This window comes from Pezoporus flaviventris, unplaced genomic scaffold, assembly GCF_033815535.1.
Source record: "Pezoporus flaviventris isolate CSIRO_AGI_PZ_B2104156 unplaced genomic scaffold, CSIRO_AGI_Pfla_v1 ptg000016l, whole genome shotgun sequence".
Taxonomy (NCBI): domain Eukaryota; kingdom Metazoa; phylum Chordata; class Aves; order Psittaciformes; family Psittacidae; genus Pezoporus; species Pezoporus flaviventris.
In genome coordinates, this window is record NW_026892564.1 from 3,695,788 (window position 1) to 3,839,966 (window position 144,179).

The 144,179-nt window shown below is 41.1% G+C and overlaps 3 protein-coding genes across 6 annotated transcripts; all 3 read left to right on the forward strand.

The window, feature by feature from the left end:
• Positions 1 to 3,402: 3,402 nt before the first annotated feature.
• Positions 3,403 to 67,055, forward strand: POC1B (POC1 centriolar protein B). Of its 4 annotated transcripts, none has more exons than XR_009743600.1 (12): positions 3,403 to 3,512; positions 3,706 to 3,790; positions 12,269 to 12,440; positions 12,835 to 13,014; positions 14,307 to 14,414; positions 15,346 to 15,461; positions 15,812 to 15,945; positions 16,657 to 16,725; positions 20,205 to 20,357; positions 26,652 to 26,735; positions 41,737 to 41,810; positions 49,503 to 49,629. XR_009743600.1 is itself a non-coding variant. In XM_061454653.1 (12 exons), the coding sequence occupies exons 1-12, from the start codon at positions 3,498 to 3,500 to the stop codon at positions 65,007 to 65,009; spliced, it is 1,359 nt and encodes a 452-aa protein (XP_061310637.1). In that variant the 5' UTR covers positions 3,403 to 3,497; the 3' UTR covers positions 65,010 to 67,055. The 4 variants fall into 4 exon arrangements, 3 of the variants coding, with proteins under 3 accessions (XP_061310637.1, XP_061310635.1, XP_061310638.1); XM_061454653.1 differs by lacking the exon at positions 41,737 to 41,810 and adding an exon at positions 64,950 to 67,055 and having other exon boundaries at positions 49,503 to 49,685; XM_061454651.1 differs by lacking the exon at positions 41,737 to 41,810 and adding an exon at positions 50,894 to 51,907 and having other exon boundaries at positions 49,503 to 49,685.
• On the forward strand, positions 4,278 to 6,388 carry GALNT4 (polypeptide N-acetylgalactosaminyltransferase 4). The gene has a single exon (XM_061454641.1). It carries the CDS (start codon positions 4,298 to 4,300, stop codon positions 6,047 to 6,049), a length of 1,752 nt encoding a protein of 583 aa, XP_061310625.1. The 5' UTR covers positions 4,278 to 4,297; the 3' UTR covers positions 6,050 to 6,388.
• A 21,659-nt stretch (positions 67,056 to 88,714) lies between the features above and the next one.
• Positions 88,715 to 93,583, forward strand: DUSP6 (dual specificity phosphatase 6). Its single transcript, XM_061454634.1, has 3 exons — positions 88,715 to 89,668; positions 90,249 to 90,686; positions 92,077 to 93,583. Exons 1-3 carry the CDS (start codon positions 89,266 to 89,268, stop codon positions 92,382 to 92,384), a joined length of 1,149 nt encoding a protein of 382 aa, XP_061310618.1. The 5' UTR covers positions 88,715 to 89,265; the 3' UTR covers positions 92,385 to 93,583.
• The last annotated feature ends 50,596 nt before the right edge of the window (positions 93,584 to 144,179 follow it).

Below are 144,179 nucleotides of genomic sequence, written 5' to 3' on the forward strand. Positions count from 1 at the left end.
CCAGGCCGAGGGCAAAAGGCCTCTCCCGGGGTCTGAACAGCCCTGCTGCTAACACAGCTGCTCCCAGTATGATCCCAGCAATTAAAGCTGGGGCTGTCGGTTTTATTTTTAAGCAGGTTTAACACGGAGTAAAAAGTCCTCATTTTAGATATGACAGAATTTTAGCTGGGTTAGTATATTACCTTTGCCACTTGTGCATATACACTGTATGACCTCAGTTATCACCAAATCACATGTGATCAGTGTAATTTACTTACATGCACAAAGGGTACCAGGTTTTTCTAAGTGTCCTTGAATTCTACATGTACTTCTACTAGGTCCTTTCCCACAGTGACCATGCAGCCTGCATGAACCTTGAGTTAGAAACTTAAAGTGTTTCTCCGTATACATGGTTACTGTTTGGTCACCCATTACCTTAACTCAGTGTCCGAGAAAAAACTCCACAGCTGCTGAAACAACAGCTTACTGAGACATGATGCCTGGAAGATGTTTTCTGAGGCACCATTTATCATTGTCATCACAGTGCATAACAACTTAATGCAGTAGATTGCTCTTCCCTATTGTGGATCACTTATTCTCAACCTCAAAAACACAATGCCAACTCATAATTGCATTAAATTACTAGGACTTACAATAATCTTCATTCTAAAAATAAAATCTATTCATGTTAATGAGAAAAAATAATCAGCATAAAAACTATACCTGCCAGCTTTATAACTGCAGTCATTACAGCTAATTACACGTCTGCGCCAAGGGAATACTTTGCTTTCTACAAGCATTTGGGAGTCTTCAAAACACTGGCAGGTAAGGAGAAGCAGCATGGAACAGACTAACTTTGTAAGCCCTGCAATTTGAGAAACACTATTCCAGCAACTTATAGAAAGAAGGATGCCACCCTTCTTTTTCTCGGTAATCACAGTCCATTCTTTGCTTTATACCTATCACCTGGCACTTTATAATTCAGGAGTTCTGTGGGCTGGTACAGATTTCACTTTATAGCTAGCAGCCCAAAATGAATAAGGGATGCTGAGCTGCTGGTACTGTAGCAGCTGTGAAGAAGGAAAAAGGAAAAAGGTTCAGCATGACTGGGAACTGTCATATAGCTCAGCTTGCAAATAAAGTAACACGTGCTTCTGTCCTCTTGGTGTTAAGGAGCTTTATGAACACATCTGAACCTGAGAACATAAGGTGGCAGAAATACTGAGATACCATAATACACAATTAAAGCTGCACAGAGGGGAGTTTTGGGAAGGATAGAATAACTTAAGATCACTCAAAATCTGGTAGTAAACCTGCTTCCCAGAGGGACAGGCTGTCTCCCTGCTGAGAGGCATCATTTACAGCTGATAAACTCTAGGAGAAAGATAGCTCAAAAAACAGCTGAGAAACGTCTGGAAGACTTCAGTCGTGGTGAAGAGGACAAGTGAATTTAACTAGTTAACATACTGCTCCTGCAATAGGGTAGTATAGGGGTACACTTAAGTCTTCAGTGCCAACTTTTTCAAATGCTGCCTTTTAGGTAGTGATAACCAATATCAGGAGCTAACATAAAGGGAGTGAGTTGTGTAGGAAAAAGGGAAAAAAAAACCACCAAAACCAACAAACCAAACCAAGAACAAATAATCACAGAATGGTTTGGGTTGGAAGGGTTCATCTGGTTCCAACCTTCCCTGCCATGGGCAGGGACACTTTCCAGTAGACCAGGTTCCTCAAAGCCCCATCCAACCTGGCCTTGAACACTGCCAGGAATGGGGCAGGCACAACTTCTCTGGGCAACTTGCTCCAGTGCCTCATCACCCTCACAGTAAAGAACTTCTTCCTAATGCCTAATCTAACTCTACTCTCTTCCAGTTTAAAGCCATTCCCCATGTCCTGTCACTACATGCCCTTGTAAAAAGTCCCTCTCCAAGATTTCTTGTAGGCCCCCTATAGGTACCGGAAGGCTGTTACAAGGTCTCCCCGGGGCCTTCTCTTCTCCAGGCTGAACAAGCCCAGCTCTCTCAGCCTGTCTCCACAGGAGAGTTGCCCTCAGATAATCTTAGTGGCCCACCTCTGGACTCTCTTGAGAAGTCCACATCCTTCTTGCATTGGTGGCCCCAGAGCTGGAAGCAGTAATAATGACATAAAGCTTTCATTAGGTCCAAGTTAAAGTCAATGTGTCTTGTCCCACCACCTATTTAAAAAAAACCCTTCCTTTTATATTATGAAGTGGTAAAGGCAAATACTCAGCCTGCATAAAACCAATGTGGCTAGCAGATTTTCATTGAAACCTTCGTATGCTCTTGTTGAGATAATCCTGGTTTTTTCAGCACTTTTAAAATTATCATTGAAAAAGTGCATTTCATGGTTAAATAGTTGATTTGAAACTGTCCTGTAACTGACGAATCTTATATGTTGGCCTAATTACTGACCTGATTCTGTAGATGTAAGAGTTTAATGTCAGATGAAACTGTAAAATGCAGACTGGATTTAAAAAAAAATTAAAGGCTAATTGCAGTATAAATTACTTCTTCATGAGCAGTTGCATATTGAATGGCAGTTCTGCTATCACAGCCCTCCCTTTTGCTAACTGATGTCAACCCTGGTTCTACTAGCTCAGCTATTGGAGCAGCACTTTTCCAGCAAGATCGGTTCCCTTATCTAGCACGAGTATACACAGCACTGCTAATGCCAACCTTTCTGTGTTGGACTGGCTTTTTTTTTTTGTTGCTGTTGTTTGGGGTTTTTGAACAGCTCGTTGTACTTTACTACAGCATTAAAGGAGTGATTACAGACAACTCTGTAGGATACAAATGTGAATGCCGACTTGGAAATCTAGAAAGTATTAATGGGCAAAGAATCAACTGGGAAAAAAAAAGACAAAGAGACAAACTACCTAAGGTAATGTAATACAAAATCAGTCTGAGGTGCTAAACAGAGCTATCCTGCATCAATTTCCCAGAACCACAGCATAATTAGGGTCGGAAAAGACCTCTGGAGATCATCTGGTCTAACCGCTGCCAAGGCAGGGCCACCTAGAGCAGGTCACACAGGAACACGTCCAGGCAAGTTTTCAATGTCTCCAGAGAGGGAGATTCCACCAACCGCCGCGGGCAGCCTGTTCCAGCGCTCAAAGTATAGCAGCTCTTCCTCATGGTGAGGTGAAACCTCTTGTGAGTCACAAAACCGAGGTAAGATCTCCACTAGCTCTGAAGGCTTTGCCTCTTCATGTTTGCCTCCGGCTAAACTGCAGTAAGAGGCCTCAGGCACAGCGGCTGCCGCCATGCCCCGAGGGGGTCACTCCGCGGCCCTACGCCTTTAAGAGGGAGCCGAGCACCTACCCCGCGATGTGCGGCCCCGCCCCGCGCGGGGCGCCTGGCGAATGGGCGACTCGAAGGACGCGGCATTGGCGGTGCGGATGAACTCGGGGCTCTGCCGGCCGCGCCTGGAGCGCGGGGTGTTTGACGGGCTGCCGTGCCGCTCCGGCACTGCCGTTCTTGCGGCGCCCCACTCCGCCCATGGCCTCCGCGCTGGTAAGGGCTCTGTCCCGGGCACGGGCGGTCCTCGGGTGTCGCCCGGCGCCCTTCGCCCCGGCGGTGGGAGCTCTGAGGGTGCGGGGCCAGCTCGCCGCCCAGCTTTTGCTGCGTGCGGGACGCTAACGGCTCCCGAGAGGGGGGTGCGGGGGGCGCCCCTCCCGGAGGCTGACGGTACGCACCCTCTCCCCAGGAGGACCCTGTCTTGATTCGGCCCCTCCGAGGCCACGGAGCGGCGGTGACGGGCGTCGCCTTCAACGCAGACGCCGCGGGGCTGGGTGAGTGCTGAGGGCCGGGCGCTGTTTATCTTTCAGAGCGGAGCAGTTCGCTTTCTCCTTCCTCCTTCTCCCCCTCCTTCCAGCCGGGAGGCGCCGGGCAGTTCCGGGCGCAGGTCCGGGGTGGAGGCTGGGCGGGCTCCCCCGCCGGCCGGGCGAGCCGAGGAGTCTCTGCCCCTTCCTTAAGCGACAACTTTTAGAGCAAACCACAAGGCGGGAGGAGGGGTTTGTCCCGCGGCGAGAGAGGAGGAGGAGGAGGAAGTAAGTAAGTGAGGGGAGGGCCGAGGCCGGAGGGGCGGGGGGCTGCTTCGTGCCGCCCCCCCCGCCGCTGCTGCTGTCCCGCTCCCGCCGCGGTCCCCCGGGAAAGCTGTGGGCCCGGCACCGGAGGAACGGGCTGCGAAGGAGGGAGGAGCCCAGAGCTGCAGCCCGCTCCGTCCTGGGGGCGCGGCGGGGAGCCGGCGCTAGTTCACGGAGCTCCTCTCTGCTAGGAGCTGCTGTTAATCGCCTACCATGAGGATCCGTCTGGCGAGAAGATGGACGTGGGTCCGCAAAAGCTGCGTGTTTCTTGGCTTCTTGATGGTCGCTTACTTTGTGGTCGAGCTGTCGGTTTCTTCCTTCGGTGCTTCTCTCGCCGGGGAGAGCATCACCAAAGGGAAATGGGAGAGGCACTTTTCTGACAGAGCAGAAGAAGCTGTGGATTTGGCTCGCCCAGTTTATGACAAATCCGCGCCTGATCCTTATGCCCCAGGAGAATGGGGCAAGCCCTCTCGCCTGCAGCTGAGTCCTGAGGAAAAGAAACAGGAAGAAGATCTGATTGAGAAGTATGCCATTAATATTTATTTGAGTGATAAAATCTCTCTCCACCGGCACATTGAAGATAATCGGCTGAATGGGTGTAAAACTAAGTCTTACAACTACAGAAAACTTCCCACAACATCTGTTATAATCGCTTTTTACAATGAAGCCTGGTCAACGTTGCTGCGGACAATACATAGTGTTCTTGAAACATCACCTTCAGTGCTTCTAAAAGAGATTATTCTGGTAGATGACTTGAGTGATAAGGTGTATTTGAAGACTGAACTTGAAAAATACATAAGCACTCTGAAAAGAGTCCGTTTGATAAGAACCAACAAACGAGAAGGATTGGTTCGTGCACGCTTAATTGGCGCTACCTTTGCAACTGGTGATGTCCTCACGTTTCTAGACTGTCACTGTGAATGTGTGTCTGGCTGGCTGGAACCACTGCTCGAGAGGATCGCTGAGAACGAGACTGTTATTGTTTGTCCTGTCATTGACACCATTGACTGGAAAACATTTGAATACTACATGCAGACAGCAGAGCCCATGATCGGAGGGTTTGACTGGCGTCTGACATTCCAGTGGCACTCAGTGCCTAAACATGAGCGTCTCAGGCGCAAATCTGAAACTGACCCAATCAGATCCCCAACTATGGCTGGTGGCTTGTTTGCTGTCAGCAAGAAGTATTTTGAGTATCTGGGTACCTACGATACAGGAATGGATGTCTGGGGAGGGGAGAACTTAGAACTGTCATTTAGAGTTTGGCAGTGTGGAGGCATGTTGGAAATTCATCCATGCTCCCATGTAGGTCATGTGTTTCCAAAGCGTGCACCCTATGCTAGACCAAATTTCCTTCAGAACACAGCACGTGCTGCTGAGGTGTGGATGGATGAGTACAAAGAACACTTCTACAACAGAAACCCTTCAGCAAGAAAAGAAAACTATGGGGATATTTCTGAAAGAAAGATACTAAGAGAACGTTTGAAATGCAAGAGTTTTAACTGGTATTTAAAGAACGTATTTGCTGAGTTGCATGTACCAGAAGATCGTCCTGGCTGGCATGGTGCTATCCGCAGCACGGGGATAGCTTCAGAATGCCTTGACTATGTCTTACCAGAACATAATCCTACTGGGGCTCACCTTTCTCTCTTTGGATGTCATGGTCAGGGAGGCAATCAATTTTTTGAATACACATCAAATAAGGAGATCAGATTTAACTCTGTAACTGAGCTATGTGCTGAAGTCCCTGAGCATGAAGATTTCATAGGCATGAGAAGCTGCCCAAAAGATGGCTCTCCTGTCCCAGAAATTATTATATGGCATTTCAAAGAAGATGGGACTATTTATCATCCTCATTCAGGGAAGTGCCTTACTGCTTATCGTACGACTGAGGGGCGTGCTGATGTGCAAATGAGAACTTGTAATGCTGCAGATAAAAATCAGATTTGGAAATTTGAGAAATGATCACTGCTGGTAGTACAAATTGAATGGACTGTAATCTCCAGGGGGTTTATGTGTGTGAGCAGATAGCAATTTTGGTTGTATTCCAAGGTATACAGTTATGACTTCATAACTGAACTTCACATCTGAAGACATTACACACTACGTGTTTGTAGTGGTGTAAAAACTATATTTTCTGTGGTGAACTGTATGGAAAGCAGAAGTAAATACTGGGGTTTAGTTTCTAAATCACTGAATACAGATCTAATGCCTTTTGGTTTTGTGAAATTTTGATCTATTGTTTTCTTACTTTGTCTTGATTATGGTAAAACAAGGGCTTTTGAATGGACTGAGGAGGGATTTTAATTCTTAAAAAAAATTACGCACATTACCTTGTAGGTTTAATGTTACATGAAAGTAAAGAATCTTTACTTACCAGAAGTTCAGGTTTTTGAGGTGGAATTAACTGACGTATGTTGCAGGTACATGATAACATATGTGTCTAATACCCCAAGTAATGCTACAGTAGCATGCAATTGAACCAACATTGATGTAGAAAGTTGACCTTTGAGCCTTTTTTGTATCCTGCAGTTTTCTGGGGATTTACATGCTCTTAAGGGTTTCAGAGTGACTGCTAGCTATACCGCAATGAAGAAAAGGAAGGCTTTTTTAGTAGATGGGCTTTGGCACTGCTTTGCAGTCATGCACCTGTTCTGGAAAACATAGAAAAATGTGGTAGCAGTGGAACCAAGGGCATGCTGGTGGTACTACAAATGGGAAGAAATAGGGATGACTGCAAATAAGAATTCTGTCTAAAGTTGACAAAAGAAAACAAGCACAGAACTGCATTAGCTCCTGCTGTTTCTTGGCTATATATTTAACATTTATGTTGCCTTTGTGTAAGCTTTCCCATGTTAAGCCTGGCATCCTAGGGACACATAGCTTATGTGACTAAGATTGGACTGGGCTTTGAGCAACCTGGTCTAGTGGAAGGTGTCCCTGCTCGTGGCAGGGGGTTTGGAACTAGATGTTCTTTAAGGTCCTTTTGAATCCTTAACTGTTTTATGATTCTGTGACTATACCATGTATACTCTTTTTGTCTGTTAGTGGGGTAGAGGAAGGAGACAGAAGAAAACTTGGGTGTTTTTGTTTTGCGTTATATATTTTGGCATCAGCTTTAGGTGGAGTTTTGAAATAACACGGCATATGCCACCTCTTTCTAGTTGCAATAGTACCATGGAAGACCTTGAGGGAGGCTGGGAAGCTGAAGGTCCTGAAATGAGGGGAGTTGAAAAGACAAAGGGCAGCTTGGAGCAAACCAAGATTTGTCAGTTTGGTGGTTCAAAGAACAACTTATTTAGAATGTTTTCTGTACACTGTTACACTGACTTTTGAGGAATATTGGTTCTTGAATTGTATCACTAATCTGAGCGTGATTATAGCCCGTAGATGGAATCAGTGTGTTGTGTACCTGGAGAATTAAAACCTTGTGTTAGCTAGTATCTGTGTGTTTTAGCTTTATGTGATTCAAGTTGAACGCCTTCATATTTTGGGCATTCCAGCTTTTTTGATTACTTTTCACTGAAGTGATTAATGTTCTTCAGTAGCCACAGTGTAATAGCTCTTGACATAGGACTGGTAGGTAGCAACTTGAGCTATTATGCATAAGAATCTGAATACTCAAGGAAGGTAGTAGGTGTGCATTTGCTGCAGGTCTTAGTAGGTAGAAGGGTTAAAAGGGAGAAGTGAGACATGGAATAAATGAAGATTTTCCAAAAAGAGTAAAGCAGCAGTAAATTCAGATGGTTTTAAAGAGTTGAGAGGTTTGGGTGAAAGTAGGGTAAGGTAGAAGGAGAACAAGAAGAAAATTTAGAGGTAGCATTGAATCTTGGTAAAAAATGCTCTCCACTGTGTGGCATGAGCTTTTTAAGTTGATAACTTATTTTTAGGAGGTTACTTGCAGTTTGATTATTTTTTTTTTTAAAGGGAATCTCTTTACCATATAAGGGAGACATTCCTGAAAAATTCCATTCTGCTCTGTAGCAAGGAATTCTTTTGTGGACCTACAAGTTATGAACCATTTATCAAATTTTAAAAGGCAGCCAGTCATTGTGTACTGGGGGCAATGAATTACATAAACTATGTGCTTTTGTGGAAAGCTTGCTGTAGACTGTTGCACTCAATAGACCTGACAGGAAAAAGGCCTGGGTTCTCCTACACGGCAGAGCATAAGTTGTATGTGCAGTCCATGTTTCCTCAGATGAAAGTAATTAAATGGTGTGAATATAAACTATGCAATGTTTATACAATTAACTTTTTTAGCACTTGGCAAAGACTACATTTCATATGAAGAGCTACCTTCATGTAACAGCTGACATTCAAAGTGTTCCTTATCTATTTAAGCAATAATTCTAAGTAAATCTGCCTCTTGACCTTAACATTTCAAGTTCCATTAGTTCTGAACCTAGCTGCAGCAATTCTACAGAAATGCTCCAATCCAGTTGTTTTACATGTGTACATATTTCTGGAAAATCTGAAACTGTGAAAGATTTTCTATTCTGTTAGACTTTGAAAATTTTGGAAACACTTGTATATATTTTAAACTACTGATTTTAAGTGACTTAAAATAAATTGAATATAAACTTAACACTGAATAAATGTGGGAGGGTTTTGGAGTTTCTTTTGAAAAAATAAATAAAATTCAGAATGATAATTAAATGTTGGCTATCATGCTGACTCTTTTCAGTTCTCTTCCACCTGTGTAACTACATTCAGCGTAAAATAGAAATGGCCATGAACTTGAAGTTATAGGAGTTATTAAAAGTTCCTTGTAATTTATCCACTGTGCTTACTATTCCAGATTGGCTCCTTTGATAGAGGTTCAATTAGTAATTGTTTTCCTCCAAGTAGGAAATCTTGCAAATCACTATTAAATGTGTTTGTACTGGGACGTTACACCTTATCACACTGAGATTTGCAGAGTTCCTGTTAAATGTGTGTTTTGGATTGGTGGTGGTGGTTGAATATTTACACACATACATCACTTACACAGTCCTGTACTGCATCTGACCTGTAATTCTTGCGCAGGGTTAATTATATTGGAGTGTCTCAGTATTTTGCTATGGAAAAAGGGTGACCAAGAGGTACATTTAGCTGTTAAAGCCTGGCAGAGTATGTCTCTTCTGATCTGTGTGCAGCTTTCATATAGTCAGTACTGTGTGGCATTGTGAGAAATGGGGGTGTAATGGTAATTCTATATTGTGGCAACTTGTGTCTTCATATGTACATGTGTACATCTGAAAATGTATGCCATCAGTATTCACAACTTATAAATTGAACTTTGTTTCACTGCTAATACCATAATTTTTTTTTTTCATGGCATATAGGATAGCCCAGATATCTGTTTAAAGAACCGCAGCAAAGCCATGTACAAACTTGGCCTTTGCATAAGGCTAAGGCTATTCTTTGGTGTTCAATTCTGTTATGACTTATCACCAGAAAAGCAAATTAGCTACTGATGCGTCAACTATACTTGGGTGTGTACAGAAAACCCTGACTAAGAAAGAGGGGCAGGGGGGTGGGGAGAAAGGCACTGAATTTATAAAATAGATTACATTTTAAATTGGAGTCAGCTCAGACTTTTCAGCTTGCTTTCTAGTTATGTTTTGCAGTTGATCAAATATTTTCATTACTAGAGGTGAAAGACAATTTGTCTTTGCTGTAAACTTGATTCTGGTTATGTCGTGGTTTCTCCGAGGAGCAAGTGCAACAGACCCATTTGTGGTATGGCCCATCCTAAAGAAATTCTTCTGAACCTGTTTCTTTTGTTTCAATTCCAGTACTTTAAATTAGCCCTGAAGATCTGTTGTGGACCATTTACTGGTGGTCTGGTAATTGAAAGTTGGACTGTAGGTTGGTGGCGTACTTAGCAGGCACTGGCAGCTCATCAACTGGATCTGATCTGCATTGCTGTAAGATCTCATGTGAAATCTGCCCTGGATGGTCCTTGTTCTACTCCTTTTGAACATTTAAATGCATAGACAATGTGAACTCGAGAAAAATGCAGAAAGGATTGAGGAGCAATCCTTAAGGTACTGTGCTTGAGAAAACTGGGGAAGCAAGCATTGCTGGAAGTAGGGAAAAGCTCTTAAAATGGAATAAAAAGAGAAACAGAGAAGTTTATTTAATAATAGTAATAGTGTATTTTTCATGAATACAACTGTTTTTAAGATCAGTATTGATAATGGAAATGACCGCTGGCAGCATTATCGTCCCATATAATCTAGTGCCTACGGTTAGCTAAGATAAAATATTTGCTGTTACAGTACAATACTTGGGCATTAGCCATATGCATCAAAATGGATTTCAGCCTACTTGAAGGGGGTATGGCTTGTCTTGGCTGAGGCTTGTTAAGGGTAAAGGGTCCTTGTTTCCCTGGCAGGATAGGGCAAAAGTTGAATATAGATTCAGAGTTTTGTTTTAGACTTTCTTTGTCTGGATTAACAACATGAGAGAGGGGTACAGATACAGTCATATCAGCCCATGTGCCTCAGGAAAATAATTCCGCAACAGGTCTGTCAGTTATTCCCCCTTTCCTGTGCAGCACCCTTCTGTCTTCCGTCACCCCTGGACTGGGGTCAGTGGGACTGGAACTGCAGTATCGGAGATACTAGTCTTTGAGTGTCACTGAGCAGGTGGTTTCAAGAAAGAAACCTGCCTAAGGATGGAGAAGGAATGCTGCATGAGCCTAGGCAACAGGGAGCCCAGAGGGAGAACAAGGAAGATGTTTTCCTCTAGTTTTTGGAACTGAAAGCAAAGAGGGTTAGTATTACATTGCCTTCATGCAGTTCATAAGGTACCACAAGTACTTGGAAGTTCATGCATCATTTGTTTTGGAAACCATTAATCTTGTGCGTTCCACATTTCCAACCTGATGCCTTCAAATTCTCTTTAGCTTACATTTCACTTCTTCCTTTCTGTTTTATGCAACTCTAGGTCATGTTTTTGTGAATCAAAGGGGAGAAAGAAATCATTCAAGTACAATTAGAAGGAGCCTGCTGTAAAATAGAGTTCTGAAAAGTTGGAGGGGAGAAATATCCTGTATTTCTGTGTCAAATTTAGCCTTACTGGTGTGGGTCCAGACTCTCTCTATGCCCATATATTTTACCAGAAGCTAATCTTTGGGGAGTAAAAATAGTATCTCTGTGCCAAATCCCTAAAGAGTTTAATACCTAATATTTCGTTTGAGGCTTGCCTTGACACATATGCTAATAAACAAACTTAATTCCGGTGTGCTGTGTTGGTGCCTGAAAGAGGGTTGGAAGAGAAAAAGCCATCATTTTAATGTCCTCTTCAACTTCCAGGAGGTTACTGTTCTTCCTCTGCATCCGTTTCTGTACTAGAGGTAGGGATTTTATAACAGCGGTGGGAGTGAGAATCCCTTGTTTTTACTTGTCCTGCATGCTAGCACTTAGCACAGATGAAGATAATAGGGGTGTAGAAATATCATGCTCGTCAGTTTAATTGAACTGCTCATTGTTATTGCTGCTTATAGCTTCCTGAAAATGATCGAGCTCTGGTAAAAGCTGTGCCTGCCTTCTCAAATGCAGATAGTATGGTCCACTTGTACAGTGACTGAAAAATTTCTGTTATTAGACTGACAACTTTATATTGTGTTTTGAACTAGACAAATGTTAGTATAAAAAATTGGTACTAAAATAGGATTATAGAATTTGGATATTCACTTCTGTATAGAAATCTGAAGTGTCAGAAATGGTATCTTGAATTTCAGTTGGCTTGTCTTTCCAAAGTTAAACATTTGATGCTTGAAACAAATTCCGTTTTGGAGATCAAACTGAGATTATGAAGAACTTGTCTGTTCTTAATATTTGGTAATGCTAAATCTGAATTCATACTTAATTACATGTGCATGATGTTCTGCTTTGTATTTTTTTGTTCTATATCTTTAAAGTACTTGTAAGCCAGTTTGCCTAACATATGGGAGAGCTACTTGTTAAGGATTGTCCTTTACTCCTCCCTGTCTTCTGATATCCCTCCAAGAGCCTGGTGTTGGCATTGCTGGCTGCCTGGCTGCTACTTTGGCCAAGTATCTATTAAAACACAGTAACTGCTTCCTCCCCTTAATACCCAGTCAGTTCACTGGGTATTCCAAATCTGTAGGCATTAGCCCTGATTTTTCCATAAAGAGCGAGCAGACTTATAGTATCTTTAATTTCTTGCCAGCTACCTCCTCTTTGGATAGGTTTCTTATGGTGTGGAGGCTGAAGGCCCAATGCAGAGCTTACAGATTTGTAGGCCATGCAGAAGCAGTGACCAGCATACAGTACTCGCCGGATGGGCAGCTGCTTGCTTCAGCTTCTCGGGATCGTACTGTCAGACTATGGATTCCTTGCATGTGAGTATAACTAGGCAATGCTGGCTATGTGTTTCATTAATGTGCAATATGAATAATTGACTCTTTACCCCAGAAAAGTTTCTGTCTTCTTCCCGCATCCTTGGGCTTTGACAGAAACAGACATTAGGGAGCATAAACAAGTATGGAAGCTAATGTTGCTAGTGAATTGCACCATTCTCCAAAATTGGTCATACAATTACTTTGATGTCTGTTATTCTAATAATTAATATTCAAATAAGGCAAAAATATTGGCCGAACTAAGATTAAAGCTGTATACATTGGTTTTTCATTTGCATAAGATGCCAAATATATTAACTTTGAGTCTTACGGGGTTTCAGTCAGTTCAATATAATTGTAGTTTGTGTCTTGGGTTTTGTTTTTTTTCCCCCACTAGTCATGGAGAATCATCGGTACTGAAAGGTCATACAGCGTCTGTTCGTAGTGTGAGCTTCTCTCAGGATGGCCACTTTCTAGTTTCAGCATCCAATGATAAATCAATAAAAATATGGAGTGTTTGCCATCCATGCCTTTTGTTTTCCCTATTCCAACACACTCACTGGGTTTGCTGTGCCAAGTAAGTGTTGTTTTTATTGTCTTTGTAAAGAAGCAGAACTACTAGCAAAGGGGTTTTATTTCCCAGGACAGAACTAAGAGAAGAAAAATCTGTGAATGATAAACAATGATTTATCACTAATAATGACATTTAAATAAATCAATTGTATGCACGCGTGTTATATATATACCTATCTCCTGGTTGAAGTCCGAAAGCTTGCTCTATGTGTTAATATGTCTACAGGTTAAATCTGTTGCTGGGTGTTGATTCTTTAAAGGACAAATAAGGTCTTCTGTATTCATTTTTAGTCTGTATCCTGTCTTTCTGCAGTCTTGTATGCTTCTGTGCTGTATTAACTCATTTCACAGATTCACTTGTTTTTAGATGTATTATGTGCAGTAGGGGTTTTCCCAACTATTCTTGGAACATAGCAGTATAAAGGAATGGTCATGAGTCAAAATGAGTTAAGTACGTAACTGGAAAAGGTAAAGTAAATGGCCTTTGTACTGCAAGTTAAGATTTGCACTCTATTTAAAGGCAGGGCAGCTCTTCAAAGACAAGAAAAGATTGTTCTTTGAGTTTAATTATTTTTCCCCCTCCATATTAGTGGAAAATCTGCAGCTAGGAGAGGCCTGATTTAAACATCTTGAGAAAGAAATGTAACACTAGTGAAGTGCAAAACCCTACAAAGTTCTGAAGTATCTGATTGTTTAAAATTAAAAGCACTAGGAAATTGGATGTAAAAGTTCTTGAACTGTGTTCTAATGTCCTTGTGCAGTTGCTCTCTATAAGAAATAATAATGGTTGGTGAAGTTAACACAAATTGATTTTCTTGTTTAAAGACCTAGTCTGCTAGTCTAGGAATAATCATGAATGTTTTGCTGATAGTTTGTAGGTCCAGAGAGAACTCACAGGGGAATGTATATGTAGGTTAAAATTGGAACACAAGGTTTTACTGTGTCCTCATTGTCTTTTTGCTTATGGTTTTCTATAACAATCTCTTTGCAGTTGAAGTGAGAACCTTAGGCTGCTGTTACCCACCCCTCTCTACAGCCCACCCCACCCTCTCTGCTTAGGGCTCTGTTTTTATCTGTAGTTGATTGTGAAATGAAGGGGGGAGGAGTAGGGGAGAGAAGCTTTTGTTTTCAGTTTTGTTACTCCATGAGAAATATGAGAAATTCAAATGTCCTTTAAATGTTGCACATTTTTATTCCAAATGGGCTTTCTTGATTCTGGTGTTTTGGAACTTATGTCTCTAATTCTAATCTAGGTAGTATCAGTTGTGTAGTAACGTACACACTTGTATGCTCCAGATTTTCACCTGATGGAAGACTAATAGCATCTTGCAGTGAGGATAAATCTGTTAAGATCTGGGATACAAGAAATAAAACTTGTATTGAGAGCCTCTTGGATTATGAAGGGTAAGTGTTACTAGCAAAAAAGGAGAAATGAAACGGTGTAATTTTCATGAGATTTAGTTCATGCTTTGTGATGTCAACATCTATATATGTTATGTCTGAAAATAGATCAACCTTCTGCCACCCATGTAAACTAAAATAATTCATATCACATTTTCTAAAGAGTTTAACTAGCTGTTTTCCAATAGTCAAGAAATAAGCCAGAGAGAAGTCAGATTGTTCTTGGGTTTTTAAAGGTTTTCATGTTTTTACTTTGTTTTCATAATGCTTTTTGATACTGGGTGCTTCAAGAGGAAGAGAAGTTTAAGAATTCTTCACTTGAGGGAGACAGTGTTAGGTTAGCTTCAGTGACCTGCCTTATTTAGGTTTAGAAAACAATTGCTTTTACTTATCTGTAGTTTTCTTAAGCATCTTAGAGCCAGAGTTTTAATTAACAAAGGCAACAGAATATAAGTTTTTTATATTTACTTCTCTATTTTCATGGCTGCCTTCTCATGAACAAGGAGCTGCAGAAAACTATCTTTTTTCTAGTCTAAAAGATTGTTATAGCTAGATATTCTGTTCTTAGGCAAAATTATTTTACTTTTTGCTTACAAACTCTTTGCAGCACTTCCTTCTGGGAGATTTGTACTCCAACACGACCTGTGAAAATTTGAGTCAGAATGATTATACTAGCTTTTTAACAAAAGCCAGGTTATACAGTCTGATTTATCATGCACATCTTGTTTCCTTATGCTAATTTCAGTTGCTTAAAATACCTTATTTGATTTCACACAAATCTGTGGCAACTCAGTGTTAATACTGTGGGGGGGGTGTGTGTGTGTATATAAAAAAAATTATATATATATGTGTGTGTGCATATGTATACACACTGCCCCCCCCCAATATTTCAATGGAAACATGCAATTAATCTGTTTTTGTTAATTGTATTTAGATTTGCAAATTTTGTGGATTTCAATCCAAGTGGTACGTGTATAGCTTCTGCTGGTTCCAATCATGCAGTGAGACTGTGGGATATTCGAATGAACAAGCTACTGCAGCATTACAAAGGTAAAAACAGTGGAGCTCTGTGCAATTAAATGTGATTTATTTAGATTATACGATCTTATTCCTTAATGGGGAAAATAGAGAAACAAGTCATATTGTAAATAATCTTTCTGTAGTCTGGCAACCCTAAAAATCCAGTTTAAATTGTGAGTATTCCTTTGTAGCGATTTTCTTAATTCTTAGAACAGAACTAATCAATTACTTTGGAGAGTGCTATGCCCCAGCACTTTGGTTGTTTTTCTCTTAAGTTATCTAGTTTCTTCTTTGGGAAGTAGAAAAGAGCAAAGAAATAAAGTCTACATTTCCTGTTAGTAGGTATCTACAGTCTTTGAATATTGTCTTCTGTAAATTAGTTCACAGAGCAGGAGTTAACTGTGTATCATTCCATCCTTCTGGTAACTATCTCATCACTGCTTCTGATGATGGTACCCTTAAGATTTTGGACGTGTTAGAAGGAAGGCTTATTTACACTCTTCATGGACACAAGGTATACTCAATAATCCTATTTAAATGGAGACCTTAATAGATTATTTGGTATCTTTTCAAAGGGAAGGTAACACCTATGCCATTGTGTCTTGTATCCTGCACTTTGCAGACAGCTTCAGTGGACAGCATAGAGTTGTATTAATACACTTTAATCACAAGTGCATAAAGAAATGCATCGGTTTTACCTATGACTGTGCAGTTAATCTGTCAATATTTTATGCATGCTTAATGTTAAGTAATATATTGCATTCTGAATTAATTCTTGATTGTCAAAATCAATTATTTTTCACAGTAGTCGTCTATTGAAAAATAGCACTAAGAACAAGGAGGCTTATGGAAAAGAAGTTTTATGAAGAATAGCAGATGTTTTCTCCCTTACTTTTTAATGCAAAGCCCTACTTTTGATAATGAATCCCTGAAACACGTTGATAACTCATTGCAGAGTTAAAGCATAAAATCTAAGGAAAATGCCACTGTTTTCTTAGTATTGGTTGTAGTAATTGTAATACAGCATCTTTCAAAGGTAGGCAGTAGCAACTCTTCGGTCAAGTTGTTTTGTGAAAAGTTCACTCCAGTTAGATTGTTCCTTTATTAAAATTGAAAAATTTATTTATATTAGATAATGGCATAAGTCTTTTTTCTCATTACATCAAAATACCATGATTACAGGAATAGCATACCTTTACTGTATACATGTTTTTTTTTCTTTCAGGGACCTGTACTTTCTGTGGCTTTTTCAAAAAAAGGTGAAAAATTTGCCTCAGGTGGAGCAGATGCTCAGGTCTGTGGTATTGTCTCTTTAATTGTTGTAATGTTTGTTACAGTGGGTGGGAGTTAAATGTAGTATGTCACAGTACCGTGCTAATTACAGCATGCTGACCTGTATTTTGTCTGGCAGTGTTTTATATAGACTTCCAACTGGACGTTATGATGAGATGACCTTAATACTGAATACTTCTGTTCTATATATTAAAATAAAGGAGTGGTTTTAAAACAGAAATATTTTAAGTGTCACAATTCAGTGTCAACAAAGTATTGCAACTAGCATTAAAGCCTACTCTCTCTGTTAGGTTTTTACTTCTTTTAAAGTCACTACTCTGTGAGTATTAAGTTGTACTACTGGGAAAACTTTGCTAAAATTCAGGAAATTGTTGGCTTTGTGATTTCACTAATACAAATTAGCAAAGTATTAGATTTCATACAGGGAAGAGTTGTTTGAGCATTTAAAACAAAACAAGTTAAACAGCAAATCATACAATTAATCTTCATCTGCTGTGATAAATCTCATAATTACAAAAATACTATCAAGCTCGAAGTCATCTCAGGTCTTTACATTCCCCAAAGAGAAAAAACTTTTGTAGCCAAAGGCTTAGAGTTTCAGTCTGAATGTTTTTTAATATTAGTTGTCTTTTTCATTGTTTCCTGTTACGAAAAGCTAAAAGCCACACCGTAGAAATGAAAATCTTCTGAATTTACTATAGGTCATATTTATATTGTTTTGTGGAGTTTGAAATATGTTTCAGCTACTGACAGAGTCAGTCTTGAGATATAATAAATACTTTTCAATTAAAAACCTTATTATCATTACAATACAGTCTGTTTCTGGTTTTTTACTTGTCATTTCAGGCAGCACACTTTCTAGAATGAATTGAAAGCACTCAAAATAAAGAAAATAAAATTGCTTTCTATCACAAAGTGTTAGTAAGAAGCAGTGCAAGACTTGCAGTTATTGAAAAAGTGAAAACATTAGCAAACTTTCAATATTAATTTTACAAGCAGAAAAAAATACCAAGAATGGAGGAAAGGTATTTACTCCTTGAGCCGCTAGTCTGATCTTTTATTTTCTGTACCAAAGGGTTTGGCTTTTGGTTGGTTTTTTAGTGGGTTTTTTGTTTTTAATGAGAATTTTTCAGTTTCAGAAAGAAGCTTTGATTCCTAAGTAATTCTGAATTGCTTGCCTTACTTCTCATGAATACTCACTTTTGAGTTTTATGACAATTAGTATTATGACAATTATACTTGGGAGGAAGTGAAGTGCATGTATTACACTAGGCCACATGACAGAAGATCCATTTGAGAAGCCATGATGATGGAAGGGACCTACAGTATTAAACCTGACTCAATCTCTGAAATAAATGCCAACATACCCTAGGAGTGCCTGTCTTACTGCAAGGTTCCTTTGTATTTGGGATCCCCTGAATGACATGCATATTCAGTGGAGTCATGTCATTGCCTTTCTCCTGCTCTGAATCCATGCTGTAAAGCTGGTATGTGGGATCTTGGGGTGAGTGAGCATTATATTCCAAAATCTGTAAGATGACTCACATTTCTCAGCAGTTCAGTGTAGTGGTTTCATGCTGAATGCATGATAGGGAAGATCCAGTTTCATCAGGAAGTGCTTTATTAAAGCAAATGATGAATTAAAAAAGTAGCCAGGTCTTAGAAGGTCTAATAGTGGATCCTGGGTTTATTTACCTTACAGAAAGGCATGTTTTTATCTGTTGAAGTTTTGCCTCATTTTCCTGTGAACACTCCGGTGGGAGAGGGCTGCTTATTTTGGTGTCACTTTTGTCGTAATTTTGTATTGTAAGTTTTAAAATGTGCAGTGCTAACAATTATGTGGTAACTATCTATGTATATATTTTTATATATAGTAAACATAAGAACTTTATTCCTCAGCGTCAATTTTCTATTGGTGTATGCACACGTGTACTCCACAAACATACTTTTTTTGCTGACCCATCCACAGTCCTCTCCCAGGCCTGACAGGAAAATAGTTGTGGGACTTTCTCTCAAATCGCTGTGATAGAATTGAGCTATTATTTGAAGACTATTACATTTTCAAACAACAGATAAAATCTGTTATTACTCATGAAAGAAGGAAAACCAGTATCTCTGCTTCTAGTTTCAAGTTTCTTTCTGGTTGGTGCAGAGCCAGCTGAAGGCTTTGCTCAGAAGCATGTTAAGTATTTGAAACAAGCACTGTTTCTTCCTGTTTCTTTCCTCAATCAGAAAAACTCAAGCATGTAGAGCTCTGAAGTTCATGTTCATCACACTTCTTGGCTTGAGCAGCTCAAATGTTCCCCACTGATGAAAGGTCCTACCTGCCTATAGCTGCCTATACCCTTGTTTACAGTCAGCGCTGAGGAAAGTTCTAATTGCTAAATCAGCCAAAAGTTAGCCTGAAAAAATGGGGTAAATCCACATCAAAATGTGAATAACTTTATGGTGGACTGGGTGATGGAGGTAGTGGAACTACACAGTTAAGGAATGAGCTGTGAGTGAGCACAGTGAGCTGCTGTGAATGAACTAACCTAACACCTACCTGTTCCAGGCTCTGAGGCAGGTTTGAATAGTTTGTACTGAGATCCATGCATCCTACTTTCACTGGTGCTAATGTCTGAGATAGTTTGGGCCCATTTTTATAGGTGCACTGTGTCTCCCAGTGTGTATTTAGGGTCCTCCACTCAAGAGTCATGAAAATGTTGAACCTGAAATGAACTTGTAACAATGAAACTACTTAGGAATATATTAAGAATATGATTTAGTCACTTGGAATTTCTGTGACAAATCTGTGATTTCTGTTGCTTATGTCTAGTTTATTAATTTCTGGAAAATATTTGTAATGATTGTCAAAAATATTTTTGGCTGGACGGTTTTAAGTCTCATTGTGATCTCACATTTGTCCCCTCTAATTTAGAGAGTAGCTGTAAAAATCAATATTTTTGGAAACTGCCATCTTTTGGGCGTTTTGAACTGCACTGGGTGTATCTGACTGTTGTATGTTGTTTCTACCTTGAATGTAATTGAACAAAATTGAGAAAACGGATTCCTTTTGCTAAAACGCTGGAACAAAGTGCTTTAGAGTTGTATGGAACTCTATAATTTCTCTTATGCCCTCAAACTTTCTTGTTTGACCTGCAAGTTTTTAAAGTGGAAAGAAAATTGATAGTCTATGATCCCTTGATTTGGCAGAAAAAATAACTGTACAGTTCAGTGGGACAGAAATTTGCTTTGTTTCATGAGCATTGAGACATCTTTTAGATATATATATGTTTAAATAGATTAAACTAAATTTGTTAGGCTTGAAGCACAGGATACTTTGGGGAGCTGCCTGTGTTGTAGTAAAGATAGACTAAATGGTGATAGCAGGCTCATTCTGATGTTGTGATCTATCAGTAATAACAGACTTTGCTGAATAGTTATGGTTTGGTCACTGAATAAGTTTCAAGTAGTTACTAATATGACAGCTCCTTACAGGTATTACTATGGAAAACCAACTTTGATTCTTGGGATCATAAAGAAGTTCTTAAACACCATATTAGAAGAACAAATCTTGATGATCCTCCTCATCTTCTTGATATTTACCCAAGGTCACCTCATCTCCATGGTGAAAAAATTCAGTCAGTTGAGGTAAGTGCAATAAGGACTCAAATACAGGAAACCAGAAGCTTTGTAAACACTATCTAAATAAACATATTTATAGTTAAATATGTTCTGTGTATACCAGAGAGCTTTTTGTTGTTATGGTTGCCTCCAAAGTATTGCACATAACCTTAATGTGGATACATAAGTTACTAGGCTGTCTGATGCTGTCAGATTTATCCTGATGAATTCCTTTCATACTTCTTGTGTAAGTCTGTACTCTAATTTAAATGAAATGTAGCTGATAGTCTGGTTCCTGAAGTAACATGCCAACTGTTGCAGAAGGTACCTGAATTTTTGAGCTTTAAGATACTACTTGAAATATTTCATAAGCAGGACAAGGTGGCATTATTACTGAAAGTCAAATACTTGATTATCAGAAGTTTGCCCTCTTTCCAAGACCTTTATAGTCTTGAGAAGATCTTGATATCTATCTAAAAGTTTAGGAGGCCTTTCTTGGCTAGTAGTGTATGTTATGTCACTGTGTAGTCTGATTTCCTTATAATTTAATTCTTTGGCTACTTTACTGTCAAACCTTCTACCAGTAACCCTTGAAAGTATTGGGAATTGGGAAACTAAAGTGAAATGTCAAATATTCTGTGTCAATATTTGGAAAATCCTGTGTTTGTTGTGAAAGCTGTACTAAGTAGGTAAACAGTACTGTGCCTTAGATAATACCATTGTTTGTGCTAAAACCCCAGGGATGAACTTGTGACTGTTCTTAGTAGATCTGGCTAGCTTCTGCATGGTGATTACCTATACTTTTACCTCTTCTTTGATATTCTCCAGGTGCCTCTGATGTTCAAGAGCTCTGTCTGATATAAATCTAGGAACTTTTTGGGTTTTGTCATACACCAAGAAAGTACTACAGACATTCACCATTACCTGGATTTGTTCATATAAAATGCAGATATTTGTGCAATGGCATTTTGTTTCCTGCTCAGACTTAAAAAATTGAGATTTGAGGATACTGAGCTTTTTTCTGTATTTCTTGTCTGTGTGCAGTATGAATATATGCAGTATGAGTATTATAAAGTTTGAAAATATTTTTGTGGAGGAGGGGAACCCTGATAGAATCCATCACTTAACTATTCTCATGTGTCTGATTCTGTTGTCAAGTTGGATGTGAAGCTTTCTGATGATTAACGTTTTGGTCAGAAGAAGAGCAGGACAACTGCATGTGTGACAAACTTCATAAGCTTCTGTGTCAGACCATTGTAAGGACAATGAATGAAGTTTACTGATTAGTAGCCTTCAGTATAGGTGGTCAGTGCTGGAACAGACTCAATCTGCCAGCAGATTTAAACTACTCTTGCTGCATCAATAGCTTGTTTCAAGGCATGTTCAAACTGCAGCCACTTATAAAACATGCTAAAAAATGACAGTAGTTTTTGGCTGCAGGGGTTGTTGCTTTCTTTTCAGATCAGCTTTTCCAGACTTCTTCTGTTCAGATGCTTGGCAAAGATACGAATGTTTTCTAAGCAATTTTCCAGATATTTTCTGTTCTTGTCCCTGGTCCCAGGTTAATTGAGAAGCTCTGGAAAAGCGTTAATGAATTCCGGCTAAAATTAAACTAAGGCTAGGAAGCACCTCATTACCAATACTGAAAGGGCACATAAAGAAAACTTGATAGTTGAAGGTCAAGAAATTATTTATCAATTAGCTTTAACAGATTTCACTTTAATGTCTCTGTTTCTTCATGGCTGTAACCTTTGTAGCAGTTCACAGGCTTCAGAGTTAGCTGCTGTAGTAGTGAAAGGGCTTCATGGTTTTGTCACTTGTCATAGCAATGTTTTGGACACTTGTGGTATATTTTCAAGTCTGATTTCAGGATTTTTTTAAAAAAGGCTGCTGTGTTTAGTTTTCTGTTAACATCACATTTCCTGTAGGGTATCTTGGTCTCAAATAAGCATGTCTAGTTAGGGTGCCTTGAAGAGGGATGCAGATCCCCCAGTCACTCTGGGTGATCTATTCCATTACAGTGCAGCAACTGAAATGACACAGTTTTTCCTGTTATCTTCTCTACACTTCAGAGAAAATGCAGGACTGCTTGCTTTCTGTTTATTTTCATTTTCATGATGAGCAAGGGAAGATGATTGATCTTAACTAAACTGAAGTAACTGTTTTAAGAGACTTGGTAACATATGCAAGAGTTACAGGCAGGCAGAGGAGGCAGTTCAGATATGGCATACTTAAAAGTATACGTGACCTTTTAAAGTTTGCTACGAGCCATTACAATGTCATCAAGACACTTGAGGTTTGTTATAATACATTGCCCTGAGTTATGCTAAGCTGATTAAGTTCAGTCACCTTTATAGCAGGAATGAAGATGGATTGCCTTAGGAAAAAATTCAAAGTGATGGAATGCAAGAGGTTCAGCAGATGTACAGGCAAAACTCGAGGGAAGTGATTCTGTCTATGCTTTTTTAATTCCTAATGTTTCATGCCTCTCCAGGTTTCTTACGGCTTTTGGATAGTTACTGATTCTCTACCCCTGCTTGCCTAAATGTGGTAAGGTCCCTACTAGTCCAGGTCTTGATTCTGGGAAAATAGTATACACAAAATGGAGCTGGCTTTGCTCAGAATTTATTCAGCTAGGTTCAGAGAGATGGTTGTAGTGCTTTCACATACTGCCAATTGGAAATGTTGCTTTGAACAAAACAGCTTGCAAAAGGGCAGTAAGAATTACAGATGTCACCTGGTATTTTGTCTTCAGGGTAGTGACTGAAGCATGGAGCTTCAGTGTACTCTCACCTTTTCTCAAAACTTCTCCTGTTCACTCTTTGAAGCTATACACAGATTCATCTCTATTTTTTTTGTCTCTCCCTGCCTGCATTTTGAAGCATACTTTTATATGAAGCAAACTTTTATAAGAAATTCCTTATTTGTATCTCCTCTTCTTCAGACCAGCAGTAGCCTGAATTTTAATGCAGTCATGTTCTTGACGTATAAATCTTTACAAATGTTCTCCAACTGCACTGGGCAATGTGATTCTTGATTATTCAACTAAGTAGAGGTTTAAAGCTTAAAATCATTACAATTATTCAAACAGTTTAGAAATACAAGCAAATGACCCTGAAGGTGCCTACTTTTTTTCATTGACCATAGAAGTAATCTTAGGTGACCAGCTCAAAAAAGGTGTTTGGCAGTATGTCTAAATTTAGCTGAAATAAATCCCAGTCATTGTCTCCCTTTTAAACAGGGAGCTTTAGGAGATATTTGAAAATAATGTATGTATTTACTCAATAATGCAGTTTTAGTGCAGTATACCAAAAAAAATGTGTTCCACTTGATGCCAGCTGTATTTCTTTATTTCCTGTGTTTGTACATAATTAATCTTCCATGCACTAGAGACATCTTTAAAGTGGATTGAAGGTAGAAATAAATTTCCTTTAAAAACATAGCATTGAGGTTTGAACATATAAAGATATGTAGAGTTTCCATCTTGAGCACGAAAAGCTACTCTTGATTTAGTTTCATCTTAAAATTGTGATTTCAGCTGTAAATATCTTCTAGAGGAAGGAAACCCAAATATACACTAGGTGGCAGTAGAAATAAGAGTATACGGCTTGCTTGTCTTGAAGGCCCTTGTCTAGCACAGGGAATGGTGTTTAATCAAATTGAAAGCTAAATTTATCTTGGTATGTTTGGACAGACTATTTCACAGCAAGCTACATCACTTTCCTAGGAGATACTTTATAGGAGTCATTTAAAACTTCATTTTTTAATTTCATTAGTTCTTAGGTTTTTGATCTAACTGAAACATTTTATGAAATGCATTATAAAAGTAAAGTGAAAGGGGTGTGTGAGGTTGGATATACTTTATTAAAATCAATACAGGGATAGCTGTAGGGGCATAAAAGTTTACTTAAAGCCTGTTGCTGAGAATCACATACTTGCTTGGGCCTGCTTCTTTTGTTCCTCCCCTAGTTCTCTGTCCTAAGCAGGGATCCTAATTCCTGCATCTCACTTTTTCTTTAAATGATATATTTTGATTTTGCTCTACTTCAGTCTTTAGAAAGCTGTAATTCCTTACATGAAAGGATCTGTAGAAACCTTTCTTCAAATGTATTTTCTTGTGTGTATCAAAATGTGCTAATTATAGCATCATGTTGGAGGAAGATAACAGAAATATATCAGTTTACCAGGTAATTAAAGGAATGCTTTGAAAGAGTGTTTCTGAAAGCCTTTAATACATGACAGTTCCCTCTACCTTGCCTTTTAGTATTCTATGTTTTCTTTCTTGGTTTTTAAAGTTAAGTTTCCAACTATGTTTGGTGTATGAACCTTAGCATCACGGATTTTTGTTTGTGGAAGTAGCACTGAAGCTGTTACTGAGTGAGCAGCTTTGGCTGAGCCAGAGTTTTGACGGTCTCCAGGTGAAGTGGCAGGTACCTTCTCTGTGAAAATACAAAATAAAATGGCCCTTGTATCCAGTGAACTTTCAGCAACTAAAATATAGCCCTGTCACTAGGTAAGTGAGTTTGCTTTATTTTTTCACTTTCAAAGTTGGAATTAATGCTGTCTTGTAAGGCTGCTGTTGGATTACTGATAGAAGGTTGAAAAGAGAAAAGTTCATTTCTTTTTACTACACCAGACTTCTTGGTGATTTGAAAGTCATCTAGTACCTCTGTCAATTTTTTCAGTTTGGAAATATTATTCTTGTTATTTTATATACTCAGAAATACTCCTCAAATTCCTCATCATGCTGAGAGGGCAAATGTATTAGGCTGCGATACACCTAGGTAATACTATGGTAGTGATGTACATAAAAAAAATTTATAGGGGTGATATTCTGATACTTAAGTAAAACCATCAGATAAATAAAAGCAGCAGCTTTCTCGAACTTTATTGTCTCCTATGTTAATGTTTCACTTTCAGGAAAGGACATTAACAAAATATGGCTAAAATTAATAGATTAGCTCCTATAACCAGCAATAAATGAGTAGTCCAACTGTGATAGAAGGATTGCCAAATGGCAAATGTTGTGATGACATATTTGTTTGATCAGCCTCTGACTTTAACCCAGTAGAAAGCAGTTTTCCCTGTGTTTTTAGGAACAGCATGATTTTTGTTTGGCCCGTTAACTTATCACAGATTTCAGTATTACCTCCTACCTGTTTTCTGCAACAGAGTTTTTTTTCGAGCTATTTTGGCAATCTGAGCTGGCACATAAGAAATAAGCATGTCAATAATCTGGTTGTGAGAGATGATTTGTGGAACTTCAGTGTGAGTTGGGAATTGATTGATCTGGGCTGCTCAGTGTGTGCTCAGCTCACTTTCAGCTTTGGTGCTGATGATATACCCACACCAGTAAGGCAACTCAGGCTTCTGGGCTGGCTTGGTGCACACCTTCCTATGTATTACTGAGCCAGAGTGACTGCAACCACACTGACCCTAGCTCAGGCTGAATGGTAGTGGGATTTATAAGCTGCAGTATGAGACCATGAGTGAGGATGTGCCCTAAGTAAACTACAACAGGCAGGGGACCACTATAACATAAAGAAAGCAGTGCTGCATAGCTGTATATAGCAGCCTCCACAAGCAGAGGGCTCCTGCTGTCCTTTAACTGTAACAAGCTAATTGAGCATCGTTGCTAGAAGGCAGCTCTCAAGTCGTTACCCAGGGCAGTACATCACCTCTGCTGGGAACAGTCCTGGTGGCTGGAAGGGATAGGAAAGACAGCCTGTAACTATACCCACAAGTTATGGATGCTGGAAAGTAAAACTCAAAGGTGACTTCCAGGAGCCCTTATAGTTGTTGTGCATCTGCAAAAGCTTTCAGAAACATCTGGAAGTGACAGAGTTGGGAATTTGTTTGAATACTTCCTGTTGTTCAGCATTTCAGCAGCATCATTGACCACTCTGTTAATTGCATGGCTTCAGCCTTGGGCAGGTTTTTACTTAGTTGTCTTAGTAAATCCACTTCAAACTGGTATTTGTCACTTCATTTTTATTGATTTGTCATACAACTGAACTTGTTAATGCTCGCACCTCTTGCGGTAGGAATCCCCTGAGTTAGTTTTGGGTGATGGATCCCTATGAAGTATAAATTATATTTCTGTAATAAATGTGCATCTGGATTATCTTTATTATATGAGGGTATTTTACATAGCTTGAGGGTAGCACCCTACCTTTAGTTTTACAAATTTTAAAACCTGTTTCCAGTCCTTAGTGAACAGTGGTGCTTTAATGTAGGAAGTAGTCCTTTTTATTTCAGTCTTATTTCCCTTTATCTACAAGTGCTGAAATAATAACAATATTTATAACCTGTTTTCAACAGGTCAACCCTACCTTTGTGAGTAATACACAAGCACTTGACCCGCCTGTCATCGAAATTAGTTCCTCTTCATCTTTCAGTACTCCGGTAAGTTGCTTTCTGGAGGAGGGGAAAGATGGTATAGCTTAAACTAAAATGTTATTGGATGTGTGCTCTTTCTGTCTGTATAAACAAAATACATTTTTAAACCATTGACAACTTTTCAGAGCTCAGTATCCTAACTTCTCAGTTTAAGCGTTCCTTCACAGTTCCCAAGGCTGACCAGAAGATGGTGTAATAGCAAAGGTTTCATGTTATACTGGTCATTTTACCCATACACTAAGCAGAAATTCTAATTGTAAACCCATGCTAATTATATCTAGGCATTACTGTTAAAATTTGTGGCTTATTCTCAAACACTTTTTGTAATTCTCTCTCTCTTCCCATTATCTGCGAATAATGAGAAACCTAAAGAGTAGTTGTCTCATTGATAAAATTCCAAAGGTGATGTTTTAATTTTTCTCCTTTTAAGGACAGAAAAAAGAAACATTTTCATCACAGAATCATAGGATTAGATCCTTCTAGTGTTAGCTCTTCATATGACATTGGTATGGCATGTGGGAGGAAAGGAAGGCAATGTTTTAGCGGTAGTTTCGTAGGAGGAGAAATATGTTCTCCTGGTATGAAATCTAAAAGATGCACTGTTCTAGAATTAGGTTAAAATGAGAATTTTTCTTCTAGCTTTGAGTCTGTTCCTGTGAAGATATAAATTGTATCTTGAGCAATTTTAGTTACTATAAACGAGTTTGTGTGGCTGAAGGGTTAATACATATGAATAGGCAGAAGGCATAGTTTCTGCTATTCTATTTTGTCGTGAATGCTTTATGAAAAGGTATGTTGTTAAGGTACTTTATAAAATTCACAAAGATTATGATGTCTATGAGAAACCTTTTCAACACAAATAATTATATAATCACTTTTATTTGAGAGAGAACTTCATGTATTTTAAGGTTTAGCTGTTGTCATGTTGTGTTTTCACAATGAAAATATGGTTCCTTGTGACAGAATTTATCTTAGACTTACAGAAATCTCTTTAGTAGGCTTGACAGATAGTGGATTGTAGTGGATATAATTTATTGGCTACTTATCATGTTAAAATACTTCCTGATCTTAATACTGATGACAGAATTAAATGTACAGTTATACTGTAATTCTCTATTACATATCTATAAATTTGCCAGTCATTTTTATCTCCTTCATTAATTCTCTTGTTAAGAGAGTAATTTATAAATCTTTGTGTCCAGAACTCATAGTACAAATAACTTGACCCACTAGAGAAAACGTCCTTTTGATGGCTGGCTGGCTTTGAGTTTTCATTACAAGAATGTTGCTTCAAAATTCATGCCTTTTGACTGTGTCAGTAATCACTACCTCTTTTTTCTTTTCTTTCATTATCTTAGTCTCCTGTTCTCCATTGATTCTTACCTTTCTGCACCTCAACATTCACCATCTGCATCGTTTTCCATCTAGCAACATTTCTGTGTACTTGTTACTCAGACTGCAGCCTTAAGGACTATGGCTCTGTCTGACACGCCACCATTGACACAAATCCAGAAACCATTTGCATGTTTTCTCTGCTACTAGCATCCTTCCTCTCCCATAGTAAAGAACAGGTACATCAACTTTGCCAACCTATCTGCCAGATTTCCTCTTGATACTGTTGTCCGCACTTTGATGGATACTATGTGCATTATTTGTCTGTGTGTGTGTGTGTTCTGTTCAATCCTCCTCTAACTCGAGTTTACCAACTTCTAATTCATTTTCCTTCCCCATCCCTCTCCCTGATTCCAGACCCCTTGGGTTGCTCTTTTTATACTGGTTATCAAAGACAGTATCACTCTATGCTTCCCCCTACACCCCTCCCAAATTGTCAAGACCCATCTTAAAGCTGCCTACAACTTTTTGGTCTTATTTCTACTGGAAGAGCACTGTTCACATGATTAAAAATCTTTCTTTAATCAGGTTGCCAGGTTAATTATCTATACCTGCTTACTCTTTTTGAAGTGTTTTGTTCAAGCTGAAGCCGTTCTTCTCCCCTTCTGACATGTACAGAGAAAAAAATGCACTCTACACTTAGGTATCTTTAAGGGTTCTTGTTCTATATCTATTTCTCACGGTTGTGACACAGCAGGGCCCTAAGGGTTATTTACAAAATACTTTGGCAAGTCCCTGGACCACTGGAAGCAGCTAATAAACAGGTTTAATTTTTCTTCTGAAGAAGAGAGATACAGCCTTTCTCAGATCACTGTCTCAAGTACTCAAAAGACCAGCTTCTCTGGGACAACTAACTACAGTGAAGCTTTTGAACATCTGTGATGAGTTCCCTAAAGCTCCCTGCAATCTCTTCAGGGAGATTGGAAGTCTGTACAAAACCTTTATAAAGTTTTGTTGAATGACTATCAAAATTCCTAGTGGTAAGTGTGCAAACTCCCATAGATCTCAAGCTACTCTTGGGAATGGGAGAAAGTGTTCTCCCTATTGAGAATATCTTCCTCAGCTATTGAAACTGTGTCCTGTACTACTGGTCATAGGAAATATGCTATTACTGCCCTTAAGATGACTTGTGACAGAGCAGAAAGGTATTCCTTTTCTTCCCTTCTCTAAAGATTTGTTAATAAAAATGATAGAGCAGTATAGATTGAGAGGGATGTCTGGAGTGATTTCATCTAATCCCCCCATTAAAGCAAAGACAACTTGGATCAGGTTCCTAAAGGCCTTGTCAGGTTCATTTGCTAATATGTGTATGAATGGAGATTCTACCACGTCTCTTGGCAGTTTGCTCTAGTGTTTGACTGGTGAAAATGGTTTTTGGGTTTTTTTCATAATATGTAGCTAGAATTTCCCATGTTCCAGCATGCCTGTTGCCTCTAATTCTATCACAGTGGTCCTCTAACAAGTGTCTGGCTCTGTCTTCTCTCTATCCACCCATTAGATGTTTGAGATGCAGTAAAATCTCTCTGTATTCTTCCTTCTTAAGGCTGAATAAACCCGATTCTCTGCTTTTTCTTGTATATCATGTGTTCCAGCCCCCTCACCGTCTTGTTTGCCCTCTGCTGGACTCCCTCCAGGATGTCAGTGTCTCCTGCACTGAGAAGCCCAAAACAGGACGAACAACTGCAGATAATTAGGGTGCAGCTCAGTATCACTGTCATCTCTTCGTGATAACAGTCTGCCTGAAGATTTGAAAAACAAATATTTAAACATTCAACAGTCTTGATTCTTTATTGTGAATTCAAAATATATGTTTAGATATTTTCTTAGCAAATCATTTTTATTTTGAGCTTTATCTGTTTGAGGAAATACTGGTATTATCTCTTCCTTCCACTCCTCCTTTTCAAGGAATTTTAATTTATTGCTTCATCAAACCCAACAGTCCGTGACAACTTCCACATTTAAAAAGCCTGCTTATGTGAGGTTTTTAAATTTACTTGCATTTTCTTGCTTCAGAGATTAAGCCAAGACATGCAGGTATGGATGTTCTCATAAGGCTTTTGCTAGCAAACCCTTAAATTATTAAACTCCCTGAACTCTAAACACCTTATCTTTCCAGCTTGTGTTCTAACTTAAAGCTGTAAGGCCAGTTCTTTTTGAACATGGTGAAAAAACAATTTTCATGTAATATTCACACTGAGGCACCTTCTTTTGTAAACTTAGTGAAGCAAATGTGGTAAATGGGCTGGTGGAAAAACTTCAGTGTAATTGTCAGTATGGAGCTGCTTTCTTCTGGACTGTAATACATAAACATTAAGAATTACTGTCTGTATTGTTACTGTCAGGAAAATAGCTTTGAACTTGATTCATTTATTTAGTTCTTGTATATGTTACTGAAACCAGTATAAAGACAAGCTATAAATGCTTAACTAACAGGTATTTGTGTAATGTCCTGACTTTTCTAACGGTCAGAGCCTTCATATGTGTTGCAGTTATTAAAAATGAGGTGTATTGTAGCCTTTTACACTCTGAAAATGTTCACTGAATTGGGGTCAAGGTTTGGGGGCTGGGTGTTGTATTTCTTTCTCCTTTCTATTTCGCAGCTGACTCTGAAAGCTTTAGTGCCTCTCTGTGTCAAGCAGCTTAATATTGCCTTTGTTTTCTGAACTATTGAAAAGGAAAAATTGGAACTCTTTGTTTCCCTTTGGGACTATTTCCTCCTGTTTCATTCTCTGATTTTACTTTTAGTTTTGAGGGAGGTTGGGTTTTTTCAAGTCTGTAAGGCAATACATCTGTAACGTCTGGTCCCTGATAAGCTGTTGGTAACAAGGGAAAGTTGATGATGTCTCAGTAGTTTTTACTGACAGCAGCAGGAAATCACTGTAGAGGCTCTCTAATGTTCCATCCCCTGACCTTGCTCATGTAAACAGGATTTGGAAGAAGCAAAGCAATGTACTGTAATCTGGAAGTCAGAATGTCTGCACTTTTTGGGAGATGTTTGCTGTTCTTTCTCTTCCAACGCTAGTTAACACTGAAAAAAAGACATGTTTATTGTTCATTTACAGTGCGATTTCTACAAAGTTAAGACTGGATTAATTATTGGAAGGGGAAAGATAAGGATTGTTCCTGTTTGGAGCCAAAGGACCATGCTATGTTTTAAAACAGAAAAATCTCCTCTCCCCCGCTCAACTTGTAAAATATGTTAAAGCAAATAAGAGCATGTGCAACTTTTATTTCTCAGTGTAATACACTGTTAGTTTACTGCATTTGTAGTGGTGTCTTGATACAAGTAGACATATCTGTACTCTCAATTTATCCTATACACACTTCTTCACCAGTATGTATTTCAGGGTTTAGGTATTTCTGACACCAGTTTTTCTGCCTTTGAGTACAACCAAAAAACCCCAAAACCCCTAATCTAAAAAGCACCTTATATATTTTGCAAAGACAGCAATTATGAATGCAAAATCTGCATCTGTTCTTCCATTTCTGTATACATGAAGTCTTACACAACTACTGATTTACATCCTTTCTTGGCTCCAGCCTTACATGGAAATAAATACCAACTGTCTTCAGTGAAGTTAAGGGGAGGGGAAAAGGAAGAAAGGAAAGAATAGGAATATTATACACAGATCATCTCCTCTGGGGCCCAAGTCTTAATTCAGAGGGGGAACAGCCAGTAGAATAAAACTCATATGGTACTTCACTGTGCATAATGGCTGCCCTTACTGCTTGTCACAGTTCATCCAAAAGCACAACAGCTTTCTGTAGTTCATGGATATCAGGTTTTCTTGGGACCTCAGACATTTAGCCTTTCACTTCAGCTCTGCTCACTGCATGATATTCATGCATTTTTCTCTACCAAAGGAAAGTTCTGGCGCTATCTCTTTGAGAGGAAGACTGGAATCATTGTCCTCCAAGAAAAAGAGAAAAATGTCCTGCTTGTGTTCCTTGTCCAAAACTCAATTGCCAATTAGAGTGAGCTCTGTATTGAGAAGTGATTGCACCAGTAGAAGGGCTTTGATAAAAATTGACAGGTCCCAGCATCTCCCATCACCTCACCTTCCTTGTTCTCAGATAGAGAAGTAAGAAAGGCCACTCCCTGAATAGCTATAGACTTTTTTCCATATACTGCCGTTGTTCTTATTACAAGTAAACGCATATTTGAATGAACTGCCAATTCCATGAGCTGAACTCCAGATCACAAACATGGAATGAAATTAGGGAATAATGTGTAGGTATCCTGTTTCTCCAAAGTATCCAAGATAAAACTGTCTGTACCTTTTCCATCGATTAGCAAAACTCTCAAACAGGCTCTGAATCTCTGATGCTAGGTCTTGAAAAACACAGAATAAATGCTATAATAGAGGAACTCGGAAGTGTTCAGTGCAGCTGAAGAAAAAGAATTTGTAAACTCTGCTTTTTTGTGTTTACGAATGAATCCTTCTTTCTGTCCGGTCTTGCTCTTGGACAAGCAATTTCTGATGTTATCGTGGCTGACAGCCCCCTCCAGGCAGACCTTCCCCACTTCTTGCAAGCTATGCATGTACAGTGTATGGGGCTGGGGGAAGAAGATAGGCTGCCTTCTCCCCACAGCTCTGCAGGTAAATGTTCAGCTGATCTCAGGGCAGGAAAGCCTCCTATGTTTCCTAAAGGCTACCACTGTCTCTACCACGAAGCAGTAGAGACAGCATTTCTGTTGCCTACTTATGGACCTTCCAAAAAATACATGGTGTATCTGAACAAAATAGCTCATTTTCTGTCACAAGTGCCAAAAGGGCTTTTGGTATATTGAACAGTGGATTTCGAAACTTGTATTTTGACCCTCTATGGAGGTGCAGGCATGTTTAAAAAGATTTGTGTACCTAATCTTAAAAGCAATATGCTTTGACACCACCAGCATCAAATAACACTTAAAGATCAGATACATGAAGGTGAACACAACATTTATAATAAAAGAAGTATATGATCCAAACGGCCCTTGTGTTTTGCAGTGACGCTATTCTAACACAGCGTGTAACTGCTGGTTTACAAGGAGAGAACAGGAAATGTGTTGTGCCGCTACATAATTGGGTAATAATACATGTCTTGATGTTCCTTAATAGGCTTCATTATCTTCTTTGAGTGAACTGGAGCTTGAGAGAGAGTCAAGCTTTTCATTGGAGACAGAATTCTGAATTTGGGCACTAGAGAGTGCAAGAATATAATATTTCCTATGCTATTTTTAGCCTGCTTTCCTGAGGAAATGTACCTTATGAGATTGTACTGTTTATTTGTCTGTCTCTATCCTATCTCCCTAATACTATTTTAATCAAATTGCTTGTGGGATTTTTTATTTTCTCTTTTGTAACCAAGTTTGGAAATGAGTTAGTAGAATAAGGAAACGTAGTGCTGCACTAAACAAAAAGCCAGTGGGATTTGACACAGGCTAGTTACTGGTAACTTGTCCTGTAAGAGTGTCAGAGCACATACAGAGGAAGCTTGAGTTGGTATGGGACATGAAACTCAGGAGACGGACCTAACAGGAAACTAAATCTGTGCACACAGAGTGCCAGTTTAGTTATATTGCTTTGGCCTATAGTGACACTGTGGGCAACTATCCTATGAAAACAGGCTGAGAGAGTTGTTCAGCATGGAGAAGAGAAGGCTCTGGGGAGACATCATAGCAGCTTCCAGTACCTAAGGGGGGCCTACAGGAAAAGTGGAGAGGGACTTTTTACAAGGGCATGTAGTGACGGGACAAGGGCAGATGGCTTTAAACTGTAAGAGAGTAGATTAGTAGATTTTAAATACTATGAAGGTGGTGAGACGCTGGCACAGGTTGGCCAGAGAAGTTGTGGCTGCCCCATCCCTGGCAGTGTTCAAGGCCAGGTTGGATGGGGCTTGGAACAACCTGGTCTAGTGGAAGGTGTCCCTGCCCATGGCAGAGGGTTTAGAACTGGGTGATCTTTAAGGTCCTTTCCAACCAAACCATTCTGTGATTAAATCAACACTATTAACAGATGCCACCTCTAGACTGCTGGTACTGTTTTGTAAGATAACTAGCTCTTGTAGATGACTTTCAGAACTGGAAGTATTTTACTTTGCTAGGGTCTTAGTCATGGCAACAGTGCAGTACTTCAGGAATGCTTTTCAAGTTGATCCATCTGTATATTTTCCTTTATCAAATCAGCATATTTCTGGGAACTAGAGGGATGGAAGTTCCAGGTATTATTTTTCTTTAAACTTCCTGAGATACTTGTATGAGTACGCTCTGACCTTGTCTGCCCAAGCAGTGTTTTCCCCTGCTCCAGCTGGGAATCTAAGCTGTATTCACAGTTCTCACAGCTGATTCTGTGGCATGCAGAAAATGCCCGACAGCTATCAGCCCACACATCCAATAACAACTGGTTCCTTCCTCTTCCTGGGGAAGAGTAACATCCTCTGAGAAGAAACGTCCCCCGAGGAATGCAGGAACAGCAGCAAGCCTTTCACACAGGAAATTACTAATATAGCACTTGTAGAAAAGTGTTTCTGTCACTTGGATTGTCAGCCTGTAATGAGCTTCCTGCTGACCTAGATGATGATTTACTACTGATCTAAATGCCATTTGTGAGTCATTTAGCTTAATGGAAGTTAATGAAGTTAGCATTCAGTAGCTCTGTTACCCTGTAAGCACCTGCCTTAACTTTTTTCTTGCAGGAGAACAAGTTAAGTTTTGCACTTCTTAGTGTTCACAGAACTTTAATAATAATTATGAGACTGCACATTTTGTGGGACTGAGAAAAAAGGGAATATTTAGTTCATAGTGTGTGACTCTATCAGGGAAGGTTGTAAGCCTTTATTTTTGTTTATCTTAAGTTGGATAATGAAGCTGAGCTACAAATCGAGCATGTCAGAAAACAAGATGCTAAAGCAAAAATACTGCCCTTCAGTTACCCTTTGTTCTTAAATACTACTGGAGCCTAAGTTTAGCACAGCATGCTTGCAACTGTGTGGTAGAGCCCTGAATATAGAGTGAAATATAGATATATATATCTAAGCCATATGTTATTCAAAATGGTTAATGAGAGCTTGTTAGGAAAGCAAACACTTTAATACTGTTTAAATCTTTTCTTATTTTTCCTAAATGACAGTTCTTGAACGAGGACTAGCAAATTCTATTTATCACTTAGATTAAAGTGGTCTCTAAACCCAGAGGGTGCTTTCTGTCTAAAAGCTTGTTTGAGCATTTTCCAAATACATCAACTGTTCTAATACAGCACATCTCTCCTTGCAGATCTTGCTGCATTGCTTTCTAGTTTGCTGTTAGAGATGCAGTTACTTGCTTCATGTGAGATAATGGAAACACTGAGTCAGATCCAAAAATGACATAGGTTGCTTAAAGCAACACTGAGAGACTGAGACTTTTCAAATAAAATTCGGCACCAAGGGCAAAAATGTTCCTTCATCAGATAGATGTTTGATAGAGAAAAACTTGGAAAGCATCTTGCATCATATCTTCCACCAGTGTAGTTTTGAGGAAGAAGTAGAAATTAGGGAGGACAGGATGATTTCACAGTCATTTTAACTTAATGACTGTTCTTGTCTGGTTAATTCCATCCAATTCCCTGATCTGCTCAGCTATCCAAACACTAATTCTAGCACAAAAGAAATAATGAGAAAAAATTATTTGGAGATTAAGTAGGAGATTAGTGGTGGCTGTAACCTAACTGAGGTTGAGCCATGTCCATGGAGCCATCTATCCAATGTGATTGTGCTGTAACATATACAGGTGTGTTACATGCATGACACATCTGAGCATCATTTTTCCTAAGATGCAGTGAAAAAATGTGAGCAAAGGAGGTGGTACTAATGGTTTGTTTTTGTTCAGGCAGTTGGTGTGTTGGATTCAGTTATTTTTTCAACCTAAGAAGGATTCAACTTGCTTTCTTCTGTTTGAATGGCTAAACAGCAGGTAACTGAGACAGGGGCTGAATGCAGGCAGCTCCGTCCTTCATGCTTGAATTTGAAGCACTGTAAAGTAACAGCTTAAAGTGTATGGCATCAGAGGAAAGCAAGTGAGAAGCAGTCTGTGGCTAGTGATTAAAGGTGTTCTTCTGGAAGAGAAACACTGGAGTCCATTGCTGTTATGCATTTTGTAATAAGTAGTATTTGAGGGGAAAAAGAAATAAAAAAAAAAGAAGCTTGGGTTAATGGGAGGAAGAGAGGTGGAGAGAGAAACATGAAGAAACGCTAGCTAGATAATTGACTTTCTACTGCATTGCAACCTAAAATATGTTAATAAAAATTGTAGCATACGTATTATGGATTAAAAAAAAGAAAATACTTCTGTTAGGAACAGTTTGACTAAATACTAGGGAGGTCTTTGCTTTGACAATTTCTTTTCTCAGCTGTATTGATTTGCTTGACATTAGGCCTTAAATCTTTGCTATATATGTCCTAAATCAACTTTTCAGTGTTTTTCTCTGACACAATTCTCAAGCTGACTGTGACCTATGACCACACAGTTACCCTGTTTATCCTTCCTAACTACTGATGGAATGTCAGCTTCCCCACTCCCCCTGGTATTTCTCCATTATTCCAGGATATATTAAAAATCAACATCATTAGCTTACTTGTTATTTCAGAACTATTGAGTTCAAACTATGTAAGCTGGGATTTAAAAAATATTTATATGCAGTGTAAATTGTTTAATAGTCTTTTTTACTATGGTTGGAATAGAAGGTATTTTGCCAGAAATACATTTGCATTTTTATCTTCCAAAATGGAAGATAAAATGGAAGATAAAAATACTTCATTAACAACTTAAAAAAAATCTGTATCACTTTTTAACACCTCTAGCTAATAAGCATGCCATTGCTAGGACTTTTGTTCATGATACTTGTATAGTACAAATAATGCTCGAGTGACAGGAATTACGTATCCTTGCTTCCTACAGATCCATGTTTCATAGCTGGTTGTAAAGTTTTATTTGAAGCTTTTCCCTTGCTTTGAGGTAATTCTAAGTTGTTTCTCTCATATGCATCCTCTTGTCTCCAGTAATGTGTAAACTGATGTCAGAGCCCTTTTCCCAGTAGGAGTACTTACTAATTTCTCTCCTTGAGCTAGCAATCTGTTCTCAGGAAACTTGTATGAAATCAGCTCCATCTAGAATGTCTTTTTCTCCATCAGGCCCCCTTAAATCTGCAACAAGTTCAAAACGTAAAAGTGAAGTGTGGGGACGAGCAGACAGAAATTGCCTCAGCATTGTTTCCTTAGGAATATGGGGTAAAATGTCCACTTTACTGCTTCTTATTCTAATGGCTATAGGGTTTTTGCTGAGGTCTTCAATTATCCTGATCAGCAGTGTTTCACCACTTCTAATTTATGGCCATTTGTATTATTTTGCCTTTTACAGCTGTAAAAAGCAGCAGTGTATTTTATCTGTGAAGGCTTTAAATCCCCAACAAGAATTTGGTATTTAGGACTGGAATGCCAGCTGTTGATCTGGGATTATAGTGCCAACTGCTTTCATTTCTATTGTCATTTTAACATCAAGTGTGGAGTGTAGCACACAGTAGGGGTATGCCTTCCTCCATATCCCAGTGTGTGGCGTTCACTTCTTGAGTAGACCACTACCTGTCATAACTGATATTGTATAATTGATTGCTTGTTATTTAGCTCTTCTCTGCAGTTGCAAGCACAGAATCAGCCTTAATAAAATGAAACTTATAAAGGAGACATACAGTATGATATTCTGGTTTACATCTTTTAGCATAGTTGCATTCATATTTCTTACCTGTACCACAGTGGATAGTAGTTAATGCAGTTTTCATTAAGGTAATTTAGTGAAATGTGCTTTACTTTCAAAGAAAGTACCATGTGGACATGAGCACAAGGGAACTCGAGCACATTTCAGAATCTGAGCTCCAGTTCTTAGCAGGAGTATCTTATATGCAAGTGTTAATGTGCTTAACTTTATTGGTGTCTAGAAAAGATTTTTGTTAATGTTATTGCCTGTTATTATTAGAAATTGTTTTCCTGAAGATGCAGGGACATAGGTGACATGGGACTACTACTGATGCTGTGTTTTTAGCAGAGTATGGAAAATGGTACATCCTCTTGTACCCTGCATGGGCACACAGCTCCACACATTCTCGCTGTCACTAGGCTGCTGCTGGTGATAATAAATTCTCAAAATAATGTTCCTTTCAGAAGTTTTAAAAGGTCATAATATCAGTACAAATAAGGGACTTTTTTTCTACAAGCAGAAATGTTATAGAAAGGGTGTAACTGTCCTGGCTTAATACAGAGAGATATTTTATTCTTTTCTTTAATTGAATTCTGATTTTAATGAACTGACAGAACTGCAGAACATGTTCTTAAATCAGTAAGGTGTTTATTTTGGTTTTCTCAAAGTTCCAACTGTCACAGCTCAACAGTGGGAAAAAATTATGAAGCATTTCAAAGTAAAGCTATTATTGGCAACCTCAATGCTTTAACTGTAATTTTTAACATTGTGAATTCCTTTTTTTTTTTTTAATACAGCCAAGCAGAACCTTTCTACCTACCAATCTTATGTGCCAACACATTTAGCATTTTAATTGGTGCTGAATAATGTGTGTATTTTGACAGAAGTTTGTAATAGAACACTAATTAAAATAAATGATTTTTCGAGACTATGCCAGGCCACTCCAAAGTTAACAGTTCTTGGATATTTGTATGTGATTCTCAAATTTCTCAAGTTTCTGCAGTTCCCTACTGTGATTTCTATCACAGTAAATCATAAAACTCAACTGAAGTACAAAGTTATGCTAGTGCTGCTAAAGCAATTTTTGAAAATCCCACCTCTGAACTAAGCTCAGCAGCACTCAGTATTGTGTTCACCTGGACAAATTGGACAGCTTGTACTAATGGTGAGCATTGAAATAGCTCAGTGTAGGCTTTTGCTGCTTTTTCCAGGTATTACATGAAACCTAACAAAAGCACATATATTTGATTTTTCAAGTAAAATTTTGAAGCTTCATTTTCTCCTTATGGGATTTTCTGTGACACTGTTGTTCAAACCTTTGTTCATCATCCGCTATAGATGTAACATTTTATTAACAAAAACACTGGTCAAATGCTGAGGAACAGTATTCCTGTATTACATAATAAAATACTTTTTTCCTGGCTATGTTGTGTTTGGTTTTTTTTTTTCTCCTCCCTAATAGTAGCATCTGGCTCTCAAGCAAAGTCTTCAAGTAGTTGTGCTGGCCCTGTTGCATACAACTTTAGACTCAGTAGAGCTGGATTGCTAACTTTGTTTCTGATGCTTTTTACTGCATAATATTTTCTTGTAAATAATTTGCATGAGATTGTTTGCTCCATAGAAGCATGAGTAAAACCTCAATCGCATTGTCAATAGCCACCCAGTCAAGCGATTTACCCTCGTGTTGTTACCTCTGCTCTGAAGGGAAGTCAAAGCTGCTAGATCTCAGCTAAAAAGCGAAGATTTCATAGAATCAGAATGGTTTGGGTTGGAAAAGACTTTAAAGATCATCTAGTTCCAGCCTCTTGACACAGGCAGTGGTACTCTCTACTTGATCAGGTTGCTCCAAGCCCCGTCCAACCTGGCCTTGAGCACTGCCAAGGATGGGGCAGCCACAGCTTCTCTGGGCAACCTGTGCCAGTGCCTCACCATCCTCATAATGAAGAACTTTTTCCTAATGTCTAATCTAAACCTACCTTCAGTTTGAAATTATTCCGCCTTGTCCTGTCACTACAGGCCCTTATAAAAAGTCACTCTCCAAATTTCTTGTACATCCCTTAAGGTATTGGAAGACAGTCTCCCCTGAGCTTTCTTTTCTCCAGGATGAGCAAGTCCAACTCCCTCAGCCTGTCCTTGTAGGAGAGGTGCTACAACCCTCTGATACTCCTACAGGCTTGCTCCAACAGATCCACATCCTTCATATGTTGGGAGCCCCCGAGCTGAAGTATTCCAGGTGAGGTCTCACAAGAGTAGAGGGGCAGGATCACCTCCTTCGACCTGCTGGTCACGCTCCTTTTGGTGCAGCACAGGATATGGTTGGTTTCTGGGCTGCAAGCACAAGCTGAAGCCGGCTCATGTTCAGTTTCTTATTGACCAACACCCCCAAGACCTTCTCCATAGGGCTGTTCTCAATCCATTCGCCCCCCCAGTCTGTATTTGTGCTTGGAACTGCCCTGACCCAGGTGCAGGACCTTGCACTTGGCCTTGTTGAAATTCATGGGATTTGCACTTGCTCACCTCTCAGGCCTGTCCAGGTCCCTGTGAATGGCGATGTCACTGTGAAATCCTTGTGTAATGGGAGGCAAGCTAGGTTTGTCTATGCAATAAAGTTTTATTGGCATGAGTTATGTTGGTGTGAAGTACCCAAAAAAATAATTCAAACCATAGCACTGACACTGTTACCCTGACAAAACCCATCGGTACAGGTGCGGCTGTGCCAACAGAAACAAGCTTCTCTTGGGTTTGATTATAACTTTTAAAGAAGGTTGTTTGTAGATAATGTATGAGTATATACTTACGTATGGGCTGGCAAACAGATCTTCTGTGCTGCTTTACACCAGGGGGCTCTGCTAACGTAGTATGTGTATGTGCACGAAGGGAGGCTTTGCGGTGTAGAGACTACACCAGTTCTGTGTAGCAGTCTCCCACTCTTGGGAAGCATCAGGCCCCTGGGCTGTGGAGACTGGAGCACAGAGACCACAGCTCTTGCTGGCTTTCTGCAGGGTTTAGGAGGTGGTTACTCACATTCTTCAATCCTTTTCTTTGTCCTGGCAGAGTCTGTCTTTTCAGGATTTTGTGTTCAGTAGTTTTTTGTTCATTCTTATTGAGATGTGGGGTTTAAGACAAAGTGTGTTCCTTTACCTCTTGTCATTGCATACAGTGTAACTTGGTCAAGATCAGCTTTGCCCCAACAGGTTAAGTAGAAGAGATGCTTGTCTAAAAGAACTCAACCACATATTGTAAAGTATATGATTTTTTTCCCTAGGCGCAAGCATGCCTTCAAGAATGAGAAATTCCTTTGGGTTTGTTGAATGATCTCTTTTCATTGTAAATTCATTTTCAACAATACCAATGAATATACTAGGTGACTTTGTCAGCTCTTTGAAGAAGATAGATGAGGTGCTAACCTTTATATATAATTTAAGACTCTGCATGATAAATCATACTGTTACCAGCTATTGTTTCTTTGTGAAGTTCAGTTAGACTTGCTCAGCTAGCTGTTGGTCTAAAGAAGAGACTTTCACTCAGTTTCTTAAGGAGGGGAAAGAGAACAGAAAGAAGTCAAGAGCAACCAATCCAGAACAGCTGGCATTTGTGTGAGTAGATGTGTTCCTGGTGAGGATGCTCTGCTCTCACTCACACTATGAGGTAACTCTGCCTCCTGCTCTCCATGTTTTTGATGCCCTCTCTAAACCTCCACAATCTACTACTTGGAGGATAGGGAGTTTGCCCACATGCTAGGAAAGTCCTTGGAATTTTTACTTCTCTTTCTATTCATTATCACTTGTGGTATCGAAAATAGCAGAACATTTTATTTATAGTATTAGAAAAGAGGCCTTGTCCATATAGGGTTATTCATTTGCTGTCATTATTTCACTTCTAGTATCTAATTCATTATGTTTCCAGTTAATGCTACAAGTATTCTTCTAGCCCTCCTTCAGCTTTTCCCTGCCCTAGTATGGATAAGAAAATCAAGCACAGTATGTAATAAAATTTGTATTCGGACTCTATATAGGTAAAAAGAAGTTCTCACTTGAAACTTTAGTCTTGATTTTATATAAAATGTTCCCCTGGATGTGCACACATGCAATTTAAAGTAATTTATCTAAATTAAAATTGGCTACTTTATTTATTTTGCAATTGTGAATAGTGGGAATGTTCCTGTTCTCATGTTACCTGTCTTCAGCTTTTCAAAGTTTCTTGCTGAAGCTGCACTGAAAATCATTTATCACCTTCCTTTACCTTTACTCCATAGTGTACATATAGTTATTTTTAATGCCTGTGGAGCAAGTATTTCTATAATTTATGAAAGTTTTGAATATGGCTTATCTGAACTGTTATATTTAGAATTGACTTCCTGGCAGGGAAATTCTCACCTGTTGAAATTGAACCTCTAATGATTTCTATCCAGTTTGTGTTGCATGTTCATGACATTTATTTTTTTTTATTTGTTAACATTTCAGCAATATTGCTTGTTTTGTGGGGGAAGTCCTTCGTTTTCTCTGAGGGTAGTGGTTTAATTAGAACATTTGAGGGCTCTGTGTTTTTTCTCTTAACTTACAAGCTGTAGAGCTACTGTATTTAGCTGAAAATGCCTGTTTTGCTGAGGAATGCAGTCTGATAGTTTAGCTTGGTTTGTTGGCTATGAGTTTGTATCCTGATACCACTACTCATGGTCAGGATCTAAACTGAAGTATGTGCTGCCTTCAGCGATGATGCCAGTGCCACAGAGGAGGAGAGCAAGTATTTCCTTGTCAGATTAGATGAGGTGCAGTTACATTAAGTACTTTCAATTTTTGGTTTTAGCTTGGACATTCTTTTAAAAGCTAGAGAAGACTGAGGTGCTTAAGGAGCCATGAAAGACTGAATTAAGTATGAAAATCTGTGTTAGGAGTTGCTCTGAAAGAGGTTTGCTCAAGCTAGAAATGCTTGGTAGAGCTTTGTTTTAGATGCACTGCATAGTTTAACTATTTTACTGCTTGAATGCAAAGCTTTAATTAAACTTTGCAAATAAATTGTACCACAACTACCATGTCAGAGAGCAAGGAGCAGAAGGTTTCAGAGCCTGGCACATGGCAGGTTTTTGCTGTGCTGATTCATGTGTGTGCGAGAGGAGAGGAAATGAAGAATGCTGTCATCAGCTGAAACTACAGGGAAGTTTTCTTCAGTAGAAACCGATAAAACAGATTGTGATTTAACATACTCAGTGTTAGCCTAACAGATCAGAGAGTTCTGTTTCATGTGGATCACTTACTGACTAGAAAAAAAAAAACAAAACACGTTTCAAAGCAGTAGAAATGATCTGTGAATAATTATGGCCTAGGAAAAAAAAAAAACAAAGGGGAAAAAAATCTCCCAAACGATTCAATTTAGCTGATCCACAGTGAACCATTTTTGTTTCAGGGTAGGTTCACAAGATGGAGGAAAAAGCAGTGATAATGATAGTACTGTTACTTCTCCCGAGAAACTTCCCATGATTTCATATAGCCAAAACCCACAGGAACTCAAGGTCTGGAAGGGTGGGAGAGTACTCTGTTATGCCTCTGCTCTTTGGTCTGTTTGAGCCTAATGCCCTACTTATGACTAATTGTTTGTAGTTGTTTTAATCACAGTATCAGAAATGTTTAGTATTAGTAGGCAAATGTACCATGTGTTCAAAATTTAAAGGATTATTTTTAAAAAGCAGACCATGCCAATTTTTGTGATTCATTAGGAAGCTTACCAATATCACTTTTTCATATAAGCCCATCTTAATTATAAGATCATTAAGATACTCATTTGGAAGTCGTTGTCTAAATTTTCTGAATTCAAAGCCCTTAGAAGACTAAAGACAAATGATTTTCAGTTGAGTGACAGAGACTTGTATTTTTTTTCATATCTTTTGAATATGAACAGGAGATTCTTTTTCTCTATAAATAAAACTGCTCAGGCATCTTTATAAATGGATGCATTTTACTCAGATTCTACTCTTAAACATCACAAAGTGAAGGGATACTAGGGTACAGTGTTTGTTTCTATCTGATCTGTGAATGCTTCATGGAAAAACATTTGGGAATAGGCAGGGGTGATAAGATTATGTGTAAGGATTTTTCACAAATTGATAAAGTACCACCCCCAGAGTTTTGGCTATTTTGCTTGACAGAAAACAAAGATGAACAATTATGGCTTGCTGTTTGTGACATCATTTATAAGCTAAATTTAATTTTCTACTGAACATCCGCTGGTAATGTCATGGTAATAACTTCCTATTGATTAATTAAATCTGTTCCTTCTCCTCCTTATTTGTAACTTGCGTGAAGTTGCCCGAATGTGAGTCCATTTTATTACCAACGGGCTGTGAATGGAAATACTGTACATATTTTAATTTTCTTCTTAGCTTTGCTCAGAAGTAACAATTTAAAATTGATTGCCTTTTTCAAATTTATTTTCTCAAGCTATAGCTCTGAAGTCTCTCAGAAGAGCAGTTTTGGGGTTTTTTTTATTATAAGGCATATTTACTACACTGCTGGCAACATAGAATTGTTGCTTATGAATTGGTAGTATTTAAAATACTTTAGAAAAGGGGCCAATTTGAAGGAAAGGGAACATCTAGTTCTTGAAATGCTGTGTAAAATAGGCTGTGGGGTAGAGTGAGTTTCCTTAAGAAGAACTTTCTTGTAAAAGGTTATGCTGAATGAAAGTGGTGGACATGAACTGATGGGTATCCAAAAGTAAAGGAAATCTAGTGACACTGGTGTCACTCCTTTATAACAAGGATTTGGCATTTGAGCGTTGCAATAGGCTTCAGCAGGTCTGGACTCTTCACTGATCTGGGGAAGACTGTAAATTTAGGTACTAGGGAAAGCAGGCACCTCAATGATATAGCAACATACTTGATGTCTGACAACATTTAAAAATCTCTAGAAACTTCCAGAAGATAAAGTAACAACCATTTTGGCACAACTTAGATTTCAAAATTTGAAACAGTCTCATTTCATTTCTCTCTGATTTTGAAAGTTATTTGCTTATCTGTATTTGATCCTTTCAGATTTGACAAACATCAAGGCGTTTGCCTTATTTATATTATCACTTTCGTGTCACGTTGTCCCTGTAAGTCTTTGAGTATACAACAGAAGAATTTCAGTTTCCTGCTTAACCCACTAAATTACAAGATGACTTTTCCAGTACTCTGACTTGGCAATGTTGGTGGCAGTTTACTGAGCTACAAAGCATTTTTCACAGCCTATTTGTCTGATATATTGAGTTTTGGATCAATTTTACTGTAAGAAAAAAATGTTAGGTGAGATTTTTAGTAACTTAGTGTTTGCTCTGTTTACCTGAGTTGACAGCTTTCCTCCTTGAGCTGGAAGAATCTGTTTAGGTTGGCTTTAATAGCACAATTTGTAATCACTTTGTTGGAGCTTAAACTGAAATCTCAACTTTATTTTCACTGTGAAGTACAGCAGGCTTGTTTAAAAAGGAACCGAGAAATACCAGCCTCGGAGTAGAATTGTTTTTAGAAGAACCTGTCAATGTCTAATAACCAGAGATTGTTTTCCTCTCTTGCTCGATTAATTTTTTTTAAATCCCAATACTTTAGATCACAGACAGCAACTTTTTAATTTGAGTGCCATTGAATGTTAAATCTATTGTTCATTATTTAAGTACTTGAGAATTAATAGATTATCCTTGGGACACTGAAAACGCCAAGCAGAATGCCTTTAAGCAAAATCAGTATCAGTTGAAGTTTACAGTTACATTCGTTTTGGCTGTGTTATTTAGTTACTTGTGTCATTCAAAGGGCAAGAAAATTAATGTATTTCTCAAAACATTAGTACAAGTATCTTTTCTGATATTAGACAAACTACATTATGTCTGTTTCCACTGAACTTATTGATAATGGTGTCTAGGAAAACGTGGGCTCCAGCCTGGATCTTTCTTGGACTTCTGGAACTCGCGTCCTTATTCCCCTTCAGAGCAAAGGGGTGTGAACTTCCAGAGCAGCGTTAACCTCAGGTGGGAAACTGGCAAATGGTTTCCTGAAGCTGTGAGGACCTTACTTACTTCTGAGACCCCTATCTCTTCATTAGGATTGATTAAAATCAGCAGAGTGCCAACATTTTCAGAGATCACATACAAGTGTCTACAAAGAATAATTACATAAGCTTTACAAGTTGTTCCTGCACCAACTGGCTTTTCATTGACACTTCCCTCATCAGCTGCCTGTGTTTCATAAAGTAGGTGATAAATGGGCAGGTTTACTGCTGCCATGCAGAATATATAACTCCTACCTGTCTTCCCTGCAACGTGTCCCATCTACCCTGCCTCCAATTTTCCTGAAGTTTGTCACAGCTTAATCAGTGAGGCTGCTACCTCACTGTCAGGTTTAGCTAATGCTGGTTGAGGTTTGGAAGCTTCTGGGCAAGCAGTCAAGATCTGCAGACAGAAGCAAGGTTTTATAATCTCACCATCTTTCTATAGAAATCTCATTAAGAAGTCTATTCTAATGGACTCTTCTGTCGTAATTAAATACAAGGATGTTCTTCATAGTATGATTGGGTATAAGGCAGGAATTCTTTAATGTGTTGCAAGACTCTTTAACATTTGAATGCCAAATTGAGCTTAATCTTTTCTGTGTTAATCAGCATTTGAGACTATATCCATCTTGTGATTTACTAAGTGTGCCCAAAAGCTTCCATTAATCCTATTTCACAAGGACCTCAGTTATAACTTGGTAAATCAGAAATAACACAGTGAATCTGAGCTCTTCTAGGATTGAACTAATGGTATCTCATATAATGAAATCTGCAAAGGGGAGATACAGACGGTCTTAAGATGCAGTAATCCTATATACTTCATGCTCATCTAAAAGTACCTAGGATGCATTGTGAGACAGAATATTCTGAGATACTTGGAACACTTTCCTTTGCAGACTTCTAACACTTTAAAGCAAGGAGCTAAAGCAATGTAAAATTAAATGGGTATTTCCTTTTCTGCCTACCTTGTCCCAATATCAAACCATTTGTATTCTATTTCATCTTGTGCTAACATAACAAGTGAGCCCTTCACAATGTACAATTCTTAGGAATAATTTCAAGTTGACATCACAAGATTTTTCATATTGAGAAGAAATTGAAATTCATGGTACTGGAAAGAAAGATGTAATTAAACCATCTAGTTAGGAGTGGGGAAGTTCTGGTTCAAATCCTTTCTCCTATTGAGTTTTTACTGATTTTATCCCCTTATGTATAAAATAAAACACCTCTTTATGGGAACAGGGCTTACCTGCTCCTGACTGAGCATCATACCCACTGAACTAAAGCTGCTTTCTGTTGACCAGTAGCAAAACTCCCAACAGATTGCTGGAGACAGTACCTTTTCTACCACAGTTTCACACCTTTAAAAGGCAACAGCCTGACTGACAAAGCATCACACTGTGAGCCATGAATTTAGATAGCTTTAGACTGAGAAGGCCAGTTCCCTGTAGTCCAATGCAAATGTTGTAACCTTTGGGATATTATGTAGAGCAGCCTCAGTTGTTTAATGTTTGAAATCTGTAGTTTGATGTCTAGCACACTTTTATTTTTTGACACAACCCAGTATGAGTACAAATCACTGATGGATTTCAGCAGTGGTTGCGTCAGCCCTTTATTACTTGACATGCTTAGTTCGTTTGCATAAATCGGTCAGCAAGCACAGAAAAGAGTGCTGAAAGGGAACTGGAGGTTTCTTCTAGTTCATTTAGCTGTTTCTTTCATCATAGTGAAATTAATGAAAGTGACATATCTTGGGAAGGATTTCATGTGGTTTTGTAGTGTTATAAGTTTAGTATAGTATAGAAGTATATGCATGGGTACCTTCCCCTATCCCTATCAGTCCCATACTCTGCACACCATGGGTTCTTGCTTGGAGGCTGACTCCTGTCTTTGAAGAAATGCACAATGGTGCGTTTAACCTAGAGAGGTTGGTGAGTCTTTCTTCTTTGCCCTCCTCTTCCTAAGATACAAAATCCTCTTACCCCACCACAATCTCTTCTGTCAGCTATTCTCATCCCTAAACCCATGGTCTTCTACTGCCTCTGTGTTTGTGGCATTTGTGGTTTGCTCTTGTGCTTTGCTTTTGAAATGGGAAGCCCTTTCAAGACAGATGGTGGACACCACTTGTCTCTTACTTAGTTGTCTCTCATTGACATAGATACCACAACCCCAGCACTTAGGGAAGAAAATATTTTGGAGAATCAGCAACAGTGAGTTCAGAGAACAGAGCTTGTTAATTGGTCAGGACTGTGCAGAATGGCACTGAAGACACAGGGATAGTATTGTGAATAATCCAGGACTACGAGTTCCTGATAATATCGATATAATTTAGAATTACTTATATTTAAAATCATTACATTATTGTAGTAGTAGTATTTCACCCACTATTCTATGATCCCACCTGATTCAAAGGCAGGGTCAACTACACATAAATCTTTCCTGACAGAAGCTCGTCAACGTGCCTAGGTAATCTTGTAAAGGTTTGTCACTAATTCTGCCTAGCACTTTACATTCTGCAAGGTTATTTTATAGACTTAGGAGATTTATTTTTTTTAATGGCCAACAATGATTTTAAGACTTTTTAAAATCTGTTCAGCTTTACAACAAAAATATATTCCAGGTACATCATAAAAATTGTGTATTTTAAATATGTCAGATAAGACTGAAACTTCCCCTTTGCATAGCTTAATGGATATTCTCATCACTTGTCATTAAGTTTCAGAGAAGCAGTTAAATTGTAACCATTTATAAGTTTCATAAATGTGGATATTGGAATTATAATTAGAGATAATAAAACTTGACTACCTCAGTTCATTTTAGTATAAAATTATCTAAAGGTATAAGAAGTTTTCAGATATATCTGAAAAAGTCATTAAGTCAGGCAAAGTTGTTATAAAGGACCTTCTAATGAATTAGTGATTATTTAACCTTTCGTGACTCAAAAGGTCCAGTAAGAACTTCAAGGCACAAACAGAACCCGAAGTGATTGGGAAGATTGTGCTCTCTCACTTACCCATGAGCAAAGTTTATACATCAAAGTTATTTCCCTCTTAACTTTGCATTGTGTGGGTCTTTTCTGTTGTTTTCTCCTCACTTTTTATGAAGGAATCAGTTTCTCAAAAAGTAATGTCACTGAGTAAACAACTAAAAACTACTTAATTCTTTTATGCTGAATGAGGAAGTTAATTCATACTAAACAAAGGTTTCATATTATGAAGCTGGATGGAACCCTCGTGATCTAGTCATATATGGATTTTTCATCCATATGACTGCTGTGAATGGATTCCTTTGTGAACTAAAGTTACCTTTTTGAAGAAAACGCCAGTCACCAGTAGCTTTAATTCAAACTCTAGTAGTACAGCATGTAGTTCCTCAACCACTTTGCTGTGAAACATGTACCTAAAGACTGCTGAGATTTCTCTTGTTGCCTCGTCCACCACAGCTGAAATTCTCTCTTAGGTCCAAATGAAGTGCTAAGAATTAGATCTGGTACAAGACGCAAATCTGAAAACCCTTGTGTGTGTGCATCTATGTGTAAATAGATTATTTTTTTCTTTTTTTTTTAACTAAAAGCCAGACTTTCCTATCTTGTTGTATGATTCCAATTAAATGAAGACAAAGGAAACTAAATCTTCAAATGGTGTTTCTGTATTCAAGGATTATGTCATCAGTGAAGATGCGCAGAATCCCTCTGATTCAGTCTTGGCAACAAGTTCAAAAAGGAAGTCAGAGAATGAGAGTGAATCAGCTGTGCCTAATGTGGGCAAGCAAACAGGCATCTCCCCCTCCCTGGGTAACACTTTGGAGCACATTGTGGAGCAGCTGGATGTTTTAACTCTAGTAAGTATGCAATAACAGATAACACTTGCAGTGGGAAATGGTAATGCTGTCAATAGGCAAAAAATCCCATGAACCATGTTCCTAAACCAGAATATTAAAGGCTATGGGGTTATTTTGAATAGTTGTGTAGTCAGGTGACTGTTCTGTTTTTTTCCTTTCAGCAAATATTGATCACATTGTGTTTGCTACAGTAAGAGCTTCCTGCTACATAATCATAAATATTATTATTGTATTTCTAGCTCAGGAAGAAAAGACTCACTGTTTTTTAGTCGTGAGATCTAACATTGATTTGTCAGAAGCCAGTTCTTTAGCAGATTCCAGCTTGAACAGTCATGTGTTAGCAGGGCATGAACAAAACAAATTTGTAATGTACCATGAAATACTTTTTCAAACTTAGTGTTCAAGGTGTTGGATAGGAATCTAAGCAGTGGAATAATTCCTAGTGTCAATGAAACTGCCCAAATACTGGTCTCCAGCAATGACTCTGAGTCACTTGTTTGCAAATGCTCAATACTTCTTTTTTAGTAGTCCAGATTTAGCCAATCTGTGTTTTAAGATAATACTCTGTGGTCTGTCATATATTAACATTAAACCAAATGAAAAGGGAGTGACTATTGCAGAACTGTGTTGTTTTGCAATACAGAATAAGAAATACAGAGTAAGAAATAAGTTTTGGGAAGTACAAACTCAAGTCGTCAGTTGAAAATCATTTGTGTTGTAAATTGGATTAAAAAGAAACTGCCAGCCTGTGTCTAGAAACCTTTTCTGATGAGGGCAATCTCTTGGAGAATGCCTTTTAATAGTATATTTTTTTTTTCCTTACTTCCTGTTTTGGGGGCTACATTAGAAGTTTCTTTTAGGTTTTTGGAAGATATCATTTGGGGTCAACCCTGATGGCTGTTTTTCTGTTGAAATATGGATGCAACTTTCACTTAGTATTTCAGAGTAATTTATATAAGCACAGATATATTGCACGCTCTCCGAGAAAATATTTTGTGAGCACAATTTTAAACCTTTACACAATCTCCAGAGATACAAACCCATTATTTTTAAACAGAGTTGTAAAAGTGGAGTAGCTAAGGAAAAGCCATTTTAGGATATTTTTTCCTGTTGAGTTAGAATGATTCTTCTTACGTTACTGTGTTGCACGCTTGTAATAATGTGTGAGTAATACCAAACCCATTGAAATTCTTGCCCTCTTCATGCAGACTGTTTCAATCCTGGAACAACGTCTGACTTTGACCGAAGATAAATTGAAAGAATGTTTAGAAAATCAGCAAAAAATGTTACTTGAAGAAAGACAGGAAGCATGAAAGATGAAAACGAGCTGTACTGATTAATATGTTTCATATATTCACAAGGAAATAACAACTGTTACTTTGCTGGATTTTGCTATAAGAAAAAATATATAAATCCTCCTTTTCTAACAAGTTAATGTAATAACTGACAAAAAAAAAGCACAGCACATTTTAAACATTGGTTGCAAGCAGATAGTCTGTTTGTATATTTAATAAAGTGCAGCCTAGCCAAAACTTGTGTTTTCCAAAATCATTCCCATTGAGCATTGCAAGACTCTTATTTCAACTTAATAGGATCTTTGTGTACAACTAAGCAACAAACTACGTATTTTTAGATGAATAGCAATTATTATGGAAGTGCACTATGCTGTTTTTTTAGCTCAGGTAAGGATTGTCAAAATAATGCTCCTTGTGCTAAGGCAGCGTTACTCAAGCACCTAAATTAAATAAGACCTAATTAGCCCTAATTCCAAGAATGCCAGAGGTTTACTTTGTCCCTTACATACTCTCAAATATTTTACCAAAAGGTAGTGACAGTTACTCTCTATCTTCTAAATGTTTTAGTGACGATTGCAAGATGTGGTGTAAAAACTTTGAGTTACAACTATGAAAATGAAATCAAACTTTGAAACTATAACTGCATTTGTGAATTCAGCTGCAAGACTGATGGAGTCAAACACCTCCACTTATCTCACCCCATCAAAATTCATGTTTCATATTTACAAAAATAAAAAACAGCTTCATACTTCTGAATAATGTATTTGAACCAAACACAAAATGATGCAAAATCTATATCATAAATACAAAAGACTCTCATCTCTAAAGGACTTTAACAGGTGCTCAAATCATTAATCAGGAAAGACTTTCCAATGTATGATGATTTTGGTTTTATTTTTAATAAAAATGCAATTTTTAGAAAGACAATTGTAGGTCTTCTTTTTTAATAGAAAACATCTATGCTTCTTTATGTCTACCTATTATTATTTAAATGACAACTGCAGAAAACCACAAAAATCCACAATCGAAACTAGGTAGTCATCCATTGCTGCAACTTCACATTTAGTATGTTGAAAAATAGGACACTTGAAATGGGGGGAGCACTTTAATCCAATTCTGCAACTGACCGTATATAGATAAAGCCCATTTCCCAGGCTGAACCTCATTAACATCAATAGAGTTCAGCTTAAGTCCAGAAGCAAACTGTGCAAATACTACAGTGGTTCGAGCCAAAGTAATGAGCAATCCATTTTTCTTTTATAGCTTTTCATTTTCTGTCACAGTAATCACCTTCAGGTAGCCAGACATCATCTCCCTTGGTAAATTCTGGGTTTTACGAGTGAGTACTACATAGTTGCAGCTCAGTCTGAAGTAGACCTATTTGTCACAGTGAAGAAGTCTCCTCTTACAAAAATTTTAGATGCAACTGTTTAGATGCAACCTTCTAGCCACAGATTTTTATTTCTATATAATCCAGTGTAAACAGCCTGACCTTTGATTATGCAATTGTTTATAATGGTATATAAGGCATAGTTATGTAAATACTGTCTTTTAGGTCAGATGTACTTTGCTTTATGTATTTGCAAATTCTGGTCTTTGCCTTTTCTTGGCTCTATTAGATGGCATAAAACCATGTACCTTTTGAAATCTTCCTTGTTTCTTGCTTTCTCCGAGTGAACACATATATATATATATATATATATATATATATATATATATATATGCTTTAAACCTGTACAGAGGTTTTTTGTTGTTGTCATTCTTAAGCTTTTCAGGATTATTTATCAACAAGATTTGGAAATTTCCTTCTGGGTTGTTTTTTTTTAGTAAAATCTCTGCTGAAATTTTCCTTTCTGCCTTAGCTCCTACCACTAATCCTTCCTTTTCAGCACCTATTATCTGGAGCATTTACTACTTAATCCAGTTTATTCCTCTGCTGTTTGCAAATCTGGTGAACTAACATAACATTTCCAAATCAAGATATGTTCTTCTCATTCTATCAGGTGATTTCTTTATATTGAAATTCCACATGCATGACTCTTGGGGTGTGTGTAAAAATGGTTGTTTCAGATCAAGACGGAGGCATTTTCCTCAAGCTAAATGTCTTTTAGCTAAATTTTTGTCTTAAAGCCAATTATTTTTCCAATTCTAAAACTTAAATTTTTGGCTCTCCTAAACCACAACCAGCTTACATTATATTTCTTTTAAAGGAACAATGATGTGGGCTAGTTATCTAATTCTCTTGATTCATATAATCACTATAATATAATCATATAAGCTTCCTTTAAAAGCTCCTGAAGAGACTGGTTAAACTCAGAAGCATTTACTCTAGGCTTTGTGCTCTGGCAGATAACTGGTGACTTGACTGATTTGAATTATGTTATAGAGCTGGAGGAAAATAACCACTGTTAGCCTTAGTTGTGCTTCTGCAGCATGTGGAAACGTAACTGTACAGGTCTTTAAATGACTATGAAAAGTGTATCTGTATTGCGGGCTGCAGTGAGGTATTGAAAACCCATATGTGTTCTAAACAAGCTGAACCAGGTAATTGATGCAGTGCAGCTTTCCTCAAGCCGTTATCCCTCTGATAGTAAATGTAAATAGGCCACGCTGATAAAGAAAGAGTGCTTTCAGTGCCCAGGCCAGCTACTGCAAAGCTGGCTCAATTACTTATTAAAAGTAGTAACACCAATGTCTGAATGATGTGCAGTAGATCCTCCTGGGGTTTGGGTGGGGAGAGAAGGTGGCATCTGGAATAACCTCTCCTGCTGGCATCACTGGCATATCGTTTCTGGAGGAGCCCAACTACAGATTTTGGAGGTGTCAAAGTGTTATGCAGTACTTCAGCCACTTGTTGTACATTCTCCTGCAAGTATTTCAAACCAGAAATGCTCTTCCAAAGGAAAGAAATTATGCCAGTTACTACTGTGCCTTGAATTTTATTTGTAATTCCCATTAAAGTTTTGTGGAATTTTAATGGCATTTTTATCTTGGCCATTACCTAAAGCATGATATTGAGGTAATAAGGGTATTTTTCTCAGTTTTTCATTTTGGATGTCAATATGCACTTGCTTTAGGAGCACGCTTAGAGATTCCTAATTATCACCATGGGGGCAGACACTGAATGGCTACACCTTGCAGTGTTGAACTGTAAGGCATTTCACTTCTTTTCTTTTGATCAGAACTCTGAGATTTTCAAATACCATGGCAAAAGCTGACTGAGACATCAGTTTATGCCAATAACCCATTGTGCTTTATGGACCAACCTGACAACTCAAACTGTATTCTGAGATTTTTTCTATTTCTGGGGAGTTGTTTCATTCATTTTATTATTTTTATTTTTTTAACACACCACTACGTTCTCCACATTCTCTATTACTTTTTACTACTGCTGATACATTCTTTATAAAATTATGGGTTTGGAAAACTAGTTCCTGGGGAGGAATGCATCTGAACATCTCCCTTGTCTCTGAGGGATTATTTCCTGCTTTTACATATGTAAGATTATAATTTATTGCTTCATTATCTTTGTGGCAAGAAACTTAAACTGTACTTTAAAATTTTGATTCAACTAATCTGGCTGGAGAAATTGTAGCCCCAAAGGTTCTCCTCATGGCCTGAACAGATGGGTGTGGCATGAGGGATTTAAGAAATACAACTTCCCACCTTTACTTGTGTTTATTTAAATGAATAAATCTGCTGTACTATTTTTAGGATAAGCAGGGTGTTTTGTTTTTTTCTTCTTCCTTAAAGTCATATTACAGTGTTGCTGAATTATTTTCACTGCCATATCACAGCACAAAACCACGCTTGAGTCTTCACTGAGTGACAGTAGCTGGGATGTGAATGTTTTTCCAGGGATGTAGCTTTATATAACCTGTTTACCTTGTAAGACTTGTAAAAATCATAAACTCTGTGCTCCTTGCCCCAAACAATTAATGAATATGTATGTTCACGTTAGATCCAGGAACAGTATGTTCTTGTCAGAGTGCCCCCTCAGGGACTTTTGCATGCTTCGGATGCATAATACAATTGAAGCCGTTTCTTTGTGAGAAAATAGGTTAATGACTTGCCAAAAGGCAGAGATGTTAATTGGAAAAAGTGCATACAAGTCCTTTTCTTTACAATGTATATGGGTTGCATTTGTTATGACTTGCATCCAAGAACAGGTGCAATTTCAGTTGACTCAGCTAACAGGATGTGCTGAGTACACTCTTCACCAATTTCACCGAAAATTTTACACCCAAAAGAAAAAATATAGTTTCTAACCCAGTCAGTGACCAATAAACTGCATTTATTACCTGTTACAGAACATATTTATAACTCAGGGCTGTACTTAACATTTTCATAATAAGAAAATACGTTGAGTATTTGTTGGTATTGAAGAATTTTACTAGTACCTTATACAAGACAAAATGTGTCATCCCAAAATATTTCTTTTGGGAGAGAGTCAGCAGTTCTAGACAAGGTACCACCAGTGTATTTGTAAATGCAACCCAGAGCAGGAAAATTGCTTATTTTCACTAACGTGTTTCCTGCCGCAAAGCTACGCAATCAAATTCAGGTCTTCACCTTGCATCTCTTAATTTTCCCTGTCATCAGAAGTAAAAACTAATAAAAAAGTGAAAAAAAAAACCAAACCCACATCTTGGTGTATCAGGGTCAGAAGAGCTGTTTGATAGTTTAATAGTTTGATTCTAAAGATCTTTTGAGAGTTTCTAGGCTACTTATGAGTCCACTGGAGCATACCAGTGGGAGATTTCAGTTTGGATCCCTATGTCTAACCTAACCTCATCTTTCGAAAGTCCCTCTCTCTCACATGAAAAGGGCTGAGTGTATAATTCAGCTGTCTGGGAAGCAGCAGTTGTCTACACCAGTGTAGGAACATCTAGTTCAGGAACCCTCTGGGAGTTCTGACATTAATGGGGGTACTGAGTTGGCTGGCGACTGGGGTTACATGATTTTCCCACGTGTATAGCAGGGACCTGAGCTTCAGAGGGCTCTGTGCACTTGCAGAGGCAGGATGAGAAGGAATTCTGAGGGTCTCAATGCCACCTGAATAGAGGATTCTGCAACTCAGAGTAGCAGTTAAAGTTCCTTTATGCCTTGTGTCCTTACAGACCTGGCACAGAGGGACCCAACTGCTCTTCAAAGCCGCCAAAGAGGAAGCAATTGTCAGAAGAGAAGAAGAAAAATCAGCCATTAGCTATCATCTTTTTCATCCTTTTGTGCTTTGTATTGTAATGAAATAGTACGTCTGTCTCAAGATTTTTTTCCTCCTCCTAATCCCCAGAGGAAATCCCTGCTCCTTTTACAGAGATAAAACCTTAGGACAAAGTGAAAGTAGCAAGAACTGTAAGTCTGTGCTGGAGGCTGCTTGCTCACTGGAGCCTTGCCTGGCCACAGTGGTTGATGTCAAAGGCTTACAGTGCTTATTCCAACACCTGTATTGAACATCAGTTCTCTCATAAGATTCAGAATGAATTTTATAAGATTCGTGAGCAAAGCATGCTTGCAGCAGTTTGCTGTTTACAGGGACTTTATGAACATGTGTCATAGAGACAGTAGTCTGGGAAGGACAAAGCAGCAAAATCCTTTCTCTGATTTCCTCTAAGGAAGATGTAGGTGAGCCAAGTGCAATGGATTGTGCTGCTTCATGCTACTTTCATCTTGCACATCTCATAAAGAAACATCTAAGATGTGTTGCATTTGGGTGACGAAAAGGACAGGATGCTCCCAGCAACAGTTCTTCCTCATGAGAGCACTTGCTGAACATTTTTAAATCATTCTTTTTATTAATATTTTCACCCTGTGATATGTGCTGGGAGCACAAGACCCAGAATGTTTGCTAAAAAGAGCAATTTGAAAGAGAAAGATGATATGGTTGGTGATGGTTTCTGACTATGTCCAAGTTGTGCACTGATTACTGGGGGTATTCTGTTAAAATTAAGTGATGCTACACCTAAAACTCAATTTTGTGAGGAAAAGCAAGGCTTAGCTCTTAATCTATAAGACCTGAAAACTTTTCTATTCCATAAAACCAGCTTTCCCTTCTCAGAAAATTTCATAAATGTAATAAAATGCCATTAACTTTTCAGTTAAGCAGTGAGTGTAATCAGGCAAAGTGTAGTAGATTATAATATTTGATTGTATGTAACTGTGCTGAGTGGTTTCGGTCTGCACTGATGTTTCTCTACAGCTTCATTGCTGAAACACTGTCAGCTTTTGTGCAGCTTCTGCAATCTATTCAGTATAGACTTAGCCTATAAATAGCTGCATTATTGAAAGACTGTGAGAGGTTCATTAGAGCAGTTGTGACAGCCTCACTCGAGCCAGGGCTGATACAGTACCACTCCAAGTTACCAAAGAGCTTCAGCATGAAGCATGAAGCTGAGCTTTTGGCCGTGCAGCAGAGTTGATGCCCCTCCAGTTGTCCCCTCAATCGCCCCGGCTGCGGACTCTCACAGAGTACATGGCACTTCTTTCTGGCTCCTGGGACTCCTTTCCAAATGAAAGCACAGCATAGGGGAGCCTGTGTTCATGCCAACCTTATCCCAGCACAGAGCCAGGATGCCGCCAGGGCGTATGCCGGGGGCTGGGGCCGCAGGACATCCTGCCCAATGCACCTACCCAGCAGTGCAGACGCAGCCAGGGAGATTAGTCATCTTAAAATCACACGCAGGCATAAGTACTTTGCTGACTCAATAGGAAGTCGCTGGCTGAAACCAGTGGGACTTCTCACGTGACTGAAGTTACATTCTGAAAAATGTCTTAATTTTGTGCACTGTATTCCCATGACTGGAGGGCAAAGAAAGAAAATCTGAACAGCAGCTGTTGGTTGTTTCCCTTTAAAGGTACATGGAAAACAAATATAGTTATTGTAACTTGAGTTTCTAGCTAGTTTAAATGGGCACTTTGCTATTTCACAGATACCTGAATTAAAGCCTCCCACTTCTGGCTCTGGCAGTCAGGTAAATGAAGAGTACTCAGGACTAGTCCCCAGTTTGTATGCAGGCCACATCCTACAGCCTTTTGGGTACTCTGTGGAAGGGATGGTAGAATTAGAGATGTTTCCAGTATCATTCAAAACCATAAAAAAGGAAATATCCTTCTTACAAAGAAAGAAGCTCTCTTCAGCTATCCCAAGCTGTGTCTCTGTGTTTTCCACATTTTTCTTTCTCTAAACGCTCAAGTTAGTAATTTCAAACGAGAGAGTTATGCCCTTGTTACATAATCTGAGTACTGGGAGGAAATTATCTCTATTTTTCTGTCTAATGGATTTGGAAGGAAAAGGGAGGAACAACAGTCTGTAATATCTGCAAAATGCTATTCGGAATGAAAACAAAAATGATGGGTACAATAAAATTGCCCTGTCCCCATCCAGCATCTCACCATTACTTTTACATCTGTGTACACTGCAGGGTAACAAAGCTGAGCCTTCAGCACTCCATCGTAAAGAACCAGACTGAATGCTTGAGGTCTCCTTTTCAAGATGTCACTTAGGAAGCAGTGTGTGATGTAGCCCATTAACGTTAGCTGTGACACACCCAGTTTCTTTTATTATTATTATTATTATTATTATTAAGGGATGGTTATGCCATAAGAAGCACTGGCTGGGAGATTTCCAACAGCACAGGTTTTTGTCAGAGAATGCCGATTTGTCATGAGCAAAATGTTTCGCAGAAGCGTCTCTGTTTGGATGAACTTCCGATGAAACACAGGCAGGTTTCCATCACAAGCCTGCCTGATTTCCTGCCAGCCTGCCTGGCAGCTCTCCAGGCTCCATGGCTCCGGGACGGCTCTGGACTGAACCTGGGATTCTTCCTGACTTTTTTTTTTGATTTTTTTTTTTTTTTCCTTAATTACAGGGAAAAGGTCTTGGGAGAAACACACATTGGCTACTTCTGATTGTTCAGATTTGGCTATTTTGATAATAAGGACGTCACACAGCCCAGTCCCTTGGTTTGTGAGATGGGAGACCCAGATCAGCCTTTCCTCCCTCCCAGAGAAGCTGCTCAGGTTAAACTGCCCTGCAAGTGAAATACTTTTCATACCACATAAAGCTTCATTCTGGGTGTTTTCAGCAGCCCTCCTGGTGCCAATACTGTCTGCTCCTTTCTACTTTCTAAAACACCTAATTGCACTGCAGTTTCTCTGTACTAGCCGTGCCCTTCAGCACTGGCTCCTTCACCCACTTCTCCCAGGCCAGTTTCTGGTACAGAGGCTGCATCAACCCCTTTAGTGTCTTCTAGGTATTTGTGGCTGCTGGAATTGTGGATATGCAGTAGTTTATTTGGACCTTAGGCACAGAGATGTACTCTACATAGCCGCCTCGGTGGGCAGCTGCTTGTGCTTTGACTGCTGCTCCCTGCTTTATCGGCTCCATCTGCCCTTGGAGCCAGAGATACTTCTCTGTACTTCAGTCTGATTCACCTGGGGGTGCTGGTTATTTAATTTTTCTTCTTTAATGTGGGGTTATCTGAGGGCAGGACCTTGTGCAGCCATCTGCCCAGGATCCTGGGGGCTCAGTAGGTGAAGCAAGCTGGGGAAGACAGATAACTTCTCTTTCACCTCAGGGCTTATGCTGTAGGCAGTCGACTTTATCTGCCTTTGTACTCCAGATTCTCAACCTCAAGCAACCCCCTATGCGGGTTTTTTTCCCTTTGGCCCATCAGTTGCATCAGTATGTTAATTGTGTCTGTGTACTGGGTTAACTTGGCTTTGAAAAGAATCTGGCTGAGAAGAAGCATTTGGCCAATATCAAGATCTGGTAATTTAAACTCTGACTTGATCTTGGTGTTACCAAACAACAGAATCCAGCCGCATGCATCACTTTAATATTCTCTTTAAGCATTAGAGTATCTCATTTTTTCCTCTCAGTTATGATGACATTTTCCCAAAACCCATTACATCTGAAAGTGGGTTGTCCAAGAGGCTAACGCAGCCCACAGGATCAGACTATTGCTGTCACAGCAAGGCCAGAAGCTAAAGAAAGAATGGCAAAAGAAAGGTGTGTGCCCCAGTGTAATTTTCTTGGTGATGTTATAAGCCCTGACAGACCCTGAAACCTCCAAAGAGAAGAGGCTTGAAGTGGAAGAGGCAATGCCAGCAGAAGCTGAATGCAGGCAGAGAGGTAGATAGAGGACAAACATGAACTCTGTTCTGCTTAAGTACAGCCTCTGATAATTAGGCCAAACAGTCTTCCCAATTGTACCCACAGTCTCTGCCTCCTTCAGCACTAATCCTTTATCCAGCCTATATTGTCTGTCCTACTGTAGCCCATCAGTTCTTTGCTTATCTCTTCCTGTGTTTTCACCCTCTCTTCTCTCCCATCCTTTTCCTCTGAAAAAATATTTTGTAGGCTACAATTAGTTCGCTTGGCTGAAGTCTTGTTGGGCATAGCAGGAAGTTTTCTGGATCACTCATGGGTGGAGTTTCCCAAAATCATCAATTTGTTATTAATGTATAAACAATGGGCCTGCCAAACCCTGAATAGCATGAGGCAACCTCAAAATGTGGTACCTCCTCACAGATTTCTCTCATGGGTTACCTAACACAGCACAGACACCAAGACCTCCCCAGTCACACAGCAAAAATGAGCATGGGCATAACCTCAGCACATGCTGGGCGGAATCTGCCTCATGTTCACTTGTTTCTTTTGCTCGGCCTGAAGCACTGGTACTGATACTGTCTGGTAGATGCCTGTTCAAGTAGCCATGAGGAGCCATGATGGATACACAGAAGTGCAGGTGCATTTTCAGTTGCTCATTTCTGCCAGCTGTCATGGGATAAGGAGCTGTGTAACAACAACATTGTTTGCAGCAGCTATGGGATCGAGTTTGAATCAGTACATTGTCTGCAAGAGGATTTTAAGTAAATAATACAGTTGATCAGCACTAATATGGCTTGATATACAGAATCACCTCACTCATTTGGGAGCCCTTGCTCCTGGTTAGGAAGGCGGTGGGCAAGAGTTCCTACAATTATTTCAACCACAGAGTAGGAGTGCCACAAAGAGCCCTCATTTCCTGCATTTCTTTTTCAAAGAGGCCATTCCCACAAATTTCATATCTGAATGGAATTGTCCATGCTAGGTATCCTTCCAGGATCTGAAGAAACAGATAAAATGTGACCTCCTCCCCGCTGCCCTTTGGATGTTTGCTGGAGACCTTCTGGCACCAGAAAGCATACAGACAGCTGATGGGAGCAAACCAGTGTAGGAGACATTTCTTCTGAAAACATAGGCGGGCCACTCAGTGAAAGCTATAACAGAGAATGACCCAGGCCAGAAGAAATGTGGATGCAGTGGGATCAAGACTAGCTCAGCATGGGCACTGAGGCTGGGGTGAGAGAAGAGAACCACTGAGTGGATGGGGATGGTATAAGACAACAAGGAGTTTGAAGCAAGACTGAAGAGATTTGTAATGCTGGGAAAAGTCAAGCTTGGGACAGCAGGAAGAAATTACCCTTGTCCATTAGGCCCTGTTTCCTACCAGTTTGCGGAACAGCCTCTTGCTCAATTAAATGACTGTTGAGCCACTTGCTCGGCATCTTCCCCAACTGTGCACTTTCCCTATGGCACAAGTGGTAACACCCTGCTAGTGCAGTTGGTTGCTTCACCTGCTCCAGAGGCAAACATCAATGTGGTTAACTTGTAAAACACCAAGAAAATGCACAGAGAAAACTATCTGGAGGTCTGAGTTAAAATCATTTTACTAAGGCAGCTCTTGAGAATTGAATTTTATCTCTGCATCTGTATCATCAGCCTGGCAGCTGTACTCTGTGTAGGAAGCAGTGGGATGGAGATCTGAAAAAGGCTGGCAAGGAGGGGGTGTAAAACCCAAAACCTGGAGACTGTGAAGTTATAAGCAAATGGTTTGAATTCTTGGTTGAGATGTGAGAGATGCTACAGGGGAGAAAGCAACAGAATTAGAAGCAAGAGACAGTGAAAAGCAGTGCTATGGTTATAGATCCAGTCAATAGCTTTTGTGTCAATAGGAAGATGAAGAGGTGAGGGAAGAGCCTTTAGAGGGAAGGAATTAGTTCTGCATTAAAACTGTGAGAAGCAGAAATGTGAAAAGCTGCAGATGAGGTTGCATGCTATCCTGCCTGGGAAAAGGGTTCTGCTGTCTATCTAACCATGGGTTTATGAACCATAGCTCATGTTTATTTGTTGCTCTTCCTATTCGATTTTATGATGGTGAGTGCATCCTTTTGCATTTTTTAAATCAATGTGATGCTTGCAGATTGATTTGCCACACTAACATCCTCTCTTGATCCATTCAGCCTCTAATGAACAGCTCATGCTGACTTCCTCTCATGTGTTCATGACCCCGCTGACTCCAAGGCATTTTCCAGCCTCCTGAATACCCTGCGGCACTTTTCCCTTGCTCCCTTCTTGCTGGTGGCACTGAGCAGGTATCACTTTGGCTGCTGTGCCTGCTGCTCTGCCTGTTGAAAGCAGGAAGTCCCACTCTCCAGCTAGATGCTTCCCCACATGTATCCATCAAGCACTGGAGGCTCTGTGCCATGGAAAGGCAGCGAGCTAGGCACAGCATCATCAGGGAGCCCAAAACGTTTGATCTCCGACAAAGCCCAGCACTGCCACTGAGAACACTTTACTTCAAGCTGTGTCTGCTGCTTCCCCAGTTTGTCTTCACCTGAAATCCCTGGCTGTATGGCGAGGGGAGACCGGGTTTGCTTTCCAGGGTACAGCAAGGGTTTGGAGCAGCAGCCTCAGGTAGGTGCAGGGGCAGAAATAAAGGAAACCTGCTCAGTGAACTAGAAATTCCCACACTCTGTTGTCAAACATGCTTGTTCACTGGTGTGGAAAAGGGAAGCTGAGGAGAAAAGAAATGAATTAGAAAGCATTTTAATTGGGATTACAGGCATATGGTGTGCTGCCATTTGTTTTCCCCTTCCTGCTCTGCAGTGGGGCTCTACCTTCACACATTTGCCTTTATTTGTCATGTCAAAAGGGGAGACAGCAAGCGTCTTTTTCCTCCCTCCTCTCTGGGGCCATGCTAGCAGCACTCCTTTCACCCCGAGCTTTGCCAAAGGGACAGTTGTGATTCTCAGCAAAGGTGTGGCCAGGTTGCAACAGCAGATTAAGCAGCTCCAATTTATTTTTATCCAACTTTACAGCTGTTGTTGGAGGGCCTTTGCTATTTCCCAGCAGCAGAAAGGGATGGATTCAAGGGGAGAGAGGGGACGTGATGTCCGCAGTACCACAGACACATAATTCACCAGCAGATGGATTGTTAGGTTTTATTGTTATGATAGTATATTTAGTGTTTTGTAAAAAGCTACTTAGGGAGCTGTTTCCCTTGTTGTACAGCAGTTTGTTAGCTGTAAGATTCAGACATAAGCCTTTAATTATGCCTAGCGTCTCTGCAAATGCAATTTCAGTTCTCTCCCCTGCCTCACGCAGCATCTTGGGATGCTCTGCATTTGAATGTGAGCAAGCTATTGTTTAACATGGCTTTAAATCATTACAGAAATGTTGTGTAGCATCCACTGGGAAAGCCTGCTCCCATCTGCCCTCTTCATTTCTCACAGTTGCTTTGGGAACCAGGGCCAGTAATCACAGAAATTCTGTTTAAAGGTCAAGTGCAGAGTAGCGTTATCTTCACACAGTGTGCAAGCTAATAACAGGTGAAGGTGTTGCTCAGAAACATTTAAAGAGGAATGTAAAGCTTAAGTACCTTTCACAGCCTTCACATAAGCGGCTTTCCATTCATTTCCCAAAACTGTATATGACACAGTATAGGCCTTGCATGGGACTTAGAAGTTAATGCCCACTTAAAATAAAATGTCTCTGCATGGTTAAGCCAAACTGAACCTCTCCTGCCTCCCCTGACATAAACCCTCTCAGTAGCCTTCAGTCAGCTCAGTGCCGTGGCATCCCAGCCTGACCTTAACTCTGAGCCTGCAGCTCCTGAATAAAAGTACAGCTTCTATTTTTCTTCTGAGAAATATGTATTTTTTAATATGGCTTAGACTTGCAGGAGTATAAAAGTATATAAAAGTTGCCTAATGTTATGCAGTATATCCTACATTTGATGCTCCTTTTGTCCCAGAGTTTCTGTTTCAAATAATGATGAAAAAAGTTGTATTAAATTTACATCAAAGGAAAGTTGGAGAAGCAGAAACATGAATAACAAACACATGCATAATGTGATTCTGAACAAAGAAACCTGTGCCGTCAGTGCAGGGATAGGCCACGTGGGAACACATGTATGTCATTGCAGCATATTGCTAACACATGTGGGGGTCACACAGATACGTCTGGGGGCAGCTGAGATCCCTGTTTGAAGGTAAATTTGATAGAATCTGGTTCGTAGGTACTGTGGCAATGACTGCATTTTACATCTTTATAGAGTGGTTACCACAGTCCTTTATGTGTTATCGTGTAGAGGTTTCCATAAACAGGGTGTGCCAAAGGGAAGGTATAAAGAATACATAAATAGTCAGTGTAAAGATTCACTGGGATGAAAAATTACAGATGACAATGATGTTCTGAAAGTAGTTCATACACCTCTTTAAAATGAAGGAAAACAACAACAAAATCATGAAATTGTAAGGAATCTTGCCCACCCAGACCTCAGAGCTCCAAAGCAGGTTTTTAGCAGCTTGCTAAATTACCAGCTTCTCCAGTGGAACACAGAGCACAGCCAAGGGGCCATGGCTTTGCATAGAAGTGAGGATGCATTTGCCCAGAGCAACTGTAAGGCTCTGGATTCAGGATCTTAGTTCAGAGCTCTTCAGCAGGAGCTGAGGACATGCAAGTCTTTTGCAAAGGTAATTCAGACTGTTCTGGAAGTGATTTAGCATTCTATACTCGTTACGCAGAAACAGGCATTCTTGACATTTGTTCGCAATACTCCTGGTTTGGTTTCACCAGGTATTTGTAATCTTGAGCAGACAGTGTCTATTATTCTGAATGCATTCCTGCTTTCCTTATTAGCAGCTCTGGCCGCTGTTCTGCTGTCCTTCATGTCACCCTGGAACTGAGGCAGCACTCCACTGACTGGCTGGTCTTTATCACCAGATTTTCCAAATGCTCAGCACCCGTAACACTGCAGCGGATTTTCAGGAGCAGGCAGCCATCAGCTATGGTAATTATAGTGAGGGCCAAATTCTCAACAGCGCTTAGCATTTTGCCCCAAATCTGGTCCCAGGCGTGGATACACAGTGCTTTCCTGCAGAAATCACAGCCCCAAGTTTGGGAGTCACCTAATTCTGTGCCCCACAGAGGAGTCCCAGCTGGGAAGTGTGTGGTCAGGATGAAGGTGGGAGGTAGGTGCCTTTCACACACGGTAATGCTGGTTTATGACGCATGGGGTGCCACAGGACAGAAAAAATGAGAATCCAACTATTACAGAATGATAGTTATGAACAGGAGGAATCCGTAAATACAATATGCATTTTATGTTAATAAAATCATGTGACTGGCCCAATGCATATAGGGTTTGATGTGAAATAGCCACTTAAGTTTTGGCACATTATAGCTAAACATACTGGAGCAGGTCTTTAAACCTCGGGCCCCTAAATTGCTCTTAATGAATCTCCAAAAAGTACCTAACGAAACCAAGATTTAGATGCTAAGATCTTAAATTTCCATCTATATTACTACTGAAAGATGCTTAGAGCTGCACAAATTCAAAACAGTTGGGAAAAAAAAATCACTGAAACAGAATTATAATCAACCTTAAAATAGTAGTTTTCAAGACAGTAATGAATAAAGGCAGTTGTAAAAGTAGGTTTTTTGAACTTCTGCCTCACCAAAGGCAAAGCCAAGGGTAAAATAATGAAATCACTGAATGCAGGATTAGGGTTATCTAAGGGCCTCTGTCCCTTCTAATTGACCCTTGAAAACTATCCTGCCTATTTTGGGAGCAGAGTAAATGAAGGCAGCTCACCAGTTCTGAGACTAATACAAACAAATGTTAAACAGACGAAAAAGAAACCCCAACGGAGCAAACAAAGAAAAAGTCCCCGAGCCAAAACCAAGCAAGCAACCAAAGACCCCTGCCAGTCCCTCAAGGTAGGCAAGGTCGCTCCTGATTGACAGGCAGGTGAAGCTGCTCCAGGTCAGATGTGATGCGGAAAGCCATGACAACACAGTGACGGACCACTCTGGCACGTGGGGCTCGGTTTGAGTACAAGCCCTTACTCCTCAGCTGTATTTCAGTGCTTTGCTATCATGGCCCAGGCTGCCATCCCCCAGCTGTACAGAAACTGCGCTCACAGTGTACCTGAATGCTTGCACAGCACCCCACCGCATGGCAGTTGCTGGAGCTCTGCCCTGCCAAGGTCAGTGGGAATTTCTGTCACTGACTTTGGAGCAGGCAGGATTTCCCCCCATGGACACACACACCTCCTCCCGGATGCATGTGCATATGAGTGTTTGTGTATATACATAAGCTTTACAGTACAAAGTACTTACAGGAAGGCATCTTCTCTCTTTAAACATTTTACTTCAACTTCACGTTGTGTGAAGTCAGACCCTAACTGTCACAGCTGCAGTTTCTCACAGCTTAATGGCATTACAAACCCTTCTTGCTCCGGACTGCTGCAATAACAATCAGGCTGGGAGGAAGGGGAAATGAGCAGTGTAGCACACGCTGTACCTTCCAGCCACCAGCTATTGTTAAGAGCACACTGCTCCAGACAGAGTGGCAGCGAGGCACAGGGTGGGAAGCAGGTGTAACCTGCCAGGAACACCAGTCTATCAACAGTTGACTTAATTCAAACAAGTACCACTACTTCTGAGCTGCCTCTTGCCACCAAGCTGAAAGAGGTTTTACATTCCTGTTGCTCAACACTTGAAAGTTTAACAAATGCCTTTATGGCAAACCAAGAGGTCATTTTCTCATGTCGGCACTTTGGTCATTCATCTGCAGAGTCACCAACCATAACATAGCATTTCACCTGCAACAGTTTGCTCTAGGAGGCATGTTTCCAGATGCTTTGCTATGGTTTGGGTTCTTTACAGAACTGCAATCTCTCCTCCTTGCTTGTCCTGCTTGTCCAGCTTGTTCTTCTCCCATTCTCTTCAGAAAGTCCCACTAGCAAAGGCTGCCCAGGCCCGATGGAGTACTTTGCTCAAGCCAGTTCTACACAGGCACAACTGGCCAGGTTTGGACTGCTGCTGAGTCGTCCAAGCCCAATTCAATTACCTCACCCCCTAAATTCAATCACACTGTGGTGCTAGAGAACTAGTCTGCACCTGCTGAGCACCTGTGCTGTTCTGGGACACCCTCTAGGATGGTTTATAAACGTCAGTGTGATAGTCCTTGCCAATGTGCTTGAAGCCAGTAGCTCACGTTCAAACCCCTTCTTTGCCTTAGTGTGAGTTACTGTCCTGCACTGCAATATGAAAGCCTATTTGGATCAGGTTTTAGTTCACGGTGCTCTTGATCTGCAGCCTTTATTAATACCTTGTTTTTAGATACCTACTTCTGTTTGCTGAGCACTCACACACCATGCAGTGCAATATAAATGAGCGTGTTCTGCCCTACTGCCACACCATAAACAAGCATGATCAAAGAACATCACGTCTATGCCTGGTACTATCCATTAGGACATTACCTCTGCTCCTTTTCCTCCACTGAGGCCTGGAAATGAAGCACTGCCTCATATACACCCCACTCATGAAATGCCTTCCCTGGCTAGCTGTTCCCTGTCCAGGATTATCCATCAGCTTAAATTACCTTGCTTGGTAAGGTAATCACTGGACCATAAGAAATCCTGGCATTTTCTGTCCCTTACTAAGCATCTTCTCTACTTGTGCCTTACATTTCTCTTCTTCGTATAGTTATTGGTGCTATTTTACCACCCAATCATTTTAGGGAAAGAGAATCCACCCCTGTCTTCTCCTCCCCCTCATTCAGCCGCTTTCAACTCCAGTTGGACTCTGCTTGGTTTTCTTCAGGAGTTAGCTTCCAGCTTCCTCAGCTGCCCTTGCATCACATCCAAACAGGGTGACGCTGCCCTGTTCCTGGTAACTTGGTTTATTTGGGTGATGCTGGGAAAAAAAAAAATGGAAAATAACCCTCAGAAGTAGTGTTTCCCCCAAGGAAAATTCTCTTCTTTAAATAGTCCATTTGCATTTGGGAGGAAAAATACAATTTTAATCTCATTAACACACGATTCCCCAGTCATCTGCACTTCTGAGCTCTGTAGCTATTTTATCTTCGCTCCTAATACATGTGATTTAACCTGGAGCTATGATGTATAGATTCAGACTAAAAAAAGGAGTGGAAAGTCTGTCTCCACTTCGGCTTTTTTTCACACAGCAGCAACACTGGACAACAATGACTTGCAAGCAGTTTTGCACTGAACAAAATACATCTGTCCCTGCACTGGAATGGAGACATCTGTCTGTGCCCCGAGAGCTGCTGTTGTCTCCTCATCTATCACTTCCCACTTGTGGCATCACTGCATCTAGTCAACAGTAACTCGCCGTCTGCACTGCCAAGAAACTTTGCAAACGTTCTGAATTTCACACCAGGAAAGGCCATAAGATGCATTTTGTATGTCAAATGCCTCAGAAACTGTTTCTGTACTACTTTAAACCAAAATACATACAGTTCTATGTCGTTCGTTGTGGTTCTTTTTTGCTGTGTTGTTTTTGAGTACTGCTATAATGTACCCTAATAAATCATTTCACATTTTGCTTTGCACCTTTCAGCATTGCACTGCTTATGTCTGATTAAGAAATTAAATGGGAAGGGGTAAGAAGCCATATGGGACTGGGCTGGCACAGTCCAGGCCACAGCATGTAAACTCAGTGATGTAAAGTCCAGTCTCCTGTGTACTGTAAGTGTGCTTGTAAGAATAACAAACTTGCCTAATTCTTACAGAGGTATAATGACACCAGCCAGTCTCCCTAAGTCTGTTTCTATCCCAGTGTTGGGTCTGCTGAACCATCTGGGGGACATTGGAACGATGGCTCAAACCAGCTGGGATTCCTGGCTCAGGGGAAGCAAGCGCCACACAGATATGCCTGTATTGCTTCCCCAGAGCCAGATGAAGCAAGAAGTAAAATGGCTGTGTCCCTGCAGAGCTAAGCCCAAACCCATCAGCTCTACACAGAGCTGGCTATGACACAAGTGCCTGACCTTCCAACAGGGAAGCGGCTGGGACATGGGGCAGAGAAACCCAAGCTGTTTCCACTGTGGCTATGTTGGAGCATGAAACCTACACTGAGGGCAAGCTCTTCTTCAAGCCATTGAAGTGTCAGCGCGCTGCACTACCAGCCCAGCTACTGGAGGATTTATTATCTGGAGTGGAGGACCTGCCTGGGTAGCACTCGCTCACTGTCGCTGCATGCAACACATCCCTTCAGAAACCAGAGTGCTGGGAAGGTAACATGGTGATGCCTTGAACTCTCTGTGAGAATTAGGAAAAGTTGTTCCTGTGTTGTCTGTATTCTTTCCATTACCAGGAGTAGCCAACCTCCAGTGAAGGAAATCCACATCATTTTGTAATGTTAGGAAAACAGACACTTAACTACAATAACCCCTGCACTGCCTACTCCACCATTATGCCCTGCAATTCAGGTATATCTGATCATAGATGACATGTATCACTGGAGAGATGCTTGCCCACAGCTCTCATCTTCACAGTATTTCTTTTTCAACTCCTTGTGCTAAATAGGAAGCTTCAGCACTGGGCTTACTAAAAGCACTCACGTCTTTGTTGTGTTCTGTTCCCAGAAGTCAATGATTACTTCAGAGGGAGCAGTGATTCCGGTGCTGACTGTCTCTGGCAGCCCTTCCTCACGGAATATTTTAAGAACCTAAATGGCCAAAAAAATCAAATTTGACTTTTAAAAAATCAAATTATCTAAAATAATAAAAGGAAGTTATCAACTAACATCTTGCTCTGAAGCACTGTTTATAAAGATCAATAAAACATTTACATATTTCACAAATGAATTTCTGATGGGATTTCTAATTTGTAAGAAAATTTGTCACTAGTGTAGCTTGTCTAAATTGAAAGGAAAATGAATTTCAACATACTTAAAATCCCCCCAAAGTGGAAATTCCCGGTTCTAATCTACTCTGAAGAACACTAAGAACATTTCATATTTTTATGGCAGCAGATCAGAATGGCAGCATTCCTTTCTTCCATATGGCACGGATGATGCAAAATAATATCGACTCAGAAGAAAAAATAATCTGTGACTAGTTGGAATACAATGAAAAGAGCTTTGTTGAAATGGTCTTTTCAGAGCATCATCCCTCATAGCTCAGAACCTCACAGCGCGAGTTTGGCATAAACTGTGCTATGCCAAACTTCCGCCTTCAATGCTTCAAACTTCAGGCTTGCTTCTGCACTGCTGTCAGCCAGAGGTGCAGAATTTGCCCCTGGGCAACCTGCTCTGGCTGACCTTGTTCTTAGCAGGGGGCTTGGACTGGATAGTCTCCAGAGGTCCCTGTCAGATTTGGCCTACTGCTTAAACAGCCTCTTTTCCCCAAACCTTAATCACAGCTTACCTCCCCTTTGCTCTCTTCCCCGCTCGCCTTCTCTCCAGAATCCACTTCTCTGCACCTAGCTCAGGGAATGGTGGTGGCCACCAGTGTCCACTGACAGGGATGCCAGCATCAGGCTGCACCCCTCCACGCCCAGCATGACCTTCATGCTGCCTGGCTGGTGCTTGCAAACGGCAGCATCCCCCTGCGGAGGGGGTGGTGGTGTGCAGAGGCTGTGACTGCACTCCCCAAACAGTGAGCTTTTTGCAGCAAAATGGCTGGTCCAAATGGCCTTTTTTGCCAGTGAAGAAGGTCTGTGCTTCCAGGGCTCTGCAGGTGCAAGCGTGGCAGCCACTGAGGGAGCACTACTGAACCAAGCCACAGACCCCACTGGGCAGCACCAGAATAGCCAGTTACTTCATGGCCTATGAAAGAGGGAATGGCCTAAAAGTTACCCTGCACTATTAGCATCAGTCCAAGAGGCTGAGGTGAAAATTCATTCGCAAGAGGATTTTCGCATTAAAATGTCCTGAAATGCAAATGCAAAAGAAAAAAGGCTCATGAGATCCACTGTTCAAATAGTGACAAACAGCAGCCACTGTCTCGGAAGACAGAACTATGTAAAAAAAATATTTGTACAAATCTAAGCAGCTGCCCTGAGCTCACCATTTTTAACACAAATGAGACATCTTTTTGCCATGTTAGACCTCCAGAGATGCTGCTTCTGGTGTGCTCCTTTGTCAATTTGTGAGATGAATCTGGGACCTGGGACATCTCACCCAATCTGTATTCATTTTATGGCTGAGTTTAAAGCGTCTCTTGCTTATAGAGAAGGAACTAACTTCGTATTTTTCTCCCAATGATGTATTTAAGTACCCTGCACACCTATTTTACAATCTTTTTTAAATCAAGCTGTCACTGCCTTGACATGGCTACTTAGAATTAATTTTTCTTAGAACAATATAAACGGCATCATGTCTTTGCTTGTCCAAGGAGGGCAAGAACATCTTGTAAGCATAAAATTCCCAAGATCCTCCCACAGACATGGTTATCTACACCCTACAAGCAGTTTTTTGTGTTCTGCATTCACAGTGGGTTTGGAAGTTTATAGAGGCAAACCAAAGTGTGCAGCGATAGCGGTTTGTCTCCCTATGAGCATGCATGTGAGGATCAGATAATTAGGTAACCAGTGGACTAAGCATCTGGTATTTCTATCCATCTTGATGAGATAAAGAAATAATTCAGTTTGAATTCCATTTCTGGGAAATTGGAGACTTCTCTGATCATAGAGTCCACTATGTAGTTCGTACTCTCAGGTTTTACAGTGCTGAAGGGTGCTGCAGGCCACGGAGAAGTATTTGATTTATGGGGCAATTACATACTTAAACAGTAGGAAATCACCTTGCATTTATACTAAAGCAAAGAAAAAATGCCATATGCATTATGCAATAAAAAAGTGAATGAATAAAAGCCCATACCCAAAGTACTGGGCTCCCTGAGAAGGCTGTTTCAAAACCGAGTGGTGCAAGTAAACTGATCACAAATCAAAGCTGCTGACTGGGAAGTGTTTTGCTTCAGATGCAGGGACTGAAAAGGCATGCAGGGGTAGCTGTCACCCCTGTGACCGGCTGCAGAGCTGGGCCCCCAGTCTGAGATGTACAGCTTCAGGGCAGCACTCAGCACTCCCAGCACCCATCCTGCTCCTGCGCTAAGCTGTACTTTGTCAACCTTGAAGCAATACCCAGAAGAGGGTGGAGACTAATGTCTTTTCCATTACCTGAAGAGCTCACAAACACATCTTCCTTCCCTCCTCTCCCACACTCAGCAAGGCTGGAGGCTCTCTGGAAGGCAGCCTGGTATGGAGGGACATGGCAGCACTCCCAGGCCAGGGCTGGTAAACACCCACAGAGAGATGAAGGAGCGCCGGCGCACCGGATGTGCATCACTGGGGATTTAGGGTTGCATCCAGGGTAGGTGATCCAAGAGCCTCTGTAACTCCCATCAGTGCCTGTAAGGCCATGGGTGTTTATCTGAACAGCAGCGCTTTCCACAGGACCCACCAAAACAGAAAAGCTGTGCTCTTTGGGCTAGGGCAGGAGCCATCACTGCTGTGGCAGAACTGACTGTGAAGAGCAGTCTGGTGCGCTGGGGAAAGCAACATCCATGCCAAAAGCCCCAGCATGAAGCCAAACCACTGACACCAACCCAAACCATCCGCCTGCTATTTGCGCGGGGCCAGGCCCTACATCTGAGAGGATGAATCTTTTACAGTCAGTGAATTTTATGGCCTGCTGAATCGTTTCTGACCACATGTGAACACAAGTTGCACTACGTTGTTATTTCAGCTCTGAGGAAGTGTTTGACTTTGAAGCAGCACCGAGGAGAAATCTGCTGTGAAGGGTTTTACTGTCCCTGCACCTGGTGCTGCACACATATCCCACCACGTTTATCACTACAGGTGATTGACAATATGCGGGTTGCAATGGGAAACTCACGTGCTATTTGAGGCTGCAAATTCTGCCAACACGTAGAAGTTCTCAGTGTGATCAAGCCCAAGTACCAGTATCCTTAATCCTCAAAACAGTACTCGATTTTAAAATTCACCATCCAAAAAATATCAATAACAAGGGGTATGGTCTACACGTTATGGTAAGCTGCCTTTATGATTTTGAGATTTTCTTTTTTAGGCACAAAGGCTATAAAGACTGGTTTCAGATCCTTGAAAACCGAGATTGCCATGCAATTGCAAGCCTTGAGTTGCTAGGGGTTTAGCAGAAAACAACCTATGTCATGAGATTCACACTAAAGTTGGAAGTGAGCCAAACTGCAGTGTCACTGCAGCACAGGTGTGCAGAACTGCAGTAGCTTCATCATCATAAAACTAGTTATGCAGTAGAAATGTCTCATAAGCCTGTATTGTATTCCTTGCAAGTCAGAAAGGACATTCCATTACAGCCACAGAAGCCAGCCAACAAAACCTGTGGAGCCCATGCTACCCTCCCAAACTCTCCATACTACCAGTACAAAGGCCCACGGGAAGTAGTAGACGAGTGCCACTCAACGCTGCATTGAGCCTGTGTTTTCGCAGGGAGTTTGTCCTGGGGATATTAAGAAATTTTTCCCTTCAGTTTCCATATCAGGTTTTCAGATCAGCGCTCTTCCCAGCCTCTCCTCCTCCGGGCTGCTCGCAGTGTGGAGTGCTCTTTTCCTGTTTACCCTCACATCCCTTTTTATTACCAGGCAGAGCTTTTTTTTCTCTAAAGCACACTCAGGCGCCTGCTTGTTTTTTCTGAAGCTCTACAGGGATTTGTTGGCGTCTTTTGCAGCAGGTCATCCTGTTTTCAGACAAAGTTCCTGTCCTGTTAAAAACAATCATTTCTGGATGTCTCTGTATACAGCTCCTGCTTTTAATCACCCTGAGTCCTTGAGCCATGCAATCTGCACTCCAAATATTTAGGTTTTGCTTGTTTGTGGCTAAAAAAGAAAAGCAAAGAATAGCCCACAGAACATTTTCAAGCTGCCACCCTTGTGCAGGACAGGGGACCTCTGTGCACTGCAGGTAACACACAGAGGCCAGCGGTGCACAGCCTGTGGCACACTCAGGACGAAGTCTATGACAAAGACAGCAGGAAAGACAAGCTCCAGCACCACCACCCAAAATACCCTTGCTGCTTTAGGTAGAACAAGCTGGCTTCAGGCTCCCGAGTCCTGAATAAGCACTGGCCAGCACAGCTCCCTGCAGCCACACTCAGCCTTGGGACCAGGGGCAGACCCACAGGGCACAGAGAGATGGGACAGGCCAAAGTACATCTTTTGGGCATAGTCTGCATTCTGAGCACATAGCAAAATAAAGAAGAGTAACACTGCCTTGTACAACAGCAATAATTTTGAGAGCAGATCAAAGCTCTGCATGGCTTTCAAACCCATAGATGGACAGTAATGGTGTAACGCTACATAACTTGTTGGGGTTTACTTTTATGTTGAGAGAAAAACTTAGACAGCCACATGTCATATTTCTTCTATTTTAATTCAGTAAAAGCCCCCTACTACTGCAGCAAGGGCAACTACTCAAAAGGCAGACCCATGTTGACAACACCTCCCGTGATGAGGGGACCAGTATCAGTTTAATTCCACTGAGACTAGGACAGATACTTTCCACAGCTTCATTTGGAGCAGAGGCAGGAGATTACTCTCCATGGCTCCCCATATAGCCAGCAGAAGAAGGCATTCTCTGTTAGGGAGCAGCTAGCACCCCTGAATTAGGATCCCCTCCTGAGCTCTGCTCTGTGCTGTGTCTCCTCATTACCCTAAGGAGCACAGCCAGTCTCCTGCCTTTAAAAGACAGAGGATGTGAATAAACCCTCAGTAATTGGTGATATAAGATGGCAAAGTGTTTAGCAAGTGTATTTAGTACCCTTTGCATATAAATAGATAGGTGAAGTCGGTTCACAGAAGGTGAATGTCACACCTTAAGCTGGGACAAGAAGTCAAGTCTCTTATATAGCCTCAGAAGAAGGGCTGGAGCTACCTGCCAGGCTGTGCTGTTGTATGCAGTGCTGCAAGGAGGACGGATGGGAGCACCAGACTGAATCTTGAGCTCCTGAGCTCGCACTTACCTATTGGGAAATGCTGTTATTACAATGGGGAGGGGCAAAAGACAAATTCTCTTTATTGGTTTCCAATTTGCACTACAGCAAGCTGCACCTCAGAGGATCTTGGGTCACCTCCTTGGAGCCAAGGGAGAGCTCACTTTCAAGTGCACCTCCAGGGTTTTGTGTTTTGTTATGTTCCAGGAGGTGATGAAATGTGTTTCAAAATATGTATGTTTAAAGGTGACACAGCCTGCAGCTCCATTAAGAGAAAGGGACTATTGTGTGCTTCCTGATGCTGAACACTCTTGCAAAATGATCTTCAATCAAAGTTGCAGGCTTTGGTAAATTTACCCCTGACAGTTCTTATAGGAAGATGTTACACAATCCCTAACCCAAATGCTTTGATCTCCTAAGTCAAAGTCAATATGTCCAGCTGGATAAATAGCATTAAGCCCAGCACTGCTTCCTGTGGAAGTGTTAAAAAATTGATAAAATCCTGACTTTCAGAAGCACGGGTGCTTTAAATCAATGGAGTACAGTTCACCAAAGCTATCAATACCACCCCTGGAAGTCCTGACTGGAAGCAAAAAGCTTTGAAATTTTGATGCTCCTTAGTTCAGAAATGGAGTTTAAATTAGTCCTCTTCAGGCAGCTACATCCACTGAGCCATAGTGTGGGCCAGTATCAATCAGAACTGTGCCATTTGCTTAACTGACCAGAGTCCCAGAGTCCCAGAGCTGAGGTTCAGCCCCGTGCACCCCGTTCAGCCTTCCTGCAGCAGAATGGGATTAGCTTCCAAGGATGTGCGCTCAGAAACAGTTTTAGAGCCTTGTCCCTCATCCCTGTCCTAACCAGTCCTCTCTCCACATGCATTAGATGCATCATCCCCTTCTTATTCAGGGTCCTATCATTTTTAAAACCCCATTTAAGTCTCCTTGGACTTCCCGCTGATCATGTTGTGAATCCTTCCTCTTCCTCCTCCTCATATTATCACAGGTCCACAGCCCCTCTTTCTGTGCAATAGCAGGGCTGGCAGGGTTAAGACAGGTTTCCTTCCCTCTGGCTTACATGCTTCCCAGCATTAATAATCTATTACAGATCCTGTTTTACTGCCCATTCCCCTCCTCCCCCAATAATAATGCCATTCTTGAAAGCTCGAGATAAATATCCTGTTACAAAACAGATGATCGGGATGAATATTACTTTCATCCTCTAAGTCACTACTTGTGGGGGAGTGGAGATAGTCTGTTTAGCCATATGGATGGTTTTCCATCATTCATGAACGTCACTGACAGCAGGGAATAAAAAAAAAAGCCCCCAAAATTATGTGATCTTTGGTTTGCTTCAGCTGAAGTTGATTCTTGGAAGGTAAAATTCCCCCTGGTCCACGGGCCACTCTGTAACAAATATAGCCCACATGTTCTTATGAAAGCCCTAAAAACATATGGGAAATTTCAGAACAGGGACCTTGTGCTAAGAAAACCCTTGGAGGGAATCTCTGACATACAGATCTTTCTTAGGAATTCATTTTGATTCCTCTGAAGTGATAAACCCATCATCTCTCTTCCAGGTATATAGTGACAGTAGGTTCCTAGAAGCTCCATATCTTCTAAAACATGAAAAAGAAGAACTAATTGCTTCCTAGAAACCCTTCTTTGGACCTGAGGGAAGGAAAGGAGGAAGAGACCAAAGTCATTCCTGCCACTTCTTGAGCATTTCAGACTTCCTCCAAAAATGAACTAGACTATGCCCATGGAGAAGTGCGAGGTGCCCTCTCATACAGCAGTGAAAAGGAAAACAGACACCCTGAGTTCCAGCAAATGCCCTTGCTGGGCATATTATGAAGAGCTAAAGAAAACAGTCTCTATCAAAGAATATGTGGGCTAAGGCATGGGCTTACCACATGCTTGTAAGAGGAGCTCGGACGGAAACCAGACTACATGTGCAGCCAGTTCTCAGGGAGACCATGTTTCATGGGGAGCTGTTATCTCAGGTTCAGTGGCCCCATTTTGTCTATACCTTGCTTCTTGCTGCCTGACCTCAGCCATACTTCCTAACTCCACCCCAAACGACCAAAAAGTCTCCTGGCTGCTCCCAGACAAGCTCTTGCTCTAAGGGGTGGCCTTAGGCAAAAACAACCTCAGCAAATGCTTAGTTCCCTTAGTTGCTGGCCCATGTTACCCCTTCAGCAGTGTGCCTCATGACAGTGCAAGTAAGACACATTTCTGGTGCCCAGGAATTGCTCTCAGGCAAACTCTTCAACCCACAGTGCATGGAGACCCAAGTAGGAAGGTCAGGTGGGATTCTGGGAGGAAAGCTGACAAGGGGCCAAAAGGCTGAAGCTGCACATATCCACAGGGTTGCTGTTGGCATATGGGAGGTTTTGGGGTCACCTTCACTTACTTGTAATCCCTGGTTGGAGCTCACCTTGCCACAGCTGAACCTTATCCTTCTAGAATGTTTTTCCCACATGTACTATTTCTGTAGTAAGAAGTTATTTTTTCCCTTCTTTATAAAGGCAATGTGCTGAATCCAGCTTAATGGATGATCAAAGTGACTGATCAGTTCCAAACCCCAAGAATAAAAAGCTCTTGGTTAATTTCTCTGCAATTGTGGCCTCATTTGCCTTCTAAAATAATATGCAATATATTTTTGCAGGGACTCGGATGCAAAATTAATATGGGCTATGCTTATAAGAGCAAAAAGACATTCAGCATCATGGGTCCTATTCCAGTCACTGTTTTTGCCTTAATATGTCAGCTAACCCAGCCTGAAAAACTGCCATGACACCACTCATTAAGGAAGTCAGGCGCTACACCTAAAATGGTTTTCACAGCACAGGCTGCTGCTATTCTAATGGCTATGAATTTTCCTATTATTTCTTGCTACTATTTTAATGTTACAGTTGCTATTTGTTGTAGAACATATTGATGAAGAGAACTGGGTCCATTTACTTACTGTTGCCTTGCCACTAAAACTAGAAAACCTCCTGCTCTATTATTTGTTTTCAGTCCAGTCTCTAGCTCAGGAACACCGACCATCTTACTTAGATGAGATAAATAGCATCAAAATGACTGAATCAAACAATACTGCCTCAATAGAGGGACAGTTGTTCATCTAACAATTAGCAAACTGTAATCAGTCTTTTCCCATAGCAACATACCTCTTAGCTTTACTAACTAATAAATGTTCATACACTTACTTTTGTAGGTTTTCTGGAAAAAAAACCAAAACCCAAACCCAAAACACAACCCTTCAAAGGAAATATCCTGTTGTATGTTTCTGAGTTTCCCTGAAGCTGAATGCTGTGGGTAGGCGACCTCTCCCTACCTCTACGTAACAGTTCTTGTCCACCTGACATAGCAGAGGCATCACGTGTGTTGTTCATGAGTTTCAAAGGCGCAACTGTTTTTAAATAATTAGTCTGTGTCTAAATCTAAGAGAGATTAATTTTTATCAGTGAGCTTAGAGAGCTCTTGGCATGCAAGAACTCATGGTTCTTTGCCTCCAGTTTTCTCTTAGTAACAACTTACATGAATCCACATGGGTTGTGATTGAAAGCACTGGGCTGGAGTGAAGAGTGCTCTCATCCTGAGCACTCAGTGCAGAAGATTTGGTTCCTTTATCTACTTTGCATAAATTCTGGGGAGGAAATATGAGGCACTGAGAGTCCCTTTGTTTTTGCTCGCTGGATTTAAGCAATTCCTCTTGTACACACCCGAACAATGAATCCCTTCAGTCCACCAGGCTGTCAGTGATATAAAGCCTTGGATTCACACTGTAGATCTCCACAATTTTCTAAGTTCTGAAGAAGCAACTGGATGATTGCAGTGGCTTCAGATTCAAACTTAGCATTTGCTGTTTTCAGAGACAAAGAATAAAATGTAACCCCTTATTCTAAGAGTCTGAGCTGGCATAATGTACATATCATTAAGCCAGAACATCCAGGTTGAAGTGTCCTCACTAACTGGGAAAATTCCTGGCCAAAAATATATTGGTTGGAGCCCAAAGAACACAGGTTATCTCAGTAATTCCTCACCACATACTACCACTGGTAGAGTCTTTATCTTCCATACTTCCAGTCTTGGTAAGGACTTGCTAATACAGGCAACACACTGTGTGTGGATGAGCATTCACACAGCTGGTAGGTTCAGTTCTCCCTCTGAACCCACAGAGCACGTAACAAAGCCCTTTTCTCTGACTGACTTCAGAAAATATGTTTTTTTTTTTAGGTGAAAAACATCCTACAGCCATTTGTTGACTCTCCAAGATCCATGGACAAACACTGTTTTGCATGTCAGCTGGATGCCTCACACCATTCAGAGTTGTAACCAGGATCATTAATTGATGCATGTAGAAGAAGAGACAGTGTATCAAGATTGTGATCATTTGAAGTATTTCATACTTATCTAGATTAAAAAAAAATCCATTGGCTAGTTTGACTGGAGGGTTTGGTTCCGAAGGCACAACTTGGATCCAATAAGAAAGAAAACAGTTATCAGTTTTTGCTTCTTTCATATTTAATCTTTAGAGAGAAATCTCTCTGAAAACGCCATTTGGACACTGACCTAGTCTGACTAATTTTGGTATCTTGCTCTTGGGAGACAAACCAATTCTTCCTCTTTCCCTCTGTCATACATGTAGAAAAGCAGTTGCCTTGTAATTTTATCCACCATACTTTAGTGGAGTACCAAACCTACTCACTTTGAATACAGGCCATAAGGCATTTCAAGTGTCAGTGTGGAGGTTGCGTTACCATTCTGCAGCCCAAAAACTATACAGGCAAAAAAAGTCAAGCAAACTAAAGCTAAAAACTAAAAAAAAAAAAAAAAGAGAAAAGGTGTTGAGGGTGGGTGTGATGATGAAAATGCTGACGGGCCCTTGCATTCAGTGGCAGTAATTAGCTTTACCATAGTAAATTCCAGGCATATGGCATAGCAACTTTCACACCCTCTTATATGATTTAAAACAGTTCTCACAAATGTTCGCCTCGCTGTAACTGTGAAAAATCTCCTGTTTTCTGAAGAGTAAAACTGCTCCAGTATCTTGCCGTGGCAACTGACACTTAAAAAAGAGCGCCTCCCAAATCCAGTTAAGGCAATGATGTGTGTTTAATGCAGGAGAACAACAATTAGTGTATTTTTGACGAAAAGAACTCAGTTAAGCTGCCAGAAATGTCAAAAGTTGCTCGCTACCCTGACACTTACGTAATTGTTCTGCGAACACCCACACGCCGGAATAGACCTACTCCACCAAAAACTGCAGGGCTGACTCACTGAGCGTTCCTCTACGTCTCTGAAGACCTAACCATCTAGGATACATCATCTACAGCGTAATTCTAATGTGATTCCCCTGATTCAATAAAGTCACACTTCACTCAGGGAAAAGGGGGGAAAAAAAAGATAATCTGCATCTTCAGGATCCTGCCCACCCATCATGGGGGAAGCAGCCAAAATTGACAACGCTGAAGAGCATATCTGCTCTTCAAAACTCTGCCTGAGCCCCATACAAGGGCAAACCTGGGATTAGATGTGGCTGGCTATGGTCTTCTGGATTCTCCTTGCTGAAACAAGATACAGAAGCAACTGCACCTACAAGCTACACAGTTTTGACCTCCATGCTGTGCAATATTTGCCTTCCAAGGAGAAGCAAGGACCAGGATGCAGGACAGTGCACCCCTCCATACAGCTCATCCTAACCCTATGCTGAGGCAGGCTGGAAATGGAGCAGGGCACTGCTGCATCCTTGTCCTTGCTTCCTGCACACTTCTGTCTTACTCCCATTCAAATTCTGTTGTGATCCAGAAATGTTTAACTTCTCTGATCTGACGGGACTGCCACATGAAATGAAGCAGATCGGTGTGAAACAGGACTAGAAGTAAAACCAAAATAACAAACCAACACTTAAAACAATTATGAAGAAAACCTCTAAGAAAGAGCAGGGGGCCTCCATTGTGTCACTAGGAAGCATAGGAGCATAGATATCTCTACAACAACCTCTTGTGAACAAAGATTTATGTGCATAGTTTAGCCAGAATAGGAAACTTTGTGAAAATGGTTTATACTTTACAGCTATATTACAAAACTTCTCAGAGAAAGTAATAATTCAATGTAATTTACTTCTGCGGTATGCTAGTGGCACCAATATACTAAATGAGTAACATAAACTGTGACCGTGAACAGTACTGTAATCATCCTGCCATTGTGCTCTGACATACTGAGTAATGACCTGGTGTTTGAATGGGACAGTTCTACCATTTAGTCCTCATAAATATCTAAGCATACTAAAGCCAGGATAAACTTAACAGCAGTAATTCTCTTGTCAACATTTGCAGAAATTACACCTAAACACACCCAGTCCTCAGGGCACGTTGCACACCAGGAACATGCACAGCCCAATACTGCCCCAGACATTTTGAATACTGCTCCATGTTTAGGGCATTATCTTTTCCCCATATATTCTATTTACATCAAATTCTTTCTACTGGTTTTCCTTTCCCACCACCCACAGTCTCTTTAGCTTCCAAATGAAAAGAAACCACTAGGTTAAACTGTGGGATGTAGCAGTTGTGGTGACTGACCCCTTAAGACCACTGTAGTTTGGCAGTTTTCTTTTAATGTTCTGTTTTGGGTTTGCTTGTAGGTTCTTTGAGGGTGAAGGGGGTGGGGATGTCAAAATAAACCAGAAAGTCAGGCCCTTGCACTGCAGGACATGAAGACCTATGTCACATGCTGTCTGTCCCTGGAAGCTAGCAACATCACTGGTGCTTCAAATTCAGCATGTGATTTGAGTCCCTTTTCTCTTTTAACACGGTAGGACATTCTAGCACCTAGGTCGGGCCATCAGTTTGGTGCATCTCCCTTGATAAGCTTTTCTGAAACGATGTTTGACAACAGCAGGTCACCAGGGAAACCTCCAGACTCAGTAATAAGGAAACTCTTGCCTCTGTCAATGCACTTACTCATTTGGTGCAGGTCCTTCCTGACCCAGGAGAGGTCCCCATGCAGGACTTTTCATCTGTGAAAAGTAAAACAGATGTGCTAAATGGGAGTTGCAGGTGTCAGGGCATATATCTGTCCCTGTCTCTTGCCCTGTGACTTCCTGGAGCCAAACTGTGTGCTTGGCTCCATGGGGTCCCCAGACAACATTCCAGTGGCCATATAAAAAACAGACAGCGGAAATTGAATTGTCCATGCCTGGGCGGGACTCCTAGTTGCCTCTCTTTGGAACCAGAATATAAGATATCTGTGCAGCATTTCTTTCCCTGAATATGCCTGTCCCAGGATGAAGGTCTTTTTCTTATATGACTTGATGTCCCTGGTTTGGTCTCTGCACAGCTGATTCACCCTGCACTGTGCAAACACAGTCCTTCTTTACTCTTCTCACGGTCTAGAACAAGCCTTCAGTCATCCCAGGGGCAGGCTTTTTTCCATGGGCAGAACAAGAGAGAGATTTGGGAGCAGGGGACCTCATAAACATAGAGAAAAATACATCTTTAGCATTGGGAAGAGAAGGCTGCTTTCCACACCTGCTTGATGCTGCCAGGCTTGTTTCCTTGTAGAACAAGTGAACGGGATGAAAATGGGACAGTGCTATTGAAGGAACATACTTTAGCAATAGCACTAATTCCTCCCCAGGTAAGCCCACATGTTAGTGCCTAGTAAGCTCTTCCAAGCACATCAAAATGTGCAGCACTAAAGAGATTATAGCATTTTCTCAGCAGCCTCATCTGGTGTGATGTATGTGCCCAGTACAGTGTGATAGAGGCTGTGCCTGAATAGCAGGCAACAGCAGAGAGAAACACATTAGCATGCAAAACATGATAACATGCTTTGGGCACTACTGAACTCTTTGATATTGGCAAAGAAATAATACAAGCACATTGTTTTCCCCGTACAAACAGCACGATATTCCTGCAAGATGGATCAGGACTTTTGAACAGGAGCTGCTGCTTTCCTCAGCTAACGTTAACAGACCCATATGAATCTGGATTCCAAACAGTAAGCTAATTTATTAATTTAATCACTGCTACCAAAGTTAAGGGAATATCAGTATTTTTATGTGATCATGGCCTCAGTACCACTTCAAAAATTTATTTTGCTTCTCTCTTTTGTCTCTATTATACAGTCCATTTTTTATTTGAATGCTTTCAAATTACTATGTAATTAATGATATGTATGCACACATATACCCTTCTGTTCTCATCACGTTTATTATTTTTTAAGACAGAGCTGCCCACCTACGCTATGTTTCTGTTGCCAGCAGAATGTAATCCACTGTGAAGTGATACACAGGTCAGTGACACCAAAACTGCCTTTACCAATGACAGTACCTGGTAAGGGGGGGGGGGGGGAAGGTAAAAATGAAAGAAGAAAATAACGATTAGAGTGCTGGCCTGTGTGGTTGGCCAATACACTGTGAGCCTGGCTAAATGTGTGCCTTTCACTGCCCTCCTCCAAGCTTAGTTTTATCCCCTAAGAAAGGAGAACCCTACAGCCATTAGCGATCTGCTGTTAAACAAAACCACTCATCTTTGCACACCCAGAGGAACCATTTGGAGAACTCCAGTATGAGCTACATTCAGGAGGGAACTTAGTTTATACTACAAGAAGTCAAAAGAAAACAAAACCTTTTGAATAAATACATGCCTGTAGTAGCTGTTAAGTGTTTTAAATCGTCATTCCTAAGTAATTGCTAATTACACTGCTTTATTACAACGTGCAATTAAATATGTGCTTGAGGTCATCCAGCTATTTGCTGTTTCAAGGAAAGCACTTGAGTCAAAAGGATTTCCTAAATGGAGTCATTCAGTGTTTTTATTTCTCCAACTTCAGGCATTATTTTAGATATGAATAATTGGACATTGAATAATCAGTTAAAATGTCATTTCCATAAATTGTTTGTACTTTACATAAAACAAATAAAATGCTTTATAGGGCACTTTTGTTCTCCCTTTGAGGCACCCTGCACTAACCACTTTTACACTGAAGGCACTGTACTCTGTGGCCAGTTTGGTCTAGGATGATTTGTGTTTCTATTTTCAAACAGATCATTCATACAAACCAACAAAGACAGACCATTAATTCTCACTTTTACGGAAATTAAAAGGAACTGTGGGGAGGACATATTGATTAACCTAGAGAGAGAACCTGTGAGAATCACAGACTGTCAGGTAAGCACCTAAAAGTAAGGGCTGGTTACACTAGACACCATTTAGAGACGGTGAAGGGAACTGAGCAGCTCCAGAGCGTAGTTTGTACTCTCTGAAGGCCCCCCGAAAGTGAATATTAAGAGAAATAACTAGTTAAAACGTGAACATTTAATTTCTTCTATCTAAACCTGGATGACTGCCTAGCTGAATCACAGGCATCTGCTGGTTCAAAGTTGACAGTCAGGATCCTCAAAATTCATGCCCCAGTGTGAGCTGTCAGTGGAGAAACCTGTCTTCACTACATTTCCCAAGCTCTTGCATTTCCAGAGTTGAGTTGACATCTCAACCAAAATCCTGATGCCAGCATGTTTCATGCTCTCTGGCCTGCTCCAGCAGGCAATCCCAGAGTGTACTGCACTCGCCCAACATTAAATAGTGCAGAGGCAGAAGATGTCTCTGCCACTTTGATTCAGGTCATCAGTGGGATGTGGAAAATCAAGGCTGGATTCCTCACTTTCCTAAATACATAGAAAGACAGGCTCCTATCAAACTCTGCTCCATATAAAGTAGAAGAGAAGCACGAACCTGCATCTTTACAGGAAGAAAGCACTTCTATAAAGAAAAAACTTTCCCATCCCTGATGTCTAATACAAGAAGAAACTTCATCAGTACATAGCCTCTCGAGGATGCCTCTGCACTGCTGCCTCAGTATCCCAACCTATGAAACACCTCTCTCAGTGGCCCAGTTGGCCTGGTTTCAAAACGTCATAGATACCTGCCTTTTTGGTACATCTATCTCCCATTACACTATGTAGATAGCCCATTTGCCTAATTCAGGGCCAGGGCTTCTATTACAGGGAGAGTTGTGAAGGAATTGGGCAAAGCAACACTGAGCACTAATCTCCAAAGTCCACACAAGGCTTTTATCCTCTGTGTCTACATCTCTGGCCAAGACAAGCTCAGATTATAAGCATTCATGGAGATCTATTTGGGTCTCTACACATACTAAGAATGAGCAAGAGGCTTATGGCCCAAAAGACAGCAAATAGGCTTTTTGTGATGAATAAGCTTTGAGCTGGGCTGAAGAGGTTTCATTCACAGCCAGGGAGGTATAAAACCAAAACAAAATAAACCAAACCCCACCCAGAAATAAACATTTCAGGGTTCAAAAGCTAACTCTGCCAGTGACTGGATGAATGAGGCGATCATGCTTAACAGGAATAGGCTCCTCTTACAGCCTACGTACTATAAAAACTTCTGGAAGTTGAATGATAAGTGGCCTCCTGGTGAGGCTTGGGTTGTATATCTGGTCTCTGACAAAGCATCAAACGGTAGTGTGGTTAACTGAATCCACTCCTGCATCCCTCAGTGACTGACAGGACAGCATGCTGTCAGATGGAGAGAGGAAAAGTAAGTGCATACTTGCATGCAAACACAAAGATAACAATGTTCCAGTAGTTTTTATTATACTTTAGACTTCTTCAGCTGATGCATGCTAAGGGAGGTACTACTACAAATTCAGAAGGTGTCATGTGCATTTTACTTGTTTAACTCTGCTGCAGACAGTGCAAAATCTCCTGCCTGGCTCACAATGCGCCAAAGACCACCCCCAGACTGTGGCTATGCAATGAGCTGGCTATAGCCATCATCATTACATGTCTCTGCCCCCAGCTCCACTTGGGAAATATAACCCTCTTGAGTGTGCTTTGTTTAACATTTTATTGCCTTCATACACTTAACCTTAATGCTCATAACATTTTGACCAGATCTGACATGACTAATGATAAAAATCTGCTTAAATGCTACCATTATTTATTAATGCATTACTACTAGGCAGGTATCTCAATGGGTTTGATAAACCGCTTGCATAACATGTAGCTTTCGTTAAAACGTTGAATGACTAAGATTTTTATTTTAAACCACTGCCATAAAACGTCACGGAAAATGCCCTGAAGATGATAATCAGAACACATTTTCTTCCCAAAATATTTTAGTCATCAGAGAGTCAGGCAAGTTTACCTTATATGAATATGTAAGTGTGTGATAGACATAATCTGGGGCTTGTTCTGTTTTCTTTGAATCCTAATTCTGCAACGTGCTGATGGTTTTGTGTGCATCTTCATTTTTTTAAATACAATCAAAATACACTGTAACCTCAAAGAACCATGTTAATTAATAATAACAAGGATTACAAGGAACAAATTGTATTTATCATTGTGTCAAGCTTGCTGGGAATTGTCACAGTGTTATGCTGAAATTGTCCGTGTCTTTAACTTTCAGGTCTCATTCACTGTGGTTTAATATGAGTCCTTCTGCTTGTTTCTAAGTTGATCCCTTAGGTGATAACTGATCATTTGAGGGTTCTTCTGGCTGTGGCTCCTGTTGGGATGAAGGTTAACTGAGAAAATACAGCTTATTATTGCAATAAGTGAGTAATAAAAAAATGTTTGAGATGGCTTTAAGACAAGCATCACATTATACTGCACCTTGAGAGATAACTACAGCTGAGGCAGTTTGAGAATTTCTATTCCAGTTGCTCATGCTTTGCAGAACTTCTGATTCCAGAACTTTCATTACTTAAGCCTGAAATTCATGCTTAGTAAGGCTGAGGTTTGGGCTATATTAGGTTGTAAAATCTGAACAAAAGTTGATCTCCTCCACTTGAGAAAGATAAATAATAAACCAATTTTAAGGACGGAGGGAAGGCGGTGGAAAAGAGTAGTTCTTAAATTATGACCCGATTACTCATTTTACCAGGACTGTGATATTTGTCATACTAATGCAGAGCAACCAACAGTCTCAGCCCCAAAGAATTTGCTGTCCTGTCTAAGCCCTGACATAGGTGAAACGAAAACTCTTAACAGAGGAGGGGGAAATACCAGCAAATAAATGAATAAAAATCAAAGGCTCCTGCTTTGCTCTGTCTCTGCTCTGAACATTTAAACTCCATACCCTGGCTACAGAGCTGAACAGAGAGTGAGGCACCTGATAAGAACAGCTTAGAAACTCTTTAGTAAGAGAGAGCAGGACCACCGTGGCAAGCTGGACTGGCCAGCTTGCCCCCATGGAGCAGTGGGATGATGTACGTGGTGCGTGTCCAGCGAGTCTTACATTAACCTGGCCAAATGCCCCTGCTTAGGAGCAGGGCAAATTTTGTGCAACACCTCAGCCCGGCTTTCAAGCCTTTGAAAAAGGTAGCAAGCAGGGATCCTCTCAAAATCCCTGCTGAGGAGCACGTTGATAATGCTATCTGGGTGTCAGGCTGGTTTGAAACTGCAGCGACTGATGTGCCAACTTTAATTAACATCACGCGTGTTTTCTGTGCAGGAAATACAGGACTGCCCATGCCACTATCTGTTTCCAAGGTCAACGCTCTCCGGCCACATGCTACCTAAGGAACCTCCTTCAGCTGGGGTTAACAATAACGACCCCAAAGAACAGCAGCAGTGTAAACGAGATTAGCCTCTTCTGAACAATTTTACTTCCCAGGAGAGGTTGGTGACAGGATTAGTACTTAGGCCAGGCTTCTCTCAATTTGTTTGAGTTCTTGGTTTTCGCTTATCATTTGCTAACCCGCACCTGGGAACAACCCCGCCCGGCTCAGCCTCTGGCCCCGCTCCACCGGCGCCTCTTCCCCCGGTCCCTGCTCCTCCGGCGCCGCTCCGCCGGGCCCCGCAACCTCCCCTCCCGTCTCCCGGTGCGGTGGAGCCCGTAGTGCCCTTCCGCCCGCCAGGGCCGGGGGGGAAGCGCCGGACGCCGGCGACGGGTCCGCACCCGCAGGCCGCCCGCGGGAGCAGCCGGAGCGGCGGCCCGGGCCGCCAGGTGCGAGGGGCGCCGCCGGGGGCCTGTGGGCTCCGCGCTGGCGGTGGACCCGCGGTGCAGCCGGGCGAGGGCGGTTCAGTTACCGCTATCTGGCGGGGCCGCTTTCCCTTGTCACGTTTTTGGGATGGCCGCAGGCTCTGAAGCAGCGCCAGCTCCCTCGCTGGGCTTGGTGCAGCGGGTAAAGCCGGGCCGCGTAGGAAGGGATTAGCTCTGGGTTTACCCTTCACCCGCGTAGAGATCAGCTGAGGACAGAGGCTGCTCGGCCTCCCGAAAAACGAGATTCCCGGAGCGCCCTCATGAAAAGCCGGGCCGCGACCAGCTCTGAGGAACTGGAAGGGGGAAAGAGAAGGCAGCCAGCTCCAGATTTAGGGAGAAAAAACATGGAGGGAGGGATAAAGGTAAAAAGGTGCTTTTTGTTCCGCCGGTGCCAGTACCCGCGGGAGGGAAGGAGGAAGGCTGTTGGGGGGGGGGGGGGGGGGGGGCCGTGCCGCGCCCCCTCACCTGCCCCCGGCGGCCGCGGCGCGGCTGCCGCTTGTTTGCACTCGGCTTATCCGGAGCGGAAATTCCTTTCCGTTTTTGTGAATGACAAACTCATTAACGATTCATCAACACAACCTGTTCCAGCCGGCCCGTCGCCGCGGCAACAGCCCCTTCCGCGCGCCCCCATTGGCTGCGCTGGAGAATGTATCCATTGAGGCGTCCCGTGGTTGTATCCATTGAGGAGCCGCCGGGCGCCGGGACGCGACCGAGGGGCACCGCGGGGGACACGGGCACCGGCAGCACCGGCACCGCCGCGGTGATTCCGCGCTGAGCGGGGTAGCCCCGCTCGGCGTGCACGTTAATTGGATTTCATTCACTCGCGGTGGAGGAAAAGCCCAAGGGCTCAGGCTGCAGCGGCGATTAGGCAGGTTCATTCAGGGATTCATTGACAAAAAGCAGACAGGAGAGCGGGCAGCCTGCGCGCTCGCACGCTCACACTCACTCGCTCACAGTTAGCCGCACTCGCACACATTTACACGCCGGGGCTGCTTCTCCCTCGCCGTGACTCTGCCACCGCCCCGCGCGGGGGGGGGGGGGGGGGGGCTGCGTGATTCATTTTCCTGGGGCGGAGGGAGATAAGTTGTGAGGAGTTGGAGGGGTGCAGCCCGCCCGCCGAGCCAGCCTGCCGAGCCAGCCGCATGCCTCTGTGAGAGCGAGAGGCGCTTCCTAGAGCACGCTCCGCTCCCCACGTCCTTCCTCATGCTAGATACGTTCAGACCCGTCCCTTTCGCGTCGGAAATGGCGATTAGTAAATCTGTGGCGTGGCTGAACGAGCAGCTGGAGATGGGCAACGACCGGCTGCTGCTGATGGACTGCCGGCCGCAGGAGTTGTACGAGTCGTCCCACATCGAGTCGGCCATCAACGTGGCTATCCCCGGCATCATGCTGCGGCGGCTGCAGAAGGGCAACCTGCCCCTGCGCTCCCTCGTCGCCAGCAGCGAGGAGGACCGGGAGCGCTTCGCCCGCCGGTGCGGCACAGACACAGTGGTGCTGTACGACGAGCACAGCCGCGACTGGAACGAGAATACGGGCGGCGAGTCCGTGCTGGGGCTGCTCCTCAAGCGCCTCAAAGATGAAGGCTGCAAAGCGTTTTATCTGGAAGGTGAGAAGAGCCGCCCGGGGTTGGCTTGCTTCCCTCCCTGCTTGCCTGGGGCTGCGGGTAGCAGGAGCCGAGACCCGGGGCTCGGCGGTTGCGGCGCTGCCCGGGGAGTGGTGGTAGTGGTGGGGGGCCCCAGCCATTGCACACTGACACTCCGGGCCTTTACCCCATGCCTGTTCCCACCCCCGCCCCCCGCCCAGCATCCGCTATCCTCGCTTTGTTTAAAGGACCCTCGGGGATTGGAATCCATTGGGGAAGACAGTGGTAATGGGGGTGCCGGCATGAGCCGGGGAGGGCAGGAGGAATCGTTGGCGAGACATCTCTCGGGGGTCCCCGCAGGGCGCAGCGGCACAGAGCTTTAATCCGGAATGTGCTGAGCCGCAGTGGACGATTTTCTTAAGCCGTCTTTAGGTTACTCCATCTGCATGAGAGTGTGTGACATATTTGTTTTCTTTCTTTTCCTGGGGCTCGAGAGGGTGGGAAGCAGATGCCCTTTTGCAGACTGTATCAGGGAAATAAGCTGGTTTGCCATCATATATCATGTTACATGTTTCCCCCCCCACCGCCCCGCTTTTCTCTCCAGGTGGTTTCAGCAAGTTCCAGGCCGAGTTCGCTCTGCACTGCGAAACTAACCTAGACAGTTCGTGTAGCAGCAGCTCTCCTCCTTTGCCAGTCCTGGGCTTGGGAGGCCTCCGAATCAGCTCTGATTCCTCTTCAGACATCGAGTCTGACATTGACAGAGACCCCAACAGTGCCACCGACTCCGATGGCAGCCCTCTATCCACCAACCAGCCTTCCTTCCCGGTGGAGATTTTACCCTACCTCTACTTAGGCTGTGCCAAGGACTCCACTAATCTGGACGTTTTAGAAGAGTTTGGTATTAAATACATCTTGAATGTTACCCCCAACCTGCCTAATCTCTTTGAAAATGCCGGCGAATTCAAGTACAAGCAAATCCCCATCTCTGACCACTGGAGCCAAAATCTGTCTCAGTTCTTTCCTGAGGCCATCTCCTTTATAGGTGAGACCCGATTGTTTGCTAACAGCTATCTGACAAGCGGTAGTACTGTTTCTTTGGCAGAATTCGGGAGATTTTGGGCGAGAAACCGTAGCAGCCTTTCTCGGGGCTGCTCTGCTTTCTGGCTTTAAAGCCGGTTTAAATTGAGGGGCTGGTGGAAGCTGCTTGGGGGGGGGGGGGGGGGGGTGATTGAGGAACCCCGGTGAATTGTAAGCGACGTTTGCAGCTTGCACAGGCAACCCTGGTTTGGCTGGCTGCGGGATTCCTGCCTGAGGCGTTCGTGTAGGAGCTGAGGACTGAGCAATGCGCAGGATGGGGGATCTTTTTAAATCCCTTCCTGATGGGGAGGGGGGGAGGTAAATGAGTCTGGGGTTGGATGGCTTATTTGTCCTTTTTTTTTTTTTCCTCTTGAGGTTATTGAAGTGCAGAATAATAAAAAGAAATGATCTGGGAAGCTAAGTTTAGCTTTTAAATGCAAGTTATTCATAAGCGGTATCCCTGGCAAATGTATAGTCAGAGCTTTAATTAAATCTCGTGGTAATAATGATATACCTCTCGGGCTCGGTGCCTGGGTTAGCCAGCCCTTAGACATTATCCATCAGCTTTGAAAACACGTCCCCTTGGGCTCAGGGAGTTCTGCTTAAAATATGCACTCTCCTTCGTTTCGGGGAGGACTATGATCAGCCCATCGGGGTGCGGTGGGGTGGGCATCGCATTATCTGTTGGGAAGCTGTGCTGTAATCCGGTTGAATGATACCGGTAATAGTGGAGAATGTAGGTAATCTGAGCCCAGCAGGAAGAAATGTGGGCTGGAAGCCACAAAGAAACTAATCTCCAGGCATTGTAACGCATTTCCTATTACAAAGGAACCCATTTTCAGCCAGTGTTGACATCCTGTTCCTCCTAATGGGCTGTCCCCTGTGACTTCCCTCATTCTTTTAAAATGCCTGAATACCTCCATTGTTAGCTGCACAACAGTTGGAGAATAATTTAATAGACCTTTGCAGTCTGCTGGTCTGTATAAAAGGCATTCAGTGACATATTGCAGGATTTCCATGCTGGGGCAAGAGGACTGTAAGAATTTAAGGCAGATCTCCAGGAGAAAGCATGTCTTTCAAAACTGACTTTATTTTAAAACAGTGTCATGCTGTGTCTCCTGCTCCCTTTGTCTCATTCTTAGTTTTCTCAGCTGTTGGACACGGGTACGTATATTTAGGGAGGTGGATTCTCCCCTTGTCGTGGTTTTAAGCCGATGAAGTTAACTCTTGCGTTGCACTGCTGGCAACTGGGATCAGAATTGTTCTTCTTGCCTGTTTGATATGAATCTAACCTGTGTTGAGGGATCAGTTAACCAGCCCCCTGTCTTATATGTCCTTCTTTGCTCTTTGTACAGATGAAGCACGGGGGAAGAACTGTGGCGTCCTGGTGCATTGCTTAGCTGGGATCAGCCGCTCGGTCACAGTGACAGTGGCCTACCTCATGCAGAAGCTCAACTTGTCCATGAATGATGCCTACGATATTGTCAAGATGAAGAAGTCCAACATTTCACCCAACTTCAACTTCATGGGTCAGCTGCTGGACTTCGAACGGACTCTGGGGCTGAGCAGCCCCTGTGACAATCGAGTGCCGAACCAGCAGCTGTACTTCACCACCCCTTCCAATCAGAATGTCTTCCAGGTGGATTCCCTGCAGTCCACGTGAACTCCCACCACCTCCCTTCTCCTGTCCATTTCATGGGATCACTCCTCAATGGGTTCTTTTTGGCAGTGATAAAGAAAATGTAGCTTTCTCTTTTCCTGGCTTCTGCTATCACAAAGCAGCTGCCAGAGCAGGCTAGGAAAGGTTTACACAGTGTGGAATCAGCTTTTACGAAGGGAGGGAAAGTGGAGCTCTCTGGGAAGGACTGTGGTGACCAGGCAGCAGGTGGGCAGCGTGCTCATCCCTGCTTGTGCAGTGGCTTGTGTCCGAGGACTTCCGCGGGGTAGGGTAAGGCTGGACAGGCTGAGCACGTGCTCTCTATAGAGACTGGGACTGTCCTGCTTCCCTCTCTGCTTTTGGATCTGTGACACACATCTTTGTCTTCAGTGAAGACTGGTTATTTTTGTTTGTTTGTTTTAATTTAGAGGAGCCAAAGAAAGAGATTTCAGCTTAGTGTATTTGGAGTACTTGTTTGCCGGAAGCTCGGTAGTATCCTACTTGATCAATGTAAATATTAATCCTAAACTGATTTGCAATTTCTTTTTGATTTCACATATATTCAAGAAATCAATCCAAGGAACACCTGTGTTTTTGTTCTCTTCATAAGTTCTGCTTTTCTTGTTTGTTCTTTTTTATTGCAAAGAATATATTTGCAGCATGCTTGATTTTATTGTTCAAATGAAGCAAGCTTTCCATGAGGTAGAAATGGCAATGGTTGAGAAGTTTGCAAATCATGTTTTGTGAGCAAGTAGTCTCTTCTTTCATATATCTTTCTTTTCCTTGTGGTGATTTTGTTTTCCTCATGCTTTTGATGTAGTTTCCCCATGATATATATATATATTTTAAATTAATTTTTTTGCCTTACCTTTTGTAAATACATGATCTGGGAGGAGGTTTGTCTTTGAATGCAGAAGACTTCTGATCACTTTTTAAAACTTTCAGATGTGCTAAACAGTGCATTACCTCTGTACAAATTCTTCAGGGAGCTTCACCTCAAATGCAATATTTTGAGTCTTTTTTTTTTTTGTATAAAACTGGAAGTATGTGCGAGCATTTGGACCTGTGTGTATGCACAGTGAACCTGCACATGGTTGCCAATAAGGGAGAGTCTAATTCATGGTGTAAAAGTTTTAAGATGGAATTTATTATAAGAATGTAAAATCTTAAATTATTAATAAATAACTATTTTTGGCTATTGAGAAGCTGGCTGGTTTATTCCTCCTTTTCCCTCTGTGTGGGTGTGGTTAATTGCACATACACATATGGTTATGTTTAAAGGTAATGATTGCTTTCAATAGGTTTTGTACAGCTCCTAAGACAATAAAGCCTTGATTTCCCTTTGGTATGCTGGTGCCTAAATGAATAAACAGCACATGTGCTGGGTTCTCATCTTGGTTTGGTGAGGGAATGCTTCTGAAGGCCTTAAGTTTAATTGCAAAATATTCCAGCATCCCTTTGCTCCCCCAGGGATGCACCTGACCCTGAGCCATAAGGATTTTTATTATTATTTTTATTTAAGAGAAAGGAGCTGCTGTTTTCTGGGTTTGTTTACAAATTTTGGCTACTTTATTACAGATGCCAGGAGCTGGGTTTCTGATCTCCTTATCTGTTTGGCAGGAGCTCATTTCACGGAGATCCATCAACAGTCTGCAGCCTGTGAATGGCTTTTTTTTTCTGTTGCTATTCAGCTGTGTTGCAATTTAGCAGGTAAAGGCAAGGAGGAAATGTCTCTATATACTCTTAATTACCTCATTTCCTCTTTGGACCTTTCTACTCCTGTCTCTGCAGAAGGAAAAAGGGGGATTATGGGGATTGCAGAACTGCTGCTGCAGCTCATTTTCATAACATCCTGCCTGATATGAAGTGGCCCGAGGTAGGGTGGTGCCAGAATCTGGGTGCAGCACCACGGTGATGGGCTGATGCTGCAGCTGGGGCTGCCGGCTGGGGTTCTGCAGAACTCCTGGCAGCCGGAGCACATGTCAAGTAATTTTAGAAACTGCAAGTGTGTGAAACGAAAAGCAAACAAAACATGGGAAAAAAGTGAGTCAGTGTCTCATGCAGTAGTGGCCTAGATTGAGTGCATAAACTGTGAAAGTAGAAGTGGGTTGCAGTTAAACTTGGCTTGTGCTAATCCAGTTTTGAACGGTTTCCGCTCTTGGCATTCCCTATGCTGCTCTGTTCAAAGTGGAGATTTGCAAGCAGCTCTAGCAATTTCCTGTCCAGCTGCAGCTCAAGTGACTCCCTTGGCTTTTTTTTTTTTTTTGGCTTTTTTTTTTTTTTTTGGCTTTTTTTCTTTTTTTTTTAATATGGTCTGTGGATAATTTTAGCCAGTTTCCTCTTTGTGGATTATTAATCTGCTTTCCTTGTAGAACCTACATAGCTGCGTCCCTACTGTTCTGCTGAAGTCAACAGATGGCCTCCCCACCACTTCCTCTCGTTTCGCTGTGGGTTTGTTGTCAGGCCACTTCTGAAATTAATAGTGTTTTCTGGCCGGCCGCCACAGGCCATTACCACAAAGGGGAAGTAACACATCTGAATAGCAGGAAGCCGGGCAGGGTCACAGCGTGAACTGAACCTGTTGAGTGCAATCCGCCTCTCCCAGTCCAGCAAGTGTAGGGCTTCTCTTCCCTCCCCCTTTTTAATATGCCTTGCACAGAGAAAGGGCTGACGCTGAATGCCTCAGCTGTTTGCACCAGGCAAATATTTCCGGCTGAATGAGTTCCAAATGTTAATTGTGACTAGGTGCCCGTTAAGGTGAGGTGGTAAAGAGCAGCGTGTGATGTAGCCTAAGGGAGGAATCCCTTGGCTTTCTTTGCAAGCTGCTTTGAAAAGTTAGTGCTCAACAAGGGCTTCCTGCTTTGCTTAATGACTAACACAAAATGGGTATTTCTGCAATCCATCAGTAGCCAGGATGAGCAAGCAAAGGGGACCAGCTTTGCTCACACACAGCAGAGATGGGCAGAAAGCTTGTTGCATGTTTTTTCCTCGAGTGAGGCCTCAACCAGAATTGTTAGTCAGAAAGCTTGGCTGAACTTGAGCCAGGATGGGGCGAGAACAACTTTGGTCACAGGCAAACCAAGACTAGAACTGGAGCCAAACCAAAACCTGGTTCAACTTCTGATACTGCTGGGGCTGTTCACACTTGCTCATGTGCTGGCTCTGAATTACACGTGGTTTGGAGGGAAGGGCGGGGAGAGCTCTCACCAGTAATGTTCACCCTCCCTCCCCACGCAGACTCCTGGATAACTCTGCCCCAGCACAGTGAAGGGAATGGCTCATGCTACTTGAGCACTTGCCAGCTCTTCTGAGGCCAGGCTCTGCTTGCTCCTGCAGGCCACCGCCAGCACTTGTGTCAAAATAACTTGCTTCCTCTTTCCCCTCCCTTGCTTCAGTCCTTGCTGGGATGTGGCAGAGGTCTCCAGCTTCTGGGGGGTTTGGCAGCTATTGCGTTTCTTCAGCTGGTAAAGTCATTTATTATGGGAAGAATAAATCCTTTGTGCCTGTAGGGACAGGCTTGATGGGTATATGGGAATGTAGCCCCTTTGCAGCTAAAAAAAATCGCAAACTCCTTCGTGTTATAGTGTAAGAGTGTGAGGTACTGAATGCCTTCAGAAGCTATGGAAATATTAGGAATGAAAACTGTACCCTCAGGACCCATCTGTGTCTTTAACACAAAGGGTGAAGTTGTGTCCCACAGCATCCACGCTCCCTTTGCTCTGGTAATGCCAAGGTTCCCCTCAGCGTTTGAGTGCATATTAGCACTTTGCTTTCCATCTTGTGTGCAGTAACATCATGTAGCTCATTATGCTGATTCCCCTTCTTGCATTTCCTCATTCCCACTCACCTACTTTCAAACCACCCTATAGCCACCTTCAAAATGTCTTACAACTCTTTCTGGTTTTTGTTGTTGTTGTAATTTTCTCTTTCTCCATTTTCTCTATTCTCTTTCTTATCCTTTTTTAATGCTGCTCTTCCTTCTATACCTTCCGTTCTTCCACGGACCTTTTCCTAAGCTTCTTTCATACTTCTTATTTTCTTACCCTTTCTCTTTTCCCTGTTACTCCTTTGCTGTTTGTCTCATGTTCCCTAAATTAGCTCCACTTTCTCAGCCTTAAGCCTCCCTTCTCCTCTTAATTTTCACAGTGAAAAACAGGATGATTCTAAATGGACTCAGTCATTTGTAGGGAGCTATAGGAAAGGTGTGTATGAGAGGAAGAAGTAAGGAAATAACACCGTTGTCTTCTTGATGCTTCCTAGTAGATGACCTTATTCCCCATCTCCACTCCCTGTTGCTGTGTAGACTTGGCTCTGCATGGCTTCTCTGAGTCTTCTCTATATAGCACTTTACTGCTGCTAAAAGGGAAGGCCATCTGAGGAAGCAGTCTTTCCTTGGGGCCCATCCAGCATCACAGGGCACTGAGCCCTCTCCGAGGAGAGAGGTGTGGTGAGGAAAGTGGGGAGAGACTGAAAACATGGCCGCAAAAGGCAGCTCTACTAGCAAAACTGAAGCCTGGCTTAACAATTGTGTGTCTTGAGAGCATTTCTTCAGCTTCTCTGAAAACCTTATCCAGAAATTTTTCCCTGCTGAGAAGCGTGATGACACTTTTTTCAGAGCTCCAGGAAAAAAACCTGCATGTGAACGTTTAAACAAGGCTGCATCTTAGGCCCTCTCTCCACAGCACTATAAATCACCAAAAGCTTTGCCTGAGCGAGGATGGTGGAACAAATTGCGAAGCTCAGTTCTGTGCCCCCCTAGACTTTGTATGAGAGTGTTCAGCATTGCTGTTACCCCAGGAACACAAGTAAGGGGCCAGGAGCCACCATCACACAGCAGCACATGTGGGTGACTCCTGGGATGCCAGGGAGAGGTTGCATTCAAGGAGGGTGGTTGAGTTTGCTCCAAACTCTTCATAGCTGAAAGAGAAATAAAGGCTATCTACTGGTGTTGTTTCATGGCATGTGGTGACATGGTGACATCAAGATATATGAACTGTGCCCTTTCCTCCCTTGTCAATCCCAGCCAGAAACAGATGGTACTGCATCATGCGTCTCCTTTCTTCATTGCCAAATTTGAGAGATAAGCATGTGCTGTAACTTAGATAGCACAGGCAGAAAGCTGGTATGGGAGCTGCTCTCTTTTAAGTAAAGTGCTTGTCTCTGTAAGGGAAGGAAAAAAGTGTGTTAGATGCTTTCTGTTGTTTGTTATCATAGGGATCTGCAAGTGCTGAGGGAATTTTGGAGTGCTCACAGCCATAGCTTTTCCTCATAAGGCAAAGATGAAGGATGTTGACTTACCACAAACACAAGGAGATGATTATCAGATGGAAAGTGGGGGTATGGAATCTGTTTAGGAAATATTTCTTAATGACAGAAGTTGCATTCAGGACTATATTTGAGCGATGCAACAGAAAGTGGGCCCTGCTCTACTTCACAGCTGCGATCCCCAGGACGCAGGAAGCACACAGAAAAGCTGGCGCACTCCCATCCCTAAGCTGTTCCAGCACTACAGATACCAGCGACATAAAATGATGCTACATGGGAGGTCTCTTTACCATAATGTGGAGACCATGGTGAAGCACTTTGCCAGAGGCACAAGTGTTTTGGAAAGTCCCGCTACCAAGATCTTCCACCTTCCCAAATGGCTAATGTCCTTACTTAACTCCAGGACTTCTATTTCAATGAACTTCTCTGTTTTTCTCTTGAAGCCATGTTTTGGGACATTACGGAAGTTTCTTTTTTTCATCTTTTTTTCCTGCTGACCTCAACTCTGTAGGAAGTAAATTCCCATCTGCAAGTGAAGCCATCTGAAAAACATTTGTGGCTGACACTCGGTATACTTGGAGCAAAAGTTCTTGATAGTTTAAAGGTGGTGTTTTTTCCCTTTGCTGGGAAGTGACATCCTTGCAAAGACAGTCTGGGGACACTAGTATTTAGTATTTGTGAAAATGCATTAGCTGTTCAGTGGGAGGTTGAACACCGAAAGGATGTAAATCAGTATAAGAGACTCTGCCACGGACTGGTGGATGCAATACTCTTGAACCCCTTGAAGGCATTATCTGCCTCTGTGTAGAGACCATTAGGGACATTAGTGATTTCTGTAGATCTTTTTCCCTGCATACGGTAATATTACGGGATTCTGAGCTAGACATAAAGCTAGAGAGCCAAAATGTCTCAAGGCAGTGAGATAACTTTTTATTTTAAACCCTGATAATCTTAGGGACCATAACACATTAAAAAAATAAATAAAGGGTCAGTAAGACTTCAGCTATTGCTTGGTCAATCAGGATTTCTTGTGCTATCAGTGATCTAAATTGCATTTGCTGTGTCAGCATTTCTACAACATTCATTCATTTGAGGGGTTTCTAGGCCAACCCTGGTGTCTGTGATGAAAGATAGCGCAGCACGTCTCATCTGGGCTGAAATTCAACCCCTTGCGGAAGCCCGGCACTGAGCTGCTGTTCAATTTAAGCATTAGGAATTGAGTAATGCCCAGATTCTGTGCCGGATGTTTTTGCTATAAAAAGAGATAAAATGTGTCTGATTTCTGGGAGTACAATCAGGAATAACAAATTAGTCTTTCACAAACACCTTTACAATCCCTCATCCAGGTTTTTTGTTTTAAGTGAAATTTTGCAGGTTATTGTATGTGAACAAAATCTTTTTTATATTTACAAATTACCATCATAGCAGACAGCAGACAATGTCTATTATTAAGGCGGACCAATGCTTCCTCTTAAAAGGGGACTGTTCAGATGTTTACAGCTTTGATACTAGGCTTTGTTTAGACTTGAATATAATGCTGATCTATGAAGATGAAAAGAAATGAATATCCCTCTGAAAATGTCATCCTAAAAGACTTGGCCTTTTTTTTTTTTTTTTTTTTAATTTCCAAAGAAAATGCCTCTTGTTTTGTCTGTGTAACAAAATCTGTTACTGTTTCCTCAAACGTCTTCGGCACCTTGTACCTGGAAGAAGGGGCGTGAAATCTGGCAGGGTGTATTGGGAATGCGCTTGGCACTGCTTCCCTGAAAAGCAACTTTTGCCCAAGATTTGAACAGTTGGAATATGGTGATCTGCACATGCCAAGCAACCACATCTTGAACTTTGTAAGTCAGCAGTGATAAAATTTAGCTGAGCTGTCTCCTGGTGTTGACCTGCCAGCCCCACTGAGCAGCAGCAGCACAGACCCTGTCAGGAGGAAGGGGACAGAATCTTAGAATGGTTTTGGTTGCATCAGTGCATTAGAGAATGGTGCAGTGAGTCTGCCCTAAAACTGGTAATTTGGATTGCACAGCTATGCTGCTGCTGTACCTGAGCAGTACTGATTAGAGCTGTCTTGAGTGTCTCTGCACTGTGCAGTATATATACTCTTTACATCCTTGTTTTCCCTGGGCAAAATACAGATGAGATCAGTCATCTAAGAACAGTTTTGGTGTTAGCCAGAGGAGAACATGCACGTCAGCTGACAGAAAGCAGGGCATCTCGGTGATATTGCTGGAAAGGCAAGAAATGAGAAAGTGTAGCTGCTCCTGGGGTTCATCGGGAGTTAAATGTACTCTTAGAGGTGTCTCAGGTGGCAGCTAGGTGCACAAGTTCTGTAAGCTTCAAAGTGCTTGACATTGCAACCTCAGTATTGTTATTCTAGTAGTGTTTTTACTTCACGGCAACAATAGATATTTCAGCCTCTCTGTTGAGGTCTAAATTAATGGCATTCCTACGAGTTTACACAAGAGTAGCAGAGAACACACTTAAGCCTTCAGTTTGCTATTACAATGTTAAGGTTTTAAAAGACCTTGTCAATTATGGTGGAATAAAATTAACAGGATTCTCATTTTTTTTTATGCTTCAGAAATGTATGTAAGCTTCCTTTGGCAGGGATTTAATCATCCGATATGTACCTTGGCTAATGAGAGCTGGTTAGAGCTATGGGACATTATTGTGATGTTAATAATAATGCAATGATTATCTGAGGTCAAACAAAAATTTCCCTTTTTCCTGAGTCCTGCACAGTACAGTGAGTAGCTTGACTTAAATAATGTGCATGTTGCTGTATTCCAGAATGACAGTTCTTATCTATATCGTTGGATTGCTCAGTGTTATTACAGAGTTCAGTGAGCTTATTCCTGTCAGTAGGTATTCACATGCTTAACTATTGGCAAAATCAGACACTGGGGCATTGTTCTGGCTGTGAAAACACATTGCACGCTGCAGGCTGTGTAATAATTGATAATATCGACTAACTATTGAAGAAGCTAGGAATTCTTGGGCAGGGCAATTTCTCACATTACTAGAATTTTCTGAATTAACAACTGAACTAAATGCCCTTGTGTTTTAGCTGCTCAGCATAAAGGAGGCAGAAGCAGTTTGTTTAGGAAATACAAAGCCCTCACACCCTGAGGAGCAGGTACCACAGAGGAGTGAGGGAACTTAGGCAACTCAGTCCTAAGTCATGAGCTGCTTAAAAGTCCATCCTACCTTTTTGCTTTTGAGAGCATCACAGACAGGACTCATAGGCTGTCTTGTTGCAGTGCTGTAAATGTAGTTTCTGAAATAAAGCTGGAGTAATACAGCGATGAATCAGGCCCAGGAGCCATGCGTGTGAGTGCCGTTACTTAGGGGAAAAAGGAAGAATAGACTTTCTAATGTATTCTTATAAATGTGAGTTACTGTTATTCAGGAAACATAGGAAGGAGACTGTATTGTTCCAAAGTGAATGTCAGATGATTCTGTTCCTTGAGCTTTCCTTCTACCTACGATGATGATGGGGATTGATTCATTCCCTGTAGAAGTTTCTAGCTGTTTTTGTATCTTGGGCGTCTGCCTAGAAGTCACAATTTTTGTCAGACAAGTTTTTGATCTGTTGGTAATAACAGACCTGGCTAAAGACAGTGGGTTTGTTTCTTTTTGACTCAATACCGGAGAGTTTAATGAATGCCTTTTTATACAAAGATGGTAGGAAGCAGAAGTGTTATGGCCCAAGGCAAGGAGTGCGTGATAGTGCTTGAGCAATGCTAAAATACTTGGTCCGTGTGTGCAAGAACAAGAATACAATGGGCAAGCTGTTGTTTGTACAGAAAAGAAAAAGACTGTAAGAAGGGAAGCAGTCGTGGTCATCACACTGAGACGGAGCAGACAGTCAGGGTGCAGGGTACAGTCTGATGTTAGGCCAGGCAATCAGATGAAAAGGCATCTATTCCCTTTCTCCATCTCAGTTTTCAGTTGTGTCCTCTTGTTTCTTCCTTTGCTATCGTAAGCTCTTGCCTGTCTGCAATGCTCTGCAAGCCTTATCAATACTTTTTCTGGTTATCTAGCCCTGATATAACACACCATGAGGTCAGAAAAGCATCAGACACAGCGCAGTGCCGGGAATAGGAGGATGCAATTAGTGGCAATAGAGGGACAGACAGAACTGAATCTTTCGATACTAGCTTGAGCTGAGATTGGCTTAGCTATAAAGTCCAACTATGGCCCCAGTGTCTGGGCATAGAATTAATTGGAAAGACAGGCTGGGGGGGTGGTTCTGGGCAAGAAAAGTACTTCCTGATGTCTGCTTCTGTTGAGTACATGGAAAAAATCTTTAGGAATCAATATGAGACGGTACAGAGGGCACACCTTTTCCTAAAGGAAACAAACCTACAAAACCCCCAGAATGGCTTGCTAGCTGCCCAACAGGGTACAACACCCACATATGAAATTACAAGTTCCTCACAAAAGAAGGCCAGTTTTTGATTTTGCACCATCATTTTCTGTCTATTTTTTTCTTCTCATTGTGAACAGACCTTTGTATAACAACCACGATGTGCTTATAAATTATATTTTAAACCCAAAAGCTGTTCTAATTGAAGTATCAGGTGGTATTTTGATGGGCAGTTTTCACTGGTAGCCACAAAATGCCATTTTACAGAGTTAAACCAGAAAAGAGTATGGGTGAAAGTGTTTGAATTAAGAGAGAGGTTTAAATTTCAGTCTGAGAGGTATCTGACTGAAGACCAGTTTGTCACATTCACACATACAGAGCTGCTTCACAATATAGTTACACTGTTTAGTTTAATCTACGTGATTAATGCCTCTAGTGAGGCATTTAAAACAGGCAAAAACAGACTAGTTTGGTGTTTCTGCTAGTGCAGCAGAGAGCAGTTACTTCTAAACTGAACCTTGAAGAAACATATCCCACTGTCTGTTGTACCATGAACACTGCTCCTGTGTGAGGTTTCAGAAAGAAAGGCAGCTTTCACTTTGGTGGATTTTAGCATCGTTGTTGTGCCATCTATCTGGGGTAATTCACATGGCTGTAATTAACATAAAAATGCGCTTGTCATCTTCTAACTTCATGTCAGAAAAATCCTTCAAAGGAATGAGAAATGCTTTGTGTCCATGATTAGTCATCACCACTAATTTATTTTACTCTGACATAATTAAAAGAAAATACATGCAAAACCTACAGATCACAAAAGAAAGCTATTACTGATGAGACCTGTTTCATTTAGCTCATGTATAGAGAAAGTTTACATTTTCATGAAGGTAATGCCAGCCTGGGGTCCTTAAAACCTCTGGGAAATGCCAGCAAAATGTCGGGTAGCTAAAGAAGACTAGATATTGCCATTTTTAATGGACAGACTAGAAAGTCTTCTCCTGTCCACAGCCCCAGGGGGAGCTCCCTGGGAGGAAGAGGTGGGGCTGGACACATCTTTCCCTGTGCCTCAAATGTACCACTACAGAGCTGAGAGTTGGTTTTGCCACCACTGGTGTGGTACAAAGCATTCTTTCTGCCATAATAGTACCTGTATCATCTGCTCTGGGAGCCTTAAACTTTGCAGAGGACCCGTGAGGGGATCCTTCTGATAGCTCAGTTTGGAAGAAGAAAGACATCTGCTTTATTGTGCTTGGCTTAATCCCACTGGCAATTGCAGCACCATTTAATATGCCTGTACCCTGAGAATTGAACTGGAGGTGGCCAAGGTGTTACGGCAGAGCCCAGCAGAGCCTGGCATGGGACATGGCTGGCCTCAGCATTTCTGCTCTTCTGCTCCCATATAGGGACTCAAAATCCTCTGAGCAGCAGGCAAAAACCTGCTTGCAGTGATGGGGAAGAACAAAGTACCGCAGGTCCTGTTGGAGCTGTCAGCTTTGATAGTGGCAGGGGGGTAGCGGCGTATTTGTTATCCTCGACGGCAGCTAGCAGAATTAATTTTGGAGCGAGTCCATGCTGTGGAATGAGGGCTGCCCTGCTCTGTGATGGATTTCCAGGCAGAATCATTGTTCTTGCTTTCCATGTTTAAAGGTTTCCAGTGGCTGGGCTCCAACCCCTTGAAAAATCTGGAATCTCTCCTCGACCTATGCCATATGTAAGCAGTGGAGGTATGAAAAACAGCCCAGTAGTGCTATATCCAGAGTATGGGCACCACTCTTTTCTGGAGCATGTTTCCTCCATGTACGTGTGAGTCTGAGCCTGTTTATTCTTACAGCCACCCAGCAAGTCCCCTTTGTCCTCAGGACTCTTAAGAGCAGAAACCTCTCAATTTCTAATGAATTTCACACTGAGGCTTTTGAGAAAAAGAATATATTTAAAAAATAGCTTATTTAATTTAATAAATCAAACAGGGTGGCCCAAATACAAGGTGCCATAAAAATAAGATGTTTTACTTTGTCTTACTGTATAAAGAGACTAAAAATAAATTCCCAAATGAAAGTAAGTCAATAGATCCTTTACTGCTATGTTTTCACCTTTTGAAAGAAGTGCTCTAGCCTTCCTTTCACATCTTGCGTTCAGCTAGTTTCAAGAGGAAAAGCAGTCAATTCTGCATTATCTCAGTAGGGCAGTTTTAATTTTAACACTATCTGCCCTGATCTCTCTTTGTCCAGTTAACATTTCCTTGACCCAGAGTTCAACCCCTTTACAAAGTAACCTCAGGCTTTGATGGCAGTAATTCTACCTTCACCCCAACAGGATTCTGAATACACAACCTCCAGGCCCAAAGGAGAAGATTAGCAGACTTTACCCTAATTACTTGTTATTGCGTAGTTGTTAAAAAAGATTTTGGCTCCAGAAAATGAGGCTGTAGCCAGACAGAAGTTAGCCTGGGGTTCAAAAGTCTAGCAATCTTTGGCTCCACAGGCCTATAAAAGCAAAGTGTTGACTGAATGCAAACAGCCTGCATGGTGAGAGGCCCCCTCGGAGGGGGTGACAGCAGGCCATCAGTCATGGGAGGCAGCAGGGGTTGGAGGAGTCCTTCTAATGACTCCTTGCTGGCTTGTTAATGGATAGCTCCATTTGATTCCTTCTTTGGTGGGAACGCCAGGCTTGGCCATGGCTGCAACACAGAGGGCTTCACGTGCATGCTCTGTTTGGGGATCTTTGAAAGGATTAGCCATGTTTGACACACAGCTGGGAAAAGTTCCCCCAGTACAGTAGGTGCCTGCAACAAACTAACCCGCCCTGGATGCTTGGTTTAGCTTGGTGTAATGAGTACCTATCAACAATTCATGAGGGTTACTGCATGGGGGGACGGATCGGGAGTGCCTTTAGTGAAGTGAGAAGCAGTCAGTCAACTCCTCACCTTCAAGCATTAAATGTCGTGAGAGGTCAAAAGGTTTTGTGAGGAATGCAAAGTTTGGAATATTTTTAATTAAGCTACATCCTTTGAAATTCTTTCAAGTCAGTCTTCAAACAAATCAGGTCTTAAATCAACACCCTTTAAAAGCACATACACCTCTGGTAAGTGCCTTCATGCACACTCCACTGGATATCACAGAAAGCAGTTAATTTAATTTTATGTGAGTCATTAAAAACCTCCACTTATTTTTGTGTTCATTCACCATAGGATGTATTCATATTCCTTTTCTCTGAAAACCCAAATTCCTTATCTTATGTAAAGCTAGTGTGTTTGTGTCTGAATGGGTTTATTCTCTGAATTTACCAATGTCTTAAATATAAGGCTTACGAGGAGAGTTTGGAATATCAATGTTTTTGTTATCCTAAACCATGCCTGCTTCTTTGTTTGCTTTTAATAATCTATTTTTATGAAATGCTTGTCTCTTAGAGAGTTACTGATTGGGGGATATTTTCATCATCCTATAAATAGAAGCTGCAGTTGACATACAAATAACTGTACTCGTCACTGGAGTTTAAGGCCATTTTGGAAAGTTTTACTTGCATGAGAAGATTCAGCAGCTGGCTAAATCCCACAGCAAATTACATAAAGCAGTGAAATCAAACTTGATCCAAACATTTGAAAGACGCTAAATGCCATTAGAAGGCAGTGACTGCTTTGGTTTACATCCTGGCTGTCATTTTCAGATCTGTACACCTTCTGTGTTATTTTTGTGACCGGCATACACGGGATTCAAAAGACACTCTGCTAACAAAGACCTTTGATCCCTGGATTAACTCTTCTAACACTCTCCTTAAGCAACTAGGAAAATAAAATTATTACCTCATTATCTATTTTGAGAGAATACTTTAACAGGCCGCTGAGGAGAAGGGCTGGAGGGGCCACCCTAGTCTCCCTCCCTAGTGAAAGCTGATGGCAAGGGGTGGCACCTATCAGTGTGAATAGTTCAAATTCCAGTCATAAGCCTGGAAGCAAAGTCCTTCTGTTGGGAGCTCCAGTGTCTGCCCTGGTTTCTCTTAGGCCATGTCTGTGCTACCAGGGCAGCTGCCCCAGGGGTAGTCTCTGACCCCAGGCCAAGCGATGCAAGATGACTCCTGCCCACATTGCTTAGGAGTTACTACTTTCTTTAGGGCAGTGTGGCCAGGTTTGGGATAGGTCTCCTCTGACCCAATATGGCCCTAAGAACTTATTATGAGGCATTTGTGATTTACTAATTCAGAGTATGTATTGCCTGCTTGTGGCTTGCTATGACAGCACATAGGGGATTTAAGGACACAAGGCTATTGGAATAACATCAGACAACTGTCGTGGGCTGAGGGAGTTAAACTTGCTGCAGTCCAAGTCCATTTTGTCTGTCTGGAGCAGAGCCTGGAGCAAACTATTCTGTCAACTGTGTCCAGGCTTCCTCTCCAAGGAAACTAGTCATTTTGCTTCAGAAGGGGGCCTGGGAGTGAGCGAGCATATATGCAGCATGAATGATGAGAGGATCAGATGCTGGCAGCGAACAGGGAGTTTAAGTATGTGACAGCAAAGACGTCTGTTGATCTTTGACAGGGGCCTGTTTCATCTGCAGAAAGGGTATCGTTTATGCTTGAAAATAACCCACATTCAGTACTTGAAGCAGCCAATGTTTCCTTAGTTTAAACTCAGATACTCAGTTTTCAGGAGTGTAACTACTCAGCAGGGGACTTTATTGAAAGCTTAGCTGCAAGTCCCTTTTCACTCTGAATACAGTTACTGCACTGGTGCAGCTACATCTCTTGTCAAATTTGGCCTAATCTGGAATGAATGAAGACAGTATCTAATAAAAATATAGTTTAGCTCTACTGTGAAGATCTGCATTTTTGCCATATAGTGAGCTGGTTCTGTTCTAAATATGTCACATAACCCGTTTCAAGAGAAGCAGAACAAGGAACCCCAGCTTCCTATGGATTTTCATCTAGCCTTCCCACGATAATCATAGGTTCTCTCAAAAGTCCCTAAGATTTCCCCAATCCCCTCATGTCTGGTACACATCCTCACATTAATCCTAACTCATTTCTATTATTTCCTCTATTTCTGTATTTTTTTCTTCATCTCATCCCACCCTCATGTCCTTTAACTACATGTTAAAGAAGCACAGTGTTGCAGATGCTGTGGCCCATATACATGCTGATCGGTAAGCAGACACGTGGTGTTTGTCCAGCCATGAGGTCTTGTGGAGCTTACATTGAAACTTTTCTGTTTCTCTTGTCTCTGATTTGCCTTAGCTGCTTTCCTCTACTCACCTGTCAATTTTCACAAGGCTTGTAGGGACTCATCTCCCATCAGGAATTCTCCCTTTTTGTCTGACATGATTGTCAGCAGCTGTCAGATTTAAAATCTACCCCGGTAGGAGGTGAATGACAGACAAACTGATATACAAATGGAAAGACAGCATGAATAGAGAAGCTCAAGTTCCTCAGGAAATGAGGCTAAAGAGAAGGTGATGGTGAGATCACCTTGGTGCTCTGCCGGCAGTACAGAGAACCCAGCTGCCAACCAAGGCAAAGCTGTTCCTCAAAGCAGGTTCCTGCCAGTTCTTCTCAAAACATAGTGTGACCAGGATGAAAAGGAAGTTCCTGTAAATGTGATCTCTTTATGCCTTCTGGCCAGGTGGGTGTATTCACAGAGTGTCACTGCAGTGTCTGGGTGACACCAATACCACAATATCACCAGTACCAACAAACACAGTTCAAACTGAAGGCAAGAGTCTCTTTGGGTATGGAGTAGTGCAGTGTTGCACATTATTTACCACTCTAGCTTCACTTACAACTTCAATACTTAAGTAACTTACGGTGAGTTAACCAATGACAATGCATATAAAGCAAAACCATTTAGATGCACATGGTGAAGTTCTGTTCTCAGTTACATGTCTCTGAAATCAGCAGGATCCAAAATATGACAGTGCATATCCAGAGTAACAGCCTCCAGTGCATTTGCACTTTTGATGAGTACTTTTGTGTGAACAAAGCTGACAATTCATGCTTATTTTTGATTTTGGATTTGCAGCTATCACATGTGACTGGACCAAGGGCTATATATGACAGAGATTTTAATCCTAAAGTGGGAACAAAATGTTTCTGAGGAGCCTAAACCCAAAATCATGGTAGAAAACCCTGCTGGTAGAAAAAGCTACTAATCTCAGTATATGCTTACCTCTTTTTAACCTGAAATTTTCCTGGTGCCTAGAGTTATACATCTGTGCTTTGTCACAGAGATCTCTTTTGAGCAAATGGGCACGCAGGTCTCATCTGAGACCAGCAGTAGCTGTTCCATCATTTAAGTTCCTTGGGAGATACCTCATCAAATACACTGGTAACGTAAAGTTTCTTGAGAAAAGCAGTGCTCAGTGCCGGCTGCTTTCTTTTGAAAAGATACAGACTTAGGAGTCTAGCTTTTCTGTAATGGTTTATATTTCTTCTCTAGAAGATCTGGAGCCCTTCTCATCATGAGATGTTTCAAACCCAACTCTCAGGAAGACCTATCTCTTTTGTCAGTGGTGCCACACTGTTCAGTAAGGGGCCTTTAGTATGCTTAAGTAGCAGTTGCTTTGCAGAGCTCATCTTATAAGTGACAGGCTGACTACTAGCACCATGGAATCATTCCTTCTCTTTCTTACCAGGCTTTACCCCTTTGCTTCATACTTTAACAGAGGAAGGGAAGATGCTCCTCATTTCCAGGCTAATCAATAACCTGCCTATCCCTGTAATCCCACTTTGCAGGGGAAATGTGGCTCTTACCTTCTGAAAACTGAAGAAAGACACTACAACCACTAGGCTGTAATAGAAAAGGTTGGCTCCTTCTCTAGGGATACCATGGGGAATACAACTAGGGGTATACCACCAAGGAAAAAAGTGTATATTCACCCTGTCCAGAGGTGAGAATCTGGGGTTTTGGAGCTCAAGGAAATTGCTAGATCTTTCCTTGCAGGTGTATCTCAGACAGCTTAACTGTAAAAGAAAAAGGGATTTCAAACACAACCCTAATCTCGATGTTTTTTACTAACTAACTCTAAATGACTGCTAAGCAAGTGGGATGTTAAGCTTACCTGTCTGAGGTGTGTAACTAGCAGGTGGTACTGCTAGCAGGTGTCTGATAGGGTTGTGTTCCTAAAAGTAAAGCAGCATGAGTATAATTTTACCCCATATTTCTATTAGGTGCTTATGCCTGAACAGTGGACATAAGCCAAAATTTGAGTAGCCACAGAGAAGATCTCACTGGAAAAACTTCTTGGTGGCTTCTACAGGGAAAATAGGCAAAGCAGATAACTCAAAAACATAGTCAGACCATTCACTCTACAAATCAACACAGCCCAAGTCACTCATCAGAGAGGAACATGAGGTCTATAAACAACAGCTCCTTGCATGGACAAGCTAAATCAATTATAAAGATCTGAAACACACAGTGCATCAGAGGTTTCCTTCTTTAAGCTTCCTTGTGTATTTGCCTGTCTCTGTTCTTACACAGCCCCTTTTACAACAGAAACAGAATGCCTCTTTTTTTTGCAGGACAGCACAAGACTGTGTTCGGAGAGCCAAAATTAACGGTCTTGAGTGCCAAGAGTCCTTCTGTAGCCGCATCTCTTATATGCTGGAGGAAGTATTGATGGCTTTTTGTTCGTCATTTCAGCTGCAGAGACTAGAAATATATGTGGCTTCACTGTGTACTTTCTATTCCAGGCATGAATCCCATTGGCCTTTCACATGCAGAAACCCCTGGTAACCTCAGCTGAAGTTTTCCAGGGTGAAAGAGAACAGTTATTCAATGGCTGGAATGCTACTCCCAGCCTCGGGAGATGTTGCTTGTAATTTCTTCACAGTGTTTCTCTACTTTTTTCAATAAGTCATTTAGTCTGCCTTTTCTCCATGCATAAAACAAAGGTAACAGCACTTCAAACAACGCTGTGAAGGTTAGCACATGACGTTCCTTCAGCAAAAGGGAAGACTGGTATTTGAATCCTTCCAACAACCTGTGACAGTTCCTGCTTTTACAATTAAGGTCCATGGATACCAAGCAGAACTATAGATCTGAACAGAAATCTTGGAGATACCAAGAAGTGTTTATTGAAGAAACACTATTATTGCTGTAGTTTTTACCTATGGAAAACTTTTTTAATGTTCACAGAAAATAATCCTAGGTTCAACTGTTAGCAGGAATAACTCAAGAACGTAAATTACCCTGCTTCTCTCCTTTGGGAATACTTACGCATCAATCAATGTAATGGGCTACATTTATGAAGGTAAGTATGGAATGAAGGGGAATGGAATGGAAAAATAATTTTTTTCAATCTCTTCAATGCACTTCATACTGTGTGGTGCCCCAGAAAGGGGAAATATTCTGGCAGAGATTCCATCTATCCTACCTCTGGCTCACGGTCTGATTGCTAATCTATTCTTGAGCTTGCTGCAAATCAATCAGTCTCAAGGGCTGGTGGAAAAACTACAGCTGGGCCCCTCAATGACCCAACTTCAGCAATCTACTCATCAAAAACAGACCAGGAGATTTTAAGTGAACACTGAAGTGAATGTATATAAAACTATAGCATGGAAGTGCAAATCTTTTCTATCTCATGTGTCCACAATATATTTGTGGAATTAAAAACTTATGAAATTCCATTGCAAAAATATGGCCCCACACTTGTAGGAGAAGAGCTGTTCCAGGTCATAACATTCTGATGGTTACAAAATTTTTCCTAATTCCTAGGTTATGTTCACCCATGGCCAGTTTATACTGGGCTTTAATCATCCTGACATTGTCCTCTAGCTTTACTGTTTTTTTACGTCTCCTCTGTTTTACCCCTGAGGTGCAGCAAAAATATTACCTCACAGTTCTTGTTCTGCTAGACACTTAAGTGCTTTCAGTTGCTTGTCATTATTTTGTTCACTGTATTTTTTTCAGCTTGCATTCATCTTTCTTAAACACAAGCAATCAGAACTATATACAGAGGAGGTTTCACAAGTACAGTGACATTACTAGTTTCTTATCTCTTCTGGAAAAAAGGATTAATGCGGATTGCACTTGCCTTCTTCACAGTTAGATCGCGCTGATGGATCATGATCATCCTGTGAGCAAGTGATGCTCTCAGTTATTTCTCCCTCTCATTTATTTCCAAGTAGCGTGTTGTAACAAAAGGTCTTATTAGTAGTTGAAAGATATAGCAATCATAATGTTGCATTTTGTGCCATTTCTGTTACTCTAGGCTGCAAAGTTGTCCAGCTCTTCCTTTCAAAACATCCTGCTCTCTCACTGTGATGACAGATACTTTCAAGAATTGTCACCACCTTTCATTAGCTCGTTTCTATTTCTGTGCCAATTCTCTGAAGGCAGTATTAAACAAGATGGGCCCTGACTGATCCTTTAGAAATTCCTTTGCTGGTCTTCATCCAGCTAGAAGTCCCCCTTTCAACACTACGCAGTGTCTCTCTGTTGAATTAATAATTTCGCAGTAACACTCCTCAAATGATTTACCCACCTTTCATTTGCTCTGAAAGATGGTTATGACAGAAAAATATTTGGAGAGCCTGGCATGGTAAATACACGTTGCACTTTATTTGATTTCTCCATTTTTTCCTCACATCTCCAACTGATATTTTTACAAAATGCTATTTAGACACTATTACTGATTTATCAAAAACCACAAGAAGTGTTGGTATTGGGTTCTGGACAAAGGTGGATTATCTAGAATTGGAATCTGTTTTTAACTCTCTAAGTTGGGAGGCAGTACAAAACAGAGAGGTAACCTTTTTCCTGCATTGGCTTCCCTGCATCTACTCTACCTGGGAGACTTTATTTTATGATCTATGTAAATGTCACCCTTCGAAAAATATTTCTTTCAGAAAGAAGGGCAGTACTTTCTTCAGGTGTCATAATTAAGCACTACGAAAAAGATCTCAGAATATGACAGCTTGTTTGTTTTCTGCTCTGATCCCGTGCGTTTTAGTGACACTTATTTTAGGTACTTATCATTAAGAATTTATGGGGTGCTCTTTTCAAGAGCCCCAATGGCAGTGAATAAATGAGATATTTGTCTAGATATCAGTGCTCAAATTAGCACTTACAATGTATTCTACTGCATAGGGCCATGAATTACAGGAAATAAACTTCCAGGTTCTGTATGGTTCCTTTACAAAACAGTTGTAAAATCCACCCCCAGCAGAGCTTTGCATGCAACTAAACAATGATCTGTTAATTGATCTTTAGGGATCCATTGAAATTAATGGAAAGGTTCCCATCTATTTTGCTGAGAGCTAGGTCATGCCCCTAGTGAGAAAGGAGATTAGGCCACGAATATCCATGGCAATTGATAGTAACTAAAACTAATCTAAAAAAAGCACTCTATAAGAAACACTCATGCAAAAAGACCGTGTAACTCACCTCGCTTTAGAGGCACTGTGATCAAAGTGTGTGATAACCGTATCATCTGGGCAGAAATTGGTTTAACTAAGGAAAGATCTTATTATGAAGCTCCTAATTTCCCTGTTTAGCAATTGCAAAGTGGATGTTTTGAAAATCAAACAAGCAAAAATTGCACATATCAAATATTATCCACTGGCTGAATGTTGTGTATAAGCAAGGATGATGATTTGTCATCGTTATACCAGGGCCTTGAGCTGCTACAGTTAGAATTAAGGAGGCAAATCTCTATGGCGAGAATGTGCAATATGGTTAACTTCTGGGTTTTGTTACAAAGAGGGATTTGTACCACTCATTCACCAGAAAGTTAAACAATCTAATCAGAAGTTTGTAGTGTCCAGTTTGCATAAGCCTGCTGAAATCTGAAATAAACATTACGTATGTGGGAAGCAGCAGGAAGTAGAATATCCTTTAGAAGCCAGATGCCTGTTTACTGCCCAGCTTATAATGAAACTGTTTTTAACTTGGGTGTCACTTGTATTCTTAGCTACTCAGCTAATATTGTATACATGTGATATAGCCATTAACGTAAAGGTGTTTTTTATGCCTTTGGTGTTTTTACGTTTACACATATGTCTATTGGTGGTGATTCTCCCCTTCTTGAGAAATAATTGACATGAACAACCATAATAAGCCAAATACCATGAAGTTCGGAAAGGAATGAAGATCAAGAACCAGTAGTTCTGGCTATGATCAGATGATGAGCAGAGGCAAGTATGTGATAATCAATAGAAGGTGCAAATATTTAATTTAAGATGAATCAAATGATGAAGACAAAAATACAGATTTTTGAATCTTATTTATATTTTTCATAAACTATAAAAATAATGTTTCCAGCATGGGAGATATCATCTGGATCTGGCACTCACACAAGACAATCCATGCCAATCAAGTCCCACACCAGATATCCTTATAGCCTTTGGTAAGGCTGTGGGTCATTTTCAGTGTATTTACCCACAATGTGTAACTTCTGACTCAGAAAGCTCATTTTGCAACTTTGCTGAGAACATATGGGGAGTGCCTGGGTGTGGGATTGCCTTTCTGTCAAGAAAACCACCAAACCCAAACTTATAGCAAGGAGTGTTCAGAGCATGTATTCTGTGTGAATGAATATCCTGCATGGGCTGCAGGCCAGTTACGTCCTTTGCTCGTTGGTGGCTAAGGTGCTGTGCATTTATTTTGCATCTCTACAAACAGAAAGTGGAAGTCCAACCTAGCTGGCCTAGTTCAATAGGTAGGTCACTGGTTTGATAAGTCTGGCCAATTAATTTTTTCAACAGAAATATGCATATCTGCTTGGTGAAATTCCACCTGACTACCTAACCATTGCTGGTTACAACTGGACACAGGACAGGCTGTTTCTGAGGTGCTTGGACCTTCTGTGGACCAAACTGAAAGGCACAACATAAAGGGCTGTAATGGTCTGTCATGGTTTAAACCTAGCCAGACGACATGGTCCCAGTGGTGTATGTGACAGACACCCAGTGCAGTTGTTTCTGTGCATCCTAACGATGCTCATGAAAGATGAGGGGAAAAATATCCACATACTACAAGAAGGCAGGATGGCCAGAATAATCTGGCTTCATAATTGCTTGTTTATTTTACCAAATGCTATGTCCACTTTCTTGGGTCAGAAGGTACGCCAACGTGGCTACTCATAGCGAGCTGCATGCTGTGTTACACATGTTCCTGGGGAGATGCTTGTGGGGCAAATGGCAGTCAGGCTTCCCAGGTTAGGCTCTGCTGGGTGAGACACTTGGCCTTTTCAGCAGGCCAGCATGGCCATGGGCCAACAGTGCTTGACAAGGGGGAATGGGCATAGTGGTGCAAAAGCAGAAGCAAAGACCTGAGGCTCAGGGTCTTTCTCCACACCACATAAAGAAGGAAGACTTGAAGGTATGAAAGCCAGAAAGATATGATCTATAGGCTGTAGCCAGTGCTTTTCCATTTTGCTCTAGGAAGAGGATAGTATAGGACATACTAAGTGACCTTACCATCCCAGGATCAGCAGCAACATGGCTATAGTCCACAACATCCCTGGCACGGCAGGGACACGTGCAGAATGTCCTCCTTAAAACCAGTCAGAATTTGCAGGCTGACATTTTACATAAACCAGCCCTAATACTGGCTGGAAATCCAGGCTGGAATCTGTGGTGGTTCAGCTGTGCCAGGTTCAGGGCGCTGGTATCCATCGGGAGGGTGGTACATGTGCCTAGCTGGGGGGTAGCCATGTCAGCCACCTGTGTTTTACCTCCTGAAACAAATCTGTCATGAACCTAATTTTCAAAATTTTAATTGGAGAGCCTTTAAGGTTTCAGATTTTTGACTGGCATTTTAATGAGTATTAAAACTTTTAATAAATTGTTGATATTATTATTTCAATTGTATCATTTGGATAAGGAACTTAACCCAATGTCTAAAACTGAGTGCATTTGTTGAGTCTATTTTTAGTCTTTAAACATGAAATCTAAATATGTTTCTAGACAGTCAGAAAGGTGATTATCTCTGTTTTCTCCATCTAAGGCAATGTGCTTTCCTAATAATGTTATTTATAGCTAAAGGCTGTTAAAGTCTAGTGCAGACAGTCTGCCTACATGTCATGTAAAACTGCTTGCTGGAGTAATTACACATTTTTCTTAAGCAATGTGGTAACAGAAAGATGGCTGAGTACTAAATAGTTGCTTGCCTGGCTGCTTACCTGAATATCCCAAAAGCGCAGATCAGCTCCAGATGTATTGGATCTGATGGATCTTGCCATGTTGCGCTGTGCTGTGCTCTCGTTTCACAAATTTTTCCTACATGACCCTGATGCATAGCTTACAGCTCTAAGTCTCCTCTGACAGAGTAAGCTGCAAAGCAACCCCACACTTTTCAGACTTTAAAGACATTGTAGGAAGTCCAAAAGTGAGCCACAGATATGGTGAGAGGATGTGCTTGAAACCTAAGCATTGGTCCCCAAGTGAGATACTTTGTGGGTCTGCTTGAGGTGTTCCTAGATGCCTTTTGGAAACGATTAGTCACCTCATTTCAGATAAAGGAAGATCAAATAGATGAGAATTTGAGTCTAAAAAGGAGCTGAGGCCTCTGGAAGAAGTTCAAATATCATATATGGTGATGGAAAATAAAATTTGGAACCATTGTCTCACTATCTGTAGCAATTTGGAAACGAGAGCACACCCAATTAAGTGACTGGGTTTAAAACACACACAAAAAAGGAATTGTTTTCACACAACTTATACATACATATGTAATGGAACTCATTGCCACAGGATATTCTGGAAGCCAAACGTTTACATGTGTTCAAAAAGGGATCAGGCAAATTCTTGCAAGAACAGCCCTTGCCAATATTTTGGATTGAGCCTGCGGCTCAGGACATCTGTAAACTGACTGTCAGAAGCAGGTTGGAGACCTTGGAGAAAGATCACTGAATTGGTTATGTATGCTTCTGCTATTCCTTAAACAGCTTTTGCTAGCCATTATCAAGATTGGTAGATTGGGCTAGGTAGACTTTTGATCAACCAAAGTACATCAGTTCTTACGCTTTCGTATTCTGTGCCTTGTCTGTCAAAGAAGCAACCTCAACTGGGCACTGTTTCTATAGAAAAAAAGTAGAAAAATGACAGATTGAAAAAACGAAAGATAATAATATAAATAAAGAAGAAGCTTATGACAAACTAGGAAATAAGTGTCATTTGAACTGATATCATGATGAATTGTTTAACAGTTACATAAATAAATATCAAAGCCAGCAGGAAAGTTAAAATATGGACCTTGATCAAGAGTATCCAAGTAAATCAAAATTACAGTGGATAATCACAGGCAAGGAAATCCCTAATAGTGTTAACCATTTTGTTCAAGGACGGGGAAATAAAGATGAAAGAGAATTCTAAAAGCAGCAGAACTAGCTAGGGAGAGAAGGAAACTGAGAGGACCTATTTCCAGCAGCCAGGGGAGAGAAGGATGAATAATTTGAGATGAATTTAAAAAAGGTAGCAAGATTTAAAAAAAAAAAAAAGGCAAGAATAATATTTTCTTGTTTTCACTCTGTGTTCTAAGTGCACGGTTCCTTTGCTGAAAATTGTTACTAATGACAGATTTGAATGTTGGTTTTCAGATTGCTGTAATCATAATTAAGGTCCCAGATGTCAAAGGATAAAGGAAAACACTGGAACTCGAGTGACCTTGAAGATAGGAAATGGGAAAGGGAAAAAGAAGCAACAGCACAATGAAAGCATGATCTATGGATTAAGGTTTTGAGTATGCTTTGAGTGGACATTTCTGAGTAGCCACAGCCAAGTTTGCACTGTGTTTGGCTTTAGTACCCCATGTGTGTGGTCTGTTTGCACTTCTTGAGGCAGGATCAGTCTCTCCTTCCAGCAGTCAGTCTAAGCAGAGTGTCACTTTAGCAGTGACATAGTGGCATAGTTGTAAACTAGGTGGTACTAACAGAAAGCAAGACTGCAGAGAAATCAATAACACATCAGTCATTTTTATTATAGAAAAAACAGGAAACATCTGAAAGAGGCTATCAGACTTCCAAAAGGTGGCAATTTGTTTGCAAAAACATTGTTAACATTACTGTAATTTTCACCATATAAGGTGAAGAAAAAGATCAGATATAGGAAAGATATTTTTTTTCCTCCATAGGAAGCAGAATTACTCAAAGAAATTGAGATGTTACCAGGAGCAAGCTGAAAATAGCAGAAACTAGGATAAATAATAGAGCTCCTGTGCCAGGAAGACTTCTTGTTGTTCTTCCCATGCAAAGAAATGAGTTCAAATACTTTAAGTGTCCTTTGGAAAGAAGGATGTTTCAGCACTCTCCAGAAGTTAATCTTGCTTTCATCATGTGAGTTGCTTCTATGGAATAGCCAGGAAACTATTGACTTGAGTAACTATCCTATCTACAGAAAGCAAAGCTGTTCACGTAGATCACCGTTAAAGCACAGGATAAATTATGATTTAATTATAGCTATTAAATATGAAGTCATGCATGACTATGGGAGGAATTGCCAGAAAGAATTTTAAAGGGAAGCCAAGTACTTCATAATCCTGGACTTCTGAAAAGTTTTCTGTGGAGTGTGAATGCACAAATGACACTACAGATTTCTCTAGACAGCACAGGTACATGAGCTAGCTCTGTGTGTGAGTTACTTGGGGACCCCTGTGGCAGCAGAGCTGTTAGCACAGTGCTCTGCCCCTAAACTGGGGCTAATTAACCCAATGGGAGGAGTGCAGTGATATAACAGCATAATGCGGCTTCCAGTTTGGGAGACACGTTGTTTAGCACCCACTTTGTCTGGATATCTCTGTCACTGCAGTGAAGTCAAATAATCCTCTGAGGTTAGAAAAGAAATATGTTCAAATAGTGTGAAAAAGTGTTTGAATAATCTCCATTTAAGGTGAAATACCAGCCTTCATGTAGAAGATATCCCAAAGGTATTTTCTAAAAGATGAAGTTGCTCAGATTTGAAAAAGGTGTGATTATGGAGCATTTTTAGCCAGATATTCTCTTGCTGCAGCGTAAGTATCTGTCTTGTTTGTTTCTTTCAGAAGACGCATGTTGAAGTCTATTGAAATCACTGCCATTAATCACTGCCATGGGGTAGACAGGGTTTTTTTGATGCACTTAGAAGCCCTCTTCTTCCCTTGTGAAGCCTTGCCAATTCTAGAGTCAGCTTTAGGGATTTTTTCAGACTAGGATGAAGAAACAGGGCATTTTTCCAACAGAATTAGCTCAAGCTACCGAGCATAATTTGATGGAAAAATACCATCACATTCGCAATAGCTCAGTATCCCCTGCTCGGTTCTAGTCAACTGGGAAGATGAATAAGAAAAGACTGGTTTTTAAATCACAGAAGACCTTTCTGATGTTTCCATGCAGACCACTTGCTGGACTTGCACTTCATCTAGTTATTCACATTATTCTGAGATAGTCAGGCTTCAGACCACTAGTGGTGTGGCAATCAGAGAGTACAGCAGATAAATGGGGACTACATTTTAAACAAGCAAGTTTGCTGTTACAAGATGTACTAAGACAGTTGAAGGAAGGAAAGAAGGAATGGCTGGACTGGGTTGACTAGCTGTAAAAGTAAAGAGAAACCCTGAGTAGCTGATGAGGCTTAACCTTTCAGTCAGTCAAATTAAATCAAATTCCTCTATTCATGGCCAGCGTGACTGTGTATGTGTGTGTGTGGCTATGTGTGTGTGTATTTTACCTCAGTGTGATTGAGGCAAAACCATAGTCACACTCATAGCTGTGACTATGTTCGCTAAATCATTCCTCCAAATTCTTCAAATAGATATAAACCTTCATAGGTTTAAAATTAAAGGGCTGCCACAAGTTATTAAAGTAGAGGTGGTTAACTTATATCTGTGGCAACAGAGAAGATTCAGTAGGGTGCTCCAAGAGTGATACAGAAAAAGCAACCTATTAAAAAAGAGTAGGGGGAGGAGATCTGTATTCTCTGGGAAAAGCAAAAGAATGGGAGGCCAGCATTTTGAAATGAAGAATAAGGAAGATGTTACAAGGCTGTTGGGAGTCATGTTAGAGGGAAATAAGAAAGGGGAGTCATCCTGTTAAGACGGTGCTTCTTTAAACAAAGATCTTAAAAATATGCACTATAAATAGAGAATGAAAAAATCTGGGAAGATAAAAAACACAGTTGGAGGAAAAAGTCACCCTAGGTCAGGCTTGCTGGCATATCATCATGAGCTGTAACCTTCTAGATTACAATAACAAATAAACAAATAAAATTTGAGTAGCTGTGTGAGGGGGATAATCTCCCAAAACCATGTTGGGGACATCAGCAACATTAAAGTTATGGTAATGCATTAATTCATGATTTAAAGAGCTATCATAATGTATTTCCATGAGCCAGTACCAAAAGTGATATTTGTTTTTATATAGAACCAATAGCTACAAAACCAACACAAACTGACAGACCAATAGCTTAGGGATACTCGTTGCAAAGGTACATGCCAAGACACAGTAGTTTGGGAAAAGGCAGGTTTTACCTTTTAGTATGTGTCATCATTTGGAGCTTGTCTGACGTTTGTTTCCTGGCACCTCATGTCTTGGAGTTGCTACAACAAAATATTTGTCCTCAGATATCACTACACTGATTGTTTCTCATCATGTCATACAGCAGAGAAGAAAAGGGGAATCTCAGGTTTTACTTCTCTTTTTGTTTCCATGGACACAGTTTTCTAATTCTGTAAGGAATCAAGATCTGCTGCCTTCATTAACTTCTTTCTTGGAATTAACTTCCTTATTAGCTTTTACAAGGCAGTGAAATAATGTGGAAAAAAAAAAAAGTAAACAAACACAAGACTGAAAATCCCCCACAAACTAATTCCAAGTAAACAGGAAGTCGTAGGATAAGGCTGAATAGAAAACATAATTTAATAAATTGTTTTAGATGGAATTTTATGACTATGTAACACTACATTTTAATATAAAAGCTCTCTTCTGTTTTTTTTTTTTTTTTAAGATGTAATATATGTTTGTGTGTCTTGCTAGGAATCTGTGGCAATAAGATAGCTGTGTTTATTTATATATGTATATATATATTTTAAGATATTCAGGCGTTTTCACCTGGAATGACTTCTACCTGACACCTTGTTAAAGTAACTCTTGGCAATTTCCCATTATTTCACTGTTTCTAAGGGTTACTTCTTCATCTGGGCAGAAGCCATTGCTCCTCATGACAGACTGAACCTGTGGCAAGTCTGACATTTAAGAAAGCAGACTCTTAGTGTCTAGTTGTGTAATGAGTTGTTGACCAGCCTTGGGTTTGCAGAAGCCACAGAGAGAGCTACTCGGGGCTAAGGAAAGGATTTGTTCATTGAATGGCAGGGCCAAGTGAACACAATAGGGTCAGGCTCCATCTGCACCATTTGCTGCAGAGTTTCCTTCCTTCCCTATGCTGCGCATCTGCTGGGAACTGATGCTTGCCAGCTGCCAGTTCCCCCTTCTGCCAAAAACCAGCTGAGGTAGGTGGGATCTGTTGGAAAACTGAGGCCTGGGAAAAAGGAAGGACTGCACTGAGCCAGAAATATCAGGGATCAGGGAGAGGTGAATGAAAAGGTGTGTGATTTGGTATCCATCAGAGAGTCCAAGCTCCCTATTGCAAAGGGTGTCTTGGCTGAGACTAGAGGACAGGAAACAGAAGGATCTGTGAGGAAGAATTTAGAGATAGGAGCAAATAGTATTTAGAACAATGACATTAACATTAAATAAATTTTTAATTTTATAAATATATTAACAATACATTTCTATCCAGTGCTGCAGTTCAGTCATAAGAGTTAATGCCAGACAGTGTCTGAACAATTTTTATGCTGCATTACCACTACTGCTTACTTGGCTGCTGGAAGATTCTACATAAGGAAACCTAAACCAGTTCCTTAAAGAGACACATTTGCCACCAATCTTGTGGGTAGTGAGTGTGCTAAACATTTCAGATCTGCAGGATTTGTTTCTTTTTTTGTAAACTTTATACTCAGGTGATTAAATCTATGATTGTAGTGTCTTTTGAGGCTAGTAAATATTTTTAGAAGCAGATTAAACGTCTGTTCTTTGGGTATCTTAAAGTAGACTTCATCAAAATAAGTGGCATTGCAGTGCATGAGAGACTTAGAGCAAAACCAGCTCTTCAATTAAAATAAGGGCTTCTTCCCATCAAAATGTACACTGCAAATAAGCATCAGTCCAGCACAGCAAAATTCCCTTAATGGAAGATTGGCCTTGCTCCACAGAGGTGTATTCCCCTTCTCATTGCATTTCAGATACCCAAAGATTTATTGAGCTTGCTCCAAATTGCTGCTCCACTTTGAACACACCTTACTCACACCCTGGTCTAGTTGTCAAAACCATCCTAACCTCACAGAGGCTTGGAGTCCAATTCTAATAAACCTGTGCAACGCAGCTAACCTTAAAAGTCAGAAGTTTCGCACTGCAAGAGGCAGATAACATCAGCACCTCTTGAATCCCTAGGAAATGTGACTCGCTTTTATCTCTGTGCCATCTCCTGAGCCAGCAGACCTTCACTTCCTCCTGGGCAGGAGAGTAAGAACCAGCTAAAATGTCTGCAGCAGCTGGTGGTGCTCATGCCTCCACTCCAGAGGACCTGAGCTGCTGCTGACAGCTGCACTCTGCATTTTGCAACCCTCTCTCCCCTGAATCATCTTGCAAACACCAGCAGAGGCCACAACCACAACTTGAGCAAAAATAATGCACACACATATGTCAAGCAGATATTAGAAGTCCTGTTTTGGAACCTACTTGTCTGCAGAGGTATGAATAAGAATGCATGCATGCTTAGTGTTCTTAAAAGCGCAGGCTACTTACAGTTTCTGTATGGGTAAGCATGTGTGTGCATGTATACAGCTATGTGAATGAATGGGAATATTAAACTTACAGCATCCAGTTCATATAATAGGTTTAAATGTTGCTTAGGAGAGAGTTTGGTGGTCAACATGTACTGCCTTCCATACAAAATGGTTGTGTGTTGCCACCACCACATCTATGACTATGACTTTTTCTCGCCAAGTCCTGGAAACCCAAGATCCCAAGTTCTCTGGGCAGCCTTGCTCTACTGCCCTTCTTGTGAAGATGTTTTTCCTAAAGTCCAGTCTTAACTTCTATCTGTTGCCTGTGATATTTTCAGGCAAAATAATTAGACATGAAGTAGGATTTACAAAGCCTTTTGTGCTCCAGGTTGCATAGGAATCTGTACTTTAACACAAATTATGCTACCAAGCTGGGTACTAAAGCTTGCCTGAGTATATGATTGTATGCACAGATCAGGCACCAGCCCTCCTCCTGGCTGCTCCATAAATGACTGAAAACACCGTGTGTGCTCTAATTGTGTATGTGCTCCTCTAACCACCTGGGATTTTGAAAAAACAGGTTTGAAAGTGTGAACATGCGATATCTGTTTCCTTTAAGATCATAATTGTTCCTGGCTTCAGTTTATTGTGCCAAATGCAGCAGGAAGCGAATGTCAATAAAGGGTTTTAACTGGATGTAGACACTGCTGAGGTATACAAACATTTATTAGAGGTAGTCATGGTAACTAGAACAATGTGTTACACAGACTTACAATGCAATTCTTATAAATGTAGTATTCCACTCTCCAAAGGTGAAAGAAACTTGACTATTCCAAGTTCTCAACTTCAAAATTGGTATCAAATACACTACCGGGAATAAACTTTTAAAATTCAAAGAAGAGTTAAAACTAGTTTCAGGATTGCTGAAATTCAAAAATCAATTTAAAATTACACTTCAGAGAGTGGAAACTATCTCATTCTTCATCAGAAAATGATAACCTGAGTTGAAAGCCTCACAGGCATGTTATAAAAATTTTTGCAGGATCAGATTATCTTGGATTTATAATATTTATCTTCCTTCAAGCCAGAAATTCCTCTCTGCTGGGAACAATAGCCTGACTTAAACTCGTTACTTCATTGATTTGTGCATTCAAATTTCACAATGAATTGACATCAACACTCGCTGTGAAAACTGCCTGCAGATGTGGAGCTGGGTGTTTGTCCCTGAACTTTCACGAACGGACTGTACAAATATTTCTCTGTCAAAGGATCTCTCCTGTGTGACAAATAACAGCTCCATTCTAGTGACAAGGCTTTAATTAAGTCTCTCTTCTGTGATCACCAGAACCTGTTCTGCCTGACATGAGAATCTTCTGTCATCTGCTTTTGCCTCTGGTCATCATTAGGAGAATGAAAGCCTCAAAATCAGTCAAAGCAAAGAAAAAGGAAAAGGTGAAAGTACTTTTCAGAATGTTTAAAACAATTTTCACTTTAATATCATGAAAAAAAACACTGGTTCCTCTATGGATTTTATTTTGTCCAATATCACATACGAATGCTGACTTGTTACTACCAGCTGCTAAAGAAGTCAACAGATTTGTCATTAATCATAGAGAAACAGTAACACAAGCATATTCTCTTAGAGGAAAATCTCCTCCATTCCAATCACACTCACCCATTTTTTTCAATACCTTATGCATATATAGAAATAGAGGCCAATTTCACATCTCTCAATCTAGAGTCTGCCTGTTTAATCTCTTTAATCTGAAATTAGACCAATGAGATGTGTGATGTGTGGGTGTAAATGTGCATGTCAGGACATAACCCTGCAATTCCCTTCATCTTTCTTCAGCGCTGAACACTGAATTATGCACAGCTTCTAATCTTCAAATGATTCAGATGTTCAAATCCTTATTAGTATCGCTATCTCAGCCTGCTTTTAGAAAGAGCTAGATTAGCAAAGCAGGTATTCAGCATTCCGCACGTCTCCACAATGATTCATAACTCTGGTTTCTCTGTGTTTGCTATTGTTGGTAACCCTAGAGAGGAACTGAAGTATTACAGAAAATTGCACTGAAGCTGAAATTGAGGAGAGATTGGCAGAGAACCCTCAAGAATCAGACTGAGGAAAAGGGACACTGGGGAGGTACAGACAAAGGACATGATGGGCAGAGGGACTGTACAAAGAGAAGGGAGATCTGTAAAGATGAGCTCTGGCAAGCATAGACCCAGATTCACTTTAGTGGCACCGAAGACTGAGTATGATTTTCCTTGTGCTGGTCTCTATTGCAGCTCTATGTTCTGTGCTTGCAAAAGGGCTTTTGGGAAGGATTTTAATCTTTTTAGGGGTGCATAGCAAAAAGAGGTTTTTCCTCTGAGTCCCTGGTGCATCATTATACAGTCATCTGATGTCTCTCCACTATCACCCTGTCTTCTGAGACCAAATAGCCACCAAAGCATGTGCTTACAGGTGGTGCCTGCGTTTTCAGTCCTTCTGGATGCAGCCATATGAATAAAGTTCAGCTGCTTTTTCCCCTCCTTTCTTCTCCATTTGAACTAGCAATCTGAGATCTGACAGAGCAGTTAGACTAAGTGTGGTGGAGGTTGACTGAGGTTTCTTTAGCAGTAATCAACGAAAATCTCCTTGATGATCGACACAAATCTCTTGTTTACAATCAGTGCACCATGCAGCTCATGTTTTGGCATGCAGCTGGCCAGTGAGGACTTGCTTGGTGCCTTTGACAGTACAGAGTGCAGAGTGAATTACCCCATCTTCTGAAAAGACTCTATGGTAGAGGCTGTTTCCAGATCACGAAGAAGGTGGCTTATGGTTGCACAAAACCATTTCAAGTCACGACGAAAGCCTTTCCTGATTCATCCAGGACAGAATATAGCACTTTCAGGTCATGGTAAATTATTGGCACTACTTAGAGTGTAACACCTACTGTTTCTGCTATGATCATCTCATCTACAATGCAGGAGCTAACTGTGCCTAAGGGAGCTCCTCTGCGACGAGCATCACGCAGTGTGTTGGTCAGCAGGGCGCTCACCGCCTCCTGCAATGCTTCAGAAAACACTGGCTTCTATAAAATTAGTTTCCCTGAGGTCCTTGTTGTAACTGGCATGACAGCCTGAGCTACTCTGGGACTCTTCTAGGCCTAGGAGAAGAAAGTGTAAGATTTGAAGAGCAAACCTTAAAGCAAATGTATCGCTGTTGTTTTCCTTATTCTGGAGATAGAATGAGGACAAATATTGAATGCTCATGAAAGTGCAAAATTAGAAAACAAGATTTAGACCCAGGAAAAAAAGACCCGAAAGTTTCCTAATTACTACAAAAAGAAGGTGAATTACTGTGTTTTTGATTGTAACTACTGTGAATGGAGGTTTTAACAACATGGTTCAGCAGGCCCTTAGAATGATGCCATCAGCTGGTACTACTGGGCACGTATAAATGTGTGAGAAATACAGAATTGTGTAAAAGCTTCATTATGGTAGGAGATTCCCAGCCTTCTTCAAGAAGAAGGTAATATGCAAGCAGGCCAATCCATGGTCAGTTTCACTCTGTATAATTGCATCAAATCATATGGATAATTATTAATCATATTAAAGCCACTGTATTACATATATTGTTAAAAAGTTGCAAATATTATGTGGTAGGAATATATAATTTCAGTTGAAAAGCAAGTTTTGGTGGCATGATAAGCTTGAAATGGTGTTTCTATAGATTCCAGGCTGCAAGGTTTCTGATTTTATCTGAATGTTTGAGAAGATGTATGTGGTTCAGGCCTGCCTGAACACAGGTGTACATGTCATTCTGTAAATGCTGCAGCTACCTATGCACAGATAGATAGACATATTTATATGGGCAGATACATAGGTAGGTGTGCATATTTATAAATTTAAAGGATGGCATTGACTCTATGACTCAAATATATTGCAGATCTATGTGGGAAATCATCATTGAAACAAGAGAAATGTAGTGCCTAAGTCATCTCCTCAAACATATTACAGGAGTATCCCTTTTCCTATTTTATACTGAAAAAACCCAGACCTTTAAATGGGCAATTTCTTGCGGATCCAGATAATGAAAAATGATATCTTTATTATTCATTGCAACTGTTGTCCAATCAGCAGCTGCAGTCATGGAGACTGTATATGTTTACCAATATCATAATGGGCATAACAGGCAAAATCCTTTCCATGTTCCTCATTCTACCAAAAGACTGATGTCTTTGACTTTTCACTTTTGAACAATCATTCTCTGCAAGCCAAGCGTGAAGAACTCAGGCTATGATTTCACTCACCTTCATTTTACATCGTTTGCAGTGTACAATGGAGAATCAGACTGAATAGCTCTATGAAGTTTGTTAAACCATTCAGGATTTCACTACATGTCATTCTGATTACCTAAAGAAAGTGTGTATATTTTTGGGGACTAGATTTATAGAAAAAAGAAAATAATAGTCCCAAAAGGAAGATATATTTATGACTAGAAAAGATTAGTTTCTTGCGCACTGTGATTCATTCTGTGTATATTTATTCATCTATCAGCTTGGACAATATGTGCATAAATATGTATTATAATTCAAATAGAGCAGAATGTGCTCCGTCTTTTTTAATGATGCAGTATAAAATGATATGCATAAGAGATTTTATACTGAGTTTCCTTTTATGTTAAGCTAGGAAGAAATGAAAAAACCTGCAACAATCTTTCATAAACTGGGAAGATTTTGAGTATTTTTAGCTTGATCTAGAAGCAACAAAGATGTATTCTTGCAGTACTTAGATTTTATGACAACCTGGATAAATCCTCCCAAATCTGCCACTAGTACCTATTAGATGCAAAACAAAGAGCCAAATTCAGTGGTTGCCCTCCAACTGGTTATAGCGTAGGGGAATGCTAATTAAATCCCCAGATTGCCATCTTGCTGTCAAGAGGTCAAGTGACCTGGGTTAACAAAGTTACAGAGCAAAACCCTTGGATTTTGTGACTTTGATGGTCTCTTGGTCCCCACAGGTCTGTCTCCAACAGAGTTTGCAGGAGCAACCCTATATCTGCTTTCTTCTCCAGGCACCTGGACCATCCAACCTTGTAGATACAGCCCCAGCAATGTCCTCACCACACCTCCCTAGGAGCACAAGTATCACAGCTCATTTTGTGTGAGCCTTTTGGGGGTCTAGAGGAGAAAAAAGAGCTGAGGAGAGTGGTGAGGTTTCAGCTGTGGCAGAGTAGGAGAGACCAATGTTCCAGCTTCCCACTTCCTAGGCAAAAGCCTGTGGGATGAGGGAACTTCATCTCACGCTCCTGCAGGGAGACAGATAAAACCAGCAATTTTTCCCCCTCTTTTTAATAGAGAGCTGTAGGAGAAAAGATGTGGGCTCCAGATCCCAAGGGGCAGGAGGCGCTTGCTGTTAGCTCTGAAGTGGGAACTCAACTTCTGAAAAGGGAGTTGAGACACTTTTCTGTGCAATATCTAATAGGTTGTATTTATGTCAGTGCCTAATCAGAGCTGGGATTTATCTTAATGAATGTCAGCTGCTTAGGAGAGGTAAATGTCTAACTCTGGGTTTGGGATTTCCCTCTAGGAACCAGGCGTGTAAAACACAGCACAGGCATTACAATACCCAACAATGAGCCTTGGAACTTTGTGAGTTAAATCTTCTAGGTATTTAGCTAAGGTTCTCTGCAAATATTAAATAAATACTAATATGAACGACCTGGCTTCAGTACTCCCTGCTCCGTTTCTTTTGTTTACTTGAATCCTCACATACAGGATGTTCTAAAAAATAATGAGCAAATTATTCTTAGCTGAATTAGGAAAATCTTTGTATCTGCAGTGTAATTCTTAAATTTACATTGCTATGTGTGTGGAACAAAAATGATACACATAACTTCTGTAACCAATGACAAGGACATAATAGCATTCACATTTCAGTATTTTCAAGAACTTGTTCAGAGATGACCTTAGTTTGGTCCTTCTGCTGATGTCTCTTTGAAGGTTAAATGGTGAAATGTCTGCTGAGATCAGTTTGCCTTTATTTGTGGAAACCCTTGTAAACAATGTGAACAAGGGGCAGAATCAGATCCCAGCAATCAACAGAAAGGCTAGCCCGCAAAATACTGTGCTGATCCCTTCCCTTGAGAAAGGCATTTGCTCTTCACCAGCAGAAAGTTAGGATTTGTCAAGCAAACCATTCATTATCCTTGTTCACCAAGAGGTGTGTGACAGATACACCAGAGCTGTGAGCACAAGGGGAGTACAATGTGAAAAGCATTAGATAATAATTCTTATTGTTACAAGAATAATATAGTTGTTATGAGCACTACAAACTATTAATCTTAGTAGCAAAGCACTAAAAGCTGAAATCCATCTTTGTTTTCCTTTCCTAAGGCACTAAAAGAAATGAACTTTGAGCTCTACAGACCCCACAGAGACGTCACATTTTCATTTCCTCCGTCTCCTTCAGAGATAACAATAGATCCCCAAAGGCTGTTCCTCTTGTCTAGTTAAGGCTAATGACTTACGCTTGATGACATTAAAACCTGCTTCTGCCACTGTTTCGTCTGCTTTGATGGGTGACTGACAGCCCATCAGAGCATGGGGGAAAAATTAAAACCCGCTACAGTCTGCCTCACCTGTAAATCTCAAAGCTGAGCTCTGGCAGCTGGATACGAGGGAGCAGAACTGCAGCTGTGCTGCCTGACCTTGCACGTGCTTCACTCCCTTGGCATGGTCAAGCAGGTGGAGGGACCAAGCCTGTGGGAACTGCTGCAGGCAGGTGGAACAAGATGCTTGGTGCTGGAAAAACAGCTGGGAGAATGGCAGGACACCAGGAGCCCAATGCTCACTGCATAGGAGCAAAAGGCATGGTCATTTGCCTTTGTGCTGGTTTCAGTCGCTTTCAGGGAATGTGAGAAAAGAACTGTATTCTTCTGGTCACTTCCAGTGATGTTAAAACTTCATCGGAGGGGAGCACGTGGAGGTCTCTGTAACCTTGACAGAGTTCTTCCAAACACTGTTAAAGGTGTGTTCTCCTAGCTCCTTGTTTTTCCTAGATTGGGGTTGGAAAAAGAGCAGTCATTCACACAGACCTTTGTTGGATATAATTTTCTTACATCTAGATCCTTAAAGATTAGAATGTCACAGACATCTCTGTTACCTAGCAACGAGGAGAAAACCAAGAAAAAGGCCTAAATATCAATTCTTTATGAGTAATATAAACACTAACATACTAAGCTTTAAACTCTTGGGGAGTCTTCCTATTATTACTAATGAAACTATCATACCTTTCCCTAGCATAATAAGGAAATTGTTGTCTTAATGAACTCTGCTGCCACTGATCCATGCCTATTTTTGAAGCAGCCTCTGTACTCTTCAAATGTTTTGTTGGCATAGCTTTCTACCGTAAATCTTTCATGTTAGCCACGGAACATCAAAATTACGTTGGTGACATCTGGTGTGATGAAAGTAAGCAATATAATTCCTTATCTAGAGGCACCTGAAAGAAAACCTCGTCTTTGAACGATCCCAGACATTGAGACAACTTGTAAACGTGATCTGTACCTCTCATTTTGCCTCTGACCCCCTTGTAAAGGGCAATGCTGTTCTGAGAAACTGCAGATCAGAAGTGGTACCACAGGTCCTCTTTGCTGTGTTTGTTCATAAAGCTATTCAGTGCAATTAACAAACAATGTTTCAATTTGAGCTGCTCCAATAGTCACTACTTATGGAAAAGGACTGCTTGTTATAATGGTGATAGGAGCCAAGTCCCTATCAGAGTCCAGAAAAAATGCACTCCCTTGGGGACTGCAAAGCACCAGCAGAACTTGTAGCAGACTTCACAGTAATCTTTCAGGGGGTGATAATGGTCGCAAATTCCCATTCCCAGAGGCCAGACATGACCTTCTGATTCAGGTAGCTTGCAGGCAGAGCTTGTGAGAAACAGTTTTACACAGATACTATCAAAACCAGAATTTGACCCAAAGACTCCTCTGTATTTGTATTCATAGAATGAAAGAGTTATTTAGATTGGAAAAGACCCTTAATAGCCTTGAGTCCAACTATTAACCTAACACGGCCAAGTCCAGTACTAAACCATGTCCCTAAACACCATATGTACACATTTTTTAAATACCTCCAGGGATGGTGACTCAACCACTTTCCTGGGCACCCTGTGGTACTGCCTGACAACTATTCCGGTGAAGATTTTTTTCCTAATATCCAATCTAAACCTCCCCTTTAGGCCTTTCCATCTTACCCTGTCATTTATAAACATGAAGTAAGTTGCAAGTGTATCCCTGATCTAGACAGGCATGCCACCACTCATGGCTTCCTTCCTCTCAGTTTGGTTGGTAAATCCCTTAACACTTGTTTTGTTTGATTGGATTAGTCCATTAGTCTCATGGAGCAGTTATTCAACTTCTGGGTCAGGCCAAGATTATCTAGACGTGATGCCATTCAGGGTCTTTAATTGTTGGGGCTTAGTTCTTGCATTTGCAAAGTGGTCTGCTAGAGCATTTATAGAAAGTGGATTTCTACAGGTAGGCCCTGATATACATGCATAAAAGCTAATTTTCCTGGCCCCATGGCCCCATTCCCAACAGATCAGGGGTTGTAGCAGGATTGTTCCAAGTTCATCACCCTGGGCTTTGGCTCAGTGCAATGTTACAACAGCCACTTGTAATGATGCAATTCATCTGGGCCCTGCCAAGAGAACATGGATTCCTCACCCCATTCTTGATAATGAACCCATGTTGCCCATCTAATAGATAGAGTCCATAAGGTCGAGTGGCATCTTCTAGAAGGGAGAGAAAAAATTCCAGGCCTAGATTTAAATCTTCTGCCCCTCTCACAAGTAGACACTCATCCTCCTCCATCACACCAAGTTGGTACAACCATTCAACTCCTGATTCCCTAGGTTATTCTTTACACATTATCTGAATTTTTCACAGATCATCTGTATTAAAACCATTAATTTTCATGGTATCTTGTCTCTGCAGTTCATCTCCAAGTGAGTCATTTGTAGTGACTTCTTGCTTAATCAGGGGCCATGTTGGTACAGAGTTGCTTACTTTACTTACCTCCTCCTCAGACCCATCTAGCCTATTCCAAATAGGTCTCCATCCAATTCACTATCATACAAACTTTTATGAGGTCTAGATCACTACCTTGTAATTTCACAGTGTTTTCCTGCTTTCTTTATACCCCATGGCACTGTTTTTCCCAGATGTGGGAAAGATGTGCTCTTTTCCCAGACTCACTGCCAGCCTTTGATTTAGGTTTAATTCTCAACTGTTTGTTGAAAATTCACTCTTCCACTAATTTCTTATTCCCAATGCTCAGCCCATTAGTTCTTGATTTTCCATAATGCAACTAACAGCCAGCACATCCCTTCTTCCCTCTGTCTTTATTTTACACATACTTTTCCAATTACCAAATTAATTATACATAGCTTTCCCAAGAGGAGCGTCCTACATTCTGGCAGGATGCTCATGTCCCTGTGAGGTTCCTGGTGGGTGCCCCTGTTCCATTGAAATGCCTGATGCATGCCTATGTCCTGGTGAGGTGTGTGGTGGTTGCTCCCCATGTTCGTGTAAGGTGTCAATGGCCAGTGCCTGCCCATGACCCACTGGGTTCCTTCAGCCTTAGGAGCTCCAAGGCTGGTGCAAGCGGCAAGCATTGCATAAGGAAGAGGGGCAGGTGTTAGGAAGTGGGTGGATAATGATTTCAGCCATAGCATTTTCATCCAGCTAACAGTGAATTCTCTTCAGGGTGACAGCCAGCTGGTGCATCATGACATGCCTCAGCCCACTGAAGGCTCCTGGGGTGAGGGCACCTCCACTGCCTACAACCTCTTCTGCTGGCTGGCATTATCATCCCAGTATTCATCTGTTTACTCTATAGGTGCCAGCAAAGCTTGCCAAAGACAGCTGGAAAAACATTTTTTTGAGTAAAATAAACTGATATGAGAGAAGACTGTGAATTTGATTGTAGACTCCACTGTGTCCTGTGTAATCAATTGCTATTGCAGTACTGAGTTTAAACATTTTAAGCCAAATTCTGCATTGTTCATTCTTATAATTCCACCAATCTCAAATGTTTTCCATTGCTCACATTATTGCTTCATGGAGTTTTCCCTAGTTAAGGATGATTCTAGTTTAATTATGTAATAATTACTTTGAATTTTCCAGCACAAGCTACATAAAATCTCTTCAGGATCTCAACTTCTTAAAAACAACTCCTTTTGTCACTGTTATTTTAATCCTTTTCTGATCCTCCTTCTGGCCTGTCTTAGAAATATAATGTCCTGGTTTCAGGAAAAAGCTGAAAGTCAAATTTGTGAATGTAAGAGTCCTGGAAAAGGATAGAATGATTTCATAATACTTACTTAAGCCTGACTAGATTTAATCTTCCCTGCTCCCATAGGCATATACTATATAGTTGAAATGCATTTCAGAACACCAAACTGTCTGATTATCATCTTTCCCTAAACATATTTTCACGAACAAGACGACTTTAACAAAGAACCTCAGTCTGAGTGGCCATGCCTGTAACATGTTAAGCACAGTACCTGACTTGCTGTCCATGGGTTAGAAATTGGGAATATCTTGATTTTATTTCCAGCTCAAGGATATCTTGCACACCGTCTTAGGCTGGAAATGTCTACTCTGCACCCATATTTAGGGAATAAGAAATAAGGGAAGAAGAGACCTGCAGCTACTCATGCTTCACATGATCTGCAATACATTTAATTTTGAGCAGGAGAGTGTGAGTCTTTTTCAATTTTCTCCAGAATTCTTTCTGGAATTGCCATTTGAAAATGCAATTGATCAATAAACCGTTTCGATGTATGTAGAGATTTAAGTCCCTTTGAAACAATGCACTTGTTGCACTTAATTGTCTTCTTGTTGTTCTTGGTTTTGTTCATGTTCTTCTTATATTGTCTTGTTTAATTACTTGGGACATAAGGGAAAGAATGGATCTAGTAACACTTGCATGGAAAAGGAAGAGCAGTTCTTTACAAAACCATTAGAGCCTTTCCTATTCAGCTGTCTTCTGTTATTTGTTTGACAACATTTGTTTTACCTGATGATTTAACTGGAAAATTTGAGCTTTAACTAGTTTTGGACTTCTCTGTGAAAGCAGAGAAAGTAGAATGTGGTGTTTAGGGATAGTGTTTTCAGGCCATTATTCTAAACGTTTTTCATGGGAACATCTTCTGGGAGTTGAAGTGAAGTCCTCCTACAGTTTTGAAACTACTGTCTCACTTTGTGAAGGGAGGGCGGGTTTCCTGCAGATTATAGCTCAGGGCAGAATCCACACTTTTTTCCCCACATGTATGTAGGAAGTTATGAATCAGCAAGCATAAATCCAGAATGCCTTCTTAAGGCTGGCTATTTCTCATCCTTATGAGTCAGTAGCACCTTTTCCATACAGCTTGACTGTCTCCCCACTTACTCTTCTGGAAAATAAAAATAATGTGGAAAAAAAAAGAAAGAAGGAATTCAAAGGATTTAATTTAAAACCCCCACAATACTCCCACACAAAGGTTGTCCTTGCCAATTTTGACGTACAGTCATACAGGAGAAAACTCTGAATAAGGCAAAGACTTGCATACTGTTGTTACAATAGACTTGTTGGCTACTTTGGAGAAGTCTGATATTGCTACAACAGTCACATGCTGGCTTTCTCTTGAAGCCTGTCTGTGTCCTTCCTCTAGCTCGAAAATGAGAACTTTGCCTGTTCTCAGATTTGGAAACTGTGACAGAGACAAAGACAGGCTTAAGCAATATACAAAGCAAGAAGGCCTGAGCAAACTGGGAAAACGGTGAATACACCTCCCTTAAGCTCCACAGGCACTGCCATCTCTGAGGCTGGAATCACATCTACACAGAAGTGATTATAGTAGGAGTCGATGATGTGGAGGTCTACTGGGCTGTGATGAAATAAAGCATCTGTACTGCCCATTGCAAACCTGTTCAGCATCCCTTCAGATACCATTATCCCATAGTGCTTGATGTAAATGAAGATGGATTACTTACGTGACTTGAAAAATACATGCTCAGTACTTTGCCACGCACTGAGTGTGGTCAGGAGAAAACTTTGCCGCCAAAGGTGCATGAACCATATAAACTATGTGGGTCAGATAAAATGGAGTGGACAGTATGAGAGCTAGGATGCTCTGGAATAAGAGGAGCTGCTTTAGATGTTTTGGTATTTTAAATTAGAACAGAAAAAAAATACAAAGGATAAGGGCAAGGGAAAGAAAACACATCTTTGAGGCATGGTGTGAGGTACATGCTGTATAGTGGAACTCATAAGGTATATATTAGTCCAATATTACATTCTAGAACCTTGAAGATTCATTGAAATCGTGCTTAATTAAAAGAAAGAAATAAAGATGTGCATAAATTATACAAACCTCAGGTATAATTTTGCATTCTTCTGCATTTGGTTCTATGAAGAATGAAATAAAGGATCAGACGGACAGCAAAATCGAGTATTTGTGAGAGCAGACACAGCAGAATTCAGGTTGCATATGGAACGATGAGATATTTAATTACACAATAATTTCTTTTTTTTTTCAGTATCTCTGCCCCAAACAGCATACAATACTGCGGTCTTCTCTAGGAACAGATCAGGAGCTTGAAGTGGGCAATCTGCTCTCTCATATCCCTGCCTCAGTGGTGGAGAAATTTAAGTGTGCAGTGAATGAAGCTGAGAACATCAGAAAGAGCAAGGATGGTCTCATAGCTGAGATACATACAACATGGCCATGCTTGAGTATTCAAACTTTTCCTTGCAGAATGGAATTCTACTCCTCCTGCCTCTACCAGAGACTTTACATATGATGGTAGGCCAAAATTTGACAAGATGCTCCAAACTTATGTTCCCCATCCACATGAGCCTGCTGAGCATTCACAGATACAGTGAAGGGGAGCTGGGTTTTACATCAGCAGTTAAGTAAACTAAAAAGTCAGGCTGCAGATGCCTCAGATTAAGATAGTTTTTAACCTTAGTTTGAGTTACAATTCTGAAGTAAATAGGGGAAAATGAACTCTCTCCACATCTCCTTCCACATATCAGCATAGGGAAAGGTGACACCTTGTTTCTACAGGGACGACAGCCATGAAAAACTATGAGGCAATTAATTATTCTGTCCTCAGAGATGGTGAGTAGTAAGCATTAAATAAGGCTTGGGGAAATAACTATAGGAAAACTAAAATGTTGAACACCTACTGTTGAAATGTTATTGATAGTTTAGGCAAGGATAGAGGAGGCATCTCATGCATCTAATGGTGATGCATAATCACCTAATTCCTGGCTATCTTAATATGCATGGTTTCTCAAGAAAATAATCTGGACCTTCTTAACTCTGAGTATGCTGTTCTGCATTCTTCATGTTCTTGAAATACAGCTTTTTTTTATTTCATAGTTTTTGAGAAAATGACAAGGTGAAATCCTGTCATCTAATATTGTACTGGCTTCTACAACAGGAAGGTTAACAAATTTGTTCCAGTGGCAGATGTCTGTGGAGCCTCTGGAGCTAATAGATTAAACGATACCAGACAGTTAGGGTATGAAATAGGTAGTTTTCTCTGCAAATTAGCTTTGGGAAGGTTGAAACATGTGCTTTAAAATTGTGTTTCTGTTGACAACAGGGGAAAGGTGCCTTTTTAAGCTTTGGAACAGAGGACAAGCCTGTTAACAAAGTCCCTCCTGTCCTCTGTTTTCCAGACTGAATCCCAGTCCCTATGACCCTTTCTGCTCTTTCATTCTCCATGACACTTATAAGTTCATCTTCTTACTTCTAGATCCCTTTTTTAACTTCCTCCTTCTCATCCAGTCTCAGACTCCACTCTTCTCCTGTCCTGTGCTCAAATAGTCCAAATTTCCCTTTCTCTCTCTTTGTCCTGATCTTATGGCCACCTGTCCTGGGTTCAGCAATAGCAGTCATGTTTCTCCTTCTTGGTAGCTGGTGTAGTGCAGTGTTTTGACTTTCAGCTCGGGAACAGAGCTGATAACAAGGATGTTTTGGTTTGGCCAAGGACTTTGTGAGCCTCATGCTCTGCCAGGGAGGAGGGGAAGCCGGGAGGAAGCAGAGACAGGACACCTGACCCAAACTGACCAAAGAGGTATTCCATACCACAGCACGTCATGCCCAGGAGGTAACTGGGAGTTAGCCGGAAGGGCTGGGGGACTGCAGGGTTGGAGGAGGTATGGGTCGGTGCTTGGTCGGGGCTGGGGGGGCAAGTTATCGGTTGGCTGGTGCTGAGGTGTTGTATTCTCTTCCCTTGTTATTTCCTTTATCATTATTATCATTGGTGGTAGCAGCAGTGATTTGTGTTGTGCGTTAGTTACTAAACTGTTCTTATCTCAACCAGTGGGAGTTGCATTCTTTTCGATTCTCCTCTCCATCCCTCCGGGAGTAGGGGGAGGGAAAGAAGGGGGGGGAGTGAGTGAACGAGTTACCTGACTTGGTTTAAACCACGACACCACCCTCTTGCCACTTCCTTCAGTGACTCATATTTGGTGAAGTGTTTCAAAACCATCTATTAAAACTGAAAGTGTTCAGCATTCTTTCATTTGGAGGCATGGCAAATTTCACTTGTGCCACTCTTATGTTGAATGCGTGGTGGCAACTGGCAAGTCTCAGAGTTTCACCTCTGAGCTATTTCAGCCCAGCCACTTGAAGTCATGTCTGACTGTGCTCCTCTCAGCTCTAGTCAAGAGGCCTGGAGAAGGACAATTAAAAGTGAATAATTTCAAATTGGCAGGTACTCCTGGAACCTCATGACCAGCCTTCACAGCTCTGTCCTCCCATAGGCATGGAAATACTCATCATATAGATCACACAGTGATGATTGTGTTTACATGAAAAGGACCTCAAAAGCATAATTTTTTTATAGATGCAGAATCTCCTTTTTGCTTTGTGGAGGCCTAGCATACACTGGCGCATGCATAAGAAACAATATAAGGAGAGTAGTAGAACAAATCAAGATCCATTAGCATCACTGTTGTAAGCTCTACATTGCAGGGGCATAGACTACTCATCTGAGAGCCAAGACTCGGCACAGAAAATATCAGAGTGAAAACCACTGCTGTATAAAATGTGTAAATTTAAACATCTCTCCAAATTTTTAGCCTGTGAAGAGAAATATTGATATTGCAGACACTGCAGAGAAGTTTCAGTCTGAGAAAACTCTTGTCATTCACTTGGCAATAGTTAGCAACAAAGATTTACCTACATCACCTTAGAGGGAAAATGTTTGTTGCATGTACAACGTTATTAAGACTCCCTTAATGTGGGTATTACTCTTTCTTTTGTGAACTGGTAAGTTCACCTTGGGAGAAATGTGCTTTCTCTACCTCTTAAGAGATCAAAATGTCCTGTCAGCTCTCATGGGAAATAAAATGAGATCCTATGATATTAGTATGGATGCCACAGTTCTCTTCTAGAGGATGTAAAATGTTAATTTTACATCATAGATGTGCTAGCCTGTACCGTAAAATAAAACAACAAAATACAGACTTCCTTAGAAAAATAGTGTTTAAAAATGGCTATAGCCACTGTCAAGAATGATTTCTCAGTGAGTCATTCATCACCGTAAAAAATAAGTTTAGCTTACCAAGAAAATGTTTGTTTCCTGCTATAACTAGAATTCAGTATATCAGCAAGAAAACTGAATCATCTCTCTTGGCTGTAATGAACAGCTGAATTATACTGAAGTCATAACTAAGTACAGCAATCGAGTACCTTGGCAAACTAGAAGTGTTGTTTAAGGTGAGCAACTGAAGCTATTAACTCCTGAAGAAAAAGTGGATTTGATTTAGCCAAAACCATACACAAGTGACCACAACAAGAAATTGCCAAGTCACAGTGTGGGTAATACACAGGGTAGTAATATAGAAAAAACAGCTCCAAGGAAATTAGAGGAGCTGTATCCTTACCAGAGCTTCCGTAATTGAATGGTATCTTAGCCAATGGTTTTGTTCAAGTCATGCTAAGGTCTTAAGGATCAAAGTTGACAAAAGAACAAAAAAAGCAATCCCCATAGAGAATCCGAGGATGAAAATATACAGGAACACAGAGTGTCATCAATCTATTGCCACTCTTTAAAGCACTCATTCCTCACACTTATAACCTAAGCATTGCATAGAACAAAACAAAACAAAACATAACAAAAAAAAGAAAAAATCCAAAAGAGAAAAAAAGAAAAAATCCAAAAGGGAAAATGCAGAGACTGGAATGTCAATACTCGATATTAATTTTTCTTCTTGTGATGACCTTCTCTGGTAAGCTTGTCAATCAACAGTGAAAGCAAGAAAAGGGCTACAGGTGTGAACAATGGTGGCAGGGAAAGAGAGCAATTACTGAAATCAAATAAAATCAGGGTGCAGCAGCAGGTGAAAGTGCCTGAGCAAAATAGATGACTTTTTCTTACAGCATTTGTGAGTTTCCTTAGGCCAGAGAAATGATCTGAAGGGCATTGTTAGAAGAAACAAGAATAGCTGCCTTCAAAAAAGAAATGTCCTGTTACCTCCCATCTTTCCAGAAGAGAGATGTTGCTCAGATGTGACAGTACTGTACACAGTATAAATGTCTGCTTAAGGATAGGACGAACAGTAGGCAGGAGCAAGACAGCACAAGGAAAATTCAGGTGTTTGGCAGTAATGATGTGTCTGTGATGCTGTATGATGTTCTCTGTGTGCAGTCTTCTATTACATAGTTGGGTGTTTCCACTTGCTTAACTAGCTCAACCACACACAGCACATTAAAGTATCTAATACTGTACTAGCCAGAATAATGCAATGACACGTTCAAGGAAAAAGAAGGAGTTGGATGCCACAGTAGTGGTGAGGACCTACAATGACATGGAAGAAATGGAGACCAAAGCTCTGCTTTTCACTCTGTCTCTGTGGAGCTGGATATTTAAAACATTGCTTTTTCTGAACTGCATGAGAAAAAACACCTTTAACAACCCTCCTGTCACTGTTGACCTTCCTTGGTGGCTTGGTGGCAGCTCTTTCTTCTACCTCTGATGTTCAGACTTAGTCCTGGTACTCTTTGTACTTAGCCCTACCCAATGCTCCAGCCTTGTGGTTTGTGAGCAATCTGACTGCCCACCCAGAGAACATCCCTGCTAGATGGAAAAATCTGGAGGGAGTGGAAAGAGAAATACAGAAGCATAATTGGAGGTGTATGGATAAGAATGGATCATGACAGACAAGACAGGGGTAAGTGTGGACTTGAAGAGGAATGAACAGAATGTGGACAAGTTGCACAATATGCAGGCAAGTAAGAGGAAAGGGCTCATTCTTGCTGTTTGCATGAAGACTATCTCAAACATCATTATTGTCCTGCTATGTCATCCTTTGGGAGAGACCAAGAAATTCTCCATCCCCTCTACAGCAAGGTTTGCAAAATCTCAGTTAACAGAAGTGTTCCAGACAGCAGAGTGACTAATCTCCCCACACCACCTCAAATCTGTCTCATAACCAAGTTCCTCTTTTCGAAGAGAGTTCTCATCCCACTGCACGGACAAGATCTCCCATATCTGTGGTGCTTTCTCTGGAACAACAGAAACAGAAACAAAGGATGATGACCTGGACAGAGCCTAACCGTGTGATCAGTTGTTCTGAAAGCACAAGGGTAAATCTGAATCATGTACATAAAAAATTGAGCACCCTGCCCTTCAGTCTTAGCCAGTGACACAACAGTGAGACTGCTAATGCTGTCCTCAAGAAGATATAGAGGTTAATCAAACTGAAATACATCATAGTTCAATCAGTGTTAAGAAACCTTATTTCATTCCAAAACTTCACGGTTTATTTTTTTCCCCTAACCTTCCCTTCCTGAGCAATGTTACTTCAGATCAGCAGTGCTCCATCTCCAGCAATACCCAGGCTATTGCAGAGTTGTAATTCTGGCTTCTCCCAAATAGTGATCAGGCCTGCATGTGACATAGCAGATTAGATTAAAACATTATTTGGAGAAAGCATGGAGAAGTGTTCACATTGGAACAATCACACGTACAGGTGAATGATTCATTTCCAGTTTTTTTAATAAAACTGCAACAACACATGGTTTGCCCCATGGAGGACACCTGTTCTCATGCTGATTTTTACAAGGATAATTTTTTTGCCTGGAATATATGTGTGGCAGAGGAGGAAAGGATAAATAAGATGGTTATTGCAGAAGACACTGAAATCTGTACCTCATCATGTCTATGAGCTGGGCTCTCTGGGTAAATCAGATTGGAAAATGTGACAGGTTTTGTCCTATTTCTCAATAGACACTGCTGATTGATCATTTGGTTGTCTTACTGTTTTATCACCTACTTTTGCATGTCCAAAAAAAGGGGGGGGGGGGAGGTTTTCTTTTCTGGTTTTTGAGTATTTTTAATAGATGTGGATTTCTTGCCACCACTGTTACGTTACATGTAGAATAATGTAAATATCTTGTGATGGTATCTAATAGCAGATACCTGAACTGACTTTGAACTACAGAAGCAGAACACGGAGGATGGCAGAATTTGCTTATCCAGCCAAGGCAGCTTTTCTGTGTCACCATATGAGAGTGGCAGCATCAACCTACTCTGTGCTACGCTCTATCATGTGCACTCACTGGCTTCACCAGAACCACCTCAGGGATCTGAGTCTGATAGGAAGTACACAGTCTGTGTATGGCAAGGATGTCTACACTCTTCCCAGCTATAACAAGGCAAATGAAATTGAGATGATGGTGAAGCTGATGAAGGCTTAGAGTCAGTCTGAGATGCTTACACAGGTTGTTCAGTGCCAAGGTTTGTGCTTCAATATTTTGACCATCGAGAAATTGTATAAACATGAACACTGGCAGCAGTAATATGCTCTCCAGGAACAATATCTCTTGGTGTAACTTCTACAACCAGAATATCCAGTTACATTATAAAAGAACAATCACATTTCAGACGGTAATGAAAATAAATCAAGAATCAGGAGTACTGAGCCCTGCTTTTATGGACTCATTCATACTTTTAAATAGTGCATGTATAACCCTACAAAACCTGAAACGCTAAGCCACTTCCAGGCAATTGGATTTGACAGCCACTCAGCATAGGTATGGCTGAAAATACCCTTTGTTACTGGTCTATAGGCAAATTTTCTCTGAGTTATAGACGTAGAACCATGTGCTTTTTAGTTCTTATTTCTGATGTGTCCTACAGGGTGTACCTTACAGCAGCATTATATAAGACCAGATCTAAAGTAAGCTAACAGCCTGTGACACTTTAGTTGACTTAACCTGAAAAAATGCCCTAAATTCTTGGGATTATTAAGTAATTGCGGAACTTGCATGAAGTTGAAACATTTCCTATTTTAATAGCTGGGCTCTTTGGTAGTGATACTTCCTTTGGTGAGCAATGCTAGTCAAATAAGATATACATTGCATACTTGCTGGGGAGTTAACTTGGACCCTGTGTTAGTCTCTATGCCCCATCTTAGTTTATATATATATCTGCTTGCAGTGGAGAGAACTCTGCTTTTACTGAAGGGAGAGTAAATCTAAGGTTTTGCCTTCTTTCACTGGAGTTATCCAACAGAATCTACAGAAATTTATGTGGGGGATTCTTTCTAGATGCTGTCATTTTTTCCTTTAGAGAGCACAGGACTGGAAGGGGCCTCATGGCTTGCCTCTTCCAGTCTCTTTCCTATTTTCAGTTACTCTTCCCATCTCATACACTCTCAGGCTTTGCTCAGAGTGATTATGGGAAGCAAATTCTGTCCTGTGCTGTAGAAAAGTGCACAGCACTGGAGCTCTTGGAGAAGGTGGCTTTTCTCTCTGTGTATCATCAGTGAAATAGGAGGAGGCACATATTTTGCCAAAAGCTTCTGTGAGCAGGACAGGAACACTGAGTTTGAAAACACTTATTTCTTTTGCACCCTGTTGAGGAGGCTTCCTGATGCATGATTCTGCTGGGCCAAAAATGAGAGTCAGTGGGAGCAGCAGCTACTTATGCTTCTCTTCTCTTTGGGAGCAGTCATTACAGAGCTGTTACCTTTTTGCCTTTTTTGGCTTTGTAGGAAATGGATTACACACAGATTGGGTATGTGAACCTGGAGTTTGTTCATCAAAAGGAAGAAGATTTGCTATTTATTTTTTCTGAAACTACTAAGCAAATCAACTGACAATACCTAAAATGGGTTTTGTCAGTCTTATAAGGCAGCCAAATCTGGAAAAAGGAGGTGTTACAAGGGTGGATTTGCCACAGGTTTGTCTTATATTATTTTAAATCCCTTTTGCAAACCACTGGGAATTTAAAGCCAGTTAAGGGGTAGGTAAGAAGGAGTAGAGACAGGAAAAGGAACTTGGTGCCTCGAAGGTAAGTTCTTCAGGCATTTAGAAATTTATACATGAGCAGGAAGGATGCTTCATCTAGTTGCTAGTACTAAGGAGAATCCATAACTGCAAATATGCTAAATAATTCTCTTATTTATGAGGAAGACATTCTGCAAAGAAGAGCAATGTTCCTGCCTGACATGGAAAAATATTACATTCTGACTCCAGATAGGTTTACAGGTTATATCCTGAATCTGATAGCCATACAAGTAGTATAGGAACTGAATGCTGCCACATACCTCAGTTCTCCTTGTCTAAATCCAAACTCTAGCTGTGGCAAACTTAGAATGCTCAGAGGAAGGCTTTCTTCTCCTTTTCCATACCAAGATGGGCACCAAATGTGGGCATGACTGGAGTTTCGTTTATGGCCCTTCCAAACTACCAGAGGACTACTGGTAATAAGAACATACTGGATGCTCGCAGGCTCAGGTCACAAGCACTAAACTTCCAGGGGTCATGAGACTATTATTTCCTTGTGTGTTTTCTAGTCTGTTTGCTCTCTTAACTTTAGAAGTGCTTAATAATATTCTGGAGCCTGACAGTGCCTTGATGGAAATTTAACAAAAGAAAGGGCAACTTATCTCAATCTCAGAATCTGCCAGGACTGTGCTGCCCCATGATCATCTGACTGTCTGTGCACGTCTTATATTTCTTTACATTGATCTACATGCTCTATTGTTTAGCTTGACTTTAGGCTTCCCTTTTCCCTCTGGATTTTCTTTGACTTCAGACACATTTTTTTATATTCTTTTTTTGCTGTAAGCTTGCCATTCTTTTCCTCTTTGAAATTGAGTCTGGCTTTGAAATTCTATTTCTTTCTGGCTTTACTCAGGGATCCCTTGTGAGGGAAGAGATCACAGATTCAAGCTTGTAGACCATAGTTACTGCTCCAACTGTAATCTTCCAAGGTATGACAATGGCTGTGAATAGCAATCTTAAAGCTTCTGTTTTAGCTCAGTGGAAAGTGCTATGTAAGGGACTAAACCCTCCAGCCACTTGGAAGGTTAAATTAGTGCAGTGGATGCAGAAGCCAATGTTTTGAGCAGGGCAGATTAGTAAAAGTCTTTTAACATTTTTTGCACTGCAGTGAGTAGCTCACCTTCAGGTTAAATTCCAGCCACCTTCAAGTCATAAATCTCCCAGGGCTCATCAATGGCTGCTTATGTTTCATCCCCACTGTTTCATCCACTGACATCAATTTGTCTACTTTTTCAAAAGTGAAGGTCAGGGGAGCCAGGGACAGGCCATGTTTTAGCGGTGAATCTTCAGAATTGGAAAAGCAATTAGGCTTGCCCACATTTATAACTTCTTTGAGGCACCCTTTTTTGTGGACTTCTCTATAACTGCAAGTTCTGAAATCTTCACAACTGGTCTTAAAATGTAGATTTCTCTCATCCTCTATTTTTATATAAGGTCTTGTAATGTTAATGAAAAGCATACTGTTATTGTTTGTATTTCCATAACCCAAACCAGCTTCCAAACCCCTTATCTTCATCAGTAAATGTCTTATGAGTATTCCATATAATATCTCCACAGTTATATGTGATCCTGGCAGTTACTTCCTGTTTTGTGGAAGCTGCTTCCAGACTGCAGGAGAAATCCCGCAGTCTTCAAACACTAATATTTGTAATGCATTTGGTAATACTTTTACTTCTATAAAATCCTTGAAGGAAATTGAAGTCCACAAAGCTACATTAAAATTATATGAGCAATAAACTTAATCCTGCAGAAGCTAGGAAATTGCGTAGTAAATTGTCCTGGGCTGAAATACATGGTTAGGGTGTTTAGATATTGCTAAATAATGGGACATACTACAATGCTACAGGAAGTCCCCTGATCTCTTCATACTTACATGCCAATTGTAGGACAGTACATACATCAATCACTTTTCTTAACATTAAAAATCACTGACCATCATTGTTTACCACCTTTACCTGTGTGAGACACATGATTCTGGAGCAAAGTTAAATTAAAAATGGGTACCATATATATTTTTATTCTAGAGACTGGGCTTATGTATTTCTTGACTCATAGGAAGCAA

Excerpts from the sequence above, each read along its gene's own strand:
- POC1B (XM_061454651.1), top strand. Across the intron at positions 15,462-15,811 it reads GCTACTGCAGCATTACAAAG|TTCACAGAGCAGGAGTTAAC; the intron begins GTAAAAACAGTG and ends TCTGTAAATTAG. Across the intron at positions 15,946-16,656 it reads ACACTCTTCATGGACACAAG|GGACCTGTACTTTCTGTGGC; the intron begins GTATACTCAATA and ends TTTTTCTTTCAG.
- DUSP6 (XM_061454634.1), top strand. The coding sequence starts at position 89,266 with ATGCTAGATACGTTCAGACCCGTCCCTTTCGCGTCGGAAATGGCGATT. Across the intron at positions 89,669-90,248 it reads CAAAGCGTTTTATCTGGAAG|GTGGTTTCAGCAAGTTCCAG; the intron begins GTGAGAAGAGCC and ends TTTTCTCTCCAG. Across the intron at positions 90,687-92,076 it reads TGAGGCCATCTCCTTTATAG|ATGAAGCACGGGGGAAGAAC; the intron begins GTGAGACCCGAT and ends CTCTTTGTACAG.
- GALNT4 (XM_061454641.1), top strand. The coding sequence starts at position 4,298 with ATGAGGATCCGTCTGGCGAGAAGATGGACGTGGGTCCGCAAAAGCTGC.